The following is a 144179-nucleotide window of genomic DNA, read 5'->3' on the forward strand; positions in this document are numbered from 1 at the left end:
TGCAAACAAATAAAACCTTATAATTCAAGTAGGTGAAAAGAACTTGGTATTCAGGAACAGCGGGAAATAGAAGAATCAGTAAGACTCAGTTATAGTTTACAAAAGATGTCTTTAATGAGAGAAGATGTAACTATGGCGATTGGAAATAATAAAGTGATGGTTTGATTTAAAACATTTATTTTCATAAAAGCTTCATTTCTTTTATTCTGATATTGTTAATATATAAAGAAAAGTTGCAAGAGGAGATTATAGAATAACTTTCATTTTCTTTTAATTATTTATTTATTGGTTTTTCAAGACGATTTTCTCTGTGTAATAGTCCTGGCTGTCGGGAATTCACTTTGTAGAATAGGCTGGCCTTGAATTCACAGAGATCTGCCTGCTTCTTCCTCCCAAATGTTGGGATTAAAGGCCTGCACCACCATCTCATCTATTTGGCATTAGATTTGGGGTCACTATTAGAAGTTTTTGTTTTTGATATTGTTCCTGAAGTTTTCTTGAAAGGTTTTTCAGAATATAACCATATTTCTATCATTAAGATAAATTTGTCTCTCTTTTTTATGATAGCTGTTTTAATTTATTAATGCCAAGAGGAATTAATTCAATAAGACTTGAGTAATAATTAGGATGTGCCAATAGACTATTTTCATTCTCTAGAATGTTTCTATAATATGCAATCCATTCATCTGCTGCTTAATTATGAGGGTTATTGTTTTAAAGCCAAGAACAACACTATATTATTTTCCTTTGGTTACCTTTTAAAACATAGCTAATTACTTTTTCTGCCAGGTCTAATAAGGTGACCAATTAGGTTTTTATTTTTTTTTCCTATTTTGTGGTATCATTAAAAAAATCAGGACATGTTTGATGTTCTCAGATCCATTGCAGATACCATCCTTAATGATGTTCCAATTTTCTAAATGTTGATGAGTGGGGCTTGTGCAATTGATTCCTGAGTACTTTGATTATCTTCAGTGGCTTCCTAGCTTGTTAGTGTGAAAAAGCTTTTACATGTGCCCCAGTTCTTAGATCAGCCATTTTCAAGAAAGCCACTGTTTTCTTTTAAGAGGCAGTAGTTCTTGCTGAAGTGGGGACTCACTCATTGTTCTGCAGACTGCTCTGTGAACAGAACCGGACCTCTAAAGGTGAGACGGCTGCTTTGAGGAATGAAGTGAACAGTGTGAAAGAACACAGTGTTCCTTGTTTGTTTCTCCAAAAACAAGTATGATGAAGTGACTCATAGTAATCTTATCTTTAAGGGAGCCTTGGAATTCACATAGGGAGTTGTAAAACCCTGGCTAAGGCTTGGACTCACATTCCATGATTTAAAAGATGAAAGATAGATAATATGTGAGGAATTTGAGAAAACACTCTTATTCACTGTTGGTGGGAATATAAATTAGAATATCTATTGTAGAAAATAGTATATGAATTACTCAGAAAACTAAATTATAGTGTTATATAAGATCCATCAATTGGAATGTCTAAAGACATACCTGTGTGCTACAGACAATATGGCACTGATCTCAAAATCATCAGAAAATGTGGTTGTGTGTGTGTGTGTAACAAAAATCCCAGTCAAAAATGAGAAAGCCCTGTCATTTCTGATAATATTAATGAATGGATCTGAAGTACATTCTGATGAGTACAAGAAGCAAGTAAAAGGCTGGAGTACTAGCACAGCAGGTAAGCTCACATACTACTCTCCCAGAGAACCCTAGTTTAGTCCCTAGCACCTACTTTAGTGGCTTAAACCTCCCTTTAATTCCACCTCTGAGAGTACTTGATACCTCTGGCATCCATAGTCTCCTGCATGTATCTGTACATATATACACATGTGGACACAGAATTAAAGCTAATGAAACCTTAAAAGAGAAAGAATCCAAGTATGGAGAGATGGGTGACTTCATGGTCTCACTTATATTATGGATCCAGGAAATAAAAGACACAGAATATGAAGTGGAAATGATGGCTAGCATTAGCAGTAGGAAAAGTTTTTGACCAGACTACACACTATCAGCTAGATAGATGGAATAAGTTTTAATATATCCATACCTATCCTCATGCACAAAACTTAAGTCCAAATGGATCAAAGACCTCAACATAAACCCAACCACACTGAACCACTTAGAAGAGAAAGTGAGAGGTACCCTTGAATGAATTGGTACAGGTGACCGCTTCCTGAACATAACACCAGTAGCACAGACACTGAGATCCACAATTAATAAATGGGACCTCCTGAAATGGAGACGCTTCTGTAAGGCAAGATCACAGTCAGCAACACAAAATGGCAGCCAAAGAATGGGAAAAGATCTTCACCAACCCCACATCTGACAGAGGGCTGATTTCCAAAATATTCAAAGAACTCAAGAAGCTAGTTGACAAAACACAAAATAACCCAATTAAAAAATGGGGTACAGAAATAAATAGAGAATTCTCAATGGAGGATTCTAAAATAGCTGAAAGATACTTAAGAAAGTGCTCAACATCCTTAGCTATCAGGGAAATGCAAATAAAAACAACTCTGAGATACCATTTTACTTCTGTCAGAATGTCTAAATAAGAATCAGCAAAGATATTTTATGCTGGAGAGGATGTGGAGAAAGGGTAACACCCCTACACTGCTGGTGGAAGTGCAAACTTGTACAGCCACTTTGGAAATCAGTATGGTGGTTCTTCAGGGAAATGGGAATTAGTCTATCACAAAATCCAAGAATTCATCTCTTAGGCATATACCCGAAAGATGAACATCTATACAACAAGGACATCTGTTCAACTATGTTTGTAATAGCATTATTTGTAATAGCCAGAATCTGGAAGCAACCTAGATGCATTTGAACTGAAGCATGGATGGAGAAAATGTGGTACATTTACACAGTGGAGTACTACTCAACAGAAAACCACAATGCAATCCTGAAATTCACAGAGAAATTGATGGAACTAGAAGAAACCATCCTGAGTGAGGTAACCCAGTCACACACACACACAAAAACAACAACAACAACAACAAAAACACAGTATGTACACACTCGTATATGGACTCTAGACATAGAGCAAAGGATCCACAAGCCTACGAATTCACACTGCCAGGAAAGCTAGGAAACAAGGAGAACCCTAAGAGAGACATACATGGTCCCCAGGAGAAATGGAAAAGGACAAGATCTCCTGAGCAAATTGGGAGCATTGAGGGAGGGGACAGGAAGTTAGGAGAAAGAGAACAGGAGAAGAGGAGGGGAGAGGTAGGCATGAGGGACTAGGAAGATTGAGACAGGGAAAGAACAGAGGAGAACAAGAGAAGAGATAACAATAGAGAGAGCCATTGTAGATTTAAAGAGAAATCTGGCACTAGGAAAATGTTCAGAGATCTACAAGGATGAACCCAACTAACAATCTAAACAATAGTGGAGAGGCCACATTAAAAGCCCTTCCACGGTAATGAGATTGATGATTACTTTATATTCCATCCTTATGGACAAAGTAATAATTACACAATAATAACATATTCCTGACTAATAAAGAGCCATCATTAACAGTAATTCCTAATGAGATTGTGCATGTTTGACACAATCTAAGGAAACTGAGGCAGCTAACAATCTGTTTGAATTCTCATGGCATCATCTTTCCTTTCAGCAGAAATCTTATTGACCAATTATTTTGAATATATTATAACACTTGAACTGTATGATGAGAAACGTTTGCTATATATTATCTATAAATGACAATATTGTCAAGAAACTAGGAACCTTGTGACTTGAGATACATTGAAAGAAATCAGCATTTTTTATACAAAAAAATCAAAATTTCTATTAACACTCAATCTCTAGCTTTTTTAGGAATACTGGAATGTCTGCATTTTATGTTAATAATTCTAAAAAAAACAAGGATTTAAGTGGAATAGTACTCAATTTTGTTGCAACTGTTTTAATATGCTGACCTAAATTTATTGTATATGACTGATAATTTTACCCACAGAGTCTACACATGGTGCATTCTGTTCTTCCTTCAGGCAGTAATAAATGTATTGGGTTGTGCTGATTGAAATCTGAAACTGCGTTTGTGCGTGTGTGTGTGTGTGTGTGTGTGTGTGTGTGTGTGTGTGTGTGTGTGTGTGACTCACCAGAGCTTTCAGTATTATTCAATTTAGCTATTTGAGTTAAATATTACATGAGTCCATATGCTGTTTTCCTAAATTGTATATCCCAGCCAGACTGCCATCAGTACCTTAAATACTACACTCTCACTTGTTAATTCTAATCCTTAGAAAATACTTCACTACTGAGGACTCATTTCCCAGCCCAGCTTGCACTCCCTCACTTTTCCTTCCCCATTTATTTGAGAGTTATCAAGTTTGTCAGGGATTGCTGTTGGCCATCAGTAACCACGGTGATGGGAGAATATTTGCTTTAGTGAGAATTGTAAAATGCTGTCTTGTGGACACCACATGGCTACTGCAACCACAAACCCATAGAACAGTAGTTGTCTCATGTGCAATTCGAGATTTTGTGTAGTCATACTGGTACATAAGTAGAAACAACACAGGGTGACAAGTGCTTATGTAGTGAATATGGTCACTGTACATTACATAAATACGTGAAGATATCTTGATGGATCTCTTCACTCTTGTCTTAGTTTCATTTTTGTTTCTGTGCCAAAAATACCTTGACAACAGCAACTTAGGAGAGAAATGATTTATTCTAGCACTCAATTCTAGGTTATGATCCAGCGTTACATAGAAGTAAATGGAGGGACTTGAAGCAGCTAAGTCACATGACATCCAAAGAAGCAAGTAGAGAGAAATAAATGTGTGCATTTATGTTGCTCTGCTTTTGCTACTCAGAAAATGCAGGGTTAAAAAAAAAACAAAAATCCTTTTAGGATGTTGTTGCCAATATTTAGGTTAAGTCTTCCCCCATGAAGGCATTCAAAACCATCCTCCATAGACATGCCCTGAGGGCAATTTGATCTTTTCAATTCCTCACAACCCTGGGTGATTCAAAATTTTTGACAATTAGAACTATGAATGTACACAAATTTAAAAAATCAGTGAGACCAAAGTTGATTGTTAGAGAAGATTAATTAAATGGACAAAAATAGCTACAATGAATTAGACAAGAAAAGAAAAACAACTTGCTAAAATCATAACTGAAAGTGAAGTATTTACCATTCTGTATATATAAAGACATATACATATAAGAAAATACTATGGGTAATTTTATGGTAAAACATGGATAATTTAGAAAAAAGAGACAAATTCCTAAAAACACAGAACTTACCATCACTAAATAATAGATAAACAGAAAATATGAATAGATCTCTAACTAAAAAGATGATTGATCAGGGTTAAACAAAGGGTAGCCCACATTCTAAATATTTATTTTTATATCCACAGATAAACGTGGCTCTGATCACTAGTCCAAAAAAACTTCTATTTGCCACAGATAGAGACTACCATAGTAAACCACAAAAGAAAAAATAAATGAATAGAAAAGGTGATTGTGGGATCTCTACCCCAGATCCAAAACACAACTTCTGTGCCTAAGAAAATGTTGTAAGAGCCAGAGAACCAGGAAATCTGCTGTGCAATTACATCTCCTAAAGGTGACAGGTGAGCTTCACCCATGCTATGTTGACATATGTTGGTGCTCAAGTAAGACTTGCTGAAGTACAGTACCCACCAACAGATATACTAAAAGTAAAGGGGGATTATTACAGGACATGAGCTGTTGATAATCTTTTTCATGGGTAAATACCCGAATCCACTGTCAAATGGTCAATCCCAACTAATGGTAAATTGACATGGAAGGATATATACATTCATATATTGCTACACACACACACACACACACACACACACACACACACACACACACACACACATTTCAGTTAAAGAAAGAGACCATAATTTTGAGAGAGAAGAATGGGGCATACATGAGCACACAAGAGACATTGGAGAGAGGAAATAGGAGGGGAGGGACTTACGCAACCTGGGTCTGGATATGGCCTTCTGCCTTGCTTTGTTGCTTTCCAAGATACCCTATAGCACAAGTCAGGCAACAGTGTTTAAATTGCTCTGTCCTGAGACTGTTCCGGGAAAATACCCTACTGTTAATTATTATTATGCCCTTACTGACATTTATTAACTGTTTTTCTGAATTCAAGCAACCTTCCTTGAATCATTACTTTCTTTCTTACATACATATATAAAAGTACACTGAAACTGAAGTAAAACTGCCTACAGCATTAGACTATAGTACACATATACTTTAATTCCAGATCTTTAGCTAGATCAGCATAGGTCTGTGGAAGTCAAAAGTGTTACATATGTACAAAAAGTTTGGGCTATAAAGAATAGACATTTTAAGAATAAAGATGGACAAAACGTTAGCAAAAATAAGCAAGACACAGCAAGACAAAAATGCATTTTTCACTTTAACATGTGGCTTCCATATTCAAGAGAGAGAGAGAGAGAGAGAGAGAGAGAGAGAGAGAGAGAGAGAGAGAGAGAGAGAGTGTGTGTGTGTGTGTGTGTGGTATACATGGATATTTGAAAGTATAGAGGGGACCACAATAAGGGCAGAAAAGGTATTAAAGCAAGGTAAAGTTGAAAAATCCAAGTAAATCTATATAACTAGAGAAGGACTTCAGATAACTGATGACCTCTGCGCCAAGGAGAATTAGACTCTTCCAGGGATGAATTCTGCTTTTGTTTATGCAATAAAGTGAGGTCAGCCCTGAAATCATATACATAAAAGCAACAAAAGGAATCAGTAGTAGACACACTATATATGTATATTCACACATGTAACAATAATCACTAAAGAAAAAGGGGTTATCAACTTGAGAGGGTAGGCACAGGAGTAGGTTCAAAAGACATGGGAGGAGACGAAGGAAGAAAGGCGAAGGGAGGAAGTGATGTAATTATATTTTAATTAAAAACATATTTTAAAATGAGCAAAGTGCTTAAATAGGAATGTATTCAAAGAGGAGGGACTAGTGGCAAGAAGCACATGGAAATATGTTCAACATTACTGATCTCCGTGCAAATGAATAGCAACCCTATTGTGAAGTGTTTCTCTACTTTAAAATCTTAATGTTACATATTTTACTATGTAAAACTTCCTAGTATTATAAAGTAAACACATAAACTATTTCTTCCTACCAGAATATTATTTCTCCAGTGTCTGCAGGACAGGTGGTATAATATGTGCTTTGTTTTCTCTCCAAGTTTAAAATGAAGGCCCTCGATAGACCCAATGTTTATTATCCCATCGTCAGCCAGTCTGTGTCACATCCCCTAATATTACTGTGGATAAGAAATGCTGAATCTTCTGTTTGTTTTTCATTTAATAGGCCTTTTAAAGTTGTTCTTTCTAAAGACATATATATAGCCTAGTAATACTAACATGAAATAGTAACATGAAATAAGCAAACTGGAATTTAGTTTGTAAATGCTATGGCTCAGTCTTGAGGGTACAATGTCGATTTCCTGTGCAATTCAAGAGTTACTGCCTTTCCAGTCAGCAGAACAAGACAGAAGTCTGTGGGGACTTCTATTCTATGTCACCCTTTTGCATGTGTCTGGCACTTTCCTTGGCCAGGATCAGGAAAGTGATACATCAGCATAGTACCCACGTGCCTGTGTGTCTTGATTACCACATGGACAAATGAACTGCTCCATTAGTCAAAACAGACTGTAGATTTCAATTCTGACAATGTCGAGGAAAATTATTGTCATATAAATGCTTTTCTTTAAGCGGCGTTTCTTGCTTTTGACACTACACCATGAGTATTCAGCCAGTTTGTTATTAAAACCAAGTTTAATAAAGATGTATTAATGCTTAGTTCACTGATTGCTGTATCATAGCAAAAACACTGACAGCCTGTGCCCAACTTGATGCTGATGATACAGTGGTACATGTGTTTGTGTAGGAAACCATCTGCTGTGAATTTACATGCAGTTCTATGGTGGGTGGCTAAACTAACATGGTTTTGTCCTTAAAGAAGCATATGTTATTAACAGCAGTTAAGCACATTTCTGTCCCTAGATGTTTCTTCTCTTTGTTTTTTATTCATTTACCTACCAAGCACAGTTCTCCCTCCCTTCCCTCCTCCCTTCCCTCCTCCCTTCCCTACCCCACCTTCCCACTTCCCTCATCCACTGCTTAGAGGATAAGGTCTCCCATGGGAAGTCAACTAAGCCTGGCATATTGAGTTGAGGCAGGGCCAAGTTTCTCCCCCGTATCAAGGCTGAGTAAGGCATCCTACCATAGAAAATGGTTTTCAAAAATTCAGTTAATGCACTAGGGGTAAATCCTGGCCCCACTGCTAGGAGTCCCACAAACAGAACTAGCCACGTAACCAACCGCCACCCACATCCACAGGGCCTGGTTCTGTCCCATTCAAACTCCCCATCTGTCAATCAGGGTTCCATTAGCTCCCACTAGCTTGGTTCAGCTGTCTCTGTAGATTTCCCCATCATGATCTTGACCCTCTCTTGCTCATATGATCCCTCCTCCCTCTCTTCAACTGGACTCAGGAGCTCAGCACTATCTTGGCTATGGATCTCTCTGCATCTTTTCCTTAGATGTTTCTTAAAGAAATTATTTTGTTTGGTTTGCCATTTATTGTAAATGGATTTGGTTGTTGAGGAAGTTATCTTTTAATATATGTGTGCATCATTAAAATATTAGAAATTTATTACGGTAAGTATTTTAAACCTAAAAGTATAACAGAGGATTGAAACACTAGCATATTCTAAAGTCCCCGCACATGTAGAGAATGACTTTCTGCCCTTTGACTTACTTACATTTTTAGAAAGTGAAAGAGACAACCTTTAAGTCATTTGATGAATCTAAGGTTTTATGACATTGTTAACTATCTGTATACTTCTGAGAGAATACAGTTTTCAAAGTTCAGTACTGAGTCAGTGTCAGAATACAATACCCCTCTTTTAAGAGACTATGTTAAGAAATAACTTGAGTAGTGAAAAACTCATAACCATTGAGAATTTGATAACTTGTCTCACAAGGAAAGATTACTGACAAAGCTTATGTCTGCGGCAGATTATAGACCTGATCATGTGGTGTCATTCTTGTTAATTAGGGCATCTCTTGGCAAGAGTCAGAGCTAGAATATAAACAACTCTCCAACATCACCAGGTATTCCAGGAGGAACCCTCTGGCTTGGGTGTGTAGTCTCTATTTACCTTTGCAGTCTCTTCAAACCAACTGTGCCTATGGGTGATTTTGCCCAAGAAAGACCTTACTCCTGGGTATCCCCCTGCAGCTGGCTCCACAGTTGCCTTCTTTTGATGCTGGAGTTTCATTGGAAAGCTAGCAAGTTATTATCTCCTTGGAATCTCATTACCCCCAAAACAGGCATTATCCTCCATTTATGTGGTTCTGTAAGATTCCATAGTTTCCTATTTCTTTGTTGTTTTGTCTGAATATTCTTTCCAATTACCTTCCAGAATGGAAGTTTTCTTTAATTGCATAATGGATTCAAATTCTTGATGAAGTATTTGTTTAAAACGACCATTACTTCCTCTTCTGATGTGTATTTGGCAATGATGTTTTCCATAAAAGAGATTTCCCTTTGCAGTGTTTTGATGATTGAGTAAATTATTTTTTCTATTTAGTTTATATATAAATTTTGGTCAATAAGTCAGAATACTGAAATATTTTATTTGGACCTTGAATTTTTGTTTATGTCTCTTCTTGAGGGGAAACAAGGATATTTTCTTTCAGCTCTTAGTGGGAGGAAAATAAAGGAGAGAAAGGAAAACAATAACAACATACCTACAAAGACAGGCAAAGAGAGGATGTTTTCCAAACACACTTCGGAAATAGAAATTTTACTCTGGTTTCTTGTTATAGATCCAAGTTCTTTTGTTTCCCTTTGCGTCCAGCTCCAGTACTTTGCTTATGTGTTATTCTCTCCTCTCTTCTTACTAGCTGCACAGGCTGTTAACATAGTAAAGAGCATCACAGCACTATTATTAACTATATGTAGGGAAACCTGGGATACATATTCAATGTCTGATAGAAACTAGAGTTACTAGAGCTGTGGGGGGTCTGGTCTTGTTCTCGCCTGCTTGAGAGAAAAGAAAGATATAATATCTGTGCATGTGTATTTAAAAGGTCACAAAAGCAAAAGTATCAGACAGAGGAAGGCACTGAACCAGAAGATAAATTCATTATTGCTAACATATGAAGGCCTTTCAGTAATGTAGCATATTAATTATGTTTCACATTTACTAGTGAATCTCAATGTTAAAAATACTCCTGTTCAGTCTCTCTATAATATGCATATTTTCTTGCCTGTTGCAAAAGAGATTCTTGTAATGAGAATGATCACACCTCTATAATACTTTCAAATGTGATTTTCTCCTGTTATGGGTACTTCTAAAATAGGGACTGATTAAGCATGGTCATATAGAAATAATTTTTTTATTCACTGGTTGAATTTTTGTACAAAATTATTGAAGTAGTTCACTGCCAGAATATGGATGATACATTTTTTGGCTGGAGCAAAATATGGCAATAATAAAAGGCATTTTAACTGTGTAAGAAGTTAACAACCAATTTTCTTGATGTCTCTGATGGTAATGTTCATAAGTTCCAAGTTCATTTTCATGGTATAATACTGTTATTAGAATTAGCATAAATTTGAAATGATGGGTAATTCATATCTATTAGACAAAAAGTCATCTTCTATTTAGGAAATTCTTGTTGCTGTTGAGTAACTTGCAGGTTTTAAATTAGATTTTCTGATTTGCATTAGAGTTAAAGCTGTAAATAGTTTTCTGGATTATATAATTGAGTTGATAGTGACTTTGTAGATCAGACTATGCCATTAAAACACAGAGATTTCTATTAAGAGTTGAGCTATGATTTTAGAGACAAAACAGAGCACACAAGACAGGCAATAAATACAACACTGATGTGCACAGTATCTCCAAACGCCTCACCAGAGAGTCACAAAGGAAACTGAATTGAGTCATAACACAATTAATGTTTCCCTTACAGCCATATTTCACCAAACACCACAGATGTGACTGGGTGAGAGAAACTGACCAAAGGAAAACCACCATAACACTTGACTTATCAAATACAGAGAAGCCGCCGACTTTTATTTGCTACAATCACAGAGAAAACACGTAAGCCACTTGGTCTGTTTATGAGTACTTATGATTGTATGAATAAAGTGTCTAAGTTATTGACACCCCAGTATTTAACAGGAACATTATAATTCATTGGTGTCTTAGTGGTGAAATGTTGGCAGATTAAAATGTGAATTATATAAAGTGAAGTCTGCAGCAATACTTTTTTTATGCTCTGACTCTCATGGGAAAAATTCACAATTGCTCTCATGTACGCTTTCATGCAGATGATTTGTAGCTTTTATCTTCTGCTGTCTTCTCTTTATGTTATTGTGTCATCAGTTTGCATGAACTCTGTCACTGCTGAGCCAATGATTTTCAAATCAGGGTCCCCACATGATGCCTTTTCTACATCCTGTAATTATTCAGGTTAATTCATTGAAATTTGCCCTGGAGTGCTGAGATCGTCACCTCTGTTACAAATAGAAAAAAAAAAATCCTTACCTTCACTCCAAAAGCTTTGTGGCTTCTTGTATTTCTTCTTTCTGTTTACCCATGTCCATGTTCCTCATAATGTATGTGTTATGCTTGTTAGATCTTCTAGTTGAGTTTTCTCCTTCATTTATGTTTGGTTGTTTTAAATCTTGTCTCCTTAAGTTATCATACTGATTTCTTATTTCTCTCTATTGTTTTGTATTTCTATAGTTTAGTGGCTTTGGCCATTACCATTAGGCGTCCCTGCTTGGTTTTATTCTATGCAATTGAGGTTATTGACAGTGTTGCAAAAATCATACACTTCTTTCCTCATTGATTTCTAACCCACCATTCTTTGACCAACTATTCATTCCCTTGTAATTTCAAGCTTTTGCTCATTATTCCAATCCAGACTTGGTTACGAATGTGTTATTATCCTGCCTTTTTTATTCTGAGTCTGTACTTTGCTTAAGATAGGTTCCTGGTAATTGCCAAACTTGTGGCTGTGATTAATGGAAAACAAATCATATTGGCCTTTTGTAGGGTCACTGTATCAAATTTTTACTGTGGCAGATTATAATCTGTTATTATGTCTATATAACATTATATATATATATATATATATATATATATATCAAAGAAAAAATATAGCTAACAACATGTCATATTGCTAGGAAAAGAGTGCCCCCTTGCCTTGAGTTCCAGTTAGAGCTATTCAATGAGATCTCCAAAGAAAACACCTTGTACTATCTGTCCATCACTCTGTACTATCCATTCCTAACCAAGCTTATTCAGTAGTCAGCATTCAATAACTCCCTAGAGGGAGGGAGGTTTATTGTCCATAAATTTCCTGACTCCAGTACTAAGGTAGTTATACTATAGTTTATAAAGTATTAATATTTAAAGTGCTATATAATTTACATGATAGTTAAATCTAAGTTCAAAAAATATTAGTGTCAGTAAGTAAATGTCAATTCAAAGTAGTTATGAATTTTGTCTGATTGCAGCATTTAATCTATGCCATTTATTTTATATAACAAATGCCTATTCGGTGGTGGGCTTTGTTCTTCACAATAATTAGCTTATGTCTTTAAATTGCAGCTTTAAACAGTTAAAGTTGTAATCTATATCCACAAACTGTATCTTATTTGTTAGACTTTCCTATGACTTCTGACAATTCACCTGTATTTTGGATTTGTGGGTGTGAGCCATCGTTACAGTTATCACAACTTCTTACAGTGAACTTATCATACGTGGAATCATTGCTCATGGGTCTAGTCTAGTACAGACTTCCATCATCTCTCATGTAGAATAAAATTCCATGCTCACAATCGTATCACACCCATTTCGATGCTCTATGGTGGCTCTCTTGATGTTCTCAATACCTTCTGAGCAGGGGAACATGCTTTCAAAATACCTGAGTTTCCTACAAGTCACACAGGTTTTTTTTTTTTTTAATTTAGCAGAGTAAAAAATAAACACGATGTAAAATCAGTTTACTATGTGTTTGATCCTAGTGTAGAGATTTCAATAAAATTGTCCTTCTTAGGCTCACATATTTGAACATATGCTTCCAATTGGTGGTGCTGTTCGGAGAGCCTATAGACTGATCCAGCCTTGCTAGATAAGATATATCAATGTATGAAGAATCTGGAAGCCTTTAGTTTCACCCTGTTCTGGTTTGTGCTTTCTCTATTCTGTGTTTGAAGTGCAAGGGGCATTCTCTCAGCTTCCTGTTGCTTCCACTCAATACTGTTCCTTCCCTCTGTGACGGAATCCTATCCCTGTGGAACTTTAAATCGTAAGTTGCTTCTAGTCGTAGTTCACAGCCTTAGGAATGTAACCAACACACCTGGCTACAATACCATTTTAATTAAATATTTTTTTCTTTTATTTTTAAGCTTTGGTTTCTTCTAATATTAAATAAGGTTGTCTCTATTTCCTTTGTGATTTATTGTGAAGACTTGACGAAATAGTGTGTGCAAAATACTTGCTACTCTATAATGGATATTAAATAAATTATAGACCTTAGTATTATTCTGCTTACTAAGTTATTTCTGGAAATGTAATGTGAAAAGTGATTTTCATGTTTAAATAAGTCCATCATTAAATTTAAATTCTGTAAGACTTCCAATAATTTCAGACCATGTGATTGCGTTCCCTTGCTATGCAGCCGAGCTTGGGCTGGAGCTTGAGATACTCATGCACGCACCTCCCAAGGACTGAAATTACCAAAAGTCGCTTCCGTATGGTGATCTTTAAGAAGGAAGTGAAATGTGTCCTTAGTCTAAAAATGTTCTGGTCATTGAACACAATTTCTTTTTCTAAAGACCACATGAAAAGATCATTGGCTTGGAAATTTACTATCAGTAGCGTGGCTCATTGACAATCTGCAAACATGAAAAATCAAGTAGAAGAATGAATGCCTAGGAAAATGTTTCCTTGGGCTCATCAATTATGGCACATAGTAAGTGCTATAGCTGGGATTCAAGGGGGCCAGTCTACATTTCAATCTGATAACAAGCAGACTCTCATGTCCTTGAGGCATGAATGAGTGACCATTATGAAGCTTGCATAGAGTATTCAGGAACCCTGAGGTCGGGCAATGTGTAGCAGAGGAGGGCTCCTTGCACAGAGATCTTGAGTTGGTTACCTGTGGAACTGTAAAGGTATAGCCCAAGTTGCAATGAAATCACAGGATATTGGGAACAGACCAAATTGGTGGCGGGGCGGGGGGGGGGGAGGGGGGTTGGGATTTGCCAGGTAAAGCTACTGGCACTAATTAGAGCTAACTTAAGAAAAAAGTCACAGTTGGTGCAGGCAAGATATGAGCTGTGGAGCCACCCCAAACTGTAAAAGCTCAGTTAGATTTCAGACAGTGAGGTGCAGGCTTTGATGTATGACCTGCTGGGCATGTGTCTTCCTTTGGTCACACCTTCCTTTCCATGCTCCACTCTTCCCTTTACACACAGTGGTGGCTACTCTGTGTCATTGCACATTACAAGTAGACAACTATTTTTTCAAAGATAGTAATGTCTATTTTTTGATAATAATTTTACTTGATTTACATGTCAATCACAGTTTCCTCACTTTCTCCTGCTCCCCTGTCCCCCTCCCAACCCCCATCCCATCCCTATTCTGCTCTCCAGGGAGGGTGAAGCATTCCATGGGGGATCTTCAAAGTCTGTCACATCATTTAGAGCATGGCCTAGACCCTCCCCCATGTGTCTAGGCTGAGAGAGTATCCCTCTAGGTGAAATGGGCTCCCAAATTCCATTCGTATACTAGGGATAAATACTGATCCACTACCAAAGGCCCCATAGACTGCATAGTCCTCCTAACTAACACCCATATGGGGGTCTGGGTGAGTACTATACTGGTTTCTCAGCTATCAGACTTGGGTGCACGAGCTCCCCCTTGTTCAGGTCAGCAGGTTCTATGGGTTTCTCCAGCCTGGTCTTGACCCCTTTGCTCATCACCCCTCCCTCTCTGCAACTGTATTCCAGGAGTTTGGCTCAGTATTTAGCTGTGGGTGTCTGCTTATGCTTCTATCAGCTACTGGATGAAGGCTATAGGATGGCTTATAAGGTAGTTGTCAGTCTCATTAATGGGGAAGAGCATTTAAGGTAGTCTTTCCACTATTGTTTAGATTGTTAGTTGGGACCATCCTTGTATGTCTCTGGACATTTCCCTAATGCCAGATTTCTCTTTAAACCTATAATGGTTCCCTCTATTATGATATCTTTTCTTGTTCTCCTCTATTCTTTCCCTGACTCAATTTTCCTGCTCTCTCATGCTCTCCTCTCCTCTCCCCTCCTCAACACAATCCAACAAATCCACTCATAAGCATATACCCCAAAGATGCCCATTCATACAAGAATTACATCTATTCAACTGTATTCATAGTAGCATTATTTGTAATAGCCAGAACCTGGAAGCAATCTAAATGCCCTCAACTGAAGAATGGATGGAGAACATGTGGGACATTTACACAATGGAGTACTACTGGGGGGGGCAATGCAATATTGAAATTCACAAGCAAATGAATGGAACTAGAAGAAACCATCCTCCATGAAGTAACCCAATCACAAAAAAAAAACAAACATGGTGTGTACTCACTCATATATGGATTTTAGACACAGAGTAAAGGATCACCTGCCTACAATCCACACTGCCAGAGAAGCTAGGAAACAAGGAGGACCACAAGAGAAACCTACATGGTCCCCAGAAGAAGGGGAAAGAGACAAGTGCTCTGGATAACCTTTTTTTTCTTTTCTTTTCTTTCTTTTTTTTTTTTTTTTTGACATGGGCTCATAAATAATAAATGACCCTGAAGGACAGAAGAGACTTTGGGCCCTTTAACTATAACTGTTAATGCTATGGGGAATCTTGATATGGGACTGAATGTATTTTCATTATGAGATTGCAGGAACTTAAGGGGATCAGAGGTGGAACATTATGGTTTATATAGATAGTGTCTCTCACATTCTCATGTATTTTTTTTACTCTGAGACAGGGTTTCTCTGTGGCTTTGGAAGCTATCCTGGAATTAGCTCTTGTAGACCAGGCTGGCCTCAAACTCAGAGAGATACACCTGTCATTGCCTCCCAAGTGGTGGGATTAAAGTTGTGTGCCAACACTCCAGTATTTTAACAGTTGGTCTTTAGCTAGCTGGGGAAAATGTGTGGAATATTTAGAAAGTCATGTCCCCTGGAAGATTACTTAGAGTGGCTTAAGTCATCATAACTCAAGCCTGCTTCCTGTCCTTTCTCTGCCTCCTCCTATTCCATCAAGAAGTAAAAGGTCCCAGAGACATAAATCATGTCATGCTTTCCCTGATACAACATACTATACATTCTCATATCTGAGACAAATGAATCCTTCCTCATATACTTTTGCATGTTTCATCACTTTGAAGAGAAAAATAACTAATATACATTGTCTTTATGCCATCTCAATTCTTCAGAAACCAATACTTCATTTCTTCAGCTGGTTCTTCTACTTGCTCTAAGACTTGATATTCCATCTAGTTTTATGTTAATGTCACACAAACTAGAGCTATCTGAAAGGAGAGTGCTTCAGTTGACAAAAAGCCTCCATAAGATGCAGCTTTAGGGCCAGCCTGGGTCCTTAAGGCCAGGGCTCCCTGGAAGACAGCCACAAGCCAGCTGATCCCATTTGGATCACGTGGGTGCTGGCCACCCATAGGCAAGCCTGGGTCTCAAGGCCTGGGCGGCCAAAGAAGACATTCATGGGCTTGCTTGGCGCCTTGTGGCACCGAGAACCTGGGTCCCATTTTGATGAGCAAATACGTGGTGGAGGATGGAGAGAGAGAGTAGCAGAATGGCTCACACACTGCGGGACGATGTGGGACTGAGTAGGCCAAAGTGAGGAGAAGGAGGTTGATGTGGGGAGGCTTGCTTGCCACTTGGGGCCATGGTGATGTCCACACCCAGGCCACTGCCAAGGGCCATGTCTGGGTCTGTGGTCCTACTGGACCCAGGATCTGTGTGGAAGAACAAGGCCCATGTTGCCACCAAAGGTCACAGGGGAACTAGGGTTCTGGGCTGCAATCTGGGGTTTTGTTGGTATCTGTGGGCTATGCTGACACCTAGGGCCATGATGTCTTTCTGGGCCCGAGCTGTTGCTGTGGGCCAAATTTGATTCAGTGGGCCAGTAGCAGCTGGGGTCTGTGTTGATGTCTGTGTCCTGTGTTACTACAGGGGGTCGTAGGAACCATTATATGCATCATTTTCTACAGAAATAGTCTGCTCTTTTGGTAACTTTGTGTTCCCTAGGTAACGTCTCAGCCCTTGCAAATGTAAGGTTGATATAGATTCTCATAGGTTTAGATTACCATAGGCATTAAATACAGCAGTAGTTTGAAGGCTATGGGATGCTTCATTGCAACCATGGTAATTGTTGTCGTATACTGTGGTTATATAATACTATGTCCTGTATGGAGTGCTGGGATTATTTTCCCGTTTTTCATTTTGTCGTCAGGGCATTTTCCAAAGTATCTTCTAAAAGCCCCTTCTTTTAAGAGGAAATGTCTCTGTGTCAGGTTAGACTCCCAATGTCTTGAGATGCCGTGTTGGGAAAGAGAACACAATATTATAAAGATTTTAAGGTTTATACAAAAGTCACTTTAGGGAACGGCCAGAACTACTCCTGTAAGACAAACTAGCAGTGTTTTGGAGGCAGGGACCCATCTGCAGATCTGAAAAAAAAAAAAAAAAAAAACCAGCTGAGAATACAAACGGAATGGTAGGCAAGGGGAAGTGTATTGGACAACACAAAGCTGAGGAGTGGCTGTCCACAATCTTGCATAATTTGCAAATAGTAAGAGAGCCTGACTGAGCCGAGGAATTGCAAGCTGTGGAGTTGAGTTTGCCTGAGGTGGCATGAAGCAACGTAGCGGGGAAATCTGCTGAGAAGAGAGACTGCAACATTAGGAATCCACCTGTGAATAATCAATTTTTGGCTGATGACTGTACATGCCTCTGGGTGTTTTTGTAACACTCAGTCTTCCAGAATAGATGTGATATTAATTAGTTGTTCTGTAATCTGCCGTATTTCTCAAAAGTGACTTTTATTAAGCAGAATTGCCCCCAGTGTTGACACTGGCAGTTCAGGCTCATGTGAAACCTATTGATAATCATTCCAAGTCTTTTCTATGTCATTACGCCACTGCATTGTTACTTGTCAGCATTTGTGTTAATGACGATTACCATGTGAAGCTACAAAATCATGTTCCAGGTATTCCTATGACAATAGCTGCCAATTTTCGGTGAAATGATTTGTTTTGATGGGAATTTCCCTTCCTTTAGAGTTTGCAGGTATTTTCAGGTACAGAAGTTAAACTTATCAAATGGGGGTTAAGACAACATTCTTTATGAGTTATTCAACTTATTTAAAACAGGACAAGGTATTTTTACGGGTCAGGGGGTGTACAAGTATAAAGAAATCTTGCTTATTTTAAAATTATAAATGAAACATGCCAAGGAAGAATATTCAGTTTTACTGAATGACTGTTTGATTGATCTAAAATACTATATACTGTGGCTGCCTCTAAATAATGAAGGCAAAAAAATTGTTGAATTACTCTAAGGTATTGTAATTATTTGTGTGCATTTAAAGGTGTTTTAATGCATCTAAATATATAGGTCACTTCTTCCTTTATGTAGTTGCATAATTTTAAATATAAAGCAAAACTATCTCAAGGAAAGACACATTAAAAGAACGCCTTACAGAGACAATAGAATTTTGTTTAAATGGCTTGTGAGGAAACATATGTTTCATACTCAACAGGGGCCGAATGGTTTAATTATGAGAAGGATAAAGTGAATCAATTTTCATAAAAGTGATTGACTATAGTTACTGAGTAGAAACATCTGAAAGAAACATGATGTTGTAATGTTAAGACACAGAATGTGATCTGAGAAAACACCAATAAACAGTAGAAGACCGAGGTAGTAGAGGAAAGACACATCCTGAAGAAAGGCAAGTGGAAAAGTGAGGAGAGGACCCTAAGTTTATCTCCTCACACCAAGATACTCCCAGCAGTGACCACCCGCCATTCCTAGTTTCAACATTATATATAGTAATCAGCTTAAATTAATAACATGCAATTTTAATGAACATGGAAAACAAATGTTTTCACTAATTCTAGAAGAATAGGAATTCCTTAGACTATATAGCTGAGGACTTCTTTTTGATAAATTGTTTTTAAAAAATTTAAATTTGCAACAAGCTTGTTTTACACTTCAATCCCAGTTTCCACACCCTTCCGCCCTCCCCTGTTCCACCCACCAACCTCCATCCCCTCCACTTTCTGCTCCCCTGGGAGGGTGAGGCCTTCCATGGGGAGTCCTCAAAGTCTGTCATATCATTTGGAGCAGGGCCTAAGAGAGTTTTGAGAACTATAGTGAAAGAGAGATGAGTTGGTGAAGAGCTTGCCTTGTATGTGGACATGAGTTTGGGCCCTAGAATTAGTCTAAAAATATCTGTGAATGCTGGGTGTGCTGAGGCCAGCCAGACCATCCAACATGTGAAGTTCAGGCTGGAAAATAGACAATAGACTTGGATATTTCTCAAAAGAAAGCAAACAAATGATATTTGACATCACAAATTATCAAGGACATACAAATAAAAACACAATGAAATAGTACCTCATTTCAGTACTAATGCGCTATTATCAAAACACCATAAAATGGCAACAATTGACATGGACACAGGGGACCATTTCCACCTGTTATTGTGCATGTAAAATAATGTAACAATTATGATACACAATATGGAAAATCGCAAAAAAATGGGCATAGCTTCTATTTATTTATTTTCTTTTCATAGCTTATGTAAGGAGTATGGTTTTTCCTCCCGCCGCCTGGTCTTGACCCGCCGCCGCCACGTCAGCCCCAATTAACATATTGAGACTCTGTATTAGATATAACTCTGTTGGCCAGGTACTTGTTACTTATCGGCTAGCTCTGCCTTTAATTATTAACCCATTTCTATGTATCTTCACATGGCCTTCTCTTACCGGGGAGGCGGCTGGCGTCCAGCTCTCTCCATCTTGACTCCCTTTCTACTTCCTATTTCCTCCTTGTCTCCTAGTCCCTCCTATCTTCCTTTCCTATTGGCCAACAGTGCTTTATTATTAACCAGTATGAAAAACATATACAGAATGACATCTCCCATCAAGCTTATATTTAAATAAAATGTACACCAAGTAAAATCTAGGATGTACTACACGTTGATGGCAATAGTATTTACACCAGCCAAGAAATGGATATAACTGTTTATTAGCTGATGACTGGATAAAGAATATGTGGCATATAGACATAAAATTTTATAAAACCCTATTATTTGTCCTGGAAAATATTTCATTGAGTAAAATTAGAAAGAAAAGGAAGATACAGAACGACTATTACCATACGTTCTCACTGATGTGTGGGAATCTGTAAACGTTGCCCTCCCAGAAGTTGACCATAAAGTGGAGTTTTCACGAGGCTAAGAAGTGTAGGAGACAGAGGTTGATTAAGGCTTGGTAATGAGAAATAAGGTATAGTTAAGTAGGTGTGAGAATCCTTGGTGTGCATTACACAGTGGGGTATTGTAGGAAACAACGCTGTGTTGTATATTTTAAGAGTCTGAATATGTTGCTGAATATTGCCAACATAAAGTAACGAACAAATAAGGAAATGCATACATTTAACTGGATTTAAATATTGTGCACAAAATATATTTGTATTAATTTTACTAATTTTTATGTTTCATCAGTCAAAAATAATTTTAAAATTTAAATAAATATAAATGAGGCAAGAAATGTGTTTTGGTGTGTGTCTATAAAGAATACCTTTTTATCAAGAAGTAATTTATTGCTCATATAACTCCGTATTCTTAAAAAGGGAAGATTATGATTTTTTTTGGTAGCATATGTCTTTTCTTCCATTACTCTTGAGGAAGAGAGACAAGTGAAACTATAAATTGAAGGCCAGCCTGGTCTGTATAGCATGTAACAGGCCAGCCAGTGTTGCAGAGTAAGAACCTGTCTCTCAACTATTAAAAATTGATAGCAAACTAAAAACTAATGAAAGGATGGGAATATTTCTATAACTTTGTTTTCTCATCTGTATTTTGTAAAGAATGTAATCATCTCAAAAGAAATTTAAATGTACATTTTTCTATACTATATGCAAAGTGTCTGCCTTGGTGTAGTTTGCAATAAATGATAATATCAATAGATTTTACACACACACACACACACACACACACACACACATATATATATATATATATATATATATATAAATTTTTTGACCAATTATCTTCCAAAAATCTTCCTTCAGACTCTAGAACATGTGTGCTAATGCATACCATGAGCATAGTTTTTTATTTTTCTTTTCAGGAATAAGAGTTAAGAGTAACAAAAAATTAATAAAATATCCTCTTAATTACATTTCTTCAATATCCTACCCCACGTATAGATACTCTTATCTAGTCACCATTAAAAACTATAAAAGCAACTTTTACCCTCATTTGTTACATGACAGATCTAAGCTTCTTGGAAGGTCATCCACTTGGCATCACTGGGATTTATAAATTCAGACATTGACTAAACTGATGACATTCTACTACAAAGAGTGTAAAATTGTTTATTGATCTACATACCACCTAAAGCATTCATTAGGTAGTATATTGATAAATACTGTTACCAAGTGATACTTTGTCATCTACACAAAAACACAGATTTTGTTTTTCTACACAAGTACCAGTAACAGATGAGTGCTGACAAGAGGAGATTGGTCACATGGTGCATTATATTTTCAGGCCAGAAAAGATGAAAAAGACAATGATGACAACTGCAGCAACTGTAGGAGTCTTAACGTCACATAAAACGCAGACATGTGAAGGGAAGCCTTCGGGGGTAGAGGTACTTCATCCCCTTCTTTGTAAGTTTCGACACACATCACACCATCAAACTAGAATAACTATGAGTTAATGACTATGAACATGTCTACATCTGCGTCACCAGGGACGAAGAGACTCACCCATTACCTTAGCTCTTCAGACCCTTGTTCCATCCAGGGAATGCAATAGGGGGAAAGTTTTCCAATTCTCATTCAATATTTGATCTTGTCATGCCACAAGAAGGTGGCTCTATATCTTTTTTTTTTTTAATACTCTTTCCTGTATTCGTTCATGATCAGCTTTGAAAATAAGAAGTCACAATCCATTCTTTAAAGCAAATTCTCATAATTATTGAAGCCCTTTCTAAGGATTATTACGTGTTTCTCCATCCTCACTCAAAGATGCTAGTTTCCAGTAATGCTTCTGTTTTTATGTTTGGCCAAAGTTTCTCTTCTGATACATTGCCTTTCCCCAAATTCAATCATAACATCATGAAATACCCTAAATGTATTAATTGTATTAAACATTATGTTTCACTTCTTCATAATGGTTTTGCTGTGAGCCAAACACTCAGTTTTTCTTCTGTAATTAATAAGAGAAACTTCTGAACACTGACTGTATTAACCCTGGTTATTCTTGGAAAGTTATACTGGTGGGGGTGTTTATTACCCCAAGTCCTACACCAGATGGGCTTCAGAGAACAATCCCTGTACTCATAAGAATTACTCCTAGGGGTGAGCTCAGGGTCTAGCCTTTCCTGCTGATTGAACGATTAGGCACATGACAGAAGGATATATTTATGTGGCTAAAAGATAGCAGAAGTTCAGAGCCTGGGGAAAAAATTAAAATGATTGCTGGTATGTCGTTGGTAGAAAAAGAAAATGAAATTTTTCTTTGTGGAAGAGAAAGTTTTGTGTGTGTGTGTGTGTGTGTGTGTGCGTGTGTGTGTGTGTGTGCGTGCGTGCGTGCGTGCGTGCGTGCGTGCGTGCGTGTGTGTGTGTGTGTGTGTGTGTGTGTGTTTCCTTCCAAATTTCACTGTATTCTGCCACTCCTACCTACCTTGACACATCTCTTTTCTGGCCCTTCGGGTTGGTACTTCCAGCCGATCATTATTCCTTAATCATTTTCCTAGCCCTGAAATTACCTTCATCTCTCTTTGTATTTGAGTGTGCTTGACACGAAACACCCTGAGCTTCTCGAGACCTTGATTTGTCATTGGACTGTAAGCAGCTGTTCCTTCATTCCAGCAACATGTCAAACTGTCAGGTGTTGAGACTGGCACGTGGGTATTGCTTGTGGCAGTTTTGATCATTGCAGAAAGACAAGACCATTTTCCACCCTGTGTAGTTTGCCAGAAGTCAGCTGTGCAGCTGTCATCATATAACACAACCATGCTACATCTTTGGGTGGAGAACAAAATTGGAATAAAGCTTAAGTTGATCATACATTTGCACTTTTCATACACTAAAAGGAACATGAATGCACTTCATATATGCTATCTACTTGCTCTTCAGGATAGTTATGGGCATTTTTCATTTATTATATATTAGAAACCAATTATTACTTAATAAAAAGGGCATATTTGTGGAGAAACCATGGAAACTAGAAAACTAGTGTGAAAATTAGGTACATATACATTTTCAACACTGCACTTACTATAAGCCTGATTTTATTTGAAAGTAAAAAAGAATCTAAGGTTTGCTCATAGTAAGGAATATTAATGATTAAAATCTCACACAAACTCATGTCAAATTTTGTTTTCATTGGAGCTATTGGCCCGGAGTTATATAAGTTTGTGGGCAACAAGTAGCTTCATGACATCAAACAGCACAAGGCATTGATCCACTAAATATTGAGCTAGACTCTTCCTTGAGGTTGAAGGTCTGGATTATTGCTGTATTCACAATTGAATTATATAGCCCCACTATCTGCCATCCCACCATAACCTAGCAGGAAGACCCCTAAGCAATCTTCCCTCTAAGGATTCCCTTTGTTTTGTAGGAACAAACATTGGAAGATGCTGACTCTGGGGTTGTTTTCTTTAGCTACAAAAGCCATGACAGTGCCAGTTAGGCCTGACTTATGTTCTGTTGCCTCCTCTGGAGCTTCAAATTTCTACTTCTCTAGGTATCATAACCTCTGAGACAAAATACTTCCTTCCTAATTTGTCAAATGTCAGAATTATTAGACATGAATAAAATTGATTTTTGTAGCAAGAGCAGCAGTGCTCTCCTTCTCTAAAGGAGTTGGAACTGACAGGTTCACATTGCAAATAGTGTAAAATCAAAGGTTCCATTGCTAAAGAGCAAAATTCTACAGGAGAGAGCCAATTACCAGGCAACTCTATGATCCGGACTTTCTCACTGCTATGGACGATCTCAGACCCTGCTGCCGCCAATAAACATATTCAGGACAAATAAGCACACATAAGAAAGGAATTTGTTTAGGTTACCAGTGTTTAGCAATGTAGGTTGAAAAGTGAAAACAAGGGCTGGAAAGATGGCTTCACTGTTAAAGCCTGAGGCTCACAATCAAACAGAGAAAGGACTCTACTAGATGCACAAACAGAAAATGTCTTAATTTAACTACTGCTTATAAAATGACTGTCACATCTAAGAATTTTATATGTAAATTTATGGACCTACTAATATATTATGAAAACATTTAAGTCTTCGAAGAAATTAAGTGAAAAAAATCCTATTATATAATAATGAGATTTTTCTTTTTCTAGTCATAAGCAGTCTTGCATGGCTTCAGTCATTTTATGAGCAAATAATAATTTTTGGTTTCCCACCAGGATGTGTGTGTGTTGGGGGGGTGCTTATTTATGTGTGGTGTGTATGTATAGTATATATTCAACCAGTTCACTTCTGTAAATTATGATAGTAATTTACTTATGTATAGAAAAATTAAATTTCAGGTATTTAGAAACATTTCTTCCTACTATCTTTCAAATTGCTAACAATTCAGAAAAAGTATATATTATACGATTTATTTCAATCATACTCCATCCCTTCCTTCTTTTAGACTTTCCATGACCTTGCAATTCCCTTCTATCTCCCAATTCTCCATCCATTCTTTTTCCTCCTCCTCCTCTTCTGTCTTTCCCATAATCCAAATATTCCAATTAGAACTTTCTGAATTGGTGAGGACATAAGGTTGCGCACTGGTATATGGGCAGAGTACAAGAGGCAACACCCTGTAAACAAAACAGCACAAAACAAAACTGGTTCCTTCTTTCACAGCAGCTATCAACTGCCAAAAATTCTTAGCTAGGTGTAGGAGGACCTCAGCCAGCAGCCTTTCTGCACTCCATAATGGAATGCACACACGTCTCCATATCCATGGCTGACTGTTCACTGGCTTGATCTTGTGTAAGTGCTGTGTAAGGCAACCACTGCTACTGTGAATTCATGAGTTCTATGGTGCTGCTATGCATAGAAGATGCTTCACCATAGTCCTCATGTATCTCTGGCTCTTGTAATCTTTCAGCCTTATATTCCATAATGTGATATTGCCTGAACCTCAGGAAAAGGAGGATATATTATGTGAGTGTGTGTGTGTGTGGGGGGGGTGTCTGTAATTTGGAATTAGGATTTCCATGTCACTCTTTCTCTGCACTGATTAGTTGTATATTTCTGTGACAGCTTCCATTCCTTGCAATAAGACATTTCTCTAATGAGGAATGAGACCTTCACGAATATATGTGAAAAGGGTAACTATGCAGAAGGCTGTTTGATGCTAGTTCAATTCAGTAGTAGGTACTTTCTTAGATCCTATGAGGCCCCATGCACAAGAGCTTGGTTATGTTTACAGTACCAGTTGGGAGTTCCTTCTATGGAATGCCACTGTTGTACCAATGGGCACATCTTGACAGAATAGTCATTATTGTAGCTAAGAGGGTAGGTTGATAGGTATAAAATGCTGTTCCTGACTTTTCTCTCCCCTCAGTTTGTGTTCCACTGTGTTGAACTCTAACAGCTAGTCATCAGTGAGGAAAATTTTATGTTAGTATCAGCTTCCTTTCTCCACTTCCTTTGTTTTCAGCAGTAATGTTATACAACAAAGCTCCGATGGAATGGGTGATAAGGAGTTATAACAAGCCTACATTTTTATGAGGGATGGGCTCTGGAAATTTCCTGACTGAGAAATTGAAGGGAACTATTTAAATCCTGGTAGTAGCATCTTTGTGGATAAACTGGCTTATTTATCGGTATAATTTCAATTAAGCCAGGACACACACATTCTTAGGGTAGATATCCCAACAACCATGTTATGTACACTAGACTCATATCCCCCTCCCCACTTATATCTCTATACCATTATTATCATTTCCATGTTCATACCATCTAACTCCCCTCCCCATTTTCAATTTCTGCCTTCAAGGGGTACTCTAGGTTAAACCCACAAATCTCACTATGTGATGCTGTGGTGTTTTTATCAGAGAGAAAATGTGCTCTTTGTGTCTCTGGGTCTGCGATACCTTGCTCACTATTATCATGTCCAGTCCCACCTTTTTAACCTATAAAGTTTATGGTTTCTGTTCTAAGAGCTGAATACAATTCTACAGTGTGTATGTATTCCATTTCCATTATCCACCCATTGGCTGATGTACATCTATCCAATTGCTGTTTCTTAGATATCATGGATTGAGTAGCAATGAATGTGCAACAGTCAGGACTCTGAAGTGTCTTAGGAATGGTCACTCTTACCAACAGTGAATAAAGCTATCTCTACTTCCACATATAAACAAGAACTTGTTATTTGTTTTCTTAAACTTAGCCATTATGCAACAAAACCACAGAGTAATGTTAATTTTCATTGCCCAACTTTTGATTCAGTCATTTGTTTTATTGAGATCTGCTTTTTGAGTTATTGATCTTATATTGGATGTATAATTGGTAGAGCTTTTTTTTCCCTCTCACTTTGTTAGATTTCACTTCACTAGAGTATGGTGAAGAAGTTTTAAAATTTTTATTAGGTTCCATTTATCCATTGTTGGTGTTAATTCCTCAGCAAATGGTTTTCTAGTCCGAAACCTCTTAACTTTGCCTCCATGTTTTATTGTGATTACTACCTGTTCAACCTAATAGCTTCAGAGTTTCATGTTTTGAATTAAGTTCTTTGATATATTTGTATTGATTTTTGTGCTGTGTGAGACATCAATGGGATGAAATGCAAAATTCAGAATTAAATTCAGACAATTATAGCTGCCCAATTTTCAACAATGATGCCAAGGAAGAAGGAGAGTATCTTCAACAAATGGTGTAGATGTCTTTAGAAAGTTTCTGAAGGGAATACATTGAGGTTAGTGCTAATGTTACTCTTTTGAAGAGTAACCCAAACACACCTCTGTATAAACAGACATTGGAGGAAGGCAGGATGGTTAAGCAATTGTTGGGGGTTTAGTATGAAATGTTTCTCCTAGATGTACTGTGCCACAGATTGCTGTGCCATTTAGGAAGCTTATGGGTTGGGTCTTTGCTGGAGGAGGTATACCACTGGGATGCTCCTACATTTTACTGCTTTTAACTTTGTTGAGTACAGGTGCAATGTGATAAACCCAGGCATGCCACCCTGCCTTTTCTGCCTGTTGCCATGTCTCTCGTGGTCCTGTCTGTTTCCTGAGTCCAGGCAGAATGTGATCAGTCCACTCCCACCATCAAGCTGTCTTTCTAGTCAAAATAAATCCTTTGTCTCCCAAGTTATTTTTTCTCAATATATTTTATTTCAGTAACAAAACAAAAGGAATTAATAGAGGGTGTAAAACCACTGTGCCAAAGGTGAACAATGTGAGTTCTCATCCCTTGTGACCCAGGTGTTGTAATTTAAGAAAAGCAGCAAGCCAGAGAAAGACGCCACACAACAGGGTTCAAGCAGAGGGGATTTTTATTAGGGAAAGGGATCATAAAAGGGGGAAAATGGGAGAGGGAGACCAGCCTCAGAGGACAGGAGCAGCAGGAGAGAGGAAGGAGGGACAGAAAGAGATAGGGAGAGAGATAGATGGAGGAACAGACAGAGAGAGGGAGAGAGAGAGGAGGATGGGAGTTGGGCAGGGTCCTTTTAAAAGGGAACATAGTGAATCAGCACAGGTGATGATCTTAGTGGCTGCAGCTGAGGGTGTATCCTGTCAGAACACCAATGTCAGGCCAGAGGAGATGCCAGAACACTAACAGCACATGCTGAAAGGAGGGGAGAGGTCCTGTGCATGATTGTGACCTGTGAACAGATGCTGTCTGTTGAGTTGAGATCACAGATTGCATCTCAGGATATTTTATTTTTAAATTTTATTTTTATTTTGGTGTTAAAAGATTAGGAGATGAGAAGAGAATTGAAAAAACTAAAGTATGGAGTGAGTGAGAACTCAGAATTTAGAATTAGAGAGCACCTTGGAAGAAACTTACCTCTGTGCTCACACGGAAAATCTGTGGTCCATCTGCTGAAGCCCTGCCATTCCTGTGGCCTGGAGGGATAGAGCAGATGCCAAAATAGAGCAATTATAAACTTGGTAAACTATACCACTGCTGGCAAGGGCCTACTTCAAGTTGGCTCAACTCAGCAGAAGCATTGGCATTATGGTTTAACAGGGAGATGGCCTGGTTGGAAGCCAGAAGATCCTGACTTAAAGCTTCACATTTCCTCTCAAAGATATTTTCCTTAATGTGTCTTCATAGTGCATCCAGTTGTGTTCATTGGTATATACACTTTTATTTTTAGGGATACTGAAAATCCAAAGTTTCAATACATTATTCCTACCATATGAGAAACAAAATCAACAGAAAAACCTTCACCATGTCTGAAATCAGTTACCTCTCCAGTGATAGAATATAAGACGTAGATAGAATATAATAGATGTAGGCAGAATTTTAATGATCAGGCTATCAATACACCTGTTTTGTAATTATGAGAAGAACATAAAGCTGAAAGTATTCAATTTTCCAGATGAGAACTATGCTATTTAATTAATAAATAATCTATTTTCCTTTCTTCTAAAATCTCTACTTCCTCTCTGACATTTTGAAAGGGAGCTGATGCCTATGACTGATAGTAATAATAGCTTTCACATTTAGTGACTTTTATCACTTTATTGACTATTCTGTTTCCTTATGCTCTTTTCTTTGATCTCATTTACCACTTGGGTATGCTTTATTGATTTAATCCTGTGGCCATTTTGCATTTCAAGTTTGCATTCAGGTCTAGTTCAACTGCTACTAATATTAGATATTGGAGGGAAGTTTTTAAGAGGGCACAGTGAGTCCTCTGCTACCCCCGCCTTAAGCAAATGTACAAAGGCAAAGTTGAATTGTCAGTGTGTTAATTAAAGGCTATTTAAATATCCATAATTGTGAGAAGAATTCTGCTAAAACAAAATCACTTTATGACATATTTGGCAATGATTCTGCAAGAAGGCGTCTGGCCTCTGTGCTTATTGTTTACTTTGTCGGAGAAGAGGCAATGGAGGTATTGATATGATTTTCTAAGAAGAGTTACAAATTTATATTGTTTCAAAAAAAACTGTAGTAGTAAGGGCCTATGAGCTCCCCAGCCAAATAGTAGGTTAGTTTTAAAGTACTAGGTATGTATTTCTTCCTATGGAGTGGGTCTTAATTCCAGTTAGACAGCTGTTAGTTACCCCTAAGATATAATTGGCACCATTTCATCATTGGTGAACTGTTCTAAAGCTAGTGTCAACTTTGCAGCCAGATAGGCTTTTCAATTACATCTTTTCCTTGGCATCTCATGTAACACCTCCAGATAATATGAGAGCTAATTCCAAGGAAGGAGTCTCCCAAGTCACTTCTGGCTATTGTCCTTCAAGTCCTCTGTCTGCAGAATTTTGCTAGGATCAAAATGCTGGTGTGTGAAACCTCTATCTATCACTAATTCCCCACATGACAGTCTTAGGCATAATAGTTAATCCCTCTGGGCTGCTATGTTCTCATCAGTAAAAGGAGAGAAAGATAGTTGGTTTTCTATATCCACAATTAAACGGTTACTCCCAAACCTCAAAAACGACTCCTCCTCAAATAAGTTTCTTTTCAGCAGATGGCGACTATTACATAAATCTGCAACTTTTATGAAATGTAGTAGACAAAGGACCATGGTTGTTACCAATCATAACTGACACATCTATAACACAATACCTAAATCTGTGTTCCAGCATACAGGATGAAGAGGGGACAGACAGATGTAAGAGCCACACATGAGATATCAACAATATGGTTGCCTAAACAATACCTTCATAATGACAAAACCACTTCACATTCCAAAATGGAAGGCGGCATTTAACAAGGACTCAACACCTGATGAAGAGCTACAGGAGATGACTGGTGACTGAGAGAGGGAGAACAGGTTTTCTTTACCGGCAGCATCCTGCTAGGCTATCCAATGCAAAGTAGTCACCCATAAACATATGTTTATATGAGCAGCACTGAACGGCCTCATAAGTGGTTTTTGTGCGTAAGCTTTTATATGTGTATGTGTTTGTGTATGTGTGTATGTGTGTGGTGTCTGTATGTATGTTTGTATTTGAGTGTGTGTGTGTGTGTGTGCTGTGTATGTTAGTGTGTATATGTGTTGGTTTGTGTGTTTTTGCTTGTGGTGTGTGTGTGTGTGTGTGTGTGTGTGTGTGTGTGTGTGTGTGTAAGTTAGAAAAGAAGTCTGCAACAGATGGGAAGGTTTGTACACAGGATTAAGGGGATATATGGTGTGAATAGGGTATTCATGTATGATATACTAAAAAAGTATGAATTTTAAAGTTACTCACTATAGCTTGTAGAGAGGTATCATTTCTTCCACTTTCCATCTTCTCAACAATGGTCTCAGATTTACATCATCCTTGAAGACGTTTGTCTAGTTCTAATCAAAGTACACAGTAAGAATTGCACAACACATAATACAGAATTCATTACTAACATGTGATCTCAAAGACTGTAGGGCTTTTCTCCTGAAAGCTACCCATCATAGGGGCTCACCCCACTGTTTCACGATTGAATTTTTGAGCTACAAGATGAGATAGTGTTTCTGAAATAAATATAACTAAAATTAATTTGAAATCTCTCTCTCCCCCCCTCTCTCCTCCATCCCTCTTCCTCTCTCTTGCTCACTCTTTTGGTAGCTCACTGACAAGCCTTTTAGAGAGATGATAAATGTAATGCAATGTTTCTGAACATAAATTTCTGTGGTGTGTGTGGGGAGGGACCTAATTAACCAAGGTAAACTGTTTCTATTCAAACACTTCAGAAAGATAACACCAGTCACAAATGTTAAATATCTGTTTCATTTTACGTTGCTTACTCATGCATTTATTCAACACTTGCTATGACAGTTTATCTAAAATTAGGTCCAAAGTAATTTAGGCAGCCATGGCCTGTGTGAGAGATTCTGTAGAAAGCTTTAAATCATAGTGACAGCCATTAGAACTTGCTTAAAAGAAATGCATTTCTGAGTAACTACAAAGAAAACAATGCAAAAGGAGCTAGCCTTGTGTCCATAAGGTCTTATAAGGAATTACTCAGCACTTAGATATGTAGTTTCAAAAGAACAGAATAGGATATATTATTTCCCATGTACTTTTAAACCTATTTAAAGGAGAACAATAACATTTTATTGAGTATGTATTCTGTGTCAGGAAAATTTTTAGAAGCTATGTGTTATTAAAATACTGATTTTTCTAATTCTTTTTAAATTAAGTAAATCAAGTTATTATTGTTTTCCTGTTACTGATAAGAAAATAATCTCACTAATAATATCCCTTACATCATTACAAGGAAATTAGTGATGGGCTAGAGTTCTAAATACCTGCATTCTCATCTTGGCAAACAGCTCTCTTAAGTTCTGTACCATATCACTGACTTCTGTATATCATGAACATGTTTTTATTTTTCCCCAGCAATCCCAAGAAAGTCAAAGACATTCTGAAAAATGATATGAGAGATATTTGCTTAACTTTTGTGATTAATTTTCATGATTCCACATTATGTATTTTTATTCACAGACTTTTTTTAAAGTTATTAATTAGGCAAAGGACAAAATTCCTGTCACTTTAACTTAAAAATAATTTATGTGAGACAAAAGCAGTAGGTTTTGAAAGACCACATTCATTCTAGTTTATTTTTTTATTCTTTGTAATAGTATTACATAAAGCAATAAAATTATCATTGCATGAAAAAACAAAAGAATTAATTTCCTATATCACCCTTCAAAAATCAGAAGTTTATATACCTTCACATTACATTTAAGAAAGACAAGATAATATTTTAAAACACAATGGAATAATTAACCTGTAAGAAAGTATTAATCACAGGTAATAGTTTGGATATTTTTTTATATCATGACATATGTTAAAATGTCATTAAGAACTTACATATATCTTATAAAATTTTACTTACATGTAAGATTTTCAGTGAATAGAGTTTGTTGAAAGACTTTCTTGATGTAATAAGCATTTAGGAACTAAAACGCTGAGGGATATGGTTTAAAAGATGATGGTACATCCTAGGACACTTAATAATCTAAATCAAAGCAAGTAGGCAGTGTGTCCACAAAATCTATACTCATTGATAAAAGGAATATATTTCAAAGTTCATGGGAAGTATATAATCAAATTGTACATAAGAAGTTGGAATTATGTGCAAAAGAGTATAAAATGGAATCATCGTATAAAAATGCAAATTGTACCTGAAGAAAAATGGTTTGAAAATAGCATGTTCAGATGATGAGGCAACTTAGAAATCAGCAAACTAAATCATGTTGAAATTTCCTGAGTGCAAAGTTGGATCTGAGCATTTCTTATACCATAGTATTAAAATCACAGTGGCCATTTATACTTAGAAAAAAAATCCAAGTCTCTAACTTTTAAGAATATTTCCAAAACATTAGCAATCTGACCCTGGAATACTACTAGAAAAATCTCTCTTCTGCTTTCTTCCTAGGAACATCAAGGAGACTTATTCAGGAGATTTACTACCTGCAAAGTCCTTTAGCTTTTATTCAGATGAAATTGTGGTGTCTCACACTATTAATCACAATGTTAGAAACATGAAGTTTTGTGAATGATATAAGTCAACTTTGTACATATTAGTATGATTTGGCATTCTAGAAAAATCACAGTGATGCCAAATGAATAGTCAGTGAACTTTGGCAGTAGTGTAAAGACACTATATTTTAGTTAAAGCAAAGCTGAATTTTACTCAGTTGGATGAATCATATTGCATAAATACAGGTAGCCTTTATCATGACATAATTATCTTACATTTATTACTGTTTGCACTACCTTCCTTGAATAGAATATATGGGTTAGATTTTCTATTGGAAATTTCAGGTTGTTCATGATGGTAATTATTAGAGGATCCCAATCTAATCCCAACATATATTCTGACTTGCATTAAAAAGCAATAGTGAAATTGTTCCACCTGGAGTTTATTTTTTTGTACACGATGAGAAGTATGGACCTATATGTATTTGTATTATTTTAAATACAGATATCATGTTTGACCAACACCATTTGTTGAAGATGTCTTTTCTGGTGTGTATTTCTGATTCTTTAACAAAAAATCAGATGTATGTACTTAGATCTAGATATTTCATTTGATTCTGTTAAGCAAAATGTCTATTTTTGTGGCCAGATCCATACTGTTTTTTTTTTTTTATCATTATATCTCTGTAGTACAATTAAAGTCATGGGTGGTAAATAACTCCAGAATTTCTTTTTTTATTTTAAATTGTTTTAGATATCATGAATTATGAGTTTTTGTTTTATTTTGTTTTTTGTTTCATTTGAAGTTGAAAATTATTCTTTCAAGATCTATGAAGAATTGTGTTGGAATTTTGATGGAGATTGCACTGAATCTGCAGAATAATATTGGTAGAATGACCATTTCTTACTACAAAAATCATAAGATTAATAAGTATAGGAGATATTTCCATCCTCTGATATCTTTTTCAATTTTTTCTTCAGTATTTCAAAGTTTGTGTGGTAGAAGCCTTTCACTTGATTAGTTAGAATTATTTCAAGGTATTTTATTTCTTCAAGGGTTTTGTGAAAGATATTGTTTCTCTGATTTCTTTCTCCAACCATTTGTCATTTGTGTATAGGAAGGCTGTTGACTTTTGTGAATTAATTTTGAATCTTGCTACTTTGCTGAAAGTGTTTACCATCTATAGGAGTTTCCTGGTAGAATTTTTAGATTTGCATATTTATATAATCATACATTAAATAAAGATACATTGAATTCTTCTTTCCTATTTTATCTCCTGGATCTAATACTTTATCATACTTCATGTACTATAATGAATAGGTAAGGAAAGAGTGGACAACCTTGTCCCTGATTTTAGTGGAAATGCTTTAAGTTTGTTTCCACTAAGGTTGACATTTACTGCGGACTCATTGTAAGGTACCTTTATTATTTTGAGGTATATTTCTTGCATTCCTATTCTCTTGAACATTTTTATTTGGAAAGGTTGTTGGGGTCTATCAAAGCTGTTTTCTGAATCTAATTAGATGATCGTAGGTTTTGTACTTCAGTCTGTTTATAAGGTGTAATACATATCAGTTGTCCTAATGTGAATGCTTGCACCTATGGGATGGAGCCTACTTGATCATGGTGTAAGTTTTTTTTCATCTTTCTTTATTCATTTTGCAAGCATTTTATTGATAATTTTTGTATCTATGTTCATAAGGGAAATTGGTTTGTAATTATTTTTCTATGTTTGTGACATTATGTTTTTTAAATAACAGAGTAATTGTAGCTTTAAAAAAACTGTGGTTTAAGTAATAGATTAACTGTAAAATTAAAAAGCATTTGGTAAAGTTACTTCTATTTCTATTTTTGTAGAATAATTTGCAGATTGTCTGTTTTAATTATTTGAAAATCTAGTAGAATTCTGTGTGAAACCCATTTTTTTCCTGTGGTTTTGATTTTTATTTTGTTTCACTGTTAGGAGGCTTTATTACAGCTTCTATTTCTATTGGGATTATAGGTCTGTTTATATTGCTTCACTGATCTTGATTAAATCTGGATAGAGGTATATCTAAAGAAAATTATCCATTTGTTTTTAAATTTTCCCGTTTAGTGGCATGTAGGTTTTAATAATTTATTCTTGCGGTTCTCTAGATGTCTTCAGTATCTGTTGTTATGCCTTCTTTTGGTTTCCAGTTTTGTTAATTCTGATATTATTTCTCTTATATTTAATTCGCCTGAGGGTTTATCCATCATATTGATATTCTCTAATTTTTTCATTGCTATTATTTTGTATGGCTTGTTTCCTGTTTTATTGATTTTTGACTCTGAGTTTGGTTATTTCTTGACATCCTATTTTGGATGTTATTTGTTGTTGTTGTTCTAAAGTTTTCTTATGTGACATGAAGATAGTAATATGAGATTTCTGTGGTGATTTCTGTGTGTCCTTAGTGTTATGAACTTGCCTCTTACATACCCTTCATGTTTCACATGAGTTTGTTTTATTCATTTACATTTATTTCTAAAAAGTTATTAATTTTGTATTGACTTATTTTTCATTCAGTGGTGAGTTGTTCTGTTTCCATGGGTTTGTAAGCTTTCTGGTGTTTCAGTTATTGGTGCTATCTAACTATAATCCATTGTGGTTAGATAGGATTCTAGTTGTTATTTCAATTTTCTTTCATCTGCTGAGACTTGCCCGGCATTCCTGCATGTTGACAGTTCTAGAGAAAGTTCTACTAGCTGATTTTGAGTTAGAGTGAAATCTTCTGTAAATATCTGCTAGGACCTGTTGGTTAATGATTACCAAAGACCTTAATGTAAGAACTGATAAACTTAATGTGATAGAACAGAAAGTATGGAATAGTCTTGAACTCATTGGTAAAAGAAAAACCTTTTGAAATTCACTGATAACACAGACATTGATTCTGATTCCAACAGTTAACAAGTGGATCCTCATGAAACCGAAGACCTTCTGTTTAACAAAGCATACAATCATTCCAAAAAATATGCAGCCTACAGAATGGTAAAATATCTTTAACAGCTACTCATTTTGGGGAGGTCTAATATCAAAAATATGTAAAGAACTAAAAAAAAAAATCCTTGAACATCCTGAAAGCAAACAACCCAATTAAAAATGGGTTATAGATCTAATCAGAGAATCCTCAAAAGAGGAAACACATATGGTTGAGAAATACTTAAATATATGTTCAACATTGTTAGTCATAAGAGAAATGCAAATCAGAACTACTTTGAGACTTCATCCAACACCACTCAGAATGGCCTAGATTATTAATACAAATGACAACTCATGCTGGTGAAGATGGGAAGTAAAGGGAACACTCATCCATTACTGGTGGGAGTACAAACTTGTACAGTTACTATGGAAACTAGTGTGGCAGTTCCTTGGGAGATTGGAATTGATTTACTTCAGGATCTAGCTGTTCTGCTCTTGAGCCTATACCAAAAGAATCTGCAACCTACTTCAACAATACTACCTTATCCATGATCATTGTTGCTCCATCCATAATTGCCAAAAATTGGAAATAGCCTTTCTGTCTGCCACTGGATGGTTACAGAGAATGTGTAACTGCATGATGGTGTATCACTCAGCTATTAAAATAGTGAAATCATGAAAGTTTAGTTAAATAGATGGAGCTATAAAAATCATTATGATTAAAGTAACCAAAATATAGAAGGACAAATATGATATGTATTCCCTTATTTGTGTATCTTGACTGCTAAATCTCTGATAACCAAGCTACAAGCATTGTAACCACAAGGTTAGGTGTAAGATAAGGGAGTAGGTGTGAAGAATAATCTCCGTAGGAAAGGTAAACAGAAGAGGTAGCTATCAATAGACAGGTTGGGGAGCAGTGTCAGGAGGTGCTAAAGAAACAGAAAAGGATGGAAATATGGAAAGAGAAAAACCTACAACTAAGAGCCTTGTGGGGAGTCGTATGCAAACCTAAAATGTTAGAAGTGTCTGAAAATATACACATGGAAGAAGGTAACTTAAATGCAATTGCCATACAGCAGGGAAAATGGAACTTTGCTACAAAATTAAGGTTTAGTGCCAGGAAAGGTTATATCTAATCTTGTTTCTGACCAAAGGTTTCTATTAAGCCTTCCCAAATAACCCAGTAAATTGCCAAGGACATTGGCTGCTCTCCATAAACTGACAGAAAGGTCATATAGCTTAGAACCACACGAATAGAACTTACTGAACATGGATTGGCCAAGTTGGTACCTTCCCTAGATGCTTCAGCTACAAACTATTGCTCTACAATGATGACTTACTTGCAAGATCTGCACATAAGTTGTGGAAGTAACCTACCAATATCTTGTTTGTCTTAAGACCCACTCCATGGTATATGACTGACAAAGCTAGGTGGCCAAGAAACTATGACTAGATAGGCTAGGTTCTAGGGAGAAAATCTGCTAAAGGAACATAACAATAAAACAACTCCTAGCAACATCCTGCTATATTTACTTACCAGTATCTTATTTCACCATCATCAGAATAGTTGACTCCTTCAGCAGATGGAAAAAAATACAGAGACCCACAGTTGGACAATGTGCAGGGAGTGAGAAAACTTGGCACCGTCATTCCTAAATGGGATGATTCCATCAGACCTATCATCTTAATGCCCAGTGAAACCTGTGGGAGAGAAGGTGGAAAGACTGTAAGAACCTGAAGCGATCCTGGTTAGTAAGAAAACGGGGCTCTGTAAACATAGCAGAAGCCGTGCAGTAAGAACTCACATCAACTTCAGCAGCATGCACAGGGCACACCATGATCTGCAAGAGTTAGGATCCTAGCATTGATAGGAGAGTGCACGAAAATCCCATCCCCAAAATAAAAGCTATTTTCAACTGATGACCACTTGCAAATTAAAAAAATAAAAATAAAATTCTACAAGAGTCTCATTGCTCATTGGTGAGACAATCCACTTTTAAGGATAGGCTCCTTGACCTGAAGTAGATGAAAAGCACAAAACAAACTCAAAGACATGTTTGGAAATTCTTTGTCTCATAATGTTCTCTCTCTCTCTCTCTCTCTCTCTCTCTCTCTCTCTCTCTCTCTCTCATTCTCCCACTCTCTTTCTATCTCCCTGCAGATCCTTTTGGAATATATTACCGCTTTCTTTTTGTTTATTATGAGATTCCTCTATGTGCACATGTGTGTTTCTGAGTTGGTATGTGTTTCTTGTGGTGTGCCTGTGTGTGTGTTTCTCTTTTATTTGTTTTTCCTATTCTGGTTTGTTTGGTTTTGCTTTGCATTATTATACTGTACTACTATTGACTAGACAGTGCATGTATTTGGTTGGAAGTGGTGGTGGGGAGAACATTGGAGGAGTTAGGGAAGGGCAAACTTTAATCAGAATAAACTGTATAAAATGCATCTTCAAAGAAAGAAAAATATAAAGAAAATTAAAAGCTAGCATAGAGAGCACATAAGCTGCTGTGGAAACAGAAACAGACCATCCATATTACTTATAGCTTATATCCATCTGAAAGACTGTAGCTACCAGCCCTTCATAATTAATGTGCCTAATCATATTGGTGCCATCTTCCCTGGTATGGAAGATGTATGTAGCCTAACTCTTCTAAAATTATTATTTCTATCATTGTTAATGTTTTGTCATCCATCAATTTATTGACAGGTAAAATATTTATTTTCCAGTTTCTGAACAATGGTAAAATTGTTTTTAGGTGATTAATGCTGTTTTGTCTCTCTTCAGTTTGTTCTTGTATCTAACTGCCACAGCTCCAGAAAGGCCTGTAGTGAGTATGCCTCCATAGGAATGGGTGATTCTCTTAGTTTTAGATACTACTAGGTTATCAAAATGACTTTCTCTCTCCCTCCCTCCCTCTCTCTCTCCCACTCTCTCCCTCCCTCACCCCTTTCCCTCTCTCTTTCCATGCTGTGTTTGAAAATAAAAAGACTTCAATTTATAATGTACTTAGTGACCCCCTTGTCTTTGACAGACTGATCATTAACCAGAAATCAACCTTCTCAGAAGAAATCATATTCAGCATAGGAGTTCACCATTTCTCTGCATTATTAAATCAACAGCTTTATTTGTTACAGAACTGCATTTTCTCTTCATAGTACACAGGGTGTACTGGTAATGTTTTATTATTCAGACCATGTTTTATAAACACTGGAGTAAGACACATGCAAAGTATCATCACAACCTTCCTTTCTCAGGAGACCTCAGACTTAAAGCTGCTCAAGGAATCCTGAAATTCTGTAAAAATTGAAGCCTGAAGACAAACACCCCCCTTCTCTCATCACTTTTCATCGAAGATAAACATTCTAGAATTCCATTGTCAGTATAGTCTGGATTTAAATTATCACTCTTCAAATACGTGCACAAAATATTTTTCATTATTCTACCCAATAGTTGAACCATTTGAAATATTATTGGAGTTCAAAGAGATACTTCAGCAGTTAATAAAACTTGTTGCTCTATCAGGGTTTAGTTTCCAGGACCCATAAGGCAGATCACAAGCAACTATAACTCAAGTTACATGAATCCAACCTATTCTATTGGCATACATATGATGGGAGATGCCATTATGTATATATGTTTCTCATACTGGTTAATGAATAAAACACTGTTGGCCAATAGGAAAGGAAGATAGGAGGGACTAGGAGACGAGGAGGAAAAAGGAAGTAAGAAGGAGAGTCAAGATGGAGAGTCTGGAGAGAACAGAACCGCCATTCCTCCGCTCTCAGTAAGACCACGTGGAAATACATAGAAATGGGTTAATATTTAAGACAGAGCTAGCCGATAAGAAACTAGTAACGGGTCAACAGAATTATATCAAATACAGAGTCTGGGTGTGTTAATTGGGGCTGGTGCGGCAGCGGGACAAGGCCAGGCGGTGGGCAGAAAAACCGTACTCCTTATATATACTAGGTACAGCCATACATCTAGTAAAACAATTACATTATAATTCTTTAAATGATATTTCTATTTAGTCTTAATTGAATTTTAAGATGATTGCTTAAATAAAATTATACACACAGAGTCAAATATACACACACAGAGCCAACCTATTCTCTTTGTAAAGTCCTCTATATGGGATATATTTGTCTTATGGATATTAATTGAATCTAAAATGTGCGTTTTGATTAACTGTTATTTGAGAGTTTTTAAATTAGTATAATTAGCTTATACTAATTTGGAGGATAGATGTTTCTTATGAAGACAATCAACCCATCTTCAGAAGGTCCTGGTATTGGCCAGCCCATGGTTCTGGAAAAAGTCAGAGTCAGTTACCAATATTTTCAAAAAAAACCGGGAAAAAAAAGTGTGTGCGTGTGCGTGTGTGCATGCGTGCGTTCGTGCATGCGTGCGTGCTTGCGTGTGCGTGCATGCGTGCGTGTGTGTGTGTTAATAGTATGGATGTATGAGTAGAATATATTCATGTATTTGTATATATGTGTGTACAGGTATGCATGTCTGAGAAGTAGAAACAACTTACAAGAGTATATGTTATTAAATCCATACCAGTTTTTGTGTTCTCAGAGATCACGCTATAGTAACTGCCACTGTAGAATCCTTAAGCACCCATGTCTCCTTAATGACCAAACAACTACACAAAATAATACACCATTGGTTCTATTAATCAACTATCTCATTTACTATTAATAAAATTAATAAGCTATAATATTCAAACAACATTAATAATGGTAATACAATCTATTTCTATCTAATAGCCAGAGCTTGTGGGGTTGAGGATTATAAATTTTATTGACAAATGTTTTTCATTGGTGTCAGCGTCAGTCAATGCACAAAGTACTCCACGTTCAAATGGCCTGAATAGTTATAGCATTATCTCAAAATATTTTTAGGTCAAAGATCTAGTAAATACTTTCTATCAGCTTCACCTTAAAAACATCTCATAGAATTAAAATTATGTCTGACTTCACTCATGCTAATTGTATAGAGATCTGTGGTCTTAATCCTGTGAGTTTGTTGATTTTGGCTACCCTACAGTTCATATTTATTCATCAAAGGAAATGTTCAGGTAATTAAAATTCAAACTTAATATTCCTTACAAATTTTTGACCTGTCTACTCTTAATATTAGAATATTTAAGTATAATATTATAAAAAATGCACTTAATGTGCCAGAGCACATAATTTTGAAATCTAAAAATAAGAAAACATTGAAATTCATAGTTAGAAACTAGTTCATCAAAGATGAACTTTACCATCTACAATTATTTTTATTCAGTCATCCTATGCACAGGAAATAAACATTAATTTTCCTTCTCTAAACACATAATTTGTTATAGATCTTTCTATCTTATTGGTTAAAAAACTTGGTATGCTTTTTGAATAAGTATTAAGTATATAACTTGGGGGTTAAAACTGTTTGTAATTAACCTTTGAAATTAGCTATAATTAATATGCAAAATAGATTTGTGATTCTAAATCTTTTGAAAATGTCTTTGCTTATACCACTTTCATCATGAGCATGGTGATAATTAAACTATAATTACTAGTTAGCTAAACATTTATGTGCATGTGATTACACTGAAATTTTAGTTAAGTTGTTTACACTGAACATGGAAGGGTATTTCTAGGCGATTAGATATTTTCTCTATGTTGTATATTTACATAGTTGTCTGCATGAAAATTGCTGTATAGATACTTATCTTTAAAAATGTGTTAAGAATAAACTGTAATAAATACAAAGCATATTATAACTTAAGGTAACTTAGAAAATGAATTATAGTTTTCAAGAGAATACTGAACCTAGAGAAATGTCCAGAGACCCACAAGACTGACCCCAGCTAACAATTTGAGCAACAGTAGAAAGGCTACCATAAATACCCTTCCCTGATAATGAGATTGGAGACTAATTTATCCACCATCATAGAGCCCTCATCTAGTAGCTGATGGAAACAGAAGCAGACACACACAGCTAAACATTGAGCTGAACTGGAATCCAGATGAAGAGAGAGAGGACAAGACCAGGCTAGAGAAACTCACAGAGACAGCTGACCTGCATAAGGAGGAGCTAATAGAACCTCAGACTGATAGCTGGGAATCCAGCATTGGACTGATCAGACCCCCTTAACATGGGTCTCAGTTAGAAAGCCTGGGCAGTCTAAGGGACCTCTGACAGTGAAACCAGGATGTGTCCCAGTTGCACAAAAGGGCTTTGGAAGCACATTCCCCATGGAGGGATACTCCCTTAACCTAGAGGCAAGAGGGAGGGCCTAGTCCCTACTCCAAGTGCCTTGACAGATTTTGATGATCCCTCATGGAAGGCCTCACCCTACATGTGGAGTGGAGGTGGGTGGGTGTGAGGGTGGTGGTGGGAGGGAGCATGGGAGGTTGGAAGAGAGGGAGGGAGGAAGGGATGGAGAGAGAACTGGGATCTATATGTAAAATAAGAAAATAAGTAAATAAAAAATTAAAAAATAAATGCATTTAAAATAAAAATAATACTTTTCTATGAAATTGTGGTTTAAGCATAGTTTTACTTTTGATAAATTCTTACTAGATTCTACATTAGCCATTTGTAACCTGAGCAGAGCCTAATGTTCTTATGAGTAGAAATCCTGGGTCAGGACAGATGGATCAATGGTTAATAACACTTGTTGCTATTGCAGAGGACCTGGGTTTACTTCCTAGGGCTTACACTGGGTGGCTCATAACTGACATAACTCAGGTTCCAGGGGATCTGACACTCTCTTCTATACTGCACATGCCACATATACACATAACTAACTTTAAAAAAATTACCTAGCCGGATAAGTTTGAAATTCTTCAAATACAGAAGAGGTCCCTATAATTAATAAAACATGTGTCTGGAGAATGAAAGCAAGTCCTGAAGATCAAGAGGAATTTTATAAACATAAAATGAAAATTATTTATATACCGAGTAAATACATTCTGAATGAGTTGTCATTTTGCTGATTTCCAAGATCTTTTAAACTTCTTGGTCTGTCCTTGAACTCAAATTTCACCTGCCTCTGCTTCTCCATGCTGGAATTTCTGGCCTGTGCCACCACTGCCAAGCCTGGAATTTTTCAGTCTCATCATCATCATTACAAGTTGCTTCCTAGAGGAACAGGACCTGCTGGTTTAATTTGGTTCTTCTATTATGCTAACAACACTAGGCATATGCCACGTTGGCATGTTGTTGAGTGTTGTTGAATACCTTGCACTTCTCTGTTTCTTTCTCCAGCTTTTTCTTTTTCTTTTCTTTTCTTTTCTTTTCTTTTTTCTTTTCTTTTTTTTTTTTTTTTGTAGACTTAGGCCCCTAATAGAGTGGGCTCCTCTCTAGTCCTTCATTTAACTTTTTTGGCACTTCTGAGTCCTTTGGCTAGAGTTGGCTTTTCAATTCCTGGGTTCTACATTCACTGTAATTTTAAATTTTGCTGCTATACATTGTAATCCACTGCCCTTCACTTATTATGCATCATAATCTATGTGTCTTTGTCTGGCTTTTGGGGCTATATCATCTGAAGAAAACATCAAGCATAGTAAGTAAGCACACAGGAAATAAGCATTTCATCAATGAACAATAAATAGAAAATAGCTACAAAAAAAAAAAAAAAAAATGCCACCGTGCTTTTTTGACAAAAGCTAGTTTCAATACCTTGGTGAGTCACAATGCAAATTAGCATATTAAAGGCCCTGCAGATTTTGAGGTAAAGACGCCTATTTTATTTTGTTTGACTCTGAGTTTGCCCAAGCTTTCAAAATACAAAACTCTTTTGTTTGCTCTATATAAATAGTGGAACCCGACGTTTCTCATGTTATTTGTCCTTTGGCCCACATTAGTCTTTTAATAAAAGTTTTATTGAGATCTTAATAATAAAAATATTATTTAAATAAGCATTATAATGGGTATTTGGAAAGAAACGTTTGAAGTATTCAGAGGGTCAAATGTATTTTCTAAGTGAATTGAGTTTGAAAAGGAAAGGCATTTTGCCATTAGCTTCCTTCCCTGTGGTTGACAGTTGATGGAATGGTACATGGACAAATATGTTTTTCTTTTGCTTTTAGAAAATTGTAATAAGCCCATAGCAATTCTGCAGCAAATTTAATGATGTTGCAGGAAAAATGTCTGATATAAAATATTTTATCATAAAAATACCAAACATTAAGACTATACTATATAGGTCTCTTTATTTGATACCATATAAAAAATGTATTACAATTGTAAGGAAGGGTGTAGAAAGAAATGAAAATATAGACCTGACCTGCATGGGCATAACTTCCAATTGCTCAACTCCACAGGAGGTTTTTTTTTTATTGTATTTCCTGTTTGACAAAACATAGCTTTTCATGTTTCAAGTTTGGGGGACATCTACCATGTTCTGGATAATGGATTAAGTTACATGATCTCTTGCAAATTCTGAGGTGTCATGTTAAAACATATTTCCTATGGTTCTTTCATAGATATTCTAGCTTTAAATGAAAAGAATGTGTTTGACTCAAAAGGATATGAAACTCTTTTTTTTTTTTTTCCTGGAGACATTTCTATGTAATTCTTTTCATTTATAAAGATATTGGGAAATACACTCTATTTTAAAATGTCATTTCAAAAATAAATTATAAGTAACACAGTAAAAGCTTAGATATTGGTCTTCCTGTCATATTCTTAAAAGTATTAATTTTGAAGAAAAAAAATCTTTGATATTCATCTAATCTAGCCCATTAGACTATGTGAACTATATTGTCTATAGAAAGTGTGCTTACAGGTGATAGAGATAGTTTCATGAGTAAGAGTATTTTCTGGTCTTGCAAAGGACCCAGGTTTTGGTCCCAGTATCCAGATAGTAGCTCATAACTGCCTGTAAATCTACTTCCATTAGATGAAACAATCCTGGTCTCTGAGGTATCCTGAAACACATATACATTGTGTATATACGCACACACACACACACACACACACACACACACACAAAAATTAATTGAAGTATATCTACAAATAATACTGAAGTTTAAGGAATTGATAGTTATAATCAAATAAAATATATAATGATTAAGTAAAGAAATATAAATGGAGATAAGGACTGTTACATAGATTTTTGTTAGAATTGAATTGTTACTTACTGGAGGAATCAGAGAAACTTGTAAGAGTTAGGACTCTCAGTAAAATTATAATGCCTTGGGAACTCACTTGATTTTAAAGGGTTATTAAATCCTTCTAAGATTGCATATGCTGTAAGCAATAGTTGGGTAAGAGGAGACTTTTGGATGGAGCTTCCAGAAGTTGACATAATTATGATCATGTCAAGGATGTCAATGTCTAAGATCCATGGGAACACCAAGGCCATAATCACAGGAATGGTAAGCCTTTGCCTAATCCTAGCACGGATGTTGAGCCATGACTGAACTTTAACTAACACTGGTGTTTACAGAAACTATCAAGGGTGGCTTACCCCTCCTAGATGTTGACCTTGTATTCAGAGACTATCTTAGACGAGGCCAACCTGAGACTGCCCTCTGTGTAGACCTCCTGAGATTAGTTAACAGATGAACTTCTGTTTTTCTTTTTGTCACAAGGTTAGTGTATGTCTGTCATTCAGTTTCACAATAGCTAATTATGGACTAAGTTTTCATTAGAAACCACCTAGAGATTTAGCCCCAAATGTCTTCTCTGCAGCCTTTCTAATAATTTCACAGAAATCCATCTGCTGCATACCTTTCTGAGGATCTATGCTGAACTGAGGTGACCTTATTGAAAACTCTGCTTTAGTTCCTTTAATTCTGTAGGAAGACCTTTGTATCAATATTAACACGGTAAGTAACTCGGGGACCTCTCAAGGAGCTCCACATTGGAGTCTCTGACTCAGTGGCTCTCTTCAGAGTACAGTTGGCTCAATCTCCTTCTTTGCTGTCTAATTTCAACAGCAAAAATTCTTCACTGAGTGCTGTACTGATTTCACAAAATATTATGTGGGTGGGGCCACAGTCCACAGTGCAGGCTGACATGTGTGCAGTACAACCAAGATGTCTTCAGGAAGATTTGCCATAGCTCTTCACTCAGCTTTGCTGAGTGGTTCTTTGGAAACACTTCAATGTTTCATGCTATAATGCTAACTGGTTTGATTCTATTAGGTCTTAACTAAATAACCACAGGCATCATGAGTTTACCATTCCAATGGTTCATTCATGTCAAGAAAGCACTGTTTAGCAGAAGTGGTCCCTGCCTTTGGCTCTTACATTCTTCCCAGCCCCTGTTCTGTGATGTCTTCAGAAGCTTGAGGGTACGGGGTCATGTTCAGAAATCCCATTTAGGGCTGAGCACTTATTCTCTGCACATTGACAGTTTTGATTTGAGATATTAAGAGTCTTCCATTGTAAACACAGACTTCTCAGATGAGAGCTGATACATGCCTGAATCTGTAGGAAAAAGGACAGATATCCAGAATGCCTTTTGACACTGTATCCACTGAGCATAGCAATAGCATCAAGTTCACACTTATGGTCTGTGATCTACCAGTCAGGAGTGCCTGTCTTAATTTAAACTACCAGAAATGAATACTCTACTGTGGAGCTAGCAATGAATCCAACTATAAAATGGTTAAAACAGCCTACGATGTCTATTAACCGATGGGTACATAATGCAAATCTTGCACACATACATGGTAAAATTTTGATCAGCCATGAAGAAAAAGTAAAATTACAAAATGACCAGGTAAGAAAACGAAACTAGCTAAAGGGTTGTTTTTGTAAACTATGGAAGTTTAAGACAATAAACTTGGGAGTGAAAACTAAGTGCACTTTGAACATTATTATAAACTATTCTTTTTTTCTGTAGCCACTGCTTATCATTTCCATTTACCAGATAGTAAATTAAGCAGAGGAAAAACAAAGAATAATAATTTAGTCCTGAAATTATTTTTGTTTCCCTAGGGGTCTTCAAATTAGCAAATTTATATTCATCTTTGAAACTTTATTTCCATGATTGGGTTTTCAAGTTGTAGTGTGTCTTCTGCTCTTGTAGTGGCTATATCAAACATTTTTGAAAAATATTGAAAGACAACAAAGTGTTTTAAAGGATTATAGATTATAAAGTAAAATACTTAGCATATAAATTTCTGTGTTTAATTGTTAATTCATTGTTTATGCTGTCTAAGCAGACGGCATGGTAATTTGTCCATAAAAAATATGTTGATCAATTTTGTGGAAAAACCTGGCACATAATTTGTTCAAATTTTATGCCACCATAAACTGACTAGAATAATACTAACTTGTAGAATAATAAATGTGATCACCACAAGGAGCTTGATTGACACAGGCATCTTGCTTCATGTCAAGAAAACTTTAACAGAGCCGGGCATTGGTGGTGTATGTCTTTAATCCCAACTTTCGGGAGACGGAGGCAGGTGGATCTCTGTGAGTTCAAAGCCAGCTTGTTCTACAGGGAGAGCTCCAGGACAGCCTCCAAAGCTACACAGAGAAACCCTGTCTGGAAAAACCAAAATAAAAAATTAAAAATCAAAAAAGAAAAGAAAACCACAGCAGGAGCTCTGTTGAGAATCAGTGCTTAGAAATAGGATTTAAACACCTGATAATTTTACACGGAATTAGAAGAATTAGAAAACGCCACTCAGGTGATGAAGTAATATTAGCATGAATTTCAGTATGTCATGGGTTTTCTTTATATTTTTTCCTGGCAATCTGAATAAAGTTAAATATGCTTCTAAAAATCTGGGGCCCCTACAAGTGTTTTTAAAAATATTTTAGGTTGGGCAATGTGAACAATTTAATAGCAAAATGGACAAAACAGAATAGAACTTTAAACACCATAGAACTGAATGTAGAGCTCTAAAGTTGGTTTTATCAGTCACATGTATTAGGCAGGTAGTACGTAGTAGTTAAGTACAGAGGGGCTGTCCTGGCTGTTTGTGGCAATTCACGATCTTATTGATTAATCAATCTGTTTTCATTGCTCGGTGTCTTTCCAAGACTTTTATGTTTTGATTATTTCTTGTTGGAATAGTATAAAATATCACCATAATCAATTAATGTTTTCTGTAGATTAAGTTATATTTCTTGATGTCTAACAACATGTAGCACAGATATTTAGTAAGTTCTGTTAAAAACAGTGACTGTTTCCTTGTCTTCAAACTTGATATGATGGAAAAGATGTTGCGGTTGATTAATAAGGCCACAGGGCTTCAGGTTCCCCTTAGAGCTTAGAATAGACAGATGAAGGTTCAGTTGTGATTCTCGACCTATTCTTTCCTGGTTACACAAATCTGAGCCATGCATTTACAAGTAAGTACTTTTTGTGGAGAGAGCTTAGTGATAGATATGCAAATATTCTATACAGGATTGTTTAAGAATAAAAAAGTTTTTAGTAAAAATAAAACAGGAGTAAACAAGTTAAAATATTCTTGAGAGTAGTTAATTCGAGATACAGTGGTGCTCTGACTTTTGAGCATGAAAGTTTACTTAGTATTCCAAAGGAGCAATCTTTGAACAATCATTAGAAGAACTGAGGAGAAAATAACGTTGAGATCTCTGCTTAACTGCTTGGCTGTCATTCTGAGCAGACATGATTCTGTTACCCAGGTAAGATTGTGATTCCTCATCAGAACTAATTTACCTACCTACCCGCAGTCACTTGCTAATGCCAATGCTGTTTTGGTTATTATGATTATGGTGGTTCTACCAACCTCCAGCAAAAAGAATAGTAAAGCTGTTGTCTATTTGGTCACTCAACAAGTGAACCCCAACAACAAAGAATGACCCAGACCTGATGTCATCCATTGTGTGATAACAAAATCCTGCTCCAAATAAACATATATTTGTGTTTAGAAAAAAACCCATGTTTGTGGGTTTTACCCCTAAAAAAGTTTCTGTATTGGTTTAAAAAGGTACGGCCTTATCTTATTAGTTTTATACACACATTTGTTGTTTTTATCACACTTCATAAGAGTAATTTGTATTTAAATTCTGAGTGGGGTCAGTTGATAAGATTTTCCCCCTTATGCCGTCTGTAATATGAGCCTATCTTATTGTATAGCTGTACTTCACTGTTGAATTTGTTCCAAGTTCCAATACTACCAACCAAGGCCTTTTCTGTTCTACATCTTGTAATGGCCATGATTCCTGCCTAGCACTACCATTCTTGCTGAAACAGGTAAAGGGATTTTTGTGTGAGGTTGAAAGTGTTTCTCAAATTTTATAACAATAAATATAAGTATGGTCTCATTTGTGGTTGAAGAAATGAAGACACAAAGCAATTACATGCCCTGTCATAGCCCATACAACTAAGGAGTCAGGATGAATTCAAACCTCGCCAATGAAACCACATCACCTGCATTCCACACTTCACATATGGAGGTCAAGATCAGCTGCTTCGCATATGCTCAGTCACATGAGATATATTTATGCATGTAGTCATGTGACCAGATGAAAATTTGTAATCAGAATTGTGCAGTACATACAATGGTCGGATCATATTATGACAGAGGTTAATACTCCCAATGTTTACTACTTTTCATGTATATTGTCTATATTTAGACATGCTTATAGATACCATGAGAAGCTTGAATCTGAAATAACAGGTTCAAAGCAATTACCTGGGATCATTTCCAAGCATCACACATGATGTGGTGCACAGATATACAGGGTAAGCAAAACACAGATAACCATGAAAATTAAGAAAAACAAAAACAAAAATCAAAAAAAAAAAAAACCAAAACTACTATAATTCCTTCCTTAAATTCTTGATTATGACTTTCTGCCCTTATTGTTTCTGTTACTACCACATTTCAGTATAAGAGAGGGTTACAGGTAAACCGCTACACACAAACATACATATACATTTTCATGTTATCTTAGTGCAAACTAATACAATTTTATTTTCTGAAGTTTGTGACTTCTGAAGTTTGGTAGAATTCTAGCAATATAAATACGTAAATTATATATGTATATATGTGTGTGTTGCTCATTATTTCTTTGTTAGTATACTCTTTATTATCCCATCTCTTGTTTATTGTGTAACTAGTGAACATGATGCTTTTAATAGTTTATGAAATGAAATGTTTTCAGTTTTCACTAAAGTGTTTAATGTGATATTCTCATTTATTTATTGTGGCATAGGTTCACTGCATAGCTCTGGTTGGCCCGGACTCTATGTAGGCAGGGCCATCCTGAAACTCAGAAAGAACTGCTTGCCTCTGCTTCTGAAGTACTGGGTTGAAGGCATACACCACCAAACATGGTGAAGCAGCTGACACACTAGTGAGCCATCCTTTCTCTCCTTTCTATAAATAGATATACAGTTTACTAGGCTCTTCCAACAAGTCTCATTTGCAATAAAAACAAAACAAAACAAAAACAACAAACAAAAAAACCTAAACCAATGTTGATCTCTGTGCAAATTTCTGGGACACATTTTCATTTATTTATTAACTTATTTTCCTCCTCCCCCAAACTTTTCTCTTATTGAAAGTAGATTTAACTTTTGTACACTTTTGTTCTGATTGTGGTTAGCTCTTCACTTAATTCATCCCATACCTTCACTGCTATTGGAATCTAAACACTTATTCTCTCTCATTAGTAAACAAACAAAGCACAAAATAAAATAAATAAATCAAAACAAAAGCAGCACATTGGTGTAAGACAAAACAAAGGAACAAAGGAATGGAAGAAAAAAAAAGAGCCAACGAAAAGTCACAAAAACCACATACATTCTTCCAGACAGAGGCACACATGCTCACACACAAGAATCCCATAGAAACAAAAGCAGAAACAAACAAAAAAAAAGCAAAAATAGCAGACATAATATACACACAAAGGGACTGTAAGGTTTACATAAACAAATAAATAAATAAATAAATAAATAAATAAATAAATAAATAAAATGTCCTGACAACTCCCCTCCCACCAAAATTTATGAGACAGAGTAACTCCAAAGATGCCATTGAATTCATTTTGCTATCCAAATACTACTGAGCATGTGTCCTTCTCTTAATAGTGGTTTGCATCCCCAGGGAGACTTTTTTAGGGATAGCTGCTTTTTCGTTTGTGAGTGGTTAACAATGGGAAATAGCCTCTGGGTCAGGAATAGGTCCTGTGTCTACTTCACTCAGTGCTGGGACCCCGTCTGGCACAGCTTTTCACAGTGGCTGTGTGCTCTGCCAGTCTGAGTTCACATGCTTATTAGTTATGCTGTATCTACAAGGCCTTATTTCCCTGGTGAGGACCATTCCCAGCTTCCCAAGGGGACATCACAGCAATCTCCATAGTGACTGTCCATATTTACAGCACCAACCGTGAGACGTGAGTAGTCCCCTTACTCCATGTCCTTGCCAAAATGCTGTCATTCATTCTATTGGTCTTGTTCATTCTGGCTTGTATAAGATGACTTTTCAGTGCTGTTTTATTCACTGAAATACTCTTAATTGTATCTACAATAGAAGATGGTAAGTGTCTGAATCAAGAAGAAATTGACATTCAATTCCATTCAGACACAAACTTCCAAATCTTTGATCTCTCAATAGCAATTCCATTCAATTCTTCTATCATCTTAGAATGTTATCTCCGGGCTTTACAATGCTATTCTTGACACCTGCTCATTCATTCATCAACTTTCATTGTCATACACCTAAACAGACAGTACTTGACCATGTTACAGTTTTTGTCTTTTGCTTTTTGATAACTTTTTAAATTTAAATTTGAAACAAGCTTGTTTGACATTTCAATCCCAGTTCTGGCACCCTCCCATCCTACCATGTCCCCCACCCCCAACTACCCATCCCATCCTCTTTCTGCTCCCCAAGGAGGGTGAGAGGGGTCTTAAAAGTCTGTCTAGGCTGAGAGAGTGCTCCTCTGTGTGGAATGGGCTCACAAAGTCCATTCATACACTAGGGATAAATGCTGATGTTATCGTTTTCTTAATCCTGGGTTCTTCTTGCTTTTATAGGTACCAAAATACAAAGAGATACATTGTACCTAATTCTTTTCAAGCATTACATATATCATGATAATAACGTCTAGTTTTTCTTCTTTGTATTTTAATTTGGACTTGAATTACATAATTGGATGGATTTACTAATCATTCCTACATAAACACATAAACACTTACACGTGCCTTCAATGCCATGGTATTGATTAGGGAAAGGTTTGGAGCCTTCTTCCTATAAGTCATGTCAAAAAATGTTCACACTAAAGATGGAATAAGAAGGGAATCAACTGCTTGGGTCACTGATACCTGCCTTCAACTAAATCTCTGAGCAGCATACCCTAAATCTTATAAGGCATAGCTGAAATTTTCATGCCATTTTTTTTATTTCGATTAGACTAAATTTGAAACTATTTTAAAAGGAAATTCAGTCCAGTCATATTCCCATTTTTCTCTGAAAAAGGTACCACAGGATTGAAAGAGAAATTCACGTAGCTTTCTCAAAGTGTTTGAAACTTAAAGATACTGTACCATCAGAATCACTGGGCAGGTTTTGAAAATCATCTTTTTTTTTTTTTTTTATATCAGTCATATTCCTTTGAACATCGTTGCTGTATGTTCATCCGGCTCATGTTCTTTGTGCCCTGTCATTTTGACTGCTTCTGGATAATGCCCTTGAGCTTAAAAAATACGGTTTGAAGGAAATTGGCTTTGGCTCTGATCATAATAGCACAAATGGCAAGTCTCCAGGTGACCTGCACAGCCACAACACAGAGGCAATTTGCATGTTTAGTATTAACATGCTAGCGTAGGGACGCCCACTATTGTGGGAACACAGCTTGGATCACCCACAGAAGCACTCACTCTGAAGTGATTGTGATGTTGAATTGCAGATCTTTACTTAATGCTATGTTGGACTGTCATTTTTAAGAAAGAGAAGAAATTCTGTTAAAATTATGATAATATTCCATGGACTCACTTGGTATGCTTATTTGAAGTAAAATTATCCATCCCGTTTGGGGTCACTGGCTTATTTTCATTTCTCTCTCTTTTTTTCTCTCTCTCTCATTCTTCTCCATACTGCAGACATTTATACCCTCTCCTCATTTTCATGAGATATGAGGTTTTAATATACATTACAATTGAATGGTAGGATGGGGATAGGAAAGTAGAAATTATGCTGAGTATTCATGAGGCTCAAAATTAGGAAGGTCATGAATTATTATGCAATTAAACCCTGTAGGGTTGTCTTGTATTCTTCTGAGTGCTGATATTTCCTAATGAAGTTCTACTAACTTCAGACAGTGAAAGCAAAAGCTACACTATAGAAAGAGAAAAGATTTAAAATCTCCGGTATCCTATGATACAGGTTCCTCTGCCATTTATAAAGCCACTGCTGTTTTTTCTATTTCAAACATCTATAGAAACAAGACAACCAAGCAAAAGAAACAGATTTCACAGTTATTGTTTTTCTCTGATTTGATTTACCTCATGGTTCTCATACCTATAATTTCAAGGACTACAAGATTTAAAAATTGCAGGCACACACTCAAAATGTAACAATGAACACCAGTAAATGACAGTCTCGTGTTCATACACTTTTGCCATTTCACTGGTTACTTGCTCTGCCTCAGACAAATGTAGAATTTCAATGTAGTAACAAATCAATCTTAGAAATGAAAACACCATGGCAGGGGGAAATCTCTAAACTTTTAATTAAAATTAAAGTAAATGAGAAAACTAATGTCATGTGACACAGATGATTTTTGGACCAGATTGTTCAATTAAACGCAGATCTTAATGTACTTATGTAAAACTTTTGATTTTTATTCTGTTTCGGTAACTAAAATAATATGGTATAGCAAATATCTCTTTGCTCATATATATGGTTTCCTCATTATTTTTTCAGTCTTTCTTTCATAACTCTTTTCCTCATTTCCCTGCCCCCCAGGGATTCAGAGTAGAAAAACAAGTAGGAACTTCACTGTTGTAGTATGGGAATCAAAGAACCTACTGACCCCTACAGTGGTGTTGAGTAATGAATCATTGAGATGTTGATAAATGATTTTGGTCTGAATAACCTATGATAACCTATGTGTTTATATTGTGTATTTATAGATGCTTTGCCTTAAGAGGCAAAAAAAGGAGATGGCTTGCTTGCACATCTGAAGAAAAACTGAATGAAGCCTTTTCAAAATCCAAGGGTCTGATTGATACTTGAAACAGCTAAAGAAAGGAAAGATGCAGGCACTGTGGAGGGAAGTGGTCTGAGACTTAATGGTTTAACTATGAGAACTATTTATCTTGATATTTTAGAGTTTAAATTTTGTATCACTAAATAAAGTGCAGACATAAAAACAGAATGCTTTTTATCAGCTTGAATACCAATCAGGGAAAATAAAATACTAGAATACCCGTGAGTTTTAAATGAGGGTAGATTTGGTTTAGATGATTTCTTTGGTAGTAAGCAGCCAAGCTAGATGTCTCAAATCTCACTTCCAAAAAGCCCATTTTCCATTGGTGATGATAAATTTGCCCCTGGCTCATACTTATCAGTGGGTGTTCAGTTGTTACAGCAGATTGGAAGTGATTCAGTTCGTTTCTTGGGTATTTTCAAAAGCAGAGAAGGATTTCACACTCTGCGGAGTGCCGCTTCACCGACAGTAAAGAATATCGCAGCTCATGAGAGTGATAATTAAAGCCAATAATAACCTAGAAGTCGCCTGGGCTCTGCAAAGTTAGAAGTAATACTTTCCCATTGTACACCTGTCTGCTTGGCGAACGTTCTCTCTGGCTCCCGTGTTAGCCCGAAACTGCAGTTCAAACAGAAACTGTTCAAATCGTATTACTAAGCTATCATATGGAGAGTAAGAAGGCAAGCAAATGCTGCAGGCAGGAAAGCAGTTTGTAAAGCTAGCATTTTATGCAGGAAGAAACCAAAGGCTATTTTTAGGTACTGTACGCATTCCTATATGGATGGGGAAAATTTTTTTAAAAATCAATTACATGAGAAGACAAAGTCACAAAGTAAAATGCTCAAGATATTACAAATGTTGCACAAGCTTACCAAATAGGGGCCATCTAGCTGGAACAGGGATTCATTCTATTTTTCCATATCTATGAAGTGGATGGATAAGCTTTGAGATATCAAGAAATAATCAGTTGGTGTATTCAAACAAACTTTATGGGAAAATTAATAATATGCAAAGCATGTGGTTAACATTGTCAATGTGATGGTGTGGAGTTCTTGTATGACATGAGATACAAGAATAAAAGAACACCTTCAACATTTTAATTCTGACAGTCAACATGCTTTTTCTTCTTTTCATGTATATATGTATATCATGTGCATGTCTATGTATGTGTATGTGTTTGCACACGTGTGAGTGGTTAAGATTGTGCAGGATGAGTATGCCTCTGTGTGCACATGTATGGCCACATGCATACGGAAGCCACAGACTCATGTGAGCAGTCTTCTTTATCCTCCCTCCGTGTTATTTGATGGAAGATCCCTTAACCTAATCTAGGTCTGGATATGAAGCTAGACAACATGCTGTGTAGATCTGTTTTCACTTGCCAGCCTGGACTTATAGGTAGGTCGAGATGCCCTCCTAGCATTTGCAAGGGTTCTGGAAGTTAAAATGCCGGTCCTCTTTCCTGCTATCATTCAATAGTGCGCTTTCACGTGCTAGTCACTTACTCAGACATCTGATCCTATATGCACACGTACTAGTCATCGTAGCCTAGAATGTTTTGGAAAGCCAACTTTGATGCAATCTTTTCTCAAGTCCAATTCAATTATTTCAGGGTATTATTCCACCCAGGCTAGATGCAGTGTTGGCATTTAAGGGTTAATTATAGGATATAAATACCATTTTCATATTAATTAAATTTTAAAATAATTTAAGTGTTATACGTGTAAAACATACAATGAATTAAACTGTCTGAATGAAGCAAAGTAGATGATATATATTTTATTTTCTTACAAAATAAGTCTTAGAAGCTGAACAGATGACAATGAGTTGATCTTGCAGAAGACTCAAGTTCAGTTTCTAGCAACCACATGGTGGTTTTCAACAATTTTTACCCCACTTCCAGGGGATCAAATGCCTCTTCTTACCTCTGAAGGCACCAGGCACATACATGGTGCACATACACACTCACTATGTAAATTAAAGTTCCTTTAACTCTTGACAATTTTCATGCATAAAGCTCTGGAATTAGAGGCCTGAGCCACCACACCCAGATCTATGGAATATTTTAAAAGCATGAATTTCATTTGAGGTCCCAAGAAAAGTAATATCCTCTTAACATACTGGTGTTTTGTAGGCTCTGTCCAAGGAGTGATCACTGTTGACTTCATCTTTTATCAGACAATAAATGCCTTATGAACCTTTAAATTTTCAAGCTTGCCATCAGATGAAAACTAATTCAGAATCAAGTATGATGGGCTGTGCCTACACTATCACTGATGGCAGAGAGGCAGGGATACCAGTTTGTGATCATAAAAAAAAAAAAAAAAAAAAGTACAGCAAGAAAAAAAAAAATCCAAAAACAAATGGTAAAATTAAACATATAATAAGAAATAATCCAAATATAATAAATGAATACATATCTTAATGTATACAACTGAAGTTTTAAGAGGTAACTCATAATATAACTTCAAAGTTTAATGGACCAGAAAATGAGCAATAAATAGAACAAAGTTATAAAGTGGAATGGATGGCCCAATCTCTGGAATTATGCTATAAAAGACAAGAAACAAAGATAATGTAAATTTGCAAACAAATATTGACCATATTTAAATCCTTGGACATTTCTTCATTTAATACCTTTCCAGCTGAATTGATTCTCAGTAAACACAACTTATCATTTCAAACCTCTCATTATACTCCTTTACTGAAAGAGCATTTACATGCAATGACTGCTTCTCAGGAAAATAGCAATAGTCAAATTAGATTCTAAAATTGTTCAACATGAAGAGAATAAAAATCTTCTAGGAAATTACTTTTATAGAAGACCATGAACCCACGTTTTCAAGCAAGTTCTTTCATGCCTTTGAATATGACTGTGTTATACTATATTATGGAAAATATGAAAATCACAAAGGATGTCTCTAGCTACATTAATCTGCATTTAAAGTTTTGTAAAATTAGAACAAAATATAAATATCATTTATCAGTGTAAAACCAGGCCTTACAACTAACTAAATTCAGTGATATAATACATACATACATGCAGACATACATGCACTTATTTTAATATAACTAAATATAAATATATATGTGTGTGTCTTTCCTTTAAATTTTAATTTTTTGAGTGTTCTGTATACCTTATAACCACATCCAGGAACAGAAAATTTTTCTCATGTGATTCCTGAAGCTGTCAATCAGCACCCTCAATTAAAATCATGGACAAATGCCAAGTGTGTTTTACCAGGCTGTTATTATTTGTCCTGTGTACATTAATTGAACAAAGATGAAATATGTACATCAATATGTGCTAAACACATTTTCAGGTATCTGTGATTTAAAAGAGATACACATCACAATTTTAAAAGCTTTATGTCTTTACAACTCCAATTCACCAAACTCAGTCAACAAACATAGATAGTTAAAGGTAAATCCAGTTTTAAAAAAATTTTTTTTGAAATGATATTTGCATTACAAAGAGCTATTGCATTCAGTCATGAGGTATAATTATGATCACCTGTAAAATTCAATTTCAAAGCAACCTACCAAGTTCAATTTGTTCTGCTTATAAAACTCATGATTGTGGGGCCTTAAAGCATGGTAGACCTGCTAAAGGCCATGCTATTAGAGAAAACTGACTCTCCCTACCTGCAAAGCTGTAGACTGTCAATAGCCCCTCCCTTTTCCACGATGGAGTGTTGACTGGTTTGGTAATATTCAGGCAATCAACTGCTGGAGTTTTATAAGTTCAGGGGTCCTGTCATATTCAGAAGATCTCTGCCCTTATACTCTTTCCAATTCCCCATCTTTGCTGGCCTTTCCCTAGTCTTAAAAGGAGGAGTTTTGATATAGATGTTCTATTTGTGGCTGAGCAACTCACAGATACTTAATCTCTGCACTTTGGCCAGTTATGAGTTTCTGTATTTATCATAGTATTCTATACAAGAAAACTTCCTTATTAAGAGCCAAGAAATGCACAAATATATAAATACAGAGATTAAAAATGTAGACATGTAGAAGTCAGTTTGAAGCTACATTTAGCAAATTATAGTAGGAGGCTCACACCTATGTCTTTAGAGTTTCCCAATCATACGTGTTTTTAGACAGATTTGGAGTAGCAGACATACATAACCTCCTATGTTGTGGGCCTTAAATCTAACCAGAAATCAGTTTTTGTACCCATAACATTCATTGATTAAGAATTAATAGACATTCTTATAACTCATCATCACAGCTGAGTAAGACTATTGATCACTTTCCTTCAGCAGATGGTTTATTTTAATTTTTTTATTTTTAAACATTTTTATTAATGTATGTGTACATTTTTTTGCCTGCATATATATGTATTTGTATGACATGCATGCCTGGTGCCCATAGAAGCCAGAAGACAGTGTTGGATCCCATGAACCTTGAATTACAGAGAGTTTTGGACCAACATGTAGGCTCTAATAATTGAATTCCGGTTCTTTACAAGAACAACAAGTGTTCTTAACTATTAAGTCACTAGACAGCATGATCTGTATCTGTATTATAATGGGTAGCTCAATGGTCAAGACCTTTGTGTTAATATTTCCAACGTTCTTTTGTACGTATATGTGAAAACCTTTTTCTAAATATCCAAGTTATACATTGGGATGAGCCACCATCTATGTTGAAGGAAATCCATTCTACCATTGGAGGAAGAACACATCCCAAGAAGAGTGTCCTTACATATCCATAGGAGTATTATGTGCAGTCTCCACATGCCACTTCCAGTGTTCCTGTCCCATTATGCTTCAAATTATTCAAATATCCCACTTAACGTGTAAGCAATGCTTTGTTGTTTAACCGTCTATGGAATGTTTAAGAACAACATGAGAAAATTATGATACATAGAATAAATCCCTGGATGACTTATTGTCATTCTGTTTGAGTTCTTTGGCAGAATCTTTCCCCTAAAATTCCTTTTCTCCTTGGATATGGACAGAACCTCCACATAAAAACACACAAACAAATTCCCTCTTGGATTCTATATTCTAAGATCTCTAAAGCCAGAAGGATCCCCTGTATTCTAAGAAAGAAAGAAAAAACTAAATAAAGGGGGAAAATCATGTCTAGTTAATGACTTCAAAGATCTAGTTCATTATTAAGCAGAAAGCTTATCATCACCATCATTACTCCCAGATGGAAAACACTCTCCCTGTTTTCATGAAGACTTGCTAATTGGTTGCTTTAAAGAATAGAGATTATGCCCCCAAAAGGAAAGTTCACCTCTATATTTAAATACACAAGAGAATCAAAGTGCACTCTAATTTGAAAATAGTATTTGATTCAGTCCTTATCCATTATGTTGTTATCCAGGCGTTTTGGGCTTTATATCAGAAGAAATAATTTTCATGGTAATACAAATGAAATTTGAAAATGAAAATGTGACATTATATTGCAACAAAAACTCAAAATGTATAAATGCATAAAGCATTTTTAAGTGAGTCAAATTATAGCAGCTTTGCCTAAATAAATTGCCATCAAGTAGCGATAAGAGGAAATGAGTGAGAATATATGAATAAAATCACAGTCCTCTACAAGGAGTTACAAAAGAACTTAAATAATTTAAGATATGATTAATATTTCTGTATTTTCTAGTAAAATTAAGTATAAAGTGATTTCAAGAAAAGCTTATTTAACACTGGAAAAAAGAACACCTACCTAGGACAAAAAAGCTCTTTAAAATCTGTCTGGAATGAATCCAAATAATTAAAAACTCAAGAATATTAGAAAGTAAGTATTGGAGAAAGTTACTCTAATCAAATATAAGCTATAATTTAACCCCAGTCAGTTAAAACTAATATGGTGTTACCATAAAATAGATAAGCAGTTAGCAAATGTTGAGATAGTAAACAAAATAAGATTTATATAAGACAAGACAACTGTCTAAACAGACAGAAAGACAGCTAAACATTGCTATGTTGATGCTTTTACAAGAAATAAGTATGATAGAGTGTTTAGGCACTTCAAAAAATTCCAAACAACTTTCATGTCAGACAGAACATTAGGTAAAATGAAGGGTTGATTATAAAATAAAAATCTTAACAGTAAACAAAAATTTAGCAAAATTTTACATTTACTGTATAGATAAGGCAGTCTTGACAGCAAAATATTTCTGCAAATTAAAAGTATAACATTCCGTAGAAAATTAAACAAAATACACAATTGAAACTATGGAATAATATCAAGTCAGTAATTATTTAAACATATGAAATAAAGAAGTAATATTTTTTAATTGAAAATGTTTTTTTCACAGGATGTATTTTGTATTCTGATTATGGTTTACCCTTCCCCAGCTCTCCACAAATCCTAATCCACATCTTTTTTTTCACTATCTCTCTCATTAGAAAATAAACAGGCATCTGGGCAGTGATGGGGCATGCCTTTAATCCCAGCGCTTGGGAAGCAGAGACAGGTAGATCTCTGTGAGTCTGGCCAGTTTGGTCTACAGAGCTGGTTTCAGGACAGACTCCAAAGCTACAGAGTAACCCTGTCTCAAGCAAAACAAAAGAGCAACATTTTTTTTTAAAAAGAGAAACTTAGAATAAACCAATAATTAAATAATTAAATAATATAAAACAAAAACAAACAACCCGATTACGACAAAGCAAACAAATTAACAGAAAAACAAGGATCCTTTGGCAGAGAGCACAGTACCTTATAGCACCGTGCACACTGGTCTGTAGGAGTGAGGGCTCTAAGGAGGCACCAGTTCCATTATTTATGTGTTCATTGAGTTATGTACATGTTGTCTTTAGTAACTGGGGCTTATCATAAATTTTGAGAACAACCAGTTGACTTGGCAATAGCCAGGGTTGTTTGGCAGTTCCTATGCTCCTATTAGGCCAAAAACTTAATTTGATGGAACCCATTCCCTAAACTGGAGTCTTTATTTGGTGAAAAAGAGATGGCCAGTTGGGGCTTAGTTTTCCCCATTGTTTGGTGATTTCATTTAGATCACTTTCATACATGCACATAGTTTAGGAAACGTCTACATAAACCCCTTTTGGTTCTCCTGTTCCAGCCTTACCCATCCATTCTTTATTATCTATTCTATCTCCCCTATTTTGGATGATCTGCCTTTCTTCTAGTAACTTACTTTATGTCTAACCTCAATAGCCTGTAAGCTGTCTAAATGATGGGGTCCTTCTTCATATCGAAGATTTCATGTTCATGAGGTACCATTTATTAATTTTTGCTCTTACTGCATGTGCTAACTATGTTCTGTTCAGGTAGTCTTTTACTGTGTGAATGTATTTTGTGATGTTTTACTCTTTTGTCTTTTTTTTATTGGGGTTTGGGGCAACGACTCAGTTCCCAAATACACCACACACGGAGGCTTATTCTCAGTTCTAAATTCCTGGCCTTAGCTTGGCTTGTTTCTACTTAGCTTTTCTTAAATTAACCGATCTATCCTTTCCCTTTGGGTTCTTTCCTTTCCCACATGGGTATATCTTTCTTTACCTCTTACGCTGTGCCTGTGAGTTTGGCTAGCCCCCGACATCCTCCTTTCTTTGTTCTCCAAGTCCTTCTTTTTCTCCTTCTGTTTATTCTCTCTGCCTGCCAGCCCTGCCCATCCTTGCTCCTGCCTCGCTATTGGCCGTTCAGCTCTTTATTGGACCATCAGGTATTTTAGACAAGGAAAGAGTCACAGCATCACATAGTTAAACAAATGCTGTATAAACAAAAATCAAACACGTTGGAATAATATTCTTTCACATCAATGAGTTCAGGTCTACTCTCACTTTCTATTGCAACAGAATCTGTATTTAGCCTTATGTTGAGATTGTGTGTGTGTGTGTGTGTGTGTGTGTGTGTGTGTGTGTGTGTGTGTGTGTGTTGAGTTTTGTGCAGGGGAATGAGTATGGTTGTATTTGCATTCTTCTACATTCAGTTTTACATGTTTCATTTTTTTTGAAGATAATTTTTTCAGTCTGCATTTCTGTCTTCTGTACCCAAAATCAGGTATACATGGATAAATGAATCATATCTGGGTGTTCCATTTGACTCCATTGAAAAATTGAGTCCCTTTATCACGCCAACAATACCTTTTTTGGTTTTTAATCACAATAGCCATGTAAAACAATTTGAGGCAGAGAATGGTGATAACCCCAGCATTCTTATATTATTCAGGGTTGTTTTAGCTATTCTGAGTTTTCTGCATTTCCATGTGAAACAGAATTGTTTCAAGACTGGTGAAGTATTGTGTTAGAATTATATTGGGAAATGCATTGAATCTGTAGATTGCTTTAGGTAGTGATTGGAGATGTCATTCTGTATATGTTTCTCTGGTTTAATGAATAAAGCACTGTTGGCCAATAGGAAAGCAAGATAGGTGGGGCTAGGACAAGGAGGAGAGAGGAAGAGGAAGGAGGAGTCAAGATGGAAGTCGATAGAGAAAAACACCAGCGGCCTCTCTCTCTCTCTGGTAAGATAAGACCACGTGGGGATTAATAGAAATGGGTTAATACTTAAGACAGAGCTAGCTGATAAGAAACAAGTAACTGGCCAACATCATTATATCAAATACAGAGTCTCTGTGTGTTAATTGGAGCTTGCGAGGCAGCGGGACCAGACCAGCAGCAGGAGGAAAAACCTTATTCCTTACAGGGTAGAATGACCTTTTTTTTTTTTTTTTTTTTTTTTTTTTTTTACTATATTAATCCTGGTGATCCATGTGCATCTTCTAGTATTGTCTTCAAATTCTTTCTTCAACGTTATGAAGTTTTTCTTATACATGTCTTTCACCTGCTTGGATAGAGTTATCCAATCCATTTTATGTTTATTGAGGCTACTGTGAAAGGTATTGTTTTTTTTCTTCAGTCCATTTGTCATTTGTATATAAGAAGGCTACTAATTTTTATGTATTAATTTCATATCTTGTTACTTTGCTGAAAATATTTATCAGCTGTACGAGTTTCCTGGTGGAATTTCTAGGGTCTCAGTGGGTACAATCATAGTGTTTGTAAAACATATTTCATTTCTTCCTATCCCATTTGTATCACCGTTATTTCCTTCGGATGTATTAATGTTCTAACAAAGACTTCAAGTACTGCACTGAATAGGAATGGAGGGGTAACCTAGTCTTATTTCTGATTTTAATGGAACTTTTGTGAGCTTTTCTTCATTTAGGTTGATGTTGGCTGTGGGATTGTTTAAACTGTCCTTATTATGTTGAGGTTTGTCCCTGTATCATAGTTTGCCAGGATTTTTATCATGAAGGGATGTTGTTTCTTGTTAAAGGCCTTTTCTACATCTAATGAGGTGATTATGTTGGTTTTGTGTCTCAATCTATGTACAATTGCAAATTTACATATGTTGGACAATCTCTGATGCTCTGGTATGAAAATTATGTGATCATGATGGATGATCCTTTTTCAGTGCTTTTGGATTCAGTTTGAAAGTATTTTGTTGAAAATGTTGGCTTTGATGTTCATACAAGAAAGTGGTTTGTAATTTTATTTTTATATTTTGTCTTTATGTGGTTTGGATATCACTGTAATTAGAGCTTTGCAAAGAGAAAGTGGGTGATATTCCTTTTATTTATTTATTTATTTATGGAATAATTTGAGAAGTATTGGCATTAATTCTTCTTTGAATTAATTCTTCATTGAAACTATTCTGGCCTAGGCTTCTTTAGGTTGGGAGACCACACCTCTATTTCACTAAGGCTTAAATGTATGTTTAAATTGTTTATTTGGTCTTGATTTAACTTTGGTAGGTGATACTTTAATTTGGTGGAGTATAGCTTTTCAAAGTCCAGACCCTTCCTTCCCACAGTTTGCACTAAGAATTCTAACAGTAGTCCAATGGGTGTGCTGTATAGTGGTCTTTTCCTTGAAACTTTTAACATTCTTTCTTTGGTCTGTACATGTAATGCTTTGATTATTATGTAATTTTTGGAATTTCTTTTTTGGTCCAGACTATTTGGTGGTTCTGTATACTTTTTGTACCTGGATAGGCTTTTCCTTCTTTAGGTTAGAGAAATTTTGTTCCTTGAGTTTGTTGAGAATATTTTCTGTTCCTTGACCCTGTTTTTTTCCCCCCTCTGTTCTTATTCCTCATTAATTCAGTCTTTTTCATAGGTTCCTACATTTTTGAGTGCTGGGTTATGTTTAGATTAACATTTTCATTAACTGGGGTATCCATTTTTTCTGTCTTGTTCTCAATGGCTGTTGTTCTCTCTTCCATCTCTTTTACTGTGTGAATGAGTCTTGCAGTTGAGGACCCTGTTTGAGTTCCTAAATTTTTCATTTCCGGTTCCCCTCAGTTTGTATTTTCTTTATTGATTCTATTTCAACTTTCATGTTTTGAATAGTTTTCTCCATTCTGTTTGTGTTTTCATAGCTATCATTAATAGATTTATTCATAACATCTTTAAGGTCATTGATTATATTAATAATAGTTATTTTGATGATTCAGCTCACTGTAGTAGGGTTGCTGGTTTTTAGCAGAGATTATTGTACCATATATTATTGATTGTGTTTTTATGCTGGAATCTAGGCACCTGTATGTGGCATGAATGTAATTATAGGTGTTGATATTTGGTCTTGTATCTCTTTTATGGATTTTCCGTGTCTCAGTTTCTGTTGCCGTATTTGAATTAAGGAGTGTGTGCTAGGTATGGGTTGCCTGAAAGGAAGTGTTACTGAGTCTCTGCCAGTTGGAACCATTGGAGATATTTGGGTAGAACTGAATGTGGGAATGGGGATGAGATAGAAGAGCAGGGGCTTAAAAACATCTACAGGAGGGAGGAATGCCAGCTTGAATAGGAAGTTCTGACATTTAGGCTGGTATGGTTAGCAGTTCCCCAGGAAGAGAGTGGCTTACGTGTTGGCCACAGAGACAGAATGATGGAGTGATGAAAGAATATTGATTCCCTGGCAGTTTGGCCAGTGTCTTCCTAGAGAAAGACTGCCCTGGGTGTTGGTGAGTAAGATAAAGCAAAGAAGTAACTTTTAAAATGAAAAGTCACAAAATTGTAGTTTTATAAAAATAAGATCCCAACAGAGAACCAAATTCTTGCAAGTTTTCTGGAAGCCTGCATTTAAAAGCAGCAATGTACCCACTTGAAAGGATTTAAATCGACAAAGTAAACTTCAAGGTAGAGAAATATATTTACTCATTGATAACAGGTACTTCAAATCACTTTATACATGGTGTGGAGATAAGGTTGAAGCTTATAGCCATTTACCAGTCAGCCACAGACACTCCTTACAGTCCAGAGATTAATGGACAATATTAAGTGATTTCATCTTTCAAATGCTGAAATGGGCATACTCAGAATTAAAATTAGAAGTTGATTTTGGAACAATGTAAAATAGATTAGAAGTGGAGACAAGGAAGACAAGAATTTCAACAATACTTGGTAGCATATATCATCAGCAATAGTGGCTTAGCTTGGATTCTGTCTTATATAAAGCAAATGGACAGGATGAATTACAAATGTAGATTTGGATAAAGAATAAGATTTTCACATAAAAAAGAATGAAAATATGCAGTAGTTTTTGCTTGTTGGAATTGAGCACCACTGATATCAAACCCAAGCCATTTTAGCTAAAATTATCACCTGATATTTTATATTTTCATGTGTGAGCAGGCAGATGATGTGGAAAAAAACATCATCAGTAGCTTAAGAGCAGCAAGACTTTCAGAAGGCTGTCCTTCTCAAAACATTTGCTGCCCCCAGATCCTCCCCTCTGGTGCCTTTCCTCAGAAGAATACCCAGAACCTCTCTTCAGGCACTTTTCAGACACTGTCTATTATGATGTGTTTCTAATGACTTTCAGAAATGAGTTCTTCGGGAGAAGGGAGAAGAAGTTTGTAAAACACTACCTCTTCCTTAGTTCTTGATTTCCTAGAGATATAAAGGACTAACAAGAATTTTCCCTCGGATTATTACATAGATTGTATATTCTCTTCTTAAAGAAAACAGAGGTCAGGCTTCCTTAAGTATTTATGCATATCTGAAAATAATAGTTCACATGCATCAGAACCTAGCTTCTGCATACATGTCACAGCCTGAACTGTGAATCCCTGTAGTTAACATGATGGATTCCTAACTCAGACCCTCACCACGCCTGTTCTTTTGAAACTCTAACTAGTCCAGTTGAAGTCATTCTAATGGGGCTTAATATAGCATGAATGTTTTCCTCATGTACAGACACACTTCAGATCTAGACATATACACACAATGTGAGCATCCCAGGAAGATGAAGGCAGAGATACTGAACCACAAGTTCTCCCCAGATGGAAGGAAATGACTACAAAAGGAAGAAGAGAAATGAGATACATTCCCCTTCCGTCCTCCCAGAGGGAATTCTTGAAAATGAAGCATTAAAACTTTGAATAGGACTAATGAGCTGTAGAATTTACAACCTATACTGTAGCACCAATTCTGAACTCAGTCTACAGCCAGGCGATCTGCTGTACTGACTCAACAATCCTTAGAATAGCTAAGGCATTTAAATAAATCCCAAATTCCTTAAAATAGTTACTGTAAGGTCATGAGGTAGGTGCATACAGTATGACAGATGGGTAGATTATATTCATCCTAATGGTTCAGTTCCCTTAGAAAACTTTGAATAATGTAGATGCATTAAATTGCTGGCTGCTGATGAAGCTATAACACACACACACACACACACACACACACAGAGAGAGAGAGAGAGAGAGAGAGAGAGAGAGAGAGAGAGAGTTTTCTGCAACTTATCTAGGCTTTGTTGTTATTAAATGACAATATTGTCATTCATGTTTCTCTCTTTATAGTCCTTTGTATTTGGAAGTATAACTTTCAGTCACTGAAATCATCTGCCATTATTACCCTTGCTAGTCTTTCGGTATGTTGAGGGAAAAAAAAAAGTCAGTTGCATTTATTTTGGAATACACAGTTTTAGTGATGTAGTTGGAGTACCCTGGAAAATATTTTGGTCAAACAAGTAAGATCATTAAAGTTAGTCCTCCTGTGAACTCCTACCTGATCTTCACACAAGCAAAGGGATTCTCCCATAGAGTACAGTTAATCATAACTTTCCTTCAGTGCAGCTTCAGAGGAGACATCAATGTCACTCATAGAGTGAGTTCACCTCTGAGAATTCCAAATCCACTTAGGAAAAAAATCCCTTTTATATATCTAAAAATTAAGATTTGGATCTTATCAACTTCTAAACTAAAATAAGAATCATTTCCTTATTACAAAGCCTCTGGCCCTCTAAGCCTGCACCTTCATAGCTGTACACTCAGTTGAAGATTCTCAGTCTACGAATTGACTTTTAAGGCACAAGTTCAGTTACAGAGAAACAAACCTTTCAGAATACACACAAAAAAGAACTCAGTGTAGCTGCAAGCATAAATAACTTTATGCTAAATTCAATTAGGAAACATAAATGAGTCCATGTATGAAGACTTGCATATTGTCTCCCATGCCTTTAAAATGTATTTTTAACCATATTTTCACTTTTCAAATCATCTTTTCTGCTTGCTGTTGTACATGTGAGTCTAATGCACAAAGCTGACTCCAGGGACACTTTGTTTAAAGGAAGAAAGTGAAACTCTTCTCCAAATCAGGCTCTGGGTGTTCTCACAACAGAAACAGTAATGAGGGATTCAAACCAGGCAATACTCTACTTCTACCTGTGCCAATTCCTCCCGAAAATGCAACCTTTAAAAAATAAAAACTCACCTGCTGCAAAACAAGTACCATAACAGAGAAGACGGTTCGCCTGTGAGATTGAAGTTCACAAGCATAAAATGATGAACTCCACCTTCAAAAGGTGGAGGGAACACATGTACACAGTAGAGCTTATTTCTACTTCTAAATGCCCGGGGAAATCTACCAGCAGCTGCAAAAAAAAAAAAAAAAAAAAAAAAAACAAACAAACAAAGCTTAAATAAGTGTCTGAGATTTCTGGCTCATGCAAAAGATGACAACCTGGTATGCAGAATCTTTCCCTCTGCACTGCCTAAAGATGCCTCGATGGAAAAGAAAGCACAGGGAAGAGAGTAATTATAGAGAATGAGTGAGAGAAACCCCTGAAGATAAGAGGCAGGTGTGCCCCAGTGTAGAAGGCATGCAGCTCAGGGGAGATGGAGTGAGCTTTGGCGCTTTGGAAGAGAGGCAGGCAATTTAGAGAGCACTATTATTTCTGCTCATTTCCCCCGTTTCTTCCTTGCCCTCACACCACTGAGCACAGACAAACAACAGCTGCAGTTGAGAACCTCAGACAGCCAGGCAAGATCAGAGTTATGCCAAGACTGCTGGGTGGAAAGAGTCTAAAAACAAGTGCCAGCTGATTATCAGAATGGAAGCATCTTCTCCTTCTTCAAACTCACATTCTGAGAAGCAGACGAAGTTAGTCAAGGAGGAAGGATGGGAAGTGGAGCACTAGCTGGGGATGTGTGTTCTACACCCATCCAACTCCACATTACATGCAGAGGCTGAAAACAAAGAGACAAGGGATGCCAACTAATGAGGAAAGCTTTAACTTCTCCAGAAGCTACCTCACTTTTTCTAGGACTCAGGATTGGTGATACTTGTAATTGAGAGTAGGTTTAAATGCTTCATAAAGAAAGTTTTTGATAAGAGAAAGTCAAAGATTGTAATTGAGGGTAGGTTTAAATGCTTGGTAAAGAAAGCCTTTTGATAAGAAAAGGTCAAAATAGCTCAATATTTCAAAGATACACAAGAGCTAAGCAACAAATATTAAATAATAACTCATCATAAACATTGCCTTGAGACAGGGAAAGAATAAAGGAGAACAAGAAAAGAGATGTCATAATAGAGGGAGCCATTATAGATTTAAGGAGAAATCTGGCACTGGGAAATGCCCAGAGATCTACAAGGATGAACCCAATTAACACTCTAAGCGATGGCAGAGAGGCTACCTTAAATGCCCTTCCCGGATAAGAGATTGATGACTACCTTATATGCCACCCTAGAGCTTTCATCTAGTAGCTGATGGAAGCAGAAGCAGACACCCACAGCTAGACACTAGCCAAATTCCTGGGAAGCAGTTACAAAGAGGGAGGAGTGATGAACAAAGGGGTCAAGACCAGACTGGAGAAATCCACAGAATCAGCTAACCTGAACAAGGGGGAAGTCATGCACCCTAGTCTGATAGCTGGAAAACCAGTATAGGACTGACACAGACCTCCTAAATAAGGGTGTTAGTTAGGAGGACTAGGCAGTCTATGGTACTTCTAGTAATGGATCAGTATTTATCCCTAGTATATGAATGGACTTTGGGAGCCCATTCCACATAGAGGGACACTCCCTCAGCCTAGACACATGGGGGCAGAGCCTAGACCCTGCACAAAATGATATGACAGACTTAGAAGACTCACCGTGGAAGGCCTCATCCTCCCTGGGGAGCGGAAAGTTGACAGGCTGGGGTTTGGCAGGGGTGAAAGGGAAGGATGGGAGGGCGAGAGAACTGGGATTGACATGTAAAGCAACCTTGTTTCAAATGTACATAAAAAAACTGATAAAAAAAAGAATCTATAAACTAAATACAAAATAAAATTAATTGATCATAAGAAATAGGTGGTTAGCCATGGTTATCCTTGAATGATTTTCTGATTTATTGTTAGCCTTGGATAAATTGTGTGTTACTCTGCCTAATAACGATGATGTCATTTGTTCTATCTGGGTTTGCTTCAGTGATCACAACCTCAGAGAAGAAATGTTTTATCCTGGATAAAAAGCCTTGCTTGAAAGCTGAAAAGTACACTCAGGTTCAAACTGCTTGTTTCTGCTTGTCACAGCTGAAACCTTGCCCACCTGGTCTTCGAGAACCCTCATCCTAGGGAACCCTCATCCCAGGGACCGCCATACCCTGCCGGAGTGGTCCTTGGCAGTGGATCTCTGTAACAATCTCTATCTGCTTAGAAAGATGCTTCTCCGATATTGTATTCTTTTACTCTGAGTAGAAGTCCTTGGCCTGTGATTATTTATTTAACTGCTGGGTTTGTTTTATCTTCCTCTTGTCTTCTCTTCTCAGTAGAGAGAAGACTCCTGGATAAATAAGGAACCTATGGTGGTACCTAAGGCCGATAACAACAGGCAGTATGAATTCATCTGACTATGCTGATGTCACACATGTAATACATTTTTTCCAAATACGACAACTACCTTCATTTTTCAGGTTAGCTCTTGATATCTTTAGGGGTCCTTTGCAGTACAGTACAGTATTTACTAACATTCAAAGAAATTATTTTAAATATATTTTGATATTTGATCACCACCCCCAAAAAAGAAAGAGAAGTGGGTGATAGGAAACTAGTAAGAAACTACCAAATAAACCTAATTGATAGTCTGAGATTGACTTCAGAATATACATCATCATGAAAGACTAACAACTGATATAACTTTATAAGAAATAATTCACAATATATCGAAACAAGTTAAGGGATGAAATGTTTCTTCAGCACCCTGATACAGTGTAGGCCACAGGTGTATTACTGTCTTCCCTCTCATATCTTTAATCAAACAAGATCTAGCCAGGTTTTTTTTTTTCATATTCTTGCAATTCCTCTTCTCATTACTTGCTAATTTTTTCTGTACACAATGCTGCTCATACCCTACATGCTATATATTTTTTATTAAATTTTTAAATATCTATACACTACCAGCCCCCAAAAAGTGAGATGCTCAAGTATAGTTTATTTTGTAAGTTTTGATAATTTGCTAATTATTCAGCACTTACAGAGTAACTCAACAAAACTAAAAGATCTATAAAGAGTGCAAGGGAGTCTTTCACTGGGAATTGTTATGCAAGGCTGCAGTTTCAATGTTTAGGACCCTGAGACAGAAGAGTGGAAGGCCCAAAGGAAGCCATAACTACCCAGTGAGATGCAATGTGGATCTACAGTAGGGAAATCGAAGCATAGTTTGAATAATTTTGAGTATGTAGACCATAAACAATTTAGCATCACTGTGACACTATAAAATTTTAGATAGGGAAATATCAATGCTCTCACCGCAAATTTTATCAATCAAAGAAATGAAAAGCAATCAACTATGTAGAAGGTTAAAATAGCAGTATGCATACACAATTCCCTTCTCGATAATTATTTATTGAGGATACAATAATGCCCAAGTCTACAAAGGTAGTAATATTAGATATATTGTGTTCACCTGGCAAGAATTACCAGAAGTTAAGAATAGATAAGTAAGTACTAAAAATGTAGTTTTGGAGCAGTGAAACTACTTCATGCACCCCACACATCTGCTTCATTATTATAACAATAATGACAGGATAAAGTACTGTCTTAGAGTTTCAATTTGCTGTGATAAAAGACACAACCAAAGACACTCCAGGAGGAACGGATTTATTTGGCTTATGATTCCAAATCTCTGTTTGTCACTAACAAAGTCAGGACAGGCCCTCACTCACACAGGGCAGGAACCTGGAGGCAGGAGCTCATGCAGAGACCATGGAGAAGTGTTGTACTATCTGCTCCTCAGAGCTTGTTTCCTTTGCTTTCGTCCACACTCCCAATGAGCAGGCCCTGCTCCACCAATGAAGAAAATGCTCTGCAAGCTTGCCTATCATCCGATGTTATGGAGGCATTGTCACAATTTAAGCTCCCTCCCCTTCAGTGACTGTAGCTTGGGTCAAGCTGACACACAGTCAGGCAGCATAAATACACATATGAATTGCTTTGGGTAAAATCTATGTAGTAATTTGCCCAGGGAAATACCTGAGTTTATTAAATAATATATTTTCCAAAAACTGATGCCAGAATTAAGCAACAACAACAACAACAACAACAAAAAATGCTTAACATAAAAAAATTGAAGTATCACAAATTTCCCTGATTCTCACAATCATTTTAAATACTTTATGGTGTATATGGTTTTTAAAGGTGATTTTGATACATGTACAGAATCAGAAATTTTCATATGCAGTGCATTCTAGAAAACGTGCAGAGAAGGAATAACTAAGAGCTGTGGAAGAAATTTGAGAAGAAGAGCAAGAACCTGACACACAGATTTAATACCAGGTTAAAGTATAATTTAAACAGCAAAATCAAAATAAACCTTAAAAATAACTAAGCTTTTTTTTCCATTCACAGAAGTGAAAATGCCAAGTACAATTTTAGCTGCACAACTCTGAAAGAGTATAAAAAATAATTCACCACAAGATATTGTTAGTATTTGAACCTAAAATTGTTCCTGAAGTCTCATGGATTTTGAAGGAATTAATTAAAGTAAATTGGTTATATGGCCAGATACTTAGCTTCTCCCCAAGACCAGAAAACAGGCTTTATAAGTTATAACGATGTAAATTATAGCAGTCCACTTAAAAGTGCATTACAATAACCCTTTAGAATGAATAAGGACAATAGCTCTGTAGGTGCTAAATTGTTTTATTTTTTTACATTTCTTGGTTCTGTTATGTCATCCTTTTTTTTGTTATTTTATTTTTTTCTTATTTTATATATCGATCCTAATTCCTTCTCCCTTCCATCCTCCCATGCCCCCTGACAGCCCCTCTCCATCCCATCCCCCAGGAAGGGTGCGGATTGCCAGGAAGAATCATCAAAATCTGTCAAGTCATTTGGAGTAGGGCCCAGGCCCTCTCTCCTGTCTCTAGGCATCCCTCCATGGGGAATGGACTCCCAAAGTCCTCTTGTGCACCCTGGATACATCCTGGTTCCACTATGTGATTCTTAGTGAAAGATAAGGTGGATGCATTTCTAAGATGACATTAGCAAGAAGCTACAGCAAATGTCTCTGTGAGGGGGTATATTTAAAAAATTCCAGATATTCTGAACTACTCTCACTATCTTCTAAAACCCTACAGCTCTAAGGTAAGCTGTCTTCAAGCTTGTTTGGGATGAGTAAAACATAAATATTTTATTTGCTATTGTGGGGAAATAAGAAGAATAAATGCTAATAATGACAGAACAATAATATAAATGTGACGGGAGATATCATTCTGTGAATATGTTTCTCTTTTTGGTTAATGAATAAAGCACTGTTGGCAAATAGGAAGGCAAGATGGGTGGGACTAGGAGACAAGAAGGATTCTGGGAGTTGTAGTAGGAGATTCAAGATGTAGAGTTGAGAAAAGAAGAGGTCTGGGCCCTTTTTCTTAGATTAATAGAAATGGGTTATTATTTAAGACAAAGCTAGCCGATAAGAAACTAGTACCTGGCCAACAACTTTATATCTAATACAACATCTCTGTGTGTTATTTGGGGCTGACACAGCTGTGGGACCAGACTGGCAGGAAAACTGTTCTTGTAACATAAAATTATTTTACTACTGCAGATGATACTAACCCATGGATAATCTCTTTCTTGAAACTTGTTGTACTTGTCCTTATATCAACAGTTTTTCAAATCACTAATTACCAAAATGCCCAAATCTGATTTAATGTAATAAGAATTCTGCTTTGAAATATTGTAATATAAATATTTCTATGTTTTTATTTAAGATCAGATGGTAAAGTTGAAGTTACAAAACAAAACATAAAACAACTTTGTGTTACGATTTAAGGCTTAACCAAGCATAAACTCTCTCAGGTGCCTTGTATTACTGATCAAATAATATTTGAGTTTTAAAATTTTAAAAAGATTATAATTTAGAGTCATGGGTTTCAGTAGTGTTTTCTAGAGAAAAGAGGCTGAAAGAAATGAATAAAAACCACTGTGAAAAAAGTGTGTTTTTTCAGATAAAAATAAATAAGCTCTAGAAAGATAAGGCATATCTCACACACTGTATTTGAGATTAATAATACAGCATATACTTGAAATTTAATATGCTCTATTAATGGCTCTTAGATGTTCTTTCTCTCCACAGAAAAGAGGTTAGTGATGTGAGGCAATGGCATGTTACTTATCTTGACTGTGGGAATGACTATGCAAGCTTAACTTAGTTCATCACAACATACAATACACCCTACATACATGCACCATTTTAATTTATCGGCACTACCCTAATACATTTGGAATACTTTAGAATAGATTTTGAATTATGAACAGCTCCTCTTGAACTTTGAGATGTTTGTTTGTTCACCCTTTGGCAAAAGAAATCCAACACGCTGAGTTTGTCTGATGATTGTACCAGGAGAATTGCCTCTGAATCTCAAGCTGTTCAAACTACTCAATAGCATTCAGGGTAATCACTGCTAGCGAGGCACTGAGATGGCTCCTAGTCCAGTAAACAGTGTTCAGAACTGATGCCTTGCTCTGGAAGGCAGTTCCTGACACATAAATTGTAGGTGCCATAAAAATGTTTGACAGGGGTTGTGAAATTGATAGGCGATTACTACTGAAAGAATGATTGACAGCAAAACAATGCAAAACATCTCTGGCTGGGGGAGATGTAGCCCATAGGGGACTGTGCTTTCAACTGTGAGGAATAGTTTGTATTTGAATGAAGGGAAAGTGCTGTTAGCTTATAGAGTCTTCCTAAAACGCCCGTAAGAAGAAAGAATAAAGAAGATGTGCTCCATATATTGAGAAATAAAAGTGACCTGGATTCTGCTTCGTGGGTGTAGTGATGATCATAATGATTAGTAGTTTGTATGAAAAATAGAGATTACTTTATCTCAGAATATACCCAAAGAGTCACAAACTCGAGCATGAAGCCCTGGTCTCATCACTTTAAAAAAGTCCTATAGATATTTTCATAAATAGCTCTATTTGGCAGTCACAATTAAGAAATGAGTACAGAGTATTTTTACTATCTCTATTTCATCTGTGTCATTGATTCATATTAATATATATTTTTACTATAATGCTATTTTTATCCTATTGGTGGGTTATGATTTTAGTGTCTAAAAAGGTCAAGAAGTATCACTTTCTTTTTTTATTAAATTGATACATTATACCTCATCTAAAGTAAGGTGCTTTGTCTCTATTATCAAGATTTTAGATTTTTTTTAATCTCCCTATATTCTGCTATTAAATATTTGGTCTTTGTGTTATATACTTTCCATCTGTGACCATGCCCAGAACTTCTAGTCAAGGATACATTTGCCTGGGAGTAGAATGGGATGGGCTTCAGTTTCATTATTTTTGTTGATAGAAGTAATCCAAGAGTGAAAGTTGATAATAGAATTAACTGAGCAATTCCAGCTTTAATAAGACTTTCCATGACATTAGGAGTACCAGAAGCCAGGTACAAGATCAAAAAGCATAGCAGGAATATGAAATGAATGACTGTCTTTTCTAGTTTCAGTAAGTAAGCCACTTGGATGGATGTAAACTCAAGGATTGGGGACCTTTCCTTCAATTTCCTATTGGAAAAGGTGAGACTGTGAAAACTTCGGGGTATTGCTATGTCTATCCTGTGAAAATTTATGTTTGTGTAGTGTGTGTGTGTGATAGTATAGAGGAAGAGGCAGATAGATTATAGAACTTTGCTTTTTTTTTTTTTTTTTGTTTCCACAATATGTAAAACAGACTGGGTGTATCAGCCATCTGTTCATTATCCCTGTGACTATTGTGTATACATCGGGACATCCATTTCAATTACTTTGAAAATCAATAGTTCTTTGGTCTTTAATGAAATAAATGATAAAAAGTAACGTAGATGAATTTGTACTTTTAAAAGACATATGATGTGATTGAATAAGAATGTACACTTTGTTTTTGTTGTTGTTGTTAACCTTAATTATTTAACTAAATGGTCATTCTATTGGTTGAGGTGAGTCAACTGATAATAATTAAACAAAAACAAATTTAGAGAAGTAGATTGTGAGAAAAAGTTAAGTCTTGAAACTAATCATTTAGGTTGATGACACATATCAAATATTTATCAAAAAATGGGATTTTAGTTTTGAATCTCATAGTATGATTTCTACAGAGACTAAAAATTTAGAATCCATTTAATTTCCCAAGAGTGATATTGATACATACTGATGAAATTGTTCTTGAGGACAGCAAGCAGCTAGGAGCATGAAGAATGGTAATGGGGAGTGATTTACCCTGAAGTCCAGGGAATAGTTTTCTTCATTATGCTGAATGAAACAAACCAGGATTAGAAGGAACTGCATAATTCCAAGTCTGAAACTCTTTATTGAGTTTGAGAACAGTGTGCTGAACACCACAAAAAAACAAAACTGGATGTATAGTATACTCAGTGACTATAGTTAATGATAAAGTATTGCCTTCTTGAAAATTGAGTGTATAAGTGCTTTCACTTAGCAAATGCCCAGTGAGGGAAGGAAGCCATGTGTTATTTAGGTAAATTTAACTTTTCACAATGCATACACACTTCACAACATGTTGTACAATATATTTTAAAAAGTAATGGTATTTATTAATTATACATTTCAATGAAGCTAACTTTGAAGCCCAAGTATGGAATTCAATGTTTGCATTAAATTCACTACTTTGTTGAAATGTTAAACGCTAACAACTAGTGGTGAAGAATTCTATTAAAGATGCATTTGTTTATTTCGTATGCCATTTATTTTATTGAGACAATCTCCAATGTTCCTTTCACTTTTCTAACTTTCACAAGAAAAATAAAAGGGGGGGGGGAACCATTCTGAGTTCCTCCCTGCCGGATCTGGGCCTCTGCTGGAGGTGAGTCTGGGACCAGTTCGGGTTGAATCCTCCCGCACACATAACCCTTCCCTGGGACCTCCCTGGATTGGCCCGAATCTCACTCCCCCTTCCCCCGTGTACTGTCCCCAGCAAGAGCTCTCCTTTTGCTCTGATACACACACACAGCCATGAAGAGTCTGCCTTTACCCCACCCTGTGCCATACCCTGCCCACTGCCCCACCACTCTGGTTGAGCACTGCAACAGCTGACCCACCACTCTGGTTGAGCACTGCAACAGAGGGTGGGTCCAACAATCCCACCACCTTCGGGGAACTTCCTGGAGCTGCTCTGAGCATAATAGACCCACCTATCCACGTGGGACCACCTTAAATCCGCACTGCCTGAAGTCTGACCCCCCCACCTGACCTCTGTCCCCGGACAGAGATCCAGCTATCTCTGTCCACAGGACCATCCTGAGTCCCTGCCTGCTGGATTTTGACACCCATCACTAGGCCTCTGCTGGAGCCTGAACTTTGATCCCCATTGCCAGGCCCCTGCCTGAGGAAAATGGGAATCTGTCTACCACCCGGCAATCCCACTCTTAGGCATAAACCCAAATGATCCACATCCATGCAGGAAAGACTTGTGTTCAACGATGTTCATAGCAGCATTGTTTGTAACAGCAAGAACTGGAAGCAACCTAGATGCCCCTCAAAGGAAGAATGGATAAAGATGTGGCACATCTACACAATGGAATATTACTCTGCGTGGGGGTGGGGGGCGACCAACAACAGTGGAATCTTGAAATTCCCAGGCAAGTGGAAGGAACTTGAACAAACCATCCTGAATGAGGTAACCCAGTCACAAAAAGAGGAATATGATATGCACTCGCTCATATATGGATTTTAGACATAGAGCAAAGGATCATTAGCCTGTAATTCACACCACCAGAGAAACTAGTATACAGGGAGGATTCTAAGAGATTCATGTAAGGTTCCTTACAGAAGGGGAAAGGGACAAGATCTCCTGAGTTTATGGGGAGTGGAAAGGTGCAGTGAGTCAGGAGGGAATTAGGAGAAAGAGAATGGGAAGAGAGGAAAGCACATGGGACTAAGAAGATTTAGTCAGGGGAGAAATAGACCAGAGAAGAGAGAGAGAGAGAGAGAGAGAGAGAGAGAGAGAGAGAGAGAGAGAGAGAGAGAGAGAGAGAGAGAGAGAGAGCATAAAAGAGGGAGCCATTATAGGTTTGAAGAGAAAACTGAACCTAGAGAAATGTCCCGAGACCTACAAGACTGACTCCAACTAACAATTTGAGCAACGGTGGTAAGGCTACCATAAATGCCCTTCCCTGATAATGAGATGGACAACTAACTTATCCTCTGTCATAGAGCCTTCATCCAGTAGCTGATGGAAAAGAAACAGAAGCAGACATCCACAACTAAACACTGAGCAGAACTGGAATGTAGATGCAGAGAGGGAGGACAAGACCAGGCTACAGAAACACATAGAGACAGCTGACCTGAACAAGGAGGAGCTAATGGTTCCCCCAGACTGATAGCTGGGAATTCAGCATGGGACCTACTCAGACCCCCTGATCATGGGTCTCAGTTAGAAGGCATGAGCAGTCTAAAGGACCTTAGACAGTGGAACCAGGTTATATCCCTGGGGCACAAAAGGACTTGGCGAGCACATCACCCCATGGAGGGATACTCCCTGCTCCAAATGACTTGACAGATTTACATGACCCCCTCCTGGAAGGCATCGCCCTACATGTGGAGTTGGGGGGAGGGATGGGAGGTTAGGGTGGTGGGGTGCATGAGACAAGGGAAGAGGGAGAGAGGGAAGAAGGGAGGGAGGGAACTGGAATCGATATTTAAAATAAAAATAAAAAGGGAGGGAGGGAGGAAGGGAGAGGGAATTGGAAACTATATGTAAAATAAAAATAAAAAGGAAAAAAAGTACTATAAAAGAAAACGAAAAACAGGTTGGGTTATGTGTCTGTAGGACTGTGGGTCCTGATCATTGGGATTTTGTCTTCTTTATTATTTTGTTTCGTGCTATGTAAAAGTAAATAGTCTTCAAACTCCTGCTATATCTAAATGTAATATATGCATATAAAAAGCACAGAAAGATGTTTTAAGGGAAGGTAGAACTCTTTGAATGTGGGTTAGGGCAAAGAACAGAACGTCAACAGGAACTTTTCAAGTTGAACTTCTGATTTGTTGTTGCATAAAAACAGTTATTGATTTGCAATCACTCCCATGACAAAAATTACATCCTATATGTGAATTATTTAACTGAACTGTGATAGGCTTAAAATATTAAATGTGACTTTCTTGTTGAGAACGGGAAGTATGATGTCATTGAGCATTCCACTTACTGTGTCTGTATGTTGTATTCTGCAGAAACAGACTGTTGTCAACTAATGTCTGGCAGAATGTATGTGTTTAAGAAACCAATAAAAAAAATCTTCTGTTTCTTGTGGAGAATTTATCACGATCCATCTCATAGCAATGGTTCTTACAGTACTGTGTGTTTCAGAAATGTCAGGAAAAGCCACATTAGGTGTGTATTAGTGTTAGAAATGGTGATGGAATGCCAGCCAGCCTTTCATGCAGGGGAAGGCGTGATGAGTAACCCCTCAGCAAATAGTAATGCCATTGATAAACTGGCCAACACGTGCACTGGTACGTTCATCATTATATTAGAATCTGATGTACTTGACTGATGGAAATTCCTTTGAAATGGGTAAAAATTCATAGATGTTAGCTTAAAAATTTCATTTTTATAGCCATTTTCTTGCATCATGCACTGTGAATTATAAACACATTTCTTAAAGTGGCATTCAATATGTAAAAGAACCATATTGATCACTAAAAGAATGTTTTTCTTCCATACTTAAAGTCCCCACATCTGTAACATGTTCGTCAATATAATGGGTGATAAGTGGTCCATGAATGAATAAATAAATTTCATTAAATCATACCTCAAATTGTAATATTTTTATTCCATATTGATCCAAATAGCTAATACTTTAGACAGGGAAAATCTAATATGCTGGCAGGCAGAAAAATCTGTTCATCATTTATCACAGAGACTGTGGCAATGTCTTGGGGTTAATCCTTAAATCTTAGTTCTTCATGCTGTTTCAATTCTGAACTTGTAGGAGAGACACTCGAGAGTCTGAGTTTCTCAGCCTCTGCTCTATCATCCTTTAATGTTTATTTATTTATTTATTTATTTGTTTTTTGCTGTTGTTATCATCACCTCATCTTTACTTAGAAGATAAGAGAGAACTCCTTTTACTGTTATAATATAAAAGATGGAGAGGGTTATCAATTTTGATGCTGAGTGTCCTATTGAAGTAATTATGAATCATCTGGGTTTAATGATCAACCCAGAAGACTAAAGAAGTGTATCTATAGATCTGTTGTACATGTGGCACATTGGCCCTTTTCTAGGATATTTTTCACTCTTTATGCGCTGTATGTGTGTCATAGTGATAAACCATAGCAACACTGGGTTTTCCTTTTGGTATCTAAGAAGTGTCAAAAATTCTATCACGTGACAGATTGATTCTGATTATGGGTGAGCATCTAGAGTTATTGGTATGTTAATTGACGTGGCTTGGGAAAATGTGTCTTACAGCACTCATTTGCATATTATTAGCAAAACTGTGTTCAGTGGAGACATACTCTCATTAAAGCACTAACCTAAGAGCTTAGAGCTGGTATGATAAGAAATTGTGAACTGAATCAAAAAAACAGTCTCCAACAAACTGTTTTCATTAAAGGGAAAAGAATGGGAAACCGAGAGCTGACTCAGCTGTAAAGAGCACTGGCCAGCTCTTCTAGAGGTTTGTGAGTTTGTTCCCAGCACCCACCCAGGGGCTTATAACCACCAGTATTCCAAGGGATCTATCTTATGCCTACTTCCATTCTCCATTAGAACTACATATGAATGTGACAAACACAAAACACCCATACACATAAAATAAATAATTAAAAAATAGTAGGGGGACGGGTTTAAATCATTGGTACACAAAGCAAGGAGTAATGGAGCCTGGGCTCCGACACGACACTGAGCATTTCTGACTGTGTTGAAAAAAGTTCCTTTCTAATACAACATAGAGCTTTCTGCTGCTTGGAGAGGCATCCACTACTCTTTAAAAGACCTTTGCACTAGGAGGTTGGTATAAGGCTTGAGAACCCTGGAGCCCATGCCTTCTGTGACTGACTGTTATTGTGAAAACTCATATTGACTATGCAAAGCAGGTAAATACTGAGGCCACTCCATGTATCCCGAAGGCCTCCCAGCTGATTCTTGCTTGGACCCTGTACCAGAAGGGCCTTTCTGAGCACCTTACGCTTCATTTCGTAGCCAAGAAATTTGAATTGTGAAAATTGTGTAGTCATATTAAACTCTTGTTCAAAAGCATTGAAAGTTTCTTCCTAAATGCTATTAAAAGTTCTCATTATGCTATCCAGCTACTTCTGGCTCTGCTCAGTTATTGTGCAATAAGTTTGGTTGAGTACTTACTCAACTCCTGAGGATTGCAATTTGTTCAACTACAATGTGGTTTCGTAACTTATATTTTGATCCATTCCCTATAATTTACTATTAACCATTACCTTTCTCTTTCTCCTCTCTTTTTCTCATTCTTTTATTTTTTTTTTTCTTTTGAAATACAGTCTTGTTTAGTCCTTGAATTTTCCTTGAATCTACTATGAAACTGAGGATCTCCTTGGATTCTTGACTCACCTACTTTTTATTTCCCCAGTGCTGGGGTTACTAGTGTGTGCATCACTGTTTTTCCTTTCGATTGACTCTTTGACATTTTCATTCTTGTAGATAATGGATTTGGAATCGGGTGATTTCCACTGCCATCCTTCACTTTCATCAGCGTCCTCCCTACTATGAGCCCTCCTTCTCTTCACCAAGCCCATATTTGATAGCTGAGATTAATTACGGTTAGCATGAGTAAGCATGGGTTGTTTCTTCTCCTATCTCTTGCGCCTCCTCCTCTTCCTCTTCCTCTGTCTTGGAGCTGTTCTTTCTCCTCTTTCTTGTTCATCTCCTCCTCCTCCCATGTCCTTCTCCTTTGCTTTTTATCATCATCATCATCATCATCATCATCATCATCATTATTATTATTATTCATATCACCAGTCTGGTCTGGACTTCATTGATCAGCTTGAACTGGTTTCAAACTCACCACAGTCTTCTAGGCACAGCCCTGAGGTGCTAAGATTCCAGCTGTGGTCTACCATATATAAGTAGAACAGACTAATATCCAGCATGAACTGCTAATGAGCAAGCTCTGGGATCTTGTCAAGTCCCTTCCTACTTGCAATTTAAACAGTCTTTTCGAATAAGTTTTTATTTAGAACAGAAAGAGACATAAAAGTGGAAATTTCATTATCTTCTTTCCAATTTATACTTATTGATCAAAAAAGATAATTCTTATAAGCAAATAATCATTATATTGTTATAATATATATCTTGTATTTTTTTTCTCTTTCATCTTACTATCTTTCATTGATGGGAATCTACCAGATAAATTATAGAGTGTTCATAATACTGAGAGAAACACTGAAATCCTTACAGAGACCATTAGAAACTTGAAATAAGTAGGACAGGCATAGACAATATATGAAGATTAGTCATATTACTTTATAATTAGAAATTATTTCCAAATTCTTAATGGACAGATACACTTAAAATCTTCAGCAATGCTGGCATGGACAGGTCCTCCAAAATTCATGTGTTGGGAATCCAAACCCCAAAGGTCTATGATAATAACCCTTGGGAAGTAATTAGGACTGGATGAGATTCTGAAGTGGGGCCCCCACCTTGGTGTTAGTGTCTTTATTGGAATAATAAAGATAATGGCAGCTAATTTACCTTCTTTGTTTCACCATGTGAAACTTTCTGCCATATTATGATGCAGCAAGCATATCCTCGTAAGATGTGATCCAGATGCACCAGACATCAGGTTCATGAGCCAAATAAAGCTATATAAACTTCTCAGTCACAGGTATTTTGTTATAGGAACAAACACGAGCTAACAATAATGCCTACACATATAAGAATGTCTTTGCTTCCTTGGTCTCCAGATCTGCTAACCTTTTTGTTTTTCCTTATGTTGGTGAATAATATCAACTAGTAGCATCCTGTCACTTAGTCACAAACCTGGTTATTAGCCTTACTATCTTTGTCAGGAAATCTTTATACTTACAGGGACTGAAGCTGTCCATCATACCTCCAAACAGTTCTTACATTTTTTCCATGCTTTCCTCACTGCAACAATTTCTTTCAAGGCCATCTTTACTTTCTGCTAGATTTCTGTAAAAGCCCCTTGACAGGGTATCATGGCAATCCAATCCATCCTATGCTCATTTGCAACCTTCACAAAAGCACAAACATGGTCAGGGTGTTTCTCTGCTGAGAATGCACTGATTTCTTTCACTTTCAAGTTCCATATTCCTATTTTTTTCTTCTTTTAAAAATATTTTTAAAATTTTTTCATTTATTATGTATACAACACACAAGAAGAGGTCACCAGATCTCATTACAGATGGCTCTGAGCCATCAATTTGAAGTTTTCAATGGGCTGGAGTACTTTTAGAAACTACTCTATTGATGTTTACTGTAAAAACCTAGTCTATCACCACTGATCTCTGATCAGCAGAGCTGCACTTCCTGCTGTATTTTCATTGTAGCATTTCTGTTTTCCTTCCAGGTCAAGCCTCCACACGTGGTTTTCATTTCATCTAAGCACATTTGGTAATTTCTGTCTTTTAGCTAACACCACACTAACATTCACACACTTGTTATGTGTCCAGATTCCATGCACCTCCTATGAGCAGCCACATCATCACAGAATTTCTTAGATCCAGACCTTATGTTGAATCTCATTTTTCACCCAATGGGTGTAGTATCCTGTTCTTTGAGCCTGTATTTCTTATTTATTTTGTTCAGTGTCTTGCATAGTATACAACCAAATTTAGTTGATGTATGAATAACTGAAGAGATTCAAAGAAATCAACAATTAACTTTGAACTTCTTGAATTTTTCTGAACTTTATTGTTATGAAGTTTTTTTTTACATCAATGTATATCAACCCTTGTGCTACATATATGCATGCTTAACCAAAAATCAATTTTTTTTACATTGTGCTTTATGTATAAGGAAATTGATTGTCCACATAATCTGTACCATCATCCTTGTGGATCAAACTTAAGAGCAGAGATGTATCTGTGTGTGTATATAAGTGCATTTGTATTCTTGTACATGTACAGGGTTTCTTGATTGTCTTGGAGCTCACAATTAGTGAGCTCCAGGCTAGCTCCAGGCTAGGCTGGCTGGAAAATCATCCTGAAGGGTTCTTAACAACTCTGTCTCTCCAGTGATCAGTTTATAAACAAGGACAACACAGTACCTTTCCCTTTGTAGGTTGGGGATCAAGCTTAGGACTTGCTAGTATAAACTTATTGGTCTTCCAGAATTTTATAAGTGCCTTTGCCATCTTTACTTCCTTGTCCAATTTTAATCATCCAAGTCTTTTTGAAAGTTCCTGCCAACACCCTGTCAGGACTTTATGTCTCTCTACTCTTGAAACACAGTTATTCGTTCATTCTTGAAGCACAGTTATTTGTTCACTCTTGGACTCATCACTTTCCTACACATTGTTTTCTATGACTATCTTGTCCTGTCATCATCTCACCTATGATGGGGGAGGTTCTTCTGTATATATCTTTCTCTTATTGGTTGATGAATAAAATGCTGATTGGCCAGTATCCAGGCAGGGAATCTAGGCAGACAAGAATTCTGGGGAGAAGACAAAGAGAAGCAGCCAGGGAGATGCCATATATCTGAGGAAGGAGTAACAAGTCCAGACTCTTATCTGGTAAGATAAGATCACGTGGAAACAGTAACACTATTATAAATGGGTTAATAATTAAGAGAGCTAGCCAATAAGAAGCATGAACCATCAGTCTTATATTACTAATTAATATAGTAATATTGTGTGTTTATTTGGGACCAGGCGTGACAGAAACTCTGTCCACCCACCTACCTTCAGCAGTCTAATGTCTGAAACATCACTTTTGTAAATATTATGAAACAGAAATTACTGATAACATTCTATATTTAAAAGTCATTCAGTAGTCACCCAATTTACCTAGAAAAGACAAAACTTAATAAAGCTATGTCAGAAAACAAACTGTGTTTGTGCCAAATCTATTTCGTCTTTCTCTTGGTCACACCAATCAATTCTATTTTTGATTCTACCACTAACATACAGTATTTTAACAGCATTTCTTCTTGAAACTTACAGTAATGATACATTACATACAACTACAACATTATGGTTAAAAACATAAGTATTTATAACTAAATCATGATAACAGTATTACTACATACAAGACTTGAAAAGACATACATGCACACTAGTTTTTTTCTGTGTGAAGTTGTAACTGTCTCATTAAAATGTTAAGAATTAGACACATAATTGGGACATCATAAACATTGTCATTACATGGCTACAAAACAGGCAATAGCACTCTATCTTAGTCTCTGACTCATTATCTCAATGTCTTGCTATATAAGATAGTTATTTGAATATTAAATAAGATGATTTGTCATAAGTTTTACTATTATACTAGTAAATTTTATGCGTGTAACTGAAATTTGACTATGTAGATGTTATTGTTATCGCTATTATAACCTCATTAACATGTCCATTTATATAAACCATGTTATACTTAACATTGACAAAATTTGGCTGGTATTAACCCTGTCTTACAACTTCAAGCAATCCTAATATTAAATCATAGTAATACATTTTCTATGCAGCCACCAGGCTGCTCCTTATACAAATGATACTTATGATTTAACTACAGTTTAAAAAACTTGGTTGTAGTAATAGCTTGACTACTTGCATATTAAATATTGTACGCTCTTCCCTAAAAGTATTCCTGTGAATAATTAAATATATACATTGCTTTCATTGCTGATAAGGAGAAGGAGTAGTTAGTCCAAAGAATGAACAAATGAACAGTCATTTAATATGTGCATGAAATTTGCTCTGAATGCTACATATTCCCATTATACTTTGCCAATAGCTTTAAAATGCTTGATATTCTTGGTTTATTGTGAGACAAGTATTTTAATGTCATCTCAAAAATTATGATCTAAGACATAAAAACACTTGGTACATAAAGAAAATTAATGAGAATGCACTATTTAAGTATATAATGTATTTTAAATCTACTTTGCGCCCTGGTATTTCTGAGTCAAGAAACTTGAATGCTGTCCCAAGCACATGCTATACACTTACAGATGCTTTACAGCACACCCCAAACTACAGTTGAGTTATGAATAATACTATGAATTTAGAACCTGAGAATGAAAACCAAATAGTATAATATTTACCTCTCCTCAGAGTATATTTAGTCTACTTAGAACATGCTGGTGAAGATTTGAACAAGTAATAATTGACTGTATTTTTAAGGCTGAAGGCAAAGCCCAAGGTGTTAACTCAGGCAGGTCATTAACGCCCTGGTAAAAATGCTCCTAGGATGTATTACGGCTTTCTATTTGTGCACTTTATACAATATATTCATTACTAAAGATTTTAAAACTACTGGCTTAAATAAAAATATTTTGGCATAACATGATAACTTATTAATATTGCCTTGCAAATAGACCATTTTAAACTCTGTTATTCTTTTATACTTCATTTCCCTTTTTACTACTCACCTTATTTCATTCCATAATAATGAATAGCCACAGAGCTTCTCTACCTTATTTCCAGATGTTACATCATCTATTATGCAGCAATATACTGTTGGCTTTATCTAACATTTTGTATATTATATACCTGACAAATGATTACTAAATATCTATCGATGGTGGGTTTACTAAGCAAGCATTTGCTACTTTAACTGTAAAGCCAATGTACTAAGTGTTTTATGGAATTGAAGAGCTGCATTTAAATTTTGAAACTATTGTGTGTAAATAACAATATATTAAATTTATTAAAAACAAATACCCCTCCAAGTGTTCTTCATTTGTATGCCCTCAAATAGGACTATTTCACGTACTCGTCTTTGATAGGGTTTACAAGATACTTAAATTCTGATTTCATCACCCGTTAGTGCCTGAATGGCTTTTCTCCCGTCCCTATGAAATCAGGGTTTTGCTCATTTGAAATGTCTGCCTGCCACTTATCCCACACACCTGTATCTCCAATATTATCTGCTAAGCATCTACAAGTCTTTCTGTCTTCCTCAGGAACGTTGGTAACAGACTTGATTTTTCACTAAGGTATCATAAGCATAAATATTTTCAGAGATGGCTCTCTCCTCTTAATCCATGACACTGTAGAAATCATTGAAATGGGTTGATAGGGGTTAAAAGGGGAAGAACATATTTAGCTATCAATTCAAATGTTAAACTCATGTAAATAAATTTGTCCTTACACTGCAGGCTTAAGATCTGTTAAACTTGCCCATGGGATCAAGACCAGCTCTTCAGCATGGCCTACCTTGGGTTGTGTCAACCTAATCTCCCCTCTGTTCATTATGTTTGTTGTGTACAAGGTTCCCATGGAACTGAAACACCTGTTTTCCTCACTTTCCATTGTGTCTGTAAAAACTGATACCTTCTCATATAGAGGCCTATGTCTATATTTCTTTCTGAGTTATCACTTTCATATTTCTCTTTACTAACTGGGAAATGTCTTACTTTAAAGTCATTGTACAAATGTGTCTTTCTTTTAAATGTCTTCCTTGAAGTAAAGTCAGGGACCTGTATATTACAATTGCACAATAATTATGTAATTCAATGCAAGAAATGTAATCATTTATTTACCTTTGACATTCTTAATCACACAAACACACACACACATGCATACATATAATATATGGTACATAGTATTTATCTGTAACCTTAAAATGTCTACTTTTCATCTTTTACCTAGACACTGACATACATTTCCTAGTATCAATTATTAATTGCTTTCTGTGATGGAGTTTGTCTCATATAATGAGATGAGCAAGGTAACTACAAAGTCATCAGAAATCCCAATTCTTTCATTTTTAGTTAGCTTTTGTTTGCTCATACATAACACACAATGCTTGCTAAAAATATCCATGGAACTTCCCTATCCTGTTCTTAGAAGCACGCTGGTGAAGAGAACCTGAGAAGAAGTGGGTAAGATGGTGCACACTGCAAGAGTTGATAATGTGTTTGATCTTTGTCTTCAAGAAGCAAATGGTTGTTCAGAATTATATGACAAAAATATTTTTCTGTTTCTTATCTTATATTTTCTCATCATCTTATTTCTGGAAAGAACTAGAAAGTACTAAACCCCTAGCAGATGTATTCTCACTCTAATGAGCACTGCTCTTTGTTAGGAAGGAAATAAATGACTGTGCTTCAATACAGGTCTCCTGGTCCTGATGATTTCATGGTTCTTTGTCCTCCTCATAGTACAGGGCTTTTCCACCAAATAAAGTTGAATACATGTCTGGAGGTGAGCTGACTCATCAGGGGAGGAAAAACCATCATGTAAGAACAACAACAAGTAACTTGAAACACAAAAAGAAAATGCAGAAGAGCTTCTTTCGGGAAGTCATTGGGAGTTTATACAAGCATAAGGTTATCATGAGAGAACACATGCAATAAAACATATCATTACAAGTGGCTTCTCTGACAATGGTTCACTTCCTGAGTTCCACTTAGGTCTTTTGTTCCACAGATTGATCACAGCTTGTTTGGTGTGGTTTTTGTTTTATTAAATAGATGTTCACATTTCTCAGTATAATCTAATCTAACTTGCTACTGACTTTAGATCAATGCCATATCTCCCTCAGATAATAATTGTTCCTCCAGAGACAATATGATTGGATTCAAGATCTACTTCACTGCCAATGCTTTGTGCTGTAAGCCTCGCTAACAAACCAAGTCTGGAGTAAGTATTGCATTCCAGAAGAAATATTCTGATAACTAAAGTGGCTTGGCTATTAGCTAAGTTCTAAATATCAACAGACAAAGTAGCTCTCAATCTTAATCAGAGAAGAATTTCCCTACTGTTTGCAGTGGCAAGTGAAGACCTTCAAGGACTCTCAGGAGGCAAGTTGCAGAGAATGCGACACAGTTATGGGTTCAGCTCTAATCAAATCACTTACACAACACCATAAGAGGAGCAGTGTGTAAGAGCAGGAAGAAAGGGTGGAGGGCAATAAAACTCCATTTTGTAGATTCTGTACAATCTTTAACTGACAATTGTAGTTACAAAGAGTAGGTTCACACAAGAGCAGCTCGGTAAACAATCAGGGAAGGGGAGATGCATGCTGAGGGCTCACAGATTCCTGCCTTTTACCTCTGAATTACTGGCCATTGATAGGATCTGGGAGGGGGAATCATCTGCCTAATTGTGTACCTACTGCTTAGCCCACTTGGCTCCAGCACTCACATGGAGATATTGCGTGAGGAGACAGAAGGGTATGTAAGGATCGTAGGGGGGATGAAGTGAGAATGGTCTGTATGTATGACATAGATACTGAACATTTTAAAATGAAAATTTAGAATGAATAAAAAATGGATCACTTTGAGAAGGAGGTTCTTAGTTACTAGCAGTGTTCTGTAACATTTCCTCTCATGGACAGCTTTTCTCTTACTAATTTTCATACTGTAAGGTGGGATAGGACCCCTAAGTTCTACACAGAAATTCGTTCCAGTCCAATGAATCTAGTGCAGTGGAAGGATACATGGGAGGAGCAGGGACTAAGTTTAAAATTAATGAAAGTCACGTGAGAGAACGATACAGTCACAGCGGACCCATCTAGGCTTTATTCCTACCGGTATGCAACTCATCTTCCCCAGATGTTTAAAGTCCCCTTTAACCAAGAAGTTTTCCAAATACAAAAATCTCTTTAAGACAAATTCAAAATAGTACATGGTTTTAATCCATAGCAATAAAACAAGCATCCACCTCTCCCACAGAATTAGAGGTTTAACCAAAAATAGCCTTGAGAAAAAAAAAAATCGGATCATGGACAGAGTAGAAAAAATTATTTTTTTTAACATTATTCAGCCTTTCACTGACCACTGCAAGCTTGCATCAAGAATTAAAATTACAAATTAAAAATGATTAAATCACCATCTTTTTAAGACCATTACCCTACATTTGATGCCCAGAATTACTTAAGTAGTGGGTCCTATATCTAATAAGACAATCACATATATTAACTGTATGATTTGTGCCGTATAGAAAAATGGATGCTAGGTGTCAGAACAAACTGAGCTGGTGAATATTAATTCTTTTGCTTTGCCGGCTCCTTCTTGCTTTAACAAATTGTAGTGCCATAAGAGACTGGTGTAACTGGTGGGCAAAATCATGCGCCATTCATCTTTTTGGCAAAAGCCAACAAGCTATAATAACTTTGTGGGAAGGGACATCCACTGAGAGCCATGGTAATATTGTTAACTCCTAACAACAACAAGCTAATGGGCTTTGCTGAGCACAGTGTCCAGATTCAGCGCAAAGACAAGAAGACATCAGTTATGTGTGTCCCACTGAAGGGTTTCTCGGGAGAAAGTTGGAGCAATATTGAATGGGTAGACAGAGTGACCTGGAGGCCATGGCCATTTTTTTCCACTCCTTCAGCCCAGATGGTGCTCTTCATGTTGGCATGGTGACACTCATTTTGTATTTTGGAGATGTGACAGCTTTTGGTGTCTTTTATTTAGGAAGAGGAAACATTTTGTCGAGTAACATTTATAGTGGCCATTTTGGGGATTTTGTATTTGTGTTCCCATTCTTCTTGAGTCTTTTTTTCATTTTTGTCACTTTAAAGGGTAAAAGTGTGTTTCCCTGGCAGTGTACAAATAACACATTGTATTCTTTGTCTTCTTCTCACTATCCACTGTGCTGCTTGCTGCTAAAACTCTCTGAAAGTGTAAGTACCATTTCATATCGGCATCCCATCTATTGCCGGCTCTAATACATTTTTTTCTTCCGTTGTTAATAGATGAAGGAAAATAACAGGGCATCCTGAGGACCATTATGTATTTGTGGGAGAGTTAGACAATACCCGAAGACTGTGATCCATAGTAGTGTATTGCCCTTAGCAGAGGACAATAGAAGTCTATCTCTGTGGATTAGAAGGTGTTTCCGTTTTGATAGCTTCATATCTTCTCTCTCATTCATAGGTAGCACTTACATTCTATCGTGACAGGCACTCTCAGTTGTAATAATAAAAATAGTTTTTATTGGGCAAATAATTTTCATCACTGCCAACACTGAGTCTCTTTGATAACATAGAACTGCACAGTATTAGGTATTTTTGATAGGAAGTTGGAATGAATATATATATATATATATATATATATATATATATATATATATATCTCCTATGTTAGATTCTTCTAAAGAAAATACAAATTAAATAGAAGAAGATATAGAAACTGACAAAAATACAAGGACAATGCTGTTTCCAATGTTGAATTAAATTCAAAGGTAGAATCATTTAAAAGGTAGCTCTTATTTCAATTCAGGACAAATGTAGTCTGTATTCATTACTTCTTAGAGCCACTGTGGAAATTATATTGGACTCTTTTCCATCTATTCATCTTTGATTTCAGCTCCTATATAAGACCTTACTTTTCTTTATATTTTAAAAATATTTTATTGTCACCAAATTTAATGCCAAGAAAAAAACGATTTTATTTTTATAGTCTCAAACATACTATCCGAAAGACTAAGGCATAATATAGTACGAACTTGCTTTCTGTTATGCATTGAGACTCACTACTGTTGGGCATAATGGCTACTCCCTTTTAAAAAATACAGTTATTTTATGAAAATATATGGCTATCCAATGTTATTGCTTTTAAAGCTATAATTCTATTATAAAGTTCAGTAGAACATATTTATCAGAGTAGAAACCTCATGGGTTTTTGGGTTTTTTTCCCCCTTGGGTGCTGAAACACATCTGTAGCAATTGCGTCCAATGGATGTCAGCAACATCGTTTTATTTTTACTTATAGTTTATATACAACCTTTAAAGACATGCCACTGAGCATCCTCATTTAGAGTGCTTAGTGGAAGTTCACTGGCTACATTCCAAAATTTAATTACTTGGCTTAATTGAAAAACTTTTAGATTTGTACTAGGTGTCATTTTCTTGGTCTATGGATAATAGGACACCTCCTCCCTAAACCAAGCACACACCCACAACGAGTAGCTGAGCTGTGACTACCTCCTGCTTATAATTACTAATGAAATTGAAAGAAAAAACAACTTCTCAGATTCTCCCACCTACAGTTCTGGTAACACCACACCTCAAACCCAGAAAGAAAAAGAAAATGCTTGCAGGAATTAGAATGAACAAATTGTCAAGATGCCATAAATAAAATCGAAGTAGATTTCTGCTGTACTTCAAAATATTTTAGAGATATTTGTTAGGTCTTTTCTTAGGGATATTTTAAATGTGTACACACACACACACAATCTATAAAAAAATATGCAGTACAATATTTGATATTTAATAGAACATATGTAATTATATAAAGTTCCTAAAAGAGGAGGTAGGAAAACAAACTATCTGGGTGTACACTATATTAAATTTAGTTTAAATCTTCATTTTAAATTATAAAGAAATACTAAACTTGTATATTTCTTAAGGAGACAGGAATAGGGAAGATTAGAACATTTTTCTAGTTAAACAGACATTACCTTTCATAGAACTTAAATCAGGTGACAACCTACTGCCATGGAAAAATGTGTAATTGTCAATTTCACAAGATCTTTTGTGCAGATTTATGGAGTTAAATATTGCAAAATTCAGGCCATGCAAATAAAGTATGTGTGTATGGATGCTGTGAAATGTTCATTACCACCAGGCTAATTAACATATCTTCACCTAATATGTAAGTAACTTTATTTAAAAAAAATTGAAACACTTAGAAAATTCAGATCAATTTCCCATAGAAAATTATAACCATATAACAAACCATTGTTAACTAACACCACATCATTGAAAGCTAGCCAGAAGTCATTCACTTTGAACCACTGAAATTCTGTCCACTTTGCCAACATCCTTCAGATTTGCAACCCTACTAGCTCTTGGCAACCACCTTTTCTTTGCTATTTTTGTCCACTTCAGGCCCCCCTACTCCATGATATGGTCTTTCCTCCTGAATTTACACGGAGAGGTGTTTCCACAGTGATTCTAATAGCAAAGTTCACAATGAACTTTAACCTCACATCTACTTAAGAATTTACCTTGGAGTAGTGCACTGTGGGAAATTGTGTCTTTATCCTTCTCATTGTTGCTTGATTTGGGGTGTAGTTTACTGCTGCTACCTAGCTTCATGATAGTATCACCTTGCATACTGATATTCTTGCAAAACAAAACAACAACTACAAAAGAAAAAGAACTAACAAACAAGTCAAACATCTAAATGTACTTCCTCCTTCAACAGAAGATCTAGTCTACAGGGTGCAATTATTTCACATCAAATACACACAAGCAATTTTACAGGGATGTTTGTTTTTCTATTAGAAGTTCTGTTACTACTTACAATCATATTCATATGCTATATAACATTCTATTAATTGGTAATGAGCCTAACACTTTCCCTTCCTGCATAGCTAGTCATAAATAAGTACCCATTACCTTATGCCCAAAAGAAAAACACCAGATACCAGGGAATGGAAAAATGACTGCTTTCTGCCCTTCCAGAGAACCTGAATTCTGTTCTCAGCCCCAAGCCAGGTGGCCCACAACTTCCTGGAACTCCAACTCAAGGATGTCTGTAGGCATGCACAGAGAGGAAGCACACACACACACACACACACACACACACACACACACACACACTCACTCACACACACACACTCACACTCACACTCTCACACACACACACATACACACACACACACACACCCCTGAATGAATACCAGGAATATATGAGGGAGGATATAAACTTTGCATCAAATCATGAAAGCCTAGAAAGATAGGATCAGGAAAGAAAAGCCAACATCACTTTTCAGAATAACTGTAATCCTGTGGTGGGTGCTGGTTGTGCTGCTATGAGCCTTGCTAATGCTGACCTTTCATTTCTGTGCTGCTGGAGTCTTCATTTTATTCTAATTATAGTAAAAGCCATTGTATCGATTTGACTGTTAAAAGAAAGGTTTTCTTGTATTACCACCAGCATAATTCGTCTTGGGTATATTTTATGGCATTTTTCCAAGTTACTGAAATACGAAAATTTTTACAAAGTGGCAACGTTACCCTTGCTAGTTATATGGAATGTTGTTGTTTGGTTCTTCGTGGGTTCTTCCTGCTGGATGTCCCTCTAGTGACAGAGGGAATCTGGAGAGTGAGAGGGCAGCAAGAGAAATGGTTTCATTTTTACTAGATAACTCCATCAGCCAGGAGTGGTTACAGAGTATCCAAGTCAGCAGACAGAGGAGCTGAAGTGTGCAGATACCTCTGGACTCTCTACTCTCCCCTGAGTCTTTTAATTATCATTTGGTTCCAACTCCTTCTACACACAGAGCTATAAACAGAGAAGAGAAATCAGGTACTTTTATAATACAGCACATAGTAAAAGTATCTAATGTTTACTGTAAGAAATTATGTAACATAGAAGTTAATAAAATTCCTTCCTTTTTTGGACTCCTATATGAATTTTAGAGACTATTCATTGTATCTATTTAAAAGGTGCCTATGACAGGCTCAGATCTCATCATTTTCTTGGAATGGATAAGGTTTTACAGACTTATCTGTTATACATTCTCATACTTTTTCAGTGTGATAGAAACAACATATTCTTTTCTCAAATTTCATTTATTTTCAAATTTTATTTTACATTCCAGCCAAAGTTCTCCCTTCCTTTCCTCAACCCCCACTCTGCCTAACACATAATGGCTCCCATGGGGAGTCAACAAAGTCTGGCACATTAAGTTGGGGCAGGACTAATCCCTCCCCACTGCCATTAAGGATGAACATGGCATCATCCCTAGGGAATGGTCTCCTTCAAGCCAGCTCATGACATTTTCATAAGCTGTTCCTTTTGGTTAATCGAAGTTGCCACTCAGATCTCACAGACTTTTAGTGTAGCACACCTTAGAAAGTGTCTGTCACTCCAGACCTAAGTACATCGAAGCAAATCTCAGGTTTCCTTAAGGCCCTGGGGGTCTGCTCTCAGAGACCAGTCTGATTTATATGATACTCATGGAAGTTTATAGTTACAAATAGCAGAAACAAATTAAGTAGAGACAGATGCTGTTGTGTCTCTAGTGGATCAGGGACAGAATGTATAGAAAATCTAGAAAGGATCTCTCACAGAATTTGGAATTCGTCTATCAACATATTTACTTGCAGAAAATGTAAACAAACACCAGAACAAAATTTATTCTTTTTTTTTTTTTTTTTTTTTTTTTGCACATTCTGGGAATAGACATGTGCCGTGTGGCATGTGTGGTCATAGGGCATTATACACAAGTTAGTTGCCTTCTTCAGCCATGTTGATTCTTGTAAGGAAATTCAGGACATCTCACTTGGTGGCTAGAGCTGCTAGCCACTGAAACCCTCTTGCTGGCACACCATGTATATTCTGACATAACACTATTCCCCCCACCAAGAAAGTTTTATCTGTTTTTATCCCAAATATTTGATCTGTCCTGCTTTTGAGAATATCCTCTAATGTCTAAAAATATTATAAATTTCCAGAACAAAATAACTCCTGTTTTGGTTATACTATGCTTTTTTTTTCTGGTTTGTACCAAGGGTGAGCCATCCTTTACGTATTTATTGGTTATTTGTGTGCTCTGAACTGCTTATTCCTTTGGGCAATATTTTACTTTAATTATCTTTTTCTCATAGTTTGATAGGAAACATTACCTGTAGTCTTAACTGGTCTATTGAAGTATAATTTACATGTAGTAAAATTCATCCATCTTAATGGATTTTAAATACATAACTTGCTATTATTATCTAATTATGATTTGCATTAAATGTATGTCATCACACCTAGTTATTTAGCTGTAGTTTTAAGAAATCTGAATGCTATAAGATATAACATTTTTGTTACCATTAAATTTTAAACTACTTAATAGAAGGGCAAAAATCTTTAATGTAATAACTGTATTTAATATACTGTAATTTTCCGTTAATAAGATTGTATGCATAACTGGAAGAAAATATGATTTCCAATTCTTAGGTGAAGCATTTTATTTGTCAATTAAATAATGTTTGGTAATTATCTTCTTCACATCTTTAATATCCTCATTGATTTTTGTCATTTTTTGAAAAATCATTTTCAAGGGGGTAGAAAGAATGTAAGAACCAGAGGATGAGGAGATGTTCAGCAAAATGATGTCTTTTGTATATGACATAGCCACTGGGCTTGTGAACTCACTGAACCTGCTGTTACCTTCACAGGTCCTGCACAATACTGGGTCCCTCTGATAGATGAGGATATCATGAGTCTCCATTGTCTTTGACACAATGTTGATAGCTAATAATTGTTGGTATGAAGTTCTTATTAAGTCACCTTTGTTATAGTAAACAACCACTCACAAATTCTTGAGTAGATACTCTAAATATGCCAACTAAGATACTTTAACTAAATCCAGTGTATTTCAAGCAAAAGAACAAGATAGTAGAATGGATGTTTGTGGAGAAGAAGGCTTCAAGATTGAGAAGCAGGGAGGTGAAAGACAGCCTTGTGGAGTGAACAGTGACTTACAATTTCTTTGCATAAATCTTTGAAACAATACACTTGAATTTCTCACTTTGGCCTACAACTAAAACAATTTTTACTTTGCTTTCACTAGAGTTGCATTTTCAGGTATACAAAAAAATCAGAATAGTTAAATTTCTAAGTGACTTATCTCTCTGTAGTTTTTTTTTTTTTTTCTTATCCTGCCAGGTCCCACTGCCTTTCAGCCCCAAATAAACACACCGATGCTCTATTAATTATTAAATTGTTGGCTGATGCCTAGAGCTTCTTATTTGATAGATCTGTCTTAATTATTAATCCACTTTTATAAATCTATGTATCTCTCCATGGCCTTTTCTTATCAAACACTTAGTGCATCCAATCCTCCCAGTCTCCACAGGTGACTCCTTGCGGTGCCTCTCTGCCTGCCTTTCCCAGAATTCTCCTCATCTCCCAAGCCAGCCTGTCTTCCTGCCTCTACTGGCTATTGGCCAAACAATGTTTTATTCATCAGCCAATATGAGAAACATATATACAGAAGGACATCCCCCATCAGACCTATTTGACAATATTTATTAACTTTTAAAATACAGATCCACCCTGACTTACACTAGAAAAATATCCCCCACAATTCATACTAAGATGGAGTTAAAGTCAAAATGTGTTAATACTTCTCACCCACAAAACACTTTATCAGCATCACAGAAGGCCACGGTGTGTGGTTTGTATATCATTTTTATATTTTGGATACCGCAGGAGCTACAACTTTCTGTCATCACCAGCATCAAGAGAGACTATTCTAGCCACAGTTGTGTGGCTAGAGAAAATGACACAATTCAATATCCAAAGTGCAATTTCTACAAAATGTAAGTTTCATCTGCAACAATGTGAAATTGAAACACCATGTCAAGCCATTCTTATTCAGGGACATCTGAAGAAATGCTCCTTTAATTCTATCTTATTGTATCTGAGTTTATGTTTACAGGTGAATGATATACAGTTTTGCAATAATCTTCTTCAGTTTTCCAAAGTTATTGTTGTTTGTTACAAATAACAGATTATAAGGGATGAGAAAATAGGTCAGCTGGTAAAGTGTCTGTGGTGCAATCATGAGAACTTTATTATTCAGTTCACCAGTATCCAGTTCAAAATTATATCATGCACCTGTTTTCCCACCTTTTGGGAGGGGTGGGGCAAAGGCAGGACAATTCCTGGAGATTATTGGCTGGACAGACAGTTCTGTCAAATTGATGAGTTTTGGGTTCAGTAAATTCTTCCCCCACTAACAAAATAAAATAAGATGGAAAATGTTCAAGTAAGATAACAAATGTAACCACTGGCCTCCCCATACAACCTTACACACATATATACACACTTGAATACTCACCGGAATGCGAAGAGTGCATGCGTGTGTGCGCGCGCGCACACACACACACACACACACACACACACACTGTTGTTATGCTCTTTGATAGATATGTCTTAGTTATACATCTTAGTGCATTTACATTATTGCATTGCTTCTCACACTTAGATCCATGTTATTCAAGCATATATCTTTCTTTTCATTTCTATAGTATCCTACATTTTTCTATTTCAAAGTTAACAGCCTCTGTTAACTCAGTGCTTATTCTATAAAATTCTAAATGTGTTACTGTGTTTAAAACCTTGAACCTTTGCCATTATAGCCACCAGAGAGGAACGGGGAGAAGCCAGTAGACTGTAATAGGCGGTATTAGGCTGAATGGCAGTGTGAAAGCAGCCAGGTTCCACTGAATTTCCATAGATAAAGTAGGAGGTGATATGGAGGAAACAAAGATCAGCAATAGGTGTTTACTACTGAGAGATACTGTGGCCAAGGTCTACAGCCTTCTGGGAACACTTGCTGTGATAGCATGGAGCCCTTGCCCTCTGTGTGGGCGTTTTAGATAGAGCTGATCTCTGGATCTCTGTGACTAGAGGAGGACTTTATGTCAGCATATGAAAACCTAAGAAATCTGGATCGCCTGGCTTTGTGAATAAGTCACTAAAGAGTATGTGACTACATCATAAACCTCTCGATTTCTATTCTTTTCTCTTCTGTTTAAAGATCTGTTAAAGATCACCATTAAATTTATTCAGGGATATTGTGTCCATTTGGGTGAGGGATTATGCCAAGGACTTGAAAAGATTGTGTCATGACTTAGTATTAAATGATTTGTGTTCCATCTTATTGTAGTTTTTGTATAAATGAAGTGCTATCCTAGAATCACTTGGAAACTGCAAATATAATTGTTTAAATGTACATATACTACAAATATTTAAACCACCAAGAAGATGAAATTTTAAAGAATAATTATTTAAAAGCAAAGGTAAAATCTTACCCCCCCCCCCTTGAAATATCCTAGTTCCTTCTGAGGTTCATTATTAAATGTTTGATTGACATTTTTATTCTCATAACTAATCCTCTCAGGACCCCATTTAACCTGTGGAGGAAAAGACATTTTGAACTACGAAATCATTATGTTAAGTGTGTCCAGAACCTTCCTCACCTACAGCGTTTGCTCTTGTTCAATTAATGCAAAATGAAAATCAGCACTGGCCTACTTTCCTATATTTTGATATGTGATATTATTTGTATAATATTATGCTTTGTTTATATATGCCAAGTTTTAAAATGACACTTATTTGTGCTTTAAGAGAATCAAATAACCTAAAAATTACTGTTGTCCTTAGTTACCATCATTCGAAATCATGTGTGATTTTGAATTTTCTTCCCTAGTATTCTGTGTTGTATTAAAGAGTTCTGGTGTAATTTATCTCCAATTCAAATAACAAAACAAGTTTGACAGTGAACTTGTTTTTCGAGACTAATACCATACATAGACACATGCAATCCAAATGATGTGTATGTCAATCAAAATATTAGCTTCATAATACTAGTGGCAAGAATTGTAGCGTGAACTATTATCAAATTATTCCCTTAATTGATCTTCATTCCATCAAAACTACTGAAAAACTCTTAGTCCATCATAAACTGCAAAGAAACCTGTCAAATGAACTTGCAATTGAATGTTTTTTACCCGTAGTGACAATCTACAAACATGAAATGACTTAGCTAAATCTGAAATATATTTTTAAGTATTAACTTCTATGTCAAGAGGCTAAAGTAAATTTGATAGCATTATTGGTAACTCTTTAGTTAACATGTTTCTTGTTTAACAAAATAGAATACCTTGAAATCCTTTTTGCTAGAAATTTTTCTGTCTTATCCACCTCATTAACACACATTTTGTCAATTATAAAATATAAATATTAACTGATTTCAGAATTCTGGCAACCAGAATGGTGTAAGATCATTTTGGGTCATCATAATTGGGGTTGCATGTTATCTACAATAACAATAAAGGTACTATGAAGGATCTAGAAAATAGATAACTGGGCTGGAAACTCTTAACACACTTGTATCAGTACCAGAAGTTCAAGGCCTAATATTTTTGTTATTTTTTTCTTTGAAATTAAATTTAAAAAGAAAGGAAAAAACGTTTTTTTCTTTTTGCATAATCATCAGTTTTATACTTTTCCAGAAAGATGAATTTTTCTCTCTCTTTATAAGCTTCATGTCTATATGCAGACAATTTTAAAATAGCTTTATTATTTTTATTTTGATTAATTCTAAAAGATAAAGTTACATTTTTTCTTCCCTTCTTTTCTTTAGTCATTCCTATGTAGTCCTAACCCTTTGATCATTCTTAAATTCATAATCTATGTGTTTTTGTTTCTACATTCTGTCTGTTTCTTTCTTTCTCTCACTGTTCCTGTTCACACAGGCTGGTCTCCCCTCCCCCCTTTCCCCTTTTTATGTTCCCTTTCCCCTAATTTTAAATAAATAAATACTCTGCTTGAACTATGTTGCATGCCTTTGTTGTTGTTGTTGTTAAATTATAACAACCTATGATTGTTGAGTCTTGTCATTTTGTTGTTGTTTGTGCCACTGGTAATGGTGTGTCTTCTTTTGATTTTTTTCTGGTGTGAGATTATTTCCTGTGTTTTCAAGGGTGTATTTAACCTCTTTGGGTTAGAGTTTTTCTTCTAGCACCTTCTGTAAGGCTGGATTTGTAGAACGATATTGTTTAAATTTGACTTTTTCTTTCATGGAATATCTTATTTTCTCCATCCATGGTGCTGACATTCTGTGTATTTTGTGTCAGGGATTTGCTTTTCATTTTAATTTAACATTTTCTTTGACAGACGTGCCCACGTCATCTATCATGTCTTCAATGCTTGAGGTTCTTTCTTCCATCTTTTGCGTTCTGATGTAAAGTTTGCATCTCTGGTTCCTCTTGGAATTCCTAAATTTTCATTTGCAGAATTGCCTCAGTTTGTGTTTTCTTTTTTGCTTCTATTTCCTTTTCAGGTCTGGGCCAGTTTTATTTGTTTCCTTCAACTTCTTTTCTTGACTTTCTTTAAGGGGTTTATTCATTTTCTCCAATTGTTTGTTTTGTTTCCCTGGATTTCTATAAGGAATTTATTCATTTCCTCTTTAAGGACTTCTATCATCTTCTTATAGTTGGTTTTAAGGTCTTTCCTTGTGTTTCTAAGTTGGAATATTCCGAGCCTGCTGTGTTATGGTAGCTGGCTCTACTAGAGATAGTGCCCTGATTGTTATTAATTTTGTTCCTATGCAGGCATCTATGCATGTGGGTTTGGGTGAATATATGGCTAGGTACTGATTTCTGGTTTTTCTTTGTTGGATGGATGTTTTATTCTTTGATTTATGGTGTCATGGCTGTGTGTTTCCTACTTTATTGTCCTGCTCAGCTTATGTGTTCACAGGGAATGCCTGCTGGTGGTGGAGGCTGGGGTACTAGAATGTGTTGGGTGAAAAATGTTTGGGGAGAAGGTCTTTATGATCCATTAGGGATGGGATTAAAAGGAAGGGGAGATCAGAATGAGTTGAGCTGGGAATGAGAGTGTAGGTAGTGGATTTCTGCCATGCCCATGAGTTAGAGTCCGGAGCTGGCAGAGGGTATTGGGATTGAAACACTGAAAAAAAAAAAAAACCACCACGAGAAGAGAAAGCTGCTGCCATTTATTACAGAGAGTAACGGGCTTATGTAGCCAAGCCAGCGAGCGGATGTGCTAAGTCTTGTATCACCCCTGGGGTCAAGGCGCCGGCACTGCACACCGGAAAGTTATGTGAACAACCTTGTTCGCTCAACCTTGAGAGCACGGGAGTTCTCCAGCTGTGTGGGGAAGAAGAGAGCTGTAAGGAACAAGCATTTAAATTTCCCAACAGATTTCAGGTGCAATAGGAGAGGTGTGGTTTACCTTCTGCCTGCTTGCTACTCTGGGAGGAGTGGCCCTGGGGTTAGCGGAGGGTGCCTGGCAGGGGTGCGGGCTGGGGCAAAGCAATGGAATGGGGGAAGAAGGTTTAAAGGTGAAGATCTGGGGGATCCACAGGAGATAGGAACGGGGAGGGGCATGGAAGGCTACCACATATACTCTGTTGAAAAACTGGAGACGTTACTGCGGTATTCAGTTTCAGGGAATAGGGAGAAAAGAGGTCTGAGGTCATTCTACTTGGTGATCTGTTAGACGTAGCCCGCTGACACCGAGGGCTGTGATAGAGCAATAGGGTGTGGGGGGAAACAAACGTAGGATCGGGTGATCTGTGGGATGTGGGCAGAGGGGAGCCGAAGGCTGCAACAGGTGTTTTGTCCTACTTCAGTGCTGGGGACAAAACTGGAAGACGGGAGCAGAGGAGAGAGTGGTGAAAGTCTACAGTTAGCTTACTTATTTCCTTGTTGTGCTTGGTTGGTGTTGTTCTTTTGCTACAATTATTGCCTAAGAAACACAAATACCAGACTCAGCGCCCACATAATAATAATAAGAGGTGGAAATGTTGGAACCCAGCGGTCTGCTGACACCCCCCCCCCTTGATGGGCAGGATGCTCATGGCTATATCTTCTCTACTTACCTGGCTGCTCAGGGGACTCAGTTATGCATGCACAAGTTTCCCTTTTAAAGCAAGAGCGCCAAGACCACTCTCTCTCTCTCTCTCTCTCTCTCTCTCTCTCTCTCTCTCTCTCTCCCTTGCTCTCTTCCCCCTTTTCTCTTCCCCTCTTTCTCTCTTGCTCCTCTCTCTCTTTTCTCTCTCTCTCCCTCACTCCCTCCCCCTCTCTTTATCCCTCTCCTCTCTTGATCTCCTCTTTCTTCTCTTGCCTTTTGCTCTCTCTTCCCCCCTGCCTCTCTGTCTTCCCTACCAATAAACTCCACTTGGGCACTGAATCTAGTATTTGTGTTTCTTAGGCAATAATTGTAGCAAAAGTGTATTTCCACTGAAAGCCTGCTGCCAGGATAATGGAATGAGTTGGGGTAAGGAAGCCTAGGGGAGAAGATGTTTGTGATCCATTGGGGATGGGGTGAGATGGTTTCCAATTACAGAGCTGAGGACCTAGATCTTAGCTACGGGATGAAAGGTGTGGTCTGCCTTCGCCCTATGTTGTATGATGTTTTACTCTCTGGCCTTTTGTTCTTTTTAGTCTTTTTGGGGGGGAGGTGGACAACCCCCAGCACCCAAATAAATCACACATGAAATCTTATTCTTGGTTATGAATGCCCAGCCATAGCTTTGAAAGGATGGAAAAATACAGCCTAACTCTCCAATGACCACAAGAAGCTAAAAGTTTAGGAACACTATCTGAAAAGCCCTACAAACCTCAAATTCCAGACCCTGTCCTCTGCCAGTAAATAGGCAATGTCATACTCCTTACTGCTTATGACAGACAGGCCCTTGAGTATGTAATCCTGGCCTCGTAAGATAACAGAAAATGAGCTGGCTAATGGCTCATCTGACTTTGTAAACTGCTTGTGAAACCCCCATCCCAGTGACCTATATGTGGGCTTTGTTGTAACCCTATAAAAGCTGTCTCAATTCTGCCCTCGAGGTCCTCAGCCCTCTACCCCTGCATGGTGTATGACTCTGGACCCCAGTGCACTTGGAATTAAAAGTCCTCATGCTTGTACATCAAGACCTCTTCTCCTGAGTGATTTGGGGTTTTGCCTTTCCTGCGTGGCCTAGCAGGGGTTGCATGTTGGGTTTGGGGAATGGAATTAGGTGACTGAGATGGGGAGGGGATTGGTTGACTGTGGGATTCATGGGAGATGTGAGTGGGCCATCGGGTCATTCATGGGACAAGACTACCCCTGGTGTTCTGTTGCAGTGATGGAGATGAAGCTGTTGGACAGGATCTAGAGGAACAGAGAGAGGAGGTGTGAAGGCAGCCTACTTGGTTCTCTGTTAGGGGTGGCTTCTGGGTTAGCAGGGGTGCCTGCTACGGTTTGGGGCTGGGATAAAGGGGCCCTGTCAAGGGAGGAAGGTTAGGAGGGGATGAACTGCAGGATCCACAGGAGATTTGCGCAGAACAGAATGCTGTGGTTGGTGTTTTGCTGTAATGCAGGTGATGGTGATGACTTGAAGGGAGGGTTTTGAGGAAGAAAAGGGGAGGGGAAAATAATTAAATTGCAACTTCAAAAGTAAACAGAAACAAAACTAAAATTGGAGAGTTTTAGACACATATCATATTATACAAGTATACTTTTAAAAAGACTTATAAAACACTACAGTGTTATTAGAACTGTATTAAACTTAGGTAAGAGCATAATTCAATGCAATTATTGAGGCACTCACCTTTTCCCACACTACTCAGTGAATGTCCTTTAAATCATGTATTTTTGGTGTATCAAGATGAATTTTCAAATGATTTACATGTTAAGTGGAAATCTCAGGACACTAATGGTCTCAAATTGATTCAATGTCTGGAAAATAGGCCTTAAGCTGAAGTCTCAGAAGAAAAGAGCCACTGACCTACTATTAAGCCCTCATTCTTGGGCTCTCTGCTATAAACAGTTTCTCAGGTCAGTGGAGAGGATAACGGTTCCTGAACCATCACTTCTCAATGGATACGCCATAGAGACACCGTGATAATGTGTGCCTCTGATGCTATCAGTCCTTACAAATCACAAGAAACTTACCAAAAGAGTCTAAAAGTAAGTGCTCCAAGCATGCTAACTAACTTTAAAGATCTGTAAGAATGTAAAACCTACAATGTTTCCTCTCAATACCAGCATTAACGGGAGATTGAAGAGTACAACTCTGAGTAGGAAGCAAAGAGTGTGTATAGGCTATAGTGTGTGTGTGTGTGTGTGTGTGTGTGTGTGTGTGTGTGTGTGTGTGTGCTTTCATATTTGTAATTTCAGGATTCCCTCATACCACTGTCTTGAGATCAAGACAAATTTTATAAGATTGTAAAGACCCAAATATGATGTAATTTTAGAAGTTTCATCACAAGGAATGAACTGGTGCTCTCATAAATTCCCAGTGTGTTTGCTTCACACTTAGAGAACAGGTTGTCAGTTATGCTTTAGAAAAAGATGGGTTCCACACAGTCTATTACACTTCCTCCAAGGAACTACTGGTCTATCTCAACATTTTTCATTTTGTTTTACATGCAGTATAGGATGTTTCCCTCAAATTTCTCAAGATATTTTCTTTTTAGGACAAAATGGAATAGAGTGCCTGTCATATTAATAAAGCTTCAGAAAAATATCTCATCACCATCTTCCTATGAAGGAGGGAAGGTTTCTCTTGCTTCTGCCATGCTAAGTACCCTGGCCTGGGAATTTCCCAGCTCCCCCCTCTCATCCTGCTATTGGGCTGCTGACTGCTGAAATGGTGGACACAAACCACCATGACATCTATCTTTTTCTTATTTATTTTTTTTCCCTGAGATCAAACTCAAGTCTTCATGCCTGTTCACCATGCCTGGGTGAACAGGTTAGAGACTTGAATTTTATGAGATGTTTTGTCATTCAATTGCTAATCCTATTTACCAAATGACTCAATACGCTCACCTGTTTGTTTCTCCATTGTAGGAAGTCACAATTATCTAAATTTCAGTCAAAAGAAATAAGCAGATGTTCCAGACAGGTTCTACACTCATATGCCAGAAACCATGTAATTTGTAAATCTCCTTTGTTTGCGTAGAAAATTTCAGGGCAGGATTGCAGCTGGACACTAATAGAAAGATATTTTTCAGAGCATGGGTCCAGCTCTTTGTGTATAGCATGAAGGAAGCACTGTACCCAGTTTTTCCTGCACCACAAATGAAAGCAAGAGAAATGAAAAGGACAGCCTACTTCCAAGATGTCATAGAAAACCAAAGTCTTTGAGGACTATATTATAATTACTACAATCTGGAGGGATACTATAATAATTATTTGTCTCCTGTTACATATACTTAGTGAGACACAAAGTGTGTTCTGATCTTAGGTAAAAAAAAAAAACAGTATGATGTATAACAAATCTAACACTTCTAAGACATAGTCACTGAAAGAGCTAGTCATTCAACTTCAGAATGGAGATAGGATGAATTAAAGAAGGGTTAATATCATAGGTCTGTGTTTGGCAGCTTCTGTATTTTATTCTTCCTACACAAACATAAAAGGGATGCTTTTGGAATTTATTTCTTTTATTTATACATCCTGAAGACAGCCTATTTTTCCCCATATCTAATTGAGAAGAAAAAGATGACTTATTTATATTTTCTCTTAATAAAATAACAGTTAAAATTGGAGGGAAAGTTCACGCACCTTTAATTGCATGAATCTCTGCTATTTCAATTGCCTGCCCAGATGGAATTAGTATAGACAAGGTAAGTAGGAACTTTTTATGGTACTAGTGAAATACTGGTTTGCAATTGTAGCTATATAAGTTGATTAAGAGTTGTTGTTTCAGTGTGGTATACCAGTTCATGCTTTAAATCCCAGCCCGGAGGAAGCAGAGCAGGGCACATGAATCTTAATGAGTTCAATTGCAAACCATCCAGAGCTACTTAGTGATATCCTGTCTTAAAAACAATAGTGGTTTGGATGACCAAATACATCAATATTACAGAACAGTATTAAGAAGCTAACAGCCATAATTTACAGTGAACCTAAAGTGTTTCTCATTCTTCTTAGGCTGATTGTAATGCAGTAATTTACCCTATATACAATGGGCTATTGAGATCTAACCCTCAGGTGTTGACGAATTTGCTTTTTTGACTTGTTTACTTGTTTTTGGTTTGTTTGCTTGCTTGCTTGTCGAGACTCTGTTTCACTACTTAGACCTTTTCGTCCAGAAACTTGAAATATGGACAGATTGACTCTTGAACTTGCCACATGCTGAGACCCTTCTGTCTCTGCCCCAAGAGCACTGTGGCTACAGGGATATGCACAGTCTAGCTGAGAGTTTTAGTATCTGTTTTTTGTTTTGTATTGCAGGTATTTAACAAACTGCCTAGCACACAACTGATCAAATGTGTGGTCCGTTTTAGATGCCACTCTTGGGGATTAGGCTTAGAAAGTAAGAGGAAATGACAAAGCTGTAGTTTATTAGTGTGGCACGCAGTCCAGCCAAAGAACCACTCAGCAATTAAAGGGGCGCATGGATTTTATGCTCAGCAGTAGTAATTGACCTGCATTAAGTAGGGTAAGTAGAGGCCCTTCACCCCAGGCAAACTTGTTCTCTTCCTTCTGTGGCAAAGATCCTGCTCAGAGCAAGTGACTAAGAGAAACAATGTTGGATTACAGAACAAGGAAAAAAGAGCAACTGAACCCATGCAACTGCTCAAGTGGACACTGAATAATGTGGTGTTTGTACATTTTGTTGTGTTCCTCTGAAAGATTCATTCCGGGCATCTGTCAATTCCTCTACAAAAGAAAAAGAAAACTTCCTCTATTGAAAATGAATAAAGAATTTAAAATTAAAAAGAAAACTTCCTCTGGTCACATACCATTTCATAAAATATTGTACTTACATATGAATTAAAATACAGTTCAAAAAAGCAAACTAATACCTAAAGATAAGCAACTTAAGTGTAACAAGCTAAAATTACAAGAGCCAAAATAATACCTAAACGTAAGCATATTAAGGGTAACAAGATTCACTCTCATGGCTAGAAGTACAAGGTCCAAATCACATTTCTTGCACTAATTAATGTGATTTCACTCCAGTAATTTCAAGTCAACGTATGAAGAGAAAAGTATACTAACATAATAATCTGTATACTTTATTTAAGAATACATTTCTGATAGGACCTAAATGAGTTGGTTAGTACAACTAACAGGGATTAGATGCTCTTACACTGGTTTGCTGTGTAGTTGCCTAAGTATTCATGGAACCTACCGGACTTTGCAGCTTTCTTGAGAAGTGTTCTTGAAACTATAAAACACACATTGCTGATGTTGCTTCCTATGCAAAAAAAAAAAAAAAAAAAAAAAAAATGCACAGAGCAAAGAGAACTGGTACAGAACCTGTTATATCTTTTAATAACATAATTTTTAATTTTAATTAGAAACAAGCTTGTTTTACATGTCAATCCCGGTTCCCACACCCTCCCACCCTCCTCTTTTCCTCCCCCCACCAATCCCCATCCCATCTGCTTTCTGCTCCCCAGGGAGGGAGGGTGAGGCCTTCTATGGGGGATTGTCAAAGTCTGTCATATCATTTGGAGCAGGGCCTAGTCCCTCCCTCATGTATCTAGGCTGAGAGAGTATCCCTCTATGTCAATTCGTATACTATGGATAGTGATCCACTACCAGAGGCCCCGAAGACTGCCCAGGCCTCCTAACTGACACCCACATTCAGGCGGTCTAGCTTGGTCCTATTCTGATTTCCCAGCTATCAGACTGGGGTCCATGAGCTCCTCCTTGTTCAGGTTAGCTGTTTCTATGGGTTTCCCCAGCCTGGGAGAAACATACCTGCTTGCCTGGAGATGGGGAAAGGGACAAGATCTCCCACGCAAATTGGGAGCATGGGGGGAAGGGAGAGGGAGTTAGGAGAAAGAGGAGGGGAGAGGTTGGCATGAGGAAGCAGGAAGATTGAGTCAGGGAAAAAAATAGAGGAGAACATGGTATTTCTACTCTGACTATATGTAAATAAAGTTTCCATTTGGCTTATGATTGCATTTGTAAAACAAACATAATTTTAGTTCAAGAATTGTGGTGAATTTTTAAATTTTGTATTTTGAAGCAGCCATAACATTTTAACTTAAAGCAAGTCTGAAAATTTTCTCAAAACCGAGCTAGCAAGAAGAATGCTCAACCCTGCTTCTCCTACCTCGCTCAAGTCTTCTGAAGCAGTCTGAGACATCAGCATCCTTTATGGACCTAGGACCACAGATTCCTAGGGGCCATCCCAAACAAATAGGATCATAAATTTTGCACGATCGATCAAGTGATCGATCAAGTTGTTAATTAATACATGTTAAAATGTAACAACTGAAAAGTCACTCATCTACAGAATTTTAGATTGGGTAGACTTGGCTGCTTCTATTCAGAGGGGATAGAGACCAAATCATAAAGCATTTAAGAATGTTCATGAAATGAGCACGGTTAGAATTTGTAAGAAATTCCCTCTAATAGTCACTGAGGTTCCCAGTCTTCTTGGTAAATAGGGTCAAAGTCTAACCCTGCAATAAACATGCATGTCCACCAGATGGCGAGAGTGGAACAACAGCCCCAAGTTTTACTACAGCCCTAAGAAGTTTTTCTGTTTTCTTGAGAGTGGTTGTACGTTCATTCAGTTAATTTTGGCGTTTATTCTGGCTGGGTGATTGATATTTATTACAATATTTCAGACATTTAATTGATTTATTTGATAAAATGAGTTTTGGCTTAGTTCTTTTTTATTGCTACTGAATAAATTTAATAACTGAATAGGTCATGACTGAAAAATTAGTAAATTTACACAAACCATACAGACATCAATGAAATTTATATTTGTTTCCCACCCCAGTAAATTTTTATACCGTTTTTAACGTTTTAAATGCTGCCATCTAAGTTTTATGGTTTAAATGTTTAATTAAAGTAATCTCTAACACTTTACATTTTTATTTAATAGATTCGACCCTTTTTATTTTAAAATAGGATATAATTTTCTGAAGTTGCTACTGCCTTTTTGGACTTGAATACTTACAAGATATGTAGGTTTTAGTAAATAATTATCTCTATAAGCATGTGGAATTATACTACATGTTAACCGAGGCATACATATTTTCAGTATAAAAAGTATTATGACCTTTGGGGAGTGAACATAAGAGACATAACATTTTCTTGGGTGTTTATTTAGTTAATAGTGTTGTTAGTGATTCCATGTAAAAGTTGTTATCAGCTGCCTTGGTCATACATAGGAGAAAAAAAATGATGAGGATTCTAAATCTTATTTTTTGGTATAGGGAATTTCCATGGCCTTCCTCTAGCCCTGAAATATTTGCCTGTTTTGTGAAAACCTATCACTGAAACAAGACATTCACACTGATCCCTGTGTGTTTCAGGGAAATTGCAGATCAATGTTTTACAATGTGTCAATTATCAGGTAACACATTCTTCACAGTAGGTAATTAGCAGGTGATAATGGGAATCCAGTCCAATATTTCACATATGCCCTAAAAGCTACACCTCCAGTAGTGGGAAGGAGCTGACAAACTAAGTTACAAGACAGCTTCCCAAGCGTAACTTCACTAGATGCTAAGGCAAAATCTTTTTTAAAAATTACAAAAGTGAAAAATCATTCACAAACCCGAATCTATGCATACCCACCTAGGGGAATTGTTCATTATAGCATCACATATGGTTTGAAAGTCACAAAAAACTATTTTCATGTTAACTGATCATAATAAACAAATAGCATGGCTCATCCATCATTTTTTTTCTCCTGGTTCTCGTTTGTCTTTCCCCCCTTTAAATGTAAACATGATGCAACTTTGGAATATGGAGCCAATGTGATTCTATTACATATGCATATTGCATATAAAGACTGAATCCTGCTAACATATCTGTCAGCTCCAATGGTTCCTTCAAAGCTAAGGTGACTGGAAACTGAGTTTCAGTCAAACCTGCTGGTACATTCTCGGTGGAATCCATACCATGATTCAGCTAACGGGTTTGTCTTAGAATCTACGTCTTTAGATTGCCAAAGCATTCGACACTACTAATTAAAACCAGGCTTGGGGATTTAAAGAGACCTGAAGCAGAACACTGAGGTTCAATCTGAGTGATCTGGGATTTTAAGTTTCGGACTTGCGTTTTGTGCTGTGCAATCAGAGCACACAATCTTATGAGTTAAACGTCGTCTTCCCTGAGAGACTGCTGAACAAAAAATGAGTAGCTCCTGAAGAGAGGACAGAAGCACACTAAGAACACGGATGAAGTTGTTACAGTGCCTGATAACGAGGGTACAAAGACTACCTATTGTTTTTATTCCTCTTAGGTCTATCATTATGATGTCCCCTGAGCTTCCGTGGGATTTACTTAGCTGTCACCCTGAAAGAGGCAGAATATTGAACTATTGTAATCCAGGAACAAATCTAGGATAGGGTATTGAATTAGGTAGATGTCACCTCACATGTGGGAAGGTTTTAAATTATGCAACATGGAACAAGTTAGATTTGATAGGGCAGAGTGTCAAGAGGAAAGGTCAGGAGGGAATCACCGCGTGCACAAACTCTTGCCATGGCAGTGAGTCCTACACATCACGTGCTTCCTTCCTCTTAACTGTGGGAATGTCAGTGACAAGTGTATGAGGGCCAGAGCTTATCGTGTTCAACAAACCGTGAAGAATTTAGAGAGGAAACATATAATTATGCAATGGTTAAATAAATACTGATCATTGACTGATATTTCTTGTGTGAAAAGAAAAGACCAGAGACAGTTTTAATTATTGATGTCAGGCTCTTGGTATCAAAATCCATTGGAGTATATAGTCTGAGAAGTTATCACACATAATGTGTAGTGTATATAATTCATTAGGATACATATTCTCATATTTGTATGTGGGGTTGTTCAATTTTGCCCATGATTTTAAGCATCCACTAGGGGATTGGGGAAACCCTTGTGAATGGGGAGGATATATATATATATATATATGTGTGTGTGTGTGTGTGTGTGTGTGTGTGTGTGTGTGTGTGTAAATATACATACATTTGTTGTTAATTCTGAGTTATGTATGATATAGATTATTTTACCACATAATAGTAAGCCACATATTTTTACCATTTTAAAAGTCCAGAAATGAAACTATTTCCTTTTAGACAGCTCTTCTTATTTCTATTATATGAAACTGTGATGTACCCAATGAATTTTCAGATACGGCAGAGCAATGTGACCTTCCGCTGGATTCTATAGTAAATCTGTAAGGGCAGCGGTTCTACATTTCCTTTAATTGACCCACTATAATAGTAATAAAAAAAGAAATAATTACTTTTCTAGCCACTCAGATTGCTCACTATGAATGTGCAATTGTTATAGAAGCTGGCTATCCTGAGAAAATGCCAAAGGCATTTACAGAAATCCAGAGTTCATGAAAAGGTTCTGCTTTATTAGTCTTTGCTGTTGAGTAAAATTATGCTTAATGAGAGGGGAAACAAAGGTGGAGAGACAGTGCAATGTTTTGCATAACTATGGAAACTGTTGCTAGGAGGCACACACACAGTTAGAAATTTATGCCTGGTACTCACTTCTGCACCCCCAACCTTGGCCCCACTTAGGGGGTTTATATGGACATTCATTGCTGTGCTTGGTCAGTAGCAAATGGCTTCTCTCTCTCTCTCTCTCTTTCTCTCTTTCTCTGTCATCTAGAGTCTGAAGGCACCTATCATTGTGATGACACAGATTGCTAATGAGGAGAGGTAGAAGTTAATTTCCAATGAGATTGCTTTCTTGTATTGAATTAAATATTTCTATTGCTTCGTACATTCCCAGCACCTTTGACAAGACATGAAATGAAAGGTTTCAAAAAATAATGCAGTTTTTCTTCACCTCTCATTCCATATCTATCTTTTTTTTTAACAGAGTTTACAAGCAAAATTAATTTTTAAGACTAGTGAGACCCTTCTTTCCACAAATCATTAGATTGTGTGGTGTTGGATGACACACTCTGTGATAGCTTGTTTCATGTTTATTCTTCTTAAAGATGCCTTTGAAATAGAAAACACACTGTCTGATAATTTGGCCAGACAACAGACAAATCTATGTTATTAATTACCACCATCTGAAAGTGGCTTGGAATCTGATGACTAGCAATGGTTCTTGCTGGATGAGTTCATGGTTAATAAGATCCTCGAATCTTCTTGAGAGGCAATCTGACAGATTAACTAACTTGTGATTTATGCAACCAAGGGTACTCTCAGGAATATTTGTGTGTATCTCTCCCTTTCAATAGCAATAATGAAGGTTTCCAGCCTGCAGACATGATAGGATTTTTTTTAAAATTATAAACTCCTGGGAGCAAAAAGTTCTACTGCATAGGACTTACTACACTAAGCCATGTGACTCACTGAGAAACTGTGAAATCAACAAACCAATAAACAAACAAACAAACAAAAAAACCCTTGGTTTTATGAAATTAAGATATATGTGTAATAATTATTAACACTATTCTTCTCAAAAAGTAAGAAGTTAATTTCTTTCTTAAAGGGGTGCTCTCGTTCCAAACTGAGTACAGGGGAAGTCAAGTTCAGGTAGCCTCTCCACTAATGCTTAGGGTCTTAGCTGGGGTCATCCTTGTGGATTTCTGGGAATGGGAGGGAGTGGAAACTTGGATTAGTATGTAAAAATGAGAAAAGCGTTTTTAAAATTAAAAAGGATTCTTGTTAGCATTCAGGCATCTGTACTTGCCTTCTGTTGGGGCTGTGACAGGATCCGTCCTCAGCTGTAGTCACTAAGGGCACCACCTGTGCACATTCACTATGTTCCCTTTTAAAAGGGCCCTGCCAGCCTCCCATCCCTCACTCTCTCTCTCTCTCTCTCTCTCTCTCTCTCTCTCTCTCTCTCTCTCTCTCCCTCTCTCTCTTTCTCTCTCTCTCTCTCTCTGTTTCTTTCTTTCCCTCCACTTCTCTGCCTGTCTTTCCCTGTCCTATGCCTCTCATCTTTCTTCTGCTGTGTCTTGTCCTCAAATGCTTGTCTTCCCTCTCTCATTTTCCTATTCCCTTTTTCCTCATTAAAACAACTCCACCTGCGCTCTGTGGAAAGGCCTCTTTCTCTCGTGCGCTACTTTTTAAATCGCAACACTTGTGACTGCATTGTGCCCACCTATATTAATGACACTCTCCTTATGTCAGGCTTAGCTATCTGTCAAGCATCATCTCGCACCCTCAATTCTCACTGCACACTATAACAATCACAAGGAATAGGGTGAGGACATATCCAGGGTGCATTATATTCCATGTAACTCAGAATAAAAAATAACTTTCCAGAGTCCATCATGAAGTCGGCTAAATCATATTAATTATAGAAGCCAAATGTTTTTTTAAATGAGCCATCAAAATGTGATTTTACTATCTTACTTAAGTAAAGGTTGCCGGTGTAAAATGCTTGCTATGTAAACAACCTCTACTAAAGTACTACAGTCTGATTTATTAAAAATAGATTTAAGAGAAGCCATGTGGGGAAATAAATGTAGTGGAGCAAATAAGAGAGTCACGCATACTCTGTATACATTTATTTATATATCATATTGTGGTATATATTCATGTTAGAGGATAATGCATGGAAAGCATTCACATGAGCACACATACCTACACACTCAAACTGTAAGTTGAAAAGTTCCAACCTTAAGACTATGAAAAAGTTTTAATGGCACTTTAATAGCTACAGTTCACATATGCTCTTTAAGCAAACAAGGTCATAATGGTAGGCTGCTATCTATGGATTCTCTTATAGTGAACACTTTCCAAAGTGAAGAATAAATGCAAAGTGGAAATTGCTTTCAATAGCATCATCTCGTCTTCCTTAGTGCTTCCTAAGTAATGGTGCTCCTTATTGACTGTGGACCAGCCCAGTAAAACAGCCCATTTTTGCCTAGTTAGCATCATTTCCTCTGTGGAACCTATCACTCTTATGACACCTTGGAAGGTTATTGATGCATGGTAATCCACACTCACCAAAAGCATGAATGGGTACCTAAAATGAAGCAACCAAAGTAATATCAGCATCTCATCTTAGAGGATGCCACTCAAGACATGAACATTTTTTTCTTTTGTACGAAGATGAACAGTGATGCAAACTAATGACTTAGATTATTTCAGCATTCTACAGATTCAATGAATTATCCATCAAAAATGTGGTGCCAAATTTAATATACCCACAAAATGCTCAAAAATACTTAAAGATCTGCAAAGACCGCAAATATCCAATTGACTCCTGAGAGGAAAGAACACAGCTAGAGGTTTACTTATTCTTCAGTTCTCACGACAAAGCAAAGACTGAAGGACTGCGTGAGATCAGGCTGGAATCAAAGAGGGGTTGATTTATATTGATGTAGTTGGCATTAAAGTTTTGAGTAATTGTTACTGCTTTTAAAATACTAACAAAACTAGCTCCGATGGAAGAGTGACCCTCAAGGTATGTCATGCTGAAAAATGAAATAAAGAAAAATAATGAACAATTTTTCAGCTATAGTAATAAAAGATTAGCTGTTTAATTGATTGGGAAAATGTCCCAGTTTAAGAAAAGATTACAATGAATGACATTTAGATAAAACTCTATTAGAAAGGCATTATTCACCAACTCACCACAGTCTTTTAACCCTAAGACCATAAGCAGTATTTTCTTCTTCATTATGGTTTCCTACCTTCAATGCCTTTGTGTCTTCATCAGTTTGCACTCATACCCTCTAAGGTCTGTCTACTAACAGCTCATTGATATACAAGATATTTGTTTGCATAGTACTCTTCTCTTTTCTGGAATTGAAACCATAGGAATACTTCCTGCATGCATTTTATATTTAAATGTAAAGCAAAAGTAAAGGGTAAAAGCTAGTAGTTTCCCATGGAGTCAGCAAACTTTTCCATATCACATACTAAATATCTCTTCATGCAGCATTGAGCCTCACTCCTGGTATAATGAATTCAGTTAGTTGCCTGTCCTGTTTGAGACTAATTGAGAACTGTTGTTTTGCTTGATTTATCTTTCCAGTTCTTATCCATGCTGAAAGATTTTAAATAGAGAAGGAAAATTTACTTTATTTAATCTGCCATCTAGTAGAGTTATTAATTCAGTTGGAATATATAATACATAATTAAGAAAGCAAACATCATAATCATTTTTAGTGTTTTTAAATTTATTTATATAGTTTTCTTATTTTATGTATCAATCCAAGTTCCCTCTTCCTCTCTCTCTCTCCCTCTCTCCCACCCTTTCATGCCCCACCTCCCCCGACCACACTCACATCCCATTCCCTTTCCCCCACTCCACATATAGGATGAGGCCTTCAGAAGGGGTCATCTAAATCAATCAAGTCATTCAGAGTAGGGACTAGGACCTACCTCCTGCCTCCAGGTTAAGGGAGTATCCCTCCATGGGGAATGTGTTCCTAAAGTCCCTTTGTGCACCAGGGATACATCCTGGTTCCACTGCCAGAGGTCCCTCAGACTGCTCAGGCCTTCTAACTGAGACCCATGTTCAGGGGGTCTGAGGGTGATTCCCAGCTTTCACTCTGGGGTCTCATTAGCTCCTCCTTGTTCAGGTCAGTTGTCTCAGTGGGTTTCTGTAGCCTGGTCTTGTCCTTCCTCTCTGCATCTGGATTCCAGTTCACCTCAGTTTTTAGTTGTGGGTGATTGCTTCTGTTTCCATCAGGTACTAGATGAGAGGTCTATGATGATGGATAATTTAGTCGTCGATGTCATTATCAGGGAAGGGCATTTATGGTAGCCTTTCCACTATTGCTCAAATTGTTAGTTGGGGTCAGTCTTGTAGGTCTCTGGACATTTCTCTAGAGTCAGTTTTCTCTTCAAACCTAAAATGGCTCCCTCTTTTAGGTTATCTCTCTTTCTCTTTCTCTTTCTCTTTCTCTTTCTCTTTCTCTTTCTCTTTCTCTTTCTCTTTCTCTTCCTCTCTTTTCTCTCATCTATTCCTCCCCTGACTCAATCTCCCTAGTGCCACCTGCTTTCCTCTCCTCCCCTTCTCTTTCTCCTAGCCCCCTCTCCATTCACTGCTGCCCTCAACTTCCCATATGCTCAGGAGATCTTGTCCCTTTCCCGTTCTGTGAGGGAACTTGTATGAATCTCTCAGAATCTTCCTTGTATCCTAGTTTCTCTGGTGGGGTGGATTATAGGCCAGTGATCCTATGCTCTATGTCTAAAATCCATATATAAGTGAGTACATACCATGTTCCTCTTTTTTGTGATGGGGTTACCTCATTCAGGATGGTTTCTTCAAATTCCATCCATTTTCCTGTTAATTTCAAGATTCCATTGTTTTTTCCATAGAGTACTATTCCATTGTGTAAATGTGCCACATAATCTTTATCCATTCTTCAGTTGAGGGGCATCTAGGTTGCTTCCAGATACTTGCTATTACAAATAATGCTGCTTTGAACATAGTTGAACAGATGCCTTTCTTGCATGAATGTGGCTCATTTGGGTATATGCCTAAGAGTGGGATTGCCGGGTCCTGTGGTAGACAGATTCCCATTTTCCTGAGGAATCGCCATACTGATCTCCAAAATGGCTGTACAAGTTTGCACTCACACTAACACTGTAGGAGTGTTCCCCTTTGTCCACATCCTCTCCAGCATAAATTTTCATGGGTGTTCCTAATTTTAGCCATTCTGGCAAGAGTAAGATGGTATCTCAGAGTTGTTTTTATTTGCATTTCCCTGATAGCTAAGGATGTTGAACACTTTCTTAAGTGTCTTTCAGCCTTTTCGATTTCCTCTATTGGGAATTCTCTCTTCAGTTTTGTACCCCATTTTTAATAGGGTTATTTGGTGTTTGTTGCCTAGTTTCTTAAGTTCTTTGTGTATTTTGTAGGTAAGCCCTCTGTCAGATATAGGATTGGTGAAGATCTTTTCCCTGTCTGAGGGCTGCTGTTTGGTCTTGTCAACTGTGTCCTTGGCCTTACAGAAGCTTGCTATATAGATCTTTCACTTGTTTGGTAAGCATTACCCCAAGATATTTTATGTTGTTTGTGGCTATTGTAAAGGGTGATGTTTCTCTGATTTCTTTCTCAGCCCCTTTGTCGTCTGCATAAAGTAGGGCTACTGATTTTTTTTTTTTTGAGTTTATCTTGTATCCTGCTAGTTTGCTGAAGGTGTTTATCAGCTGTAGGAGTTCCCTGTAGAGTTTATTGGGTCGCTTATGTAAACTATCATATCATCTGCAAATAGAGACAATTTGACTTCTTCCTTTCCAATTTGGATCCCCTTCATCTCCTTTTGTTGTCTTATAGCATTAGCTAGAACTTCTAGTACGATATTGAAGAGATGTGGAGAGAGAGGGCAGCCCTGTCTTGTTCCTTATTTTAGAGGAATTGGCTTAAGTTTCTCTCCATTCAGTTTGATGTTGGCAGTTGGTTTGATGTATATTGCTCTTATTATGTTTAGGTATGTTCCTGTTATCCCTGACCTCTCTAATACCTTTATCATGAAAGGGTGTTGAATTTTGTCGAAGGCTTTTTCAGCATCTAGGGAGATAATCATATGGTTTTTCTTTTTCTGTTTTGTTTATATGGTGTATCACGTTGATAGATTTTCGTATGTTAAACCATCCCTGCATTCCAGGGATGAATCCTACTTGGTCATGGTGAATGATTTCTCTGATGAACTCTTGGATTTGGTTTGCCTGTATTTTATTATTTTTACATGGATGTTCATGAGGGTATTGATCTAGAGTTTTCTTTCTTAGTTTTGTATTTGTGTGGCTTGGATACTAAGGTGATTTTGGCCTCGTAAACGAGTTTGGTAATGAACCTGTTTCTATTGTGTGGAACAATTTGAGGTGTATCAGTATTAGCTCTTCTTTGAATTTCTGGTAGAATTTTGCATTGAGTCCATCTGGCCCTGGGCTTTACTTTGGTTTGGAGGCTTTTGGTTTCTGATTTTGTTAATTTGCACGTTCTCTCCCTGCTTTTTCATTAGTTTGGATAAAAGTTTGTCTATCTTGTTGATTTTCTCAAAATACAAACTTTTCGTTGCATTGATTTTTTTTTTTTTTTGTATTGTTTTCCTGGTTTCTATTTTATTGATTTCAGCCCTCAAATTGATTATTTCCTGGAGTATACTCCTCTGGGGTGAGTTTGCTTCTAAGGGTTTCAGTTGTGCTGTTAATTCTCTAATATGACTATCCTCTGTTTTCTTCATATGGGCACCTAATGCAATGAACTTCCCTGTTAGCACTGCTTTCAAGGTGTCCCATAAGTTCGGGTATGTTGTGTCCTCATTCTCGTTGAATTTTAGGAAGTCCTTAATTTCTTTCTTTATTTCTTCTTTGACCCTGGTGTGGTGCAATTGCACATTGTTCAGTTTCCATGAGTTTGTAGGGTTTCTGTGATTTACGTTGTTGTTGAATTCCAATTTTAAAGCATGGTGGTCTTATAAGATACAGGGGACTATTCCATTTTTTTTTTAATCTGTTGAGGTTTGTTATGTTGCCTAGTATGTGGTTGATTTTAGAGAAGGTTCCATGTGGAGCAGAGAAGAAGGTATATTATTTTGTGTTTGGATGGAATGTTCTATAGATGTTTGTTAAATCTAATTGAGACATGATTTGTTAGTTCTTTTGTTTCTTTGTTAAGTTTCTGACTGGTGGTCCTGTCTAGCAGACAGAGTTGGGTGTTGAAGTCCCCCACTGTGAGTGTGTGAGGTTTTATGTGAGCTTTGAGTGTAGTAGCATTTCTTTTATGAATGTGGGTGCCTTTGTATTTGGGGCATAGATGTTCAGAATTGAGGATTTTTGTTGATGGGTTTCTCCTGTGATGAATACAAAATGACCGTCTTCATCTCTTTTGATTGATTTTGGTTTGAAGTCTAACTTGTTAGATATTAGGATAGATACACCTGCTTGTTTCTTGGGTCCATTTGATTGGAAGATCTTTTCCCAACCCTTTACCCTGAGGTAATGTCTGTCTTTGAAGCTTAAACTTAAATGTGTTTCTTGTATGCAGCAGAAGGATGGATTCTGTCTATTCTTTTAGCCTGTGTCTTTTTATAGGTGAGTTAAGACAATTAATGTTGAGGGAAAGTAAGGACCATTGATTGTTAATACTTCTTTGATTTAGATTTGTTGGTGGTGGTGGTATTTTGAATATATTTGCCCTGTTTACCCTTGGGTTCTGATGAAGTGGGATTATCTGTTGCCTTGTCTTTGTGAGCATAGTTAACTTCCTTGGGTTGGAATTTTCCTGGCAGAACATCCTGTGGGGCAGGATTTATAGCTATGCATTGTGAAAATCTGGCTTTGCCATTAAATGTCTTGTTTCTCCGTCTATAGTGATTGAGAGTTTTGCTGGGTATAGTAGCCTGGGCTGGCATCCGTGGATTCTTAGTACTTGTAAAACATCTATCCAGGTCCTTCGGGTTTTGAGAGTTTTCATGGAGAAGTCTGGTGTAATTGGATAGGTCTGACTTTATATGTTACATGGCCTTTTTTTCTTCACTTCTCTTAATATTCTTTCTTTATTCTATATGTTAGGTGTTTTGATTATTATGTGTCGAGGGGTCTTTTTTCTTTGGTCCTGTCTATTTGGTGTTCGGTATGCTTCTTGTACTTTCATGGGTATGTCCTTCTTCAGATTGGGAACGTTTTCTTCAATGATTTTGTTGAATATGTTTCTTCACTTTTGAGCTGGGCTTGTTCGCCTTCTTTTATGCCTATTATTCTTAGGTTTGGCCTTTTCACAGTGCCACATTTCCTTGATATTTTGTTTTAAGGATTTGTTGGATTTAAGATTTTCTTTGGTCGACGAATCTATTTCCTATAGTTTATATTCAGCGCCTGAGATTTCTCTCTTCAATCTCTTGTATTCTGTTGGTTATGCTTGCATCTGTAGTTCCCAGTTTTTCTGTTTCCAGCATTCCCTCAGTTTATGTTTTCTTTATCGTGTCTATTTTGGTTTTTCAAGTCTTGAACTGTTTGAGTTTTTTCCTTTAATTCTTTGATTGTTTTTTCTTGGCTTTCCTTGCTTTCTTTAAGAGATTTTTTTTTTTTCATTTCTTGCATTTTTTGCTTGGTCTTTTCCTCTATTTCTTCCATTTTTTTCTTCTATTTCTTTACGGGATTTTCTCACATTGTCTTTAAGGGCCTCTATCATTTTTATGAAGATATTTTTTAATTCGCTCTCTTCTACTTCATCTGCCTTGGTGTGTTAAGGTCTAGTTGGTGTAGAGTCCCTAGATTCTGGTGGTATCAGCTTGTATTTCTATTGTTAGGTGTTTTCTTGTATTGTTGTCTTCCCGTTGCTTCTTTCAGTGGGTGCAGGTGGGGTCTCTCTCTCTCTTTTTTTTCTATGTTACTCTGCTGGTGGACTTAGGTGGGTCAGAAGTTCAATGTCTGTAGTTCTGGATGGTCCAAACTGTCTAGGAGGCCTCTCCTCAGGCAGGGGCCTGGCAATGAAGGTCAAAGATCAGGCTTGCAAGGACTCAGGGTGGTTCTGCTGGTCTAGTGTGCTCAGAGTAGATCCAGGAAGTTTCCTGGAGTTAACGGGATTGTTGGACCTGCTCTCTGGTCTAGTGCTCAACCAGAGCAGTGGGGCAGTGGGCTAGGTAGGGCGCAGGGTGGGAGGAGGGTGAGCTCTAGGTGGGGGAATTTGTGGATCAGAGCACCAGGAGCACTCTTGCTAGGGACAGGAAACAGAGAGGAATGAGATTTGGGGCTAACCCAGGGAGTTCCCAGGGAAGGGGGGCTGGTGATTCTATCTGAACTGATCCCAGACTCACCTCCGGCAGAAGCCTGGCAATGGGGGTCAAAGATCAGGCAGGCGGGGACTCAGGGTGATGCCAACAATGTATTCTTCTGCTTGCTTCTAGTTAATACCGTGTATTGTAATTTTAATAAAAGCAGGGAGGGAAAGAACACCATGCCACAGAGCTTAGATGGAGGATTTTTATTGGGGGAAAGTGCATGGGATAAGGGGGAGGGGAGAGGGACGGGAGGGGCATAAGAGAAGAGGGAGGAAGCAGAGAGAGAGAGAGAGAGAGAGAGAGAGAGAGAGAGAGAGAGAGAGAGAGAGAGAGAGAGAGATGGGCAGAGATCTTTTAAAATGGAACTTAGTGAGCACAGGTGTTGCTCTTAGTGGCTGCAGCTGAAGGCATATTCTGTCAGAACCCCAAGAACAGGCATGTATAAATGTCTGAATACTGACATCATGTCCTTTTGAAAACTCACTAAGATTTTAACTTTAGAACAGAATTTGTCATTTTTAATGATTTGTTTGTTTTCCAAAGTATTTTCCTGAGCTTTCATTTTTTTTTTTCTGATTTTTATCTCCCTCCGCCGCATCTCTGTAACCCTCTGCTATACAAATATGTACATTCGAAGGAACTACTATGAATTGAGGAGAAAAAGTTGAAAATGTGATTATGTATTACATGTGGCTGGATTCATATTAACACAATTTTGAGTGATATTTTCAATATTATTATTATTTGTATAGAAGCAATTAATGAAGTCCTTTTGCAATCATAATGAAATTTAAAAAAAAAACAAGAAATTAAAAATAACGTTTCCCTCAGGAAAGTATTAACCTAAAACAGTCATTGAAATAACTTCATAGATAATAAAAATGTACCATATACTGAGTTATACTGTAACATATTTAAATATCACAAGAAATGTACACTTAAGTACATGCAATTGTATCCTAACATAGAAAAATAGTGGAGATTAACAGAAAAAATAAAATTTGAAAGTTTGTGTGTACAAGCTATGCCAGGCAACTTTTGTGTTTATTCATTCATCTTTCCCCCTCCCACAGGGAAAGGAAAGATATGCTTTGTTTTCTTAATATATAAAAGATAGTATGGTTAAGAGGAATTATTGCATTGGAAAAACATGTACAAAACTGTCATAGTAAGTTGCATTTAAATTACAATGTTTTTAAAAACTATATAGTTCAAAAAATACTGTGCAGTGTTCAAAGCTAGATAAAACATATAAGCTATTAACAGAGAAGCAGCCCCCAAACTGATGTTGAGAGAATTGGAGATACATAATTAATTTATAAAAATGAGGACTATTAGTAGAGGAAATTGGTGGTTCACTGGGAGAGATCAAAATATGAAGGAACCAAACATAAAATGGTCAAGTCAAATAAACTGCATGGTAGAACTTGAGCGGGAAGGTGTCAGAAGAGACATGGGCATAGCGGTAAAATGAAGTGAACCTAGGCTCACTACAGCCTGCAGCTCCGCCCTTCGGATTTCTGTTCAGCCATTTGCCCTCTGTCTTGTTTTTCCCACATGTGAAGTGTAGATGTTCTAATAATGACTTTCTTTGCAAGTCTGTGGGGAGCATTAATTAGGTAATGTTCTCTATGAGCTTTGAAGATTAAAAGCCTTAAATAAGTGCTAAGTATAAATACAAAACCAAAGAGATGCAATTAGAAAGTACACAAACCAGAAAGATGAAAGCAGAGACATATAATAGAGGCGATAAAGTCTAGACAGACAGAAAGGACCATGGGTGACATGCTGGGGCAAACAGTGATCCTCAAGAATCTAAATATGCTGAATTTTTGAAAATATGCATACATCAATTTTATGCAGTTTGTGCTAAAATGAAACTGAATGTTTTCTTTGCAAGGACACAAAAAGGTGTCACACAAATGGTGCCCACCACTCCCCAAGCTGTCTGATTCACTTTTGTCAAATCTGCTTTTAGGTGTTACACGCCTATCCAGTGTGAGGCCTTTGCTCTACGATTCTGCTTATCCCTACCCAGTAATCTAAATGTGTGAGATTCACAAAGTGAAACCCAAGTAAGATGGATGGGACTCAGTGACCACAAAGGGCTCCAGTGAACTGTGAAACAGGGAAATGAACCAGGCTCTACAAAGGAAAGATTGAGTGGACTACGAAACTAATGTGGTTATTGTATCAAGCTTTACCCTGTAATCTCCTTAAGACAAAGAGAATTTACAAGGAGAAAAAAAATCATGACAATCAGAAAGACAAAGGTAGTTGGTTGAGGGGATTTTATTTTTGTATGGAGGATTTACATTAGGTACGAGTTTGAAGGAGAATTAGATCATTCAACTGCCTCCACATAGAAAGTGGCCAGTCAGAGCTGATCCTGACCAGTATGGCTTCAGTGCTGAGCAGCATCTATTAGACTTTTGAGATTCTCTAATTTAAATGCTAAGGCCGCCTTCTTACTTCTGACAGTTTCTCCTACATTTCACAGTCTAGGTGTCTGACTCCCATTCCCTTCATCCATGCTAGCCCATCTTTCAGGTTCACTTACTATTGTCTGCCCAACTGTGGTGTAATAATCCATATTGTAATTTGGAGGTTGGTTGTTTTTGTTTGTTTGTTTTGTTTTTGCCTCAAATTACTTGCATTTTGCCATATGACAAACCATTAAGTTTGTGGAAAACTTATTTGTTGAGCAATTTGTTATCAATATCAAATGGTATTTAAGCACAAAACCCTACTGAAACTGAAATAAAGTAAGAAGGCAATGTAGGTTATTGCTAAAGGACAAAGTAGGGGACTTGGGAGTAGTAGATTAATCTAAGATCTCTCAAGTAAAAAATTAAATATATCCTTAGGTTGACTAACAGAATAATTCTTGTAATGGCATAACTAACTTTAGTTCACTCTCTCCTTATTTCTATATTATGCTATTCTCTCTTCTCCATCATATTGTTACCATAGTTGGCTCATGTTTCTACAGCATATTCAATTGTTACCTGATTCCATATTTTCTATATATCATTTGAGTATATTTAAAGAAATATGTGAATGATACAAAAATGAGAGAATGTACATGAAAAACAAGTATAGCCACTTTAAGGAAGTTTGTGTTTGCAGATATCTTAAGCAAATCAGGTTGAAATTGTCTCTTCAATTATATATCTGAATTAAGATACTCATGATGCCCATTAAATGCTAAAATGCAAACTTCTTGGTAAGAAACTGAAAAAATTTCAAGGTCTGAGTTAAAAAGTTGCCTTCCTTTTTACAGATTATTGTGAGTTAAATAGTTTAGTCAAACCATAATCTCAACATTTTGACAGCAATTCATTAACTATCTTACATTGATTGTGGTTTGATCATACTCACTCTGTTCTCCTAACATTTCTGCCCAGATTTGCAGTGTTAGCAGCATCTCTGCATATTTTCTTCTTCTCTTAATAGACCTCTAGCACAATACCTTATGATTTTTGGCATATTTCTTTTGTGGCAAGGATTATGGCATATATACACTTTATCTTCTGTGAGAGTTCCTGGGGCAGAGCCTCCTTACAGGGTAGCATTGTAGAATCCTTCTGTTGGTGCCATTTGCCATATATCAAGCAATAAAGAGACTGAACCCACTCCTTCTTTGAGTGAATGAGCATTTACAGCATCACCTTGATTCCAACAGTCTCTGAAAATGTTTCAATGCAAAGGTGATAATGACTGTTGAAATTATAGTGAGCTTTGAGATGCATAAGATTTTTTTTTTGTGTGTTTGAACAAGAAAATTGTAAGCATTTTCAACACTGGTAAGAAAAAAATGATTTAAGTGTTAAGCGTGGTTTGCTTTGAGAATAAGGTGTTGTGTACCAAGGGATTCAGAATTAGATTACAATAAACAGAAACAAACACTCAATTAATATATTTATCTAAACAACTAATTTCCTTCTGTAAGGAAATTGTACTTAATTAATTTGGCTGAACAAGACTTCTAACTGAGAATTCTCAGCAATGCTGATAAATGGGGTCACCTGAATGACCAACTAGAAAGAAAAAAATTGCTGAAAAGAATTGGGAGTTTATGTGTATTAAGGACCTTGTAATTGGTATTAATTATTTGATAAAACCCATTGTCTTCTTTTTACTGTTTTATTTATTTTTGAGAATTTCAAATGACAAATTTTGATCATCTCTTCCTCATCCTTCAACGCCTTCTACGTCCTCCCCCTCATCCATACAAACACAACCTCCAGTTCTAATTCTTCCATTAAAATATCAAAATCCAAGTCCCCCAAACAGCAAGGACAACAACAAAAACAGGATCTGTCTTTCTGATGCATCCAAAGAACACACCTTAGTGTCAAGGATAGACATCATCTCAGTATTTAAAGAATGGAAAAAGCTATACCAGGCAAATTGATCTTAAAAAACAAGCTTGTGCAGTCATTTCCATATCTAACAAAATATACATCAAACTAAAATGAATCTGAAGAGAAAAGGGAGGATATTAGATACTCATCAAAGGAAACACCCACTCAAAAGGTGACAGTGGGTGACTCTAATACCCAACTCCTGACAGTCACACAGAGAAAAACTAAACAGTGAAATGCTGAACATAAATGATAATATAAAACAAACTAAACTCACAAATATTTATAAAGACATTTCACATGAACAAAAAACTATACCTCTTTCAGAGCCCACCTTAGAACACATTCCAAGATCATCCACATATGTAGATACAAAGCAAGTCTCATAATAGAAGACAGTGAAATAACAAAATGTATCTGATCAGACTACCAAAGATTAAAGTTGGAGATCAACAACAATAGAACTCCGGCACACTAATTTTCCACATGAGCACAGATAAAGTACTTAAAATCTTACCTAAAGCAAGAAGAATGATGTAGCCCAGTCATGGTACTGGGAGTTTTATTTGCTAACCCTGATAATTAATTGGGACATTGTCTTCCACATTATATGGTAATGACATTTAAATACCTTTTATTTATTTTACGAAGTTTCTAGTGTAGTAAGTAGGTTTAGAAGAAATTAAAATTAAAAGATGCTGGATGGATGATGGGAAGACAAAATTAGAAGAGGAACTACAGGGGAGAGTAATTGACATATAGTGTTTGTTTTAGGACATTGTCTTAAGACCTTTTCTATTCCTGTGATGAGAAGCCATGACTCAGGCAACTTTATAGAAGACAGAGGAGTAACTAGGGGATTATGGTTTCAGAGGGAGAGTCCATGACCATCATGACAGGGAGCATGGCTAAGGGCAGGCAAGTGTCACAAGCAAGCCATAGCTGAGACAGAAAGCTCACATCTCATCTACAGATACAAGAGAGAGTGAGAGAGACAGAGACAGAGACACAGACAGAGAGAACACACCTCACCTGGCCAATTGGGAATGGCATGGAGTTTTGAAACTTCAAAGCCTGCTCTCAATAACATACCTCCTTTAATAAAGCCACATCTCCTAATTCTTCTCAGTTTTCCCCCGAAATGAGAACCAAATATTCAAACATATTAACCTATGGGGGCCATGCCAACTCAAACCACCCACAATCATTTTGAATAGTAATTGTCATGTTTGAAATTCATTGTTAGTTTTTTAGAATAGTCTTAGATTCCTTTTCTATTTCCATGATAAAATACTGCCTCAAAAACAAAAGAAGGGAGAAAGGAATTATTGTAGCTCACAATTTCATGTTTATTACATTATTGTGGAATGTCCAGGTTTCAGGGAGTTCAAGCAGGTGGCAATATAGTGTCTGCAATTGGAAGATAACACCAATGATTACATGAACAGTCATCTTGCATTCTCCCTTTGTTGGTAAACAGGTCTTGAGGCCTAATACTGCCCACAGAGAATGGTCATATCAATCAATTAAATAAAATAACCCTTAATAATTTCCTTCTCTAACGTGTCTCTAGCTTGTTTCAATTTGAAAATTAGCAGTAAAAATCATATCTACCATAGAGGAAATGGCTTAAAAGGAATTGGGTTAAAGGTAATGTGTTAAATTGCATTTTCTTGGTTTGGAAGGAACCTAATCAGTCTTGGTTAACTTTGACCCCACCCCACACTCCTCTTTTAGTAAATGAAGAACAACGTACCCTTGAATTTTATCCTTTCTTATATAGAATTTAATATCTGGATTTGGGTTGAGAGAAACGTAAGCAGCAAGAACAACTCCTTATGCATTCAGTAGCTCAAAAAGTTGCTTGGTTCTTGTACCATTTTAGAAGCTACATAGGGATGTTTTAAAGCTGCCTGAATGTCACTGAACAATGCCATTGAGTATCTGGATAAAATGGCACATAATGATGGAAACAGATTATAAATGAAATTCATTCCATACACAATATAGTCCTAGATGTGATTTGGGGGTATATGTGTTTCAGAAACAGACCAGTTACATATGACTCCTAGTTGTATGTGATTAGACTGGTTTTACAAATACTTGCTTGTTATGAGTAGGTTTTCCCGCCTGCCGGTCTTGTCCCTCTGCCACGCCGGCCCCAGATAACACACAGAGAAGCTGTGTTTGATATAATGTTGTTGGCCACTTACTAGTTTATTGGCTAACTCTGTCTTAAATATTAACCCATTTCTATTAATCTAAGTATTTCCACGTGGTCTCATTGGAGAGAGGGGCTGGCGTTCTTCTCTCTCCGTCCTCCATTTTGGATCTCCTCCCTACTCCTTCCTCTCTCCTCCTAGTCTCCTAGTCCCTCCTATCTTGCTTTCCTATTGGCCAACAGTGTTTTAGTCATTAACCAATATGAGAAACATATATTACAGAATGACATCTTCCATCACCTGCTCTATTGTTAGTCTGAACAGTTAGTAACACCATCAGATATGTTCTTTGGGATATTGTTTTATACCTATGCCATATTACAGTTATTTTTTTGCAGCACTTAGTAAGGGGTTAACAATCTTCAAGCGAAGTCAGGGCTTATGTGGTGAGAAACAAAGTGATGTGCTCAAAGGGAGGCTTTAAATTGTAGAATATGATCACCAAGAAAATACCTTGCATACTTTTTTATGTCTAATCTCATTTGAGGCAATCAATAGCAATACATTTGTCCATCATGTGAGTAAGTGTTGTAGCTTCATCATTCCTTTCATTGAAGTAACTACTAGAGACTAGGCATAGAGGATGGAAAAAATGAGGGGAAAAGATCATCCTTGGAGAACTGTTAGTACTCAGGCATTTATACTTGTCTGTTGGGGTCCTGACAGGATATGCCCTCAGCTGTGGCCACTAAGAGCACCACCTGTGCACAATCACTATGGTTCCTTTCAAAAGAGCCCTGCCTACCTCCTATCATTCTTTTTATTTCTCTGATTCTCCCCTTACTCTCTCTCTCTCCTTCCCTCTCTCTCTTTCACACCCTCCCTCCCTTTCTTTCTCTCTGCCTCTCTCTTCTCTTCTGCCATCCCTGTCCCAGAAGCTGGTCTCCCCTCTCCCTTCTCCCCTTTCCCCATTCAATTTCCCCCCAATTTAAAAAGAAAAAACTCTCTGCCCATGTCCTGTTGAATTGCTTGTATCTCTCTAGCACTGCTTTTTTAAAATTACAGCAGAATCACCTATTTTAGTACCTGGAAGCTTTAGTCTCTATCTATCTATCTATCTATCTATCTATCTATCTATCTATCTATCTATCATCTATCTATCTATCTATCATCTATCTATCTATTTCTCTGTCTCTGACTCTCTCTCTCTCTCATACACACACACACACACACTCACACTTGACATACAGCTTACAGAGGGATTCTTTTTTGCCTAGTGCTTAACTTTAAAAAAAATTGAGTCCAAACAGCCAATATCTGACCTTAATTTAGAGAGTCCCCATGCATTTGCTCCATTACTATGTTAAGCGTTAAGGAGAAGTGGTAGCAACCACAGAGGGGCAGAGTTTTCTGAGCGTTTCTAAGATAATCCTGCAAACCTACCGTAACACCAGGCCTGATGAAAAGTGAAAATGGATGTGTAGTGTGAGGTGTTATACATGAGGTTTTATCCACAGATGATGATGTGTATTATAGTTCATACCTACCTGTAAACAGTAAAAATATTTGTAGTAGTACTTGTGTTCAAATTTAAATAAATATCTGTTGAGGATGCCTTTTTTTCTCTGCTTTGGGATTAATAGACGGAAGTTTTCTTATATGGAGTACTGACTATGTTAGGCATTGTTCTGTGGTGATAAACTGTTGTGAGCACCTGTAATATTAGTAAGTGCACACTCTTTTCAATTATGTGGTTGTAACTTATGTGACTTAAGAATTTTCCCTCCTGCACAGTTCAGTAGGCATTTACTAATTTTATCCTACTATAACAGTGTTTTTTTTTTTTCAGCATTCTTAGGAGGAACAGAATTCCATTTTCCTTGTTGGGGAGGTGGGAGGCATTTCCTGGTTGTCAATTTGTCATGTCAAAGGATATGGACATTTTAGAATTGATAAGTATTACAAAAACTCCCTTTCAAATCCTTAAATCCTTCGTGGATTCATATGACCAATGATTGTATATTTTGTCCACATCTGGTGAGCTAGATATACCCCTAGAAGGAATGTAAGCATACACTCTCCATTTCACTCTCACTAGATCTAATGGACATGTTTATCCACAACTTGTTTGCTGAGTCAAGAGTTTTAAATATATTGCTTGTAACCTGGGTCCTTATGTTGTCATTTCAAATTCAGCTGTTCCTAGTATCCGTATGCTGAACATAGCAACCCCATTCCTTATGCATGCACCACCAGTCCTCCTTACTAAAGAATAAAGAAGTACTTTTGCTCCATGCACATTTATTTTCCCTTCAGCTCCTGTTTTAAACAATGTTTTAAAATTTCTAACTACTCAGCAAATGTTTGCTGTATAAACATTAGCCAGGGAAAATATATGCAAATGCACTGATATATGTAATTAATATACAAGGAGACATACACATTGATATGTTTATGAATTTACATGTACATACGTAACTTAATACAATGCAATGTTATTTACTTCTTCAGCCCAAGATTAAATATTAAAGTTGCCCATACTGAATTTCCAATCTAGGAGGCTTGAGCCATGGAAACCTTTGTTTGAAGTCACTCTCTTTTCTGAATCTGCATAGACAAGCAATACCACCTTACTTATGTCTCTCTCGAACGGAGAGTCATTTAGATAAATGAAGATGAGGGAACTAAGAGAGAGAGAGTACATCATTAAAGAAAAGTAGTTAGGTCATATCTATCTACTTTCTGCAGACCTTTTTCTGATATTGTCCTGTATAGGCTTTGCTGTCTTACCTGGTTTTCTGACTCTCCACAGCAAAGACAGAACCTGATAGGCCCTCCCTGACATCGTCTTTGGCCAGAACAGAGTAGAGCTGTGATTTCCGGAGTATTAGAGTTGATGGGTGACAGCTAATCCTAATGGGAAAGCTATGTCACATTTGCTAATCCTAACACAGGAGCCCAACTACTTCCCCTTCCAATCTGAAAACCCGGAATCAGATGAGTTTTTTTCTTTCTTTCTCTCTCTCTCTCTCTCTTTTTTTTTTCTTTTTTGGAGGGGAGATGTCACTCTGAAAACATGGGATGCATCTATCTCTGGCCAAAATACTTTTGAGTCTTGCATTTGAGTGTATTTCCAGTTCCTTACACACCGAAAAGCAACCATTTTCACAGCTCTCTTAGAGTACCAACACACTTACCACTGACTAATAAAAACTGACAATTGCTTTACTGTCGACTATAAGCTTTCATGTTAAATTCTGTTTGAATTAACATAAGTTCATAGGTTGCTTTCAAAACTTTTCAGGAAAAAATGTGTGACTAAGCAATCACAAAATCTTTGCCACAATATTATCCATAAAAATAAGAAGCACCTAAGATACCCAAATTTTATGTTACAAGATTTTTTTTTCTTCTACATTACAAAGAAATTTGCTAATGAATGACTATTTTATTCGGGAGTAAATTTTGGCATGGTGTGTGAAATTGCTTACATTATGGAAACTGTAGATCTCCATTTCACTGGTACTGCATCAAGCAACAAGAGCTGACTGCTCTCTCTCTCTCTCTCTCTCTCTCTCTCTCTCTCTCTCTTTTAAATTGACAAGATGTCATGATTTTGTTGTAAAGCACAAAGGTGAGAAATATTTTCAATCTTGAAGTTGTAAAACAGCAAAAACATACCACCCAACATTCATCAACATGATTTTAAACATTTCCCTCCACACCACTATAGCAAAATTTCTGAAACCCTTACCTTATCAGAATTGCACAGTCAATTTAAGCCTAGTTCTTCATATAAAATGTATTGTGACAGTTCTCACAATCAACTTTACAGAGCCTAGAGTCACTGGGGGCGAGGATGAAGGTTGTTCTGTGGACACATCTGTGAGGGTTTGTCTTTATTGTCTAATTGGCTTAATTGATATGGGAGATCCCAGCTTGAAAGTAGGTACTACAGTTCCCCTGGCTTGAGATCCTGACCTGTGTACAGAGGACTGATGCATCCCCTTTCTGCTCCTGGCTGGGACTCTGCTATGAGGAGCTGGAGCAATTGCTACTGTGGTTTTCTCATAGTAGTTCTTTTGCTGTAGCTATCGCCTAGGAAACACAAACAGGAGACTCAGAGCCCACATGGAGTTTATTGGTGGAGAGGAGAGAAAGCAGAAGTAGCTGGTGGCCAACCAAAAGCAAGAGAGAGGGGGAGAGAGGGTGGCTGCATGCTTTTAAAAGGGAAACTGAGCCCCCATGCAGCCCTGTAATGAGTGAGGTAGCTATGACATGGCCATGTGTGTCCCACCCATTGTCTGTGGGCGGGGCCCACAACAACAGTGATGTACTATAACCTGGAATTGTGAGCTAAAGCAAATCCTGTAAATGCTCTCTTCCCTAAACTGTTCTCATCAGAAGATTTTATCTCAGCAACAGGAAGAAACCCACACAGTAACCCGTATCTAATGACCAGTGTAGAAAGGATTTAAATAAATATAAATTCCACTATCACATAAATTCTGTAACAGTTATCGTGATACTTAAATTATATCTAGACATAAGTGTATTCATATGTGACAAAGTTGGACAGTATTATGTTTAGGCCCGACAATCAAATAACTAGATAGGTTCAATAGACTGATGTATTTCTGAAGGGTCAGAAGTTCTTAAAACTTCTGAGTTGAAACTTACATATTGACAATGGTATATTTTCAGCGCCATGCCATTCCATTTTGTACACACTCCTTTTCTATATTTCTTTTTCCTCCACTTTTTGTTTTTTGATTTCATATTACACTCCAACCACAGTTCTCCCCACCCCCCCACCCCCATCCCCCACAACAAACTTCATTCTCTGACCTTCAGACGGGCTTTATTTGTACAGGCAAGATATCACCGCAATTAACCCAAGTGTTCATATTTGAAAAAGTAGGAAAAACATTTTGCTACTGTGGCAGATAGGAAAAATGTGAATGATTTTGATATTTGAATAGTTAAGAACACATATAATTAAAATTCCTTTGATAAGTGGTCATAAGCCTATATAATAAGTTATATTTGAAAGCATGTTTTTGCAGTTGTTGCTTGCTCTCTTTTTGTCTGTGGGTTTTTAGGTGTGTGGGGAGGGAGCCTTGTTTGAGATTTAAGCTGGAGCTTATCTCTCTCTGATCTACAGTTGTAGCTTTCTATATATCCATCCATCTACCCAAACACCTATGTGCCTACCTAGCTATCTACTGCTTATTATGTACTCATTGTGTACCCTAATCTGGCCTTGAATATTCCTACCATAGACTTCCAAATAGTTATGATTATAGGCCATGCAATCAGAGTTACATTGTTATTCTCTTTCCTTCTATTTCATCAACAAATCTTCTGTCTGTTTATCACAGACTTCAAGCTTATTGTGGTGCAAATAAAAAAAATAAAGGGATGTATTTCTAGTACACAAAATTTAATTCAATTTTTATTTAGTTATTTTCACATCACTTTCTCCTCCCTTTTCCTTTTCTCAGCCTCTCACATGTCCTCCCCCATCCATTCCATGTCCCACAACACTCTCAAATTGATAACTTTGATCATATATGCACAAATACTTTATTATAGCCTGATGAATACCATTTTATTTTTTAATGTTTATATAGATTCAGGAATGGCTACTATATAAAAAAATTAATCATTGTCATTAGAGAAAAAGGTATTTCCAAATTAAAATCCCCAAAATTCAATTTAATAAAAATTTTTACCATTAGACCAGCAGTAGAAATCTATTATCCTATGTGGTTAATTATTGCTTAATGTTATTTGGACAAAGACAGTCTCTAGACTACAGGTTTAGAAATTCAAATAATAGAATATAAGTTTTAGAACCAAAAGCAAAGAAAGCCCTATGTATTAAATTTCACAGCGCTGTCTAGCTGCAGTTTTCAGTCAGCATTTTTCTATGTGTGGTATTCGGCTATACTGTACTGTGATTTAAAAAAAAAAAAGAGAGAAGATTTGAATGTTCTTATCACAAAGAAATGATGAATGTGCTAGAAGGTAGATATGCTAATCACACGCTCTGTTTATTAGCCAATGCACACACATCTCAAAAGAGCTCTTTGTAACCTATAAACACAGTTATTCTGTAAAAGAAAATGTTTTACAATCATATAGGGATATTTTATTTTTCCTATAGAACAGCGTATACATTACTTCCTTCTCCACCCTTTTTGCATTGTTCAGTGAAAGAATTACGTTATATGAGCAACCACAATAATAAATTTTGACTTTCTCACCCAATTCATTAATTACAAAAAGCAACAGAGTCGCGTGAGAGGGTGTTATGTGAAATCTCACTTTGGAATCCAGACTGGCTGAGGACCACTAGAGGGTTTCAAAGTGACAGTCTCATTTCCTGCTGCTTAGGTTACAAAAACATAGACTTTTCCATTTCTTTGAGTCTCCTGACTCCCTCAGAAGTTTAGATTGCAGACCATAGGCAACGGGAACCTCACCTTTACCTCTGCTGGCTCAGTGGTAAATCCATGGCTGGGCTTATCTTTTCCTTATAAGATTTTGCCAGAAGTCACAAGGAATAGAATTACTCTTGTTTTTCTCTGGCTTCTTCCCTACAGCCAGCTACACTTTTAAATGTGTGTGGTATGGATCCCAATTACCACTCGTCACTAAAGAATTTTCGAACCCCACCTTGGGGGACAAAGTACTATACCTCTACATGTTTAGGTAATACGTCTGGAGCAAGGAACACAAAACCAAGCGATGTACATTCTGTGGGTCACTGTAAGATCTTTGTTCTCTGGCACTGCCGGAGGTTATGTACTTTACGAAAACATTAAGACTTCCACGAACTTTTCAGTTTGATTCATCATCCATAATTATTTCATCGGTTATACCGATGCTGCTTTATTGGCCCTGTTCACCAGAAGAGAGATAATTAGGAAATCCTGGGTAAAATCCAAAACTCACTCTTGAGTTCTTGCAAGTACCTCTGTCCCAGAATAAGGACATGGCACATCTGAATTACAAAGGACATCACAATGTGTTCAGTTAGGTTATCCATTCACGATAAATTTGAGAATTCTATTATTAAAGAGAATGAGTAGGGAAGAAACACAGGAAGACAATGAGCACTCCCTACTAAGACCAAGTTAATCATGAAATATAATAAGAAAAAACATTCTAATGAAATAAATGCATATTTACAAGAAAATTTCAAGATACTTCAGAAGTTTTACACTATCTATATGGCTAAAACACTCTTTTACAGTCCCGTGGTTTTTGGTGTATAATATTCCTCCTAAAAATACATTGGTTTGTATTTATTATTTCTATTTAGTTAGATAAAATCTATCCACAAGGACATATAATACCCTAATAACAGCCTTCCTACTTTTTATCTTATTTATGCCCTACTAGATTTATGCCCTCACTAGATTTTTAAATACATTTTTATTTAAATTAAAAACAATCTTATTTTATATACCCATCCAAGTCCCCCTCCCTTCTGTCCTCTATCCCCCACTAACCTCCCGTCCCACCCCCCCCCAACCACTCACCAGGGAGGATGAGAACCTAGGCCCTCCCCCATGTATCCCTCCATTCGTGCACTAGGGATAAATACTGTTTCCACTGCCAGAGTCCCCGTAGACTTCCCAGGCCTCCTAAGTGACACCCATATTCAGGGGTCCTGGTTTGGTCCTATGCTGGTTCCCCAGCTGTCAAACTGGGGACTGTGAACTTCCACTTGCTCTTGTCAGCCTTCTCTGTGGGTTTCCCCAGCATGGGGAGTGTGGGGGATTGGGGAGGGAGGGAAGGAGGAGAAAGAACAGGGGAGAGGAGAACTTGAGGGATCAGAAAGATTAAGTTGGTGGAAGAGTAGAGGAGAGCAAGAAAAGAGATAACTTAATAGTGGGAGGCATTCTAGATTTAAATAGAAATATGGCACTAGGGAAATGTCCAGGGATCCACAAGGATGACCCCAACTAGGAATCTAAGCAATAGTGGAGAGGCTACCTTAAATGGCATCACAGAGCCTTCACCCAGTAGCCAATGGAAGCAGAAGCAGAGATTCATAGATTCACTTGCTGTTTTTTTTTTATTTAATTTTTTTTAAATTTTCTCTTATTTTACATATCCATCTCAGTTCCATTTCCCTCCCTCTCTCTTTCTTTCCCTCTCTCACATGCTACCCCGCCACCCTCCCATCCCCCTACCTCAACTCCACAGGAAGGGTGATGCCTTCCAGGAGGGATCAACAAAATCTGTCAAGTCATTTGGAGTAGGGACTAGGCCTTCTCTCCTGCCTCTAGGCTAAGGGAGTATCCCTCCATCTATGGGGGATGTGCTCCCAAAGTCCTTTTGTGCACCAGGGATTCCACTGTCAGAGGTCCCTTAGACTGCCTAGGCCTTCTAACTGAGACCCATGTTCAGGGGGTCTGAGTAGGTCCCATGCTGGTTTCCCAGCTATCATTCTGGGGGCCAAATAGCTCCCCCTTGTTCAGGTCAGCTGTCTCTGTGGGTTTCTGTAGCCTGGTCTTGTCCTCCCTCCCTGTATCTGGATTCCAGTTCAGCTCAGTATTTATCTGTGTGTGTCTGCTTCTGTTTCCATCAGCTACTAGATGATAGCTCAAATGATCCACATCCATGCAACAAAGGCATCTGTTCAACTATGTTCATGGCAGCATTATTTGTAATAGCAACAACCTGGAAGCAACCTAGATGCCCCTCAACTGAAGAATGGATAAAGAAGATGTGGCACATTTACACAATGGAATACTACTCAGCGGAAAAAAAAAATGGAATCATGAAATTTGCAGGCAAATAGATGCAACTTGAAGAAACCATCTTGAATGAGGCAACCCAGTCACAAAAGGAGGAACATGAGCCTTCACTTGTGTTTTTAACAAAAGAATATTTCCAAGAATTCTTCCAATTCATCTTTATCATCTTTAAAACATTATGTTTCAAATTTGTTGAAACAAATACCTAATTAGGTCTGTATAATTTAAATTTAAATATGTAATAGCAGTCTTACTATATCAACACATATTTAAGAATACAATTTTAATAATGTTAAACATATCAAATCTCTACTGCATTTAGTTCTAAAGTAAATGTTCTTCAAAGATAAAGGGAGAGTTTTTGTTTTCAAAATGTAGCAATAAATATGAAATTTTGATACAAATATCCATTGTTGAAATTATATAACTGTTAAGAAAGAAGTAGTAAGCTAGTGAAAGGAAAAATCAGTGTTGGGAGATGATAGCACCCTTGTGGAGTCTGTCATTTCACATTCAAATACTTAAATTATCGTGGAAAAATAACACGTTTTTTTGTGTGTTGATATTGTTGAGATTTTAAAGAACGAAGTCCAGTAACTCTGTCAGCAATGTTCTCTAAGGTTAAGTTTGATTACAATGTCAAAATGGTTATTCAGTTTGATGAAGCCAAATGTTCAATAACATCCTACAGTTACATAAAATCCACAGTATTTTAGTTTTGGCTTTACACAGTGTGATGAATATCAATGATTTTTGCCATCTGCATGGTAAGTTGTGAAGAAAATGGTCAGCTGAATTCGCTATGGGTCTCCACAGCAGTGGAAAGATTGAATTTATATATAATTTATATGAGGAAGTATGTTTTCTATGTCTTCTGACTAAATGAGAAATCATGTGATTAGAAGACTAACGGAGCATAAACTATAACCTACAGGCCCATAGTCTCAGAATTTGTGAAATCAAAAGGGAAACAGTTTTACACATAATTCATACTACCTCAGCACTTTCACATAGAATGATTAATGCGAAATTATATGTGAGGGATTTTTAATTTCTCATTTTCCTTATAGCAATAATATTCAGTGATTCATAGCAGCAAAAAGCAGGTTTCTTATATACTTCTAAATATTAGTATTCATATTCACATTTTAATTTTTATATTAACTCATCACACAAACAGGAACATATTCAATTCAGTTTATTTAAACTTCAGATAAATCATCTCAAAAACATTTTAGTCATAAAATGCTAGACATTAGCTATACTTTTAAAATATTAGAGAAAGATACTCATCTTGAAAATAAGCTTAGACACAGCTATTTTCTTTTACTCGGTTATCAGATATTTCATTTTATATTTCAATGTCCTTAATGCCCAACGGTTTCTTATTGACATTTTATAACAGAATAATAATGGAAAATTAACTAAATGGCATGTTCTTTATGTCTTTATTGTTTGTAATTATGTCAATAATGTTTGTTAGAATCCCTATGCTGTTCTTCAAAATGACTATTTTAATTTATATTCCTGATCCCATATAAGTGTACTTTATTTATCCAAATAGTAACTTTTTTTATAATATCTGTTTTAGCTCAGGTAAGACGACCTGTAATAGTTTTCAATTGTCTGAAGACAAAATGAAAATGTTTCATAATATTATTGACAATTTGCATCTCTTCTTTCAAGTGTATTCAGGTTTTTGCATCATTTGAACTGACTGATTTTTAGATTTTTGAGTTATTTGTGTGTGATAATCTGCTTTGGAATGAGTAGATAACAAAGCCATGCTTCATGTATTACCTTCACCCCATCTGCAGAATGTGTAGATATATATTTCAGCTTTTAAAGATTTCAAAATTGGTGAGCAACACTGCACAGACATAGAAGGGTTAAACACATGGCAAAGTGACAATAACAAAAATAAATAAATAAAAATTAAAAAAAGCAAAAAATCCTTTAAACTAATCCTGATAGGGGAGTGTCACTCTCATTTATATATTGAACAACTAGAAAAATAGAGGAAGATTGAAAATAGAGAATATTATAGGAAAAGTTGAATTTAAAACAAAACTAAACAACAACAACAAATAGAATTCCCAAGCAATCAGTGAATATGGCCAGTAAGAACAACAGTAGGAGGATCTGTTAGGCAAAGTCACAGACACAACTAAAATCCTAACCCTGTAAATTAGGGGAAAACATACATACTTAAAACACATTAAACATAATACAGGAAGAGTATTACCATGAAAGGAATCTTGGAAGAAGTAAAAGGAGATGGTATAGGGACATTTTTAAAAGTCTGACTATCACCCAAAGGATTTACAGACATGAACCTGCAGATGTAAGATGTGTACAGCATGTGTGGAAGAAAATGCATACCTACACATATCATTATGAAATTAGTTTGTTAAACAGGCTGGGCAATGGTGGCCGGTGCCTTTAATGCCTGCACTTGGGAGGCAGAGTTAGGTGATCTCTGTGAGTCTGAGGTCAGCCTGGTCTAGGAAACTAGTTCCAGGACAGCTAGGGTTGTTACCAAGAGAAACCCTGTCTCAAAAAAGCAAACAAACAAAAATAAACAAACAAAGAAGGCCAAGAAAGGGAAGGAAAAGAAATAGAAAAGGGGCTGGCGAGACCATTTAGAAGCTAAGGATATTTGTCACTAGTTTGATGGTCTGAGTTCAGTATCTTGGTTCCACAGGCAAGAATGAGAAAGCCAAACGCAGCAAGCTGTCCACCAGTTTTCAGCCTACCAAGTTCTGTGCAGGTACACACAGACACACAGACAGACGGGAGAGAGTGATTATAAACAAATGTAATTTTGAAAAAGGAAGAGTACTGCTTGTATATTTGGAGAAGAGGCAGAAGGAAAAAATTTTCCAAAGAAGAGTGAAACCACTGAAATTAAAAATATGTTTTTAAATTTGAGAATTATTTAGTTCAATACATTGAAATGCATAGGCTTGCTAGAGTCAGATCAGGATTAAAATAAGCAAAATGACCTAATTCAGGACACTGGCATAAGCTCGAGATACTGTAATATGCTGTCACTGGGAGAAGGATAGGAACATTGAGAGAAAATGTTTCAGTGCAATTCTGGCCATGCTACAAACGCAAACCATGTGTGAATGGTAGTAATGTTGAGAAATGTAACCAAAGAGTATTTTTTATTTCCTCTAACAAGTACGTTTTACATATTTGAATGTATACTTGTCTCCATCTTTCTACATTTATCATCATTGGTCACCCATTTTAATTTCCAATTGAAGTTGAGTAGACATACACAATTGTCCTTTTAATGTTTTGAGTTCTAAGTAGAGTGTTAATAGGTTAGGTCATGTCTCCTTCTTTGAGCATCCATTTTTCATTTTGAAAGTTAAATACCAATTGGTAAGAAATATTAGAGTACAGTTTGCTCATGTTATGTGAAAAAAATATAGATTTTTGTATTCCTCTTTTTCTCTATCCTAACTACTGAAATGTCAATTCTTAGGCTGCAATGATCCTCCATGAAGATTTGTTATCCTTTACACAGAACTGAGATACCCATACAGGTCTTTCATATTCATTTATATTCTCTGCTTCAGTTTATACACACATTTAAACATAGGAGCTTATTCCATTACATGATTTTGCAAATTTCCTAGAATAAAGGAACAATGTTCAGAGTTATGTTTTCTCAGTCTGGTACATGAAATAGTAACATGCTACCAAAGCGTCCAAGGATGCTTGCATGATGATGCACAATATTCCATGTAACATCAAAACCTCAACATTTTCAATTTCTTATAGAATCATAATCTACTCCTCCATTCCAAGTCTCTTTAAGGTGGAGGTAAACTGTGAAGATGACAATGAGCAAGGTTGACCACATATATCTGTTGGTAAGAATATCATTCCATTTCCTCATTGCTTCTGTTATGTCTCTGAGTATATTTATTTTACAAGTAGCTCATGACCACACAGACATTCTGCAGTGAGATATCCAGCCTGCCCGCAACTGTGGCACTGACCATGCCCATTTTCGCATGGCCACAGATGATGAGAGAAGCAAGAGTGGTTTTATGTCTGGGATAAGGGCACAGGTGGCCCTCTCTTGCTTCTGGTCAGGTCACAGAGAGCAGCCTGTGTGGATCACTGGAGCGGGAACTTGTGGAGGTCATCTGCTTTCTTGTGTAAGTGACTTCTCCCCAAATAAAATTATAATAACCCATCTTGAACCTGGCCCTGTGGATCTTGGTCAGTGCACCAATAAAATACTGTTTTACCTCACAGCAAAGCCCATAGCTTTGTTTGTCTACTTTTCTTGCTCTTAACTTAGTAGGTTAGCTCAGATATCTTATTTATGCTGCTGTAATAACTACTTTGACCAAAGCAAATTAGTAAAGACAAGGTTGGTATAGGCTGACATTTCCAGAGACTTAGTCCATCGTGGAGGGTATGGAAGTAGACCATTAAAGAAACTAGTCATTTTATGGGATGGGGAATTATTTTAAAGTGTGTGACTTTTGTTTATGCTGCATTTGTTTTACTCTGTGAAGCTGTGATTGATTTTTTGCTTGTTTAAAACACCTGATGGACCTAATAAAGAGCTGGACAGCCAATAGCGAGGCAGGAGGAAGGGTGGGTGGGGCTGGCAGACTAAGCGGGTAAATAGAAGGAGAGAAGAGGAAGAGGAGGATGGCAGGGGCCAGTCATCCAGCCACACAGCCAGCAAGGGAGTAAGAAGGAAACAAAGACATACAGAAGTAAAAAAGATAAAAGCCCGAAGGGAAACGGAAAACAGGATAATTAAAGATAAGAAAAGGTGGCTAGAAACAAACCAAGCTAAGATCAGGCAGTCACAACCATAATCAGCCTGTGTGTGCGTGTGAGTTATTTGGGAGCTAGGTGGTAGGCCCCCTCAGAAAGGCCAAAGAACCAACCTTTTTCAGTCACGAAACTCCTGGTTTCTATTGTCCTCCTTTCTGTACCTTCCAGGCCCCACTTCCATACAGTGCTGCCAACTTTCCTTAGGGCTAGTCTTCCTTCCTTATTTAATAAGATAAACCTTCAAATTTCTTCTCAGAGACTTGCTCAGTCTAAATAATCTCAGAAGTACAGAGGTTCCTGGAGATTTTTCTCTTAAATGATGCCAGATCTTATTAAACCGACACTCTATACCAATCAGCATACCAGATACACTGTGTTTATTTTTAATAATGTTGACTGAGATTATCTACCAAATCTCACATGATGCATAGATCTGAATTCCAGGAGTTTATATTAATACGATTGAGTATCTGACTGGATCTGAACATTTACCAAAATGAAAATTTACCCTTTCTGCTATCAGTGTACATAATGATGACAAGGATAAAACCATAATTTTCAAATTTGTTTTGGTTTCAGCATTCTGCATTTCTGTCAATAAATCTTGAGGATTCATAAAGGGGCACATCCAAGTTGATTGAGAGGAAACAGACGCCAAGCTCTGACTCTGTTGGTCTTCTATTTGTTCTCCTGCTTTGTCCTCACGTCTCTGTTTTAATGACGGTTCTAATTCAATATACTTGTCCCTTAGAAAAGAAGCAATAGATCTTTACAAAATGAGTTCTTACTTTTTAAAGAAAAAAAAATTAGAATAGATACACTTTCATTTTATGGTTTATCCTTGATTATTGTTTTACCATTTGAATCCATCCTAATCATAACATTGCTGATGTACAGTTGATAACAGGGTGCATTGGAAGATGCATCTCCATGCCGTCAAGTTTATTTATAGTAGCTGGCATATCAGGACTTTATTTAGGCAGAAGACATCGGCTGAGCAGTGGCTGTAACAGACAACTGTCTCAGGGTTCTCAATACAAGGATGAAAAGTCTTCATTTTAATCAAAACTTTCTTTACCTTCTGAAATTATCAATTTCTGTCATATTTTGATTCCAGTCAGATCAGTGATCTTAGGTTTCTTACCTCTAATAATGTGAACATAAATGACTTTCCTACTGGTATCTTTGTTTCAACATTAATGAATTGCATCAAATCAGATATATATGCCTTTATGTGTGTTCAAACATCTTTTTGAAAGTTTCATCTTTTAAATCTAAAGGTAAAATATTTTTTGCACCTTCCACCTCCAGAGACCCCGTCCTTTTTATCTATATGCTGACAAGGTATCATTACGCAAACTTAATTTTATGACTTCCAAATAATTCTAAATCAAACACTTATTTATGTTTCTCACAGCATCATATGAGATGCTCAGGAGAAAAGGAAAATAGGTTAAGGGTATTTCTCAATTGCAGACCTTGTTGCAAAAAATTCATGTTGTAATTTTCATGCTATTTCAATGATTTCTTTAAAATGGCTGTAATTATAATGGCATACTGGCCACAATTCTTACTGCATGTATACAAGACATACCTTTTGGCTTTATCATATAAAACTGTGTGACATTATACAAGTTAGTGAATCCAGAATATAAGCTTCCTTATGCACAGTACAGGAATTCATTATATCTATATATAGTAATATTTTGTTTGTAATCTAACAAATAAATCTTTCTTGATGATCAGAATGCAAAGCTAAGCCACCACTTAGATACACACACACTAAGCCACTAGTTAGCCAAAGAGAATAGACAGTGGTGGTCACACTTTTATCCCCAGAACTCAAGAGACAAAGGCAGATGGATCTCTGTGAGTTCAAAGCCACCCAGGGCTACATGAGAGTGAATCAGTGTAACAGAAATAGAGCTTACAACTTTGATCCCAGCACTTGGGATGACATGACTTTAATCCCAGCACTAGAGAGGAATATTAGGCAGGAGCTCAGTGCCATTTCAGGGAGTCTGAGGATTGGTGAGGAGTAATGCAGTCTGGAGATGCAATCTGAGGTATGGTGGATCACCCAGCCCTTCAGTCTGAGCATTGGTAGAGGTGAGAACTCCCTAGTGGCTGGCTATTTTGCCTTTCTGATCATCAACTTTAACCCCAATATCTGTTTCTAGGTTTTAATTATTTATTCTACATATCTATCTATTTGTGGAAATGAAGTACTTTATTATATATCTAAAAGTATAGGTCCTAGAAGATATACTACTTTACATTCAGATTTCAAGAGATTTTGAGCCATGATAATAATTATCATTGTTGTACTGTTACTGTTCTTGTTAAAATCTGAGTACTCTATTCATGTACCATAAGTTAATGTGAATGATTTACTAGCTAACTGAAATAGTTTTCAGCACTACTCTGGGGGTTCCTCACAAATAAGGTTCTTTCCCATTCTATTTATATTTTTAGTGATAATACAAAGCCTGTGTTTTCTGTATTCTCTTCTCATTCATGCCATTTAAATACGTTCACGGAAGTACTGAAGCTTCCTTTTGTGTGAGATTTTACTAAGTGTATTTAAATAATTTCAAACGCACTACAAAAATATCAGTATGGTATTTTGGAACCCTGGCAATGGCACCAGGACTTATCCCAGGTGCATGAACTGGCTTTTTGGAGTCCATTCCCTATGGAGGTACACCTTGCTCAGCCTTGATTCAGGGTGGAGGGGCTTGGTGTGCCAAACTTAGTTGACTCTCCAAGGGAATCCTTACCCCTTCTGAGGAGTGATGGGGGTTGGGGAAGGGAAGGGAGGGAAAATGAGGTTGGTATGTAAAAGAAAAAATATCAAATGAAAAAAAGGTTCTAGACAAAGGAAATTTCATGGTTCTCAACCTATTTGAGACTTGAGTACATTGTAGGCAGAAGATCTTCATCCGGTGTTATTGATTTTCCTTGATGAACCAGGAGGAAGAGGAAAGTACAAGTGTGACACTATGTACCTCGAAGATGTCTACTTTTACAAATTATAATATTTGGCAC

Source organism: Phodopus roborovskii, unplaced genomic scaffold (assembly GCF_943737965.1).
Source record: "Phodopus roborovskii unplaced genomic scaffold, PHOROB, whole genome shotgun sequence".
Lineage (NCBI taxonomy): Eukaryota > Metazoa > Chordata > Mammalia > Rodentia > Cricetidae > Phodopus > Phodopus roborovskii.